The 121,089-nt window shown below is 44.5% G+C and overlaps 1 protein-coding gene across 1 annotated transcript; it reads left to right on the top strand.

The window, feature by feature from the left end:
• The first annotated feature begins 29,194 nt into the window (after nucleotides 1–29,194).
• LOC138301115 (F-box only protein 6-like) lies at nucleotides 29,195–118,012 on the top strand. The gene is made up of 6 exons (XM_069241245.1): nucleotides 29,195–29,427; nucleotides 41,856–42,167; nucleotides 53,557–53,683; nucleotides 67,636–67,731; nucleotides 70,020–70,155; nucleotides 116,151–118,012. Exons 2-6 carry the CDS (start codon nucleotides 41,909–41,911, stop codon nucleotides 116,301–116,303), a joined length of 771 nt encoding a protein of 256 aa, XP_069097346.1. The 5' UTR covers nucleotides 29,195–29,427; nucleotides 41,856–41,908; the 3' UTR covers nucleotides 116,304–118,012.
• The last annotated feature ends 3,077 nt before the right edge of the window (nucleotides 118,013–121,089 follow it).

Consider the following 121,089-nt stretch of genomic DNA (forward strand, 5'->3'; position numbering starts at 1 on the left):
GTTGGAATTTTCCAAGGCGGCACTCGCTCAGAGACGCTTTTCGTCTCGAGTGGAGCTCCGGCCTCCTGTACGCCTTCCCGTCTAGCCCTCTTCTGCCCAGAGTTCTCAAGAAAATCAAGTACGACCGGGCCCAAGTTATCTTGGTGGCTCCGGACTGGGCTCGAAGAGTGTGGTATCCGGAGCTATTGAGCATGTCCATCTATCCTCCACTCGGACTGCCTCTTTGGGCGGATCTTCTGTCACAGCAGCAGGGGACAGTTCTCCACCGGCACCTGTCCAACCTCCGCCTTCATGCGTGGAGATTGAGCTGCAACAATTGACTGCATTTGCCCTTCCACCCAAAGTCTGCAATGTTTCTTGGCAGCCAGGCATCCATCGACTAAAACTGTATATGCCTGTCGTTGGAATAAATCTTGTGGCATGGTGTACCAACAAATCTGTTGATCCCATTTCTGCCCCTCTGTCAGAGGTTCTTCTGTTTATTCTTTATCCCAGCAGGGCTCTGCTTTGGGCACCCTTAAAGGGTATTTGTCTGCCGTTTCCGCCTTTCTTAGGCTACCTGATCAGCCCTCACTCTTTAAATCTCCTATTGTCAGTAGGTTCTTAAAAGGGCTCACCCACTTATTTCCTCCCACTCCATTTATTATGCCTCAGTGGGAGCTTAATCTTGTACTTACTTATTTAATGTGTACCCCCTTTGAGCCAATGCATAATTGTCCCTTGCGGATCCTCACATTCAAACTGTCTGTCTGGTCGCTATCACCTCTGCTTGCAGTGTGAGTGAGCTCCAGGCGCTTTCTTCAAAGCCTCCATACTTGTCTGTACACCCTGACAAAGTGGTGTTACGCACTAGAGCTTCCTTCCTTCCTAAGGTGTTTACACCTTTTTATGTAGGCCAGTCCATCACTTTGCCTACCTTCTACACACCCTTCCCATGAGGAGGGGAGAGACTCCACTGTCTGGACCCAAAAAGAGCGTTGGCGTTCTATCTCCATTGTACTAAAGATTTCCAGGTGGACGATCAACTCTTTGGCTATGTGCGTGCTAAGAAAGGGAAGGAGGTGCAAAAGCATATCATCTCTCAATGGGTGCTTCTTTGCATCAAAATGTGATACACTTTGGCTAAAAAGCAACCTCCTGAAGGCTTGCGTGCTCATTCCACCAGAGAAACTGCGGCTTCCACTGCGTTAGCACGCGGAGTTCTTGTCCTGGATATCTGTCAGGCAGCTACATGGGCATCCCTGTACACATTTGATAAGCATTACTGCCTGGATAGTCAGGTCCGTCGAGACGGCTACTTTGGTCATTCAGTCCTGCAAGACTTTCTAGTATCATCTTTGGTCGCAGCTCACCACAGAGGATGGCATTGCTTGGGTATCAATTCTAAGGTAAGGAATCTGCAACTAGAAGTCTCTATCAGATGTACAGATTAGTTACCTTCAGTATTTGAAATATCTGGTAGAGACACATTCTAGTTGCAGCTTCCTTACCGCCCACCCATTCTCCCCACTTTAACAAATGATTTCTAGGGACAGGTGTTCCCCCTTTCAGGTCCTTAGCTCTGGCGCACCAATCTCAGTGTTCTTAGCGGCTCTGCGATCTGGCGTGGAAAGTCGTTAAAAGAAACTGACGTCACTGCTCGAGGGCGGCGTCCATGTAATACTCCCGACGTCATCACGGCGTCAGTCGACGCCTGCGGAGTCGACCAACGCCACCTACCGACGCCCAAGTGTATTGCTCGAAGAAAAATCTCCGGATCCCGTCTGACGCCTGGGGGGAAATTCTAAGGTAAGGAATCTGCAACTAGAATATGTCTCTACCAGATATTTTGTTACCGAAGGTAAGTAATTTGTACTTTAGGCCATTTGGGAGCTTGCATAAGGGGTCGCTCCCCTTATCAATATAAAGGTTTAAAAAAAATAACCTGGTTTCTAGTGGCTTCTGCACCCCACCCTCCTGCCAAAAGGGGCAGATCGGCCTAATTAATATAGGCCAATCTGCCCCCTGGGGGCAGAAAAGGTCTTTAAAAAAATAGCTTGAATTCCCCCCCCCCTGGGGGGGGGGGAGGGAGAACAACCCTTGCCTAAGGGGGTCGCTCCTCTTCTCAATATAAATAAAAATAAAAAATAAAAACATCCCTGGGGCCTAATGGCTTCTGCCCTCCCTGGGGGCAGATCGGCCTATTTAATATAGCATTATGTCCATGGCAGTGAAGGGGTTAAGGACATGAAGGCAACACCCGCTTTAGCAAGAGGTTTCTGTTGTCCCGGTGACAAAGTTGATGCAGGATACAATTGGGACTTTCCTATGGTAGTAGTATGACTATTTTGCCATTATCAGGCTTTTGAATACTGTATTCGAGATTTAAGGTGACATTGCTATTTGCTTGCCCTCCACTTGAACGTCATTTGGTTCTGCATGGAATAGTTACAAGGTGTATTTTCTCTTCTAGGGAATGACAGCTCCAAACAGGAATGAACACGAAGGAACTGACCGTTTTTATCTCACGAAAAAAGAGGGGACATATACATGGACTATGTTATGAATTTCTGTGAAATAAAGTTTTTTTCTAATTGTAAAGGCTGCTGATTAATAAAATGGACAAAGGAAATTCGTAATCCATGGCTCCGGTCTTGAGATTGAATCATAGTTAATAATTTCAATAATTATCAAAAGTAAATGTGCTTTGCTAATGTGTCCCTCATTAGTGCTGACCTACCTTTAGTATTTTTTTGTGAAAGCTAACTACCCAACTGCATCTCCAATAACTTTTTTTAACCAGTTTTAATTGCATTTTCAATATCACAATCTTGAATACATTACATCTATGAAAGTTACATTATCATTAGTAAAATCAGCAATCCAGCTACATCGTCATTAATAAAATAGTATCACATCAGTATCAGCAGGAGTCCTTGGTTCAGTCCTTAAACAGCAACATTGGAAAAAACAAGTCATGTGTCGATGTTAACTCACATTCTGCTATTACCATAAGTGCTATTCAATCTTCCTATCTCAAGCAAGTACTGCAAACATTGAAAATCAACAGTGACATCCATGAAGCTATAATGGCCACTAGGAAGCTATTCGGGGACATCAAAGGATGTAACAGAAGGGTGTTGTCACTCACCCATGGACAGGCTGGAAGGGGTTATGATGGAGGCGTGGGAATGTGGATAAAAGGGGACGTGGGAGGAGGGGGTTATGTCCCCGCCAGGGTAGGTTTAAGTAACAGGCCACCAACTCTTGTGTGTGTACAAGTCAAGTAATAGTGCTTCCCATTCCACAGTTCTGGGGTATTTGCGTAGTCCTCATATTTCTTGCCTCCTGAGCTCCTCTCCCTGTCCCCACTTCAGTATTGCCGCACACCAGTGGGCTATATCTAGCAATACCTGGTCTTTCCAGTGCATGGCAATTAGTCTGCATGCTATCAGCAATGCTTGGTTTATAAACCGGTTAGCAGCTTTATCTGTTTTTGAGCACCTGAACAATCCCAACAGTGCAACTTCCATTGTGAACACATCCAGTCACCTCTCAGCAAGTTGGACACTGACACCCATAAGGTTACAGACTGAGCAGCTCCAGAACACGTGCATCGTGTCAGCACCTGCATGTTGGCATCTCGGGCAAACAGAGGAGGACCCAAACATTTAGGACAGAGTTGCAGGAGTGAGGTAAGCTATATATTATGCTGGATCTACTGAACTTGGTATTCTGCATCATCCGGAGGTATGTAAGTACTGTTTCCAGTCTTTCCTAGTCAACTCGCCACCTAAGCCCCACTCCCTAAGGACTACATTTAACAGGTTGTGTGCGGTGTATGCTAGTGCACAAACAAACCAGGTGACAAGTCTACAGCCTCAACCCATTATATACAGTGTGTGTATGAGAGGGTGCTTATGGGGTTGCCATGGAGCCAAAGATGGCAGCCGTGAAGTAACTTTGCTCCAGGACCTGAATGCCGCAATCAACATTAATCCTGCCATAACCCCCCCACACACACCACACACCACACACCACACACACACACCACACACACACCACACACACACACCACACACACACACCACACACACACCACACACACACACCACACACACCACACACAGCTGCATCAGATTGTCGACTGGCCAGAACCAACCTTGCATACCATACCAGGGCATGCCCGGCACAGGTAGGAGGGGGAGGGTGTAGGGAGGCTGGCTATTACAAAGACCACAGCTGACACTAGCAGACTTTTACCCCACGGAACATGATTGGAGTCATCCTGTATACAGTGATCCAGCAACGTACTGGCGTGGTAGACTGGGAACACACCATGGGTAAACCGAAATCACCAAAACCTCACCCCCGTCCACCGTATCCCACACTCCATCATGGGGAGGATCCTTGACACGGGGCAAAGACCTCCAGCTCTCCACAGGACTTGGGTGAAAAACAGGCCACCATCCTACTTACCAATAAATCCTCTTGCTCATCAGTAGAAGTGCACATAAAGGAGATATGTGTGAAATTTGGTCTCCTTCAGAAGGACCTGCGAAAACTGGCTTCCTGGTTCACCAACACAGAACGTAATATCACAGAGATGGTACCACAGCTGAAGACCCAAAAACAGACCACCCAAGACCTTCTGGACAAAGTGCACTTGTTAGGTACATGCTGAGTCATGCCAGGCTAAAGCCAAGTGAAGCATGCCAATGGAACACATGACCAGGTTGTGCCCCTGCCATTAGCACACTACCGGTAAAAACCAAAGACCACGGGTCTGGGGGCCCATCCACTCCTTTCTTCAACACTGTAGGCAGCTTTTTAATCAGTCTGCTCCACACTATTAACGAGGGCTTCGTGAGGCACCATACTACAGTATCTCTCAGATTGCCAGCCTAACTCTAGCAAATACACTGCTCGAATCCACTCATAAGGGGACAAACCTGGCTAACTGCTGGTGTGGCGGACCCCTACAAGAACAGAAATCACCCTGCCTACAGGCCGGATATTACATTTGCAATCTGCCATTCTTCAGTATGTATCACTCTGACCTACACAGCTAACTGGCCACCCCTATAATATCTGTCGCCTCTTCAGTGTAATAGACCAGGCCTCCCCACTATATACTAGATCAGCCTAATAGTCTGTATTGATTGACTCTTATGGAGTACCTGTTTGCGACCCTATCATCCTTCGTTCTATGTCCATGCCTCCTAGCCTACAACAAACTACTAAACATAAACCCCTCTTCAATGGTCCAAGTGGGCTGCCTAATATTGCCCCCCTTTCCTGTTGGTCGTGGTTAAACAGGGTTGTCCCATCTCCCCAATCCTGTTCTCCATTTCCATGTAGCCAATGGCGCACTGCCTCAGTTGGAAGAGCCCAGTTTGGGAACTCAGTGTTCCTTTACGCAAATTATGTTCTACTTTACATCCGAGACATGAAAATCGACACCTCCTGTTCGACATCTGCCTTTCAGGACTTCGAAGAGGTGACTAAGCTCCAAGTTAACTGGGGAAAATTCTATACTTTCTTGTTCCGAGGTGAAACCCCACACCACCAGCATTGCCCCTACACCCTTAGCTTGGAAGTCCACAGCCTCCCGTTACTTGGGTTTCCACTTAACCACTTGCAGGAAGACTAATTTGAGGGCAACTCTGTCAGCAGCTCCCCAGAGCCCTCAACGGCAAGATTGCATTCTCAAAGATGATAATCCTTCCCCAATTGCAGTATTATTTTATCAACGTACCAGGCTTTCCACCATGCCACTTCTTCTGTGATCTACATCACTTGATGGGGGATACAATCTGGAATGATGGAAGATGATGGGTTGACAGTGGTTCAGGGAGGTTTGAGGGGCCCCCTGTTTCGAGTCTTACTACCTGGTGGCACAGCTTGATTAGGTGGCTCGATGGCTGGTGGGCAAAAACACATTCAAGATTACCACTGATGATGCCCTGCTCCTTTCCTGGATGGTTGCCATGGAAATGTCTAACCAGAAACTTTTGCCTAACAAACAAACCAGATTTCTCCATATGCCCCTAACATTGCAATACAGGGCCTCACCAGCGTGTAGGGCTCATTGACAAGAGAGCAGCTACCAGACTGGCAGGCACACTCATTTGACACAGTGGAAGACCTCTTCCGGGACGGCCAGCTTTTAACTTTTGACCAGGACTATGCCATCTCCCAGGACAATTCATCACATACTGATGCCTACTGCCTCAATGGACTCCCTATGGTAAATCCTTACAGACGAAGCTAGACACAAAGTTGTTTGTACAATATATCAAATGGTACACAGGTGACATCTTATCATTTGGCTTTGTAAAGCCATTGGAACACGTCGACACACCCCTGATGCAACTTAGGCAGTTCTGTACGGAGAACCACGGGAGGCATTTTCATGATCATGAATGTGCCAGGGCCCTGGAATCACATAAGATGGTAACACATAAAGCATGCTTAAAGAATAACCAATAAGTGCTTCTCCATAGGGGCTACCTCAACCCCTCCCCCCCTTAACAGAATATTCCTAGTGGCACACCTCACCTGCCTGAGATGCTCTTTCCCAGTGGTGCACCTTCAACACATGCTCTAGTCCTGCTCCACGTTGGCACACTTTTGGGACAAGCTGCATAGCACTTTGGCCACAGTCCCATAACTTAATGCACTGAAAACATGGGAAGCCACCGCACTAGGACTATTCCCATTGATGGAACCAACACAAAGTACAAGCCAAATTTGCTAAGCTGCCCCTCCTATTGGCCAAATGCCTCCTCACTTTGTATTGAAAGGCCCCGCAACCGCGTCGCAGGCCCATGGCAATTGGCAGTGTCCTGCTAGGATGAGGCAGATAGGCTTGCACTACACTGGTAGGAGGCCGGCTGTATCAGACGGTGCCCCATCGCAGCAGCATGGGATGTGATGTTGCTATAATATAAGGCCCTTACAGCAGGTGCTTCCCCTTGAGAAACCCCTAACTCACTAAACCACAGCCTTACCCAATGACAAAGTGGAACCTTACCCATGCCAACTAGAAACCCCATATTGATGAAGGCTTCACGATTTCATCAGTTTAACCACACAACACCTCTCAATTCCCCAGTCAGATGAGAACTTCTCTTGCAATGCCCCTATGCAGGGGTCCACATCACAAAGGAGAACTGCCACCTTTCTCCTCAATCCACCCATCCCCTCCTGCTAAAGCAACCTCTCATGTAACTACCCTTTATGTGCTCACTGTCACCAGGCGCTTCATACAATTAAGAGGCCTGAAGGACAACCGACACACGGCCAAAGTTTGCCTTTCTGCTCCCAATTAGAGAGTTCAACTCTTTTCCAAATAATTATTTCTGTTTATTTCCCAACACAGCACTTATTACATACATACAGCGGAACTCCGAGTGCTCCTGAATTCCTTGACCAGCAGCCTTCCACCATAGTTAGCCGCCCTCAAATTCCAAATCGTACCAGGCAATTTCCACTGCCCCAACCAGACAGCCCTCACAATGCAGTGCACATGATCCCCAAGCTGGAGTACGGCCACCCTCGAGTGACGTTCCCATGCACACAAGATTGCAAGGTACCTACATAGCTGGTAGCTACGTATTGCATGATGTAATTCACTGCCGAATTTCCTTTTCCACTGTATACACTATGTGTAATGTGTTGTTTGTCGCTCTACTGGCATATTGTCTGTGATGGCCCAGAGTATTTCTACGGTCGTCCAGCAAGCGCCCATATGCCAAGAAATGACCTGCTGGAAGGGCATGATCCTCCTGTAAGCATTTATAAGAAAATAATGTACTGTCCTGATACAAAGCAACTAGTGTACTTATGCCTGCCTCTACCCAGGCCCTCGTGCCCACGCTACCAAACATTTTGCTGAATGAGGTTATGTAGCTCAGTGGTATCTCAAGCAAAGAATCCGCGTGATGTATCACAAGCCCTGATTAAAATTCTCATGTGATCAGCAATAATCCATTAGCATCATGTGAAAGCCTGTCCTGGGGGAGAAAGATCCGCTAGACCACAAAGTGTGCTTGGGCTGCTGTGGGAGATTCAAGTTCTTCTGTGTGATGGCCTGACAACCGGCTTGCCGACCAATGCACCTGGGCCGCCAACTAGTAATGTTCAAAATTTGGAGCCCCCAATACCCCTTAGTCTATGGACAACTGTAGTTTACGGAGTGCAATGTGGCATCTCCCCTTGTTCTGAATGAAACTCCTTATGGCCAAGTGTAATGGGTGACACAGACCAGGAGGTTATAAAAAAAGTAAAGTAGCAGAGGGAGCATTACCATCTTAGATAGGGACACTCTACCTTGCAAAGTGCTCCAAAAAGCCATGTGGGGATGCGGGTTGCTATGCTTCTTATAAGGTTGCCATCTATTAGATACTTTGTCTCGTGATAGATGTTTATGCCAAGGTATCAAAACGTGCGGGGCTCCTAACGCAAAGGATTGCAATCCACAATGAAATGCTGCTGGGGACAGTTCGGGTGCAGCATAAACAGGCATGATTTGGCACAGGTCACCCCCAGGCCAGAAGCAACATGAAACTCCAGGGGTATGTCTTGGATATCAGCTATGCCCTCCTGTATGTTTCGGATGTAGAATAATACATCATCTGCATATAACAAGACTACATGGATCTCCCCAGACAATGGGATACTCCAGGAACGCCCCTGCTGTCGGAGCCTCAGGGATAAGGGCTCCATAGCGAGGCCAAAGAGCAGAGGGGACAGCGGACAGACTTGCCACATTCCTCTGCTCACTCAGAAACAAGGGAAGATACACTGGCCAATATTCACCCGCACTGTGCGTTCAATGTATAGGAGTCAAATTAACGCATCTAGTCATCCCTTGATGCCAAAAGTAGTCATGGTCAAAAACAGGCAATTTCAATTCACTATATCAAATGCTTCATGCAAGTCCAGCACCAAGCATGCAGCAAATGGCCACTGGACCAGAGGAAGCTTCATTACCCTGTGCAGAAGGTGTATATTTATAGTGGTGGTGGACCTCCCTGTGTGCACCAGACGTGGCATGTGTTCACACAGCTGCCCGCTATAACCTTGTTCAGGATTTTATAATCAGACCTCAACATAGAATGCAGGCATTAAGAGGCAAGCTCCATGGGGTCTTTCACAGGCTTGGAAAAGGATACTGATAGAGATTTGCGGAGGGTTGGCAGAAGTCAACCGTCCGTTTGGAACTCTTGTTAAAGTTTGAGGAGTTTCAGGGCTAAAAGGTGCTTGTAGGCTTTGTAGAATTAGATTTGGAATCCATCCCCAGTGTTTTATGAGTTGCTGTGCCCTGCATGACACCGTCTCTTTCTCTCATGACAGGGGTGCGTTAAGATCTTCCCTATCTAGTAGACGAAGGACTACTAAGTTCACAGACGCAAGAAAGTGACATATGGCAACCTGACTGTCCATAACAGAGGGTCATATGCGGTCTGATAATGCATAGTAAATGCCTTGTGAATCTGACTGATTTGTGACAACATTGCTGGTGAATCCCTGATTATCGTGATCGGTGTGGGCAGGTTCATGCTGCGCAGGAGCCAGGACAATAAACATCTGCATACTGCTTCGCTTGGTATGCACGGATGTCGAGGTGTTCTAGTTGCTCACTCATTTGAGCATGTCAATGCAGTGCCTTAATCATTGCACCCAGCATTGTACAGTCAGCTTAGGCCGTAGTTTGCAGTGCACCCAGGGATGTCTAAATGCAGGACATGTCACTGTGTGGGCCTGCCTTCACCTCTACAACCGCATGGATGCAGTGACCTCTGAGGATAACTTTAGCTTCCCAGTCAATTACCTTGGACACAGATGTTCCCCAGTTGTCGGGTAGGCTATAGGAGAGTGTCTCTGCTGTTGTGTCACAGAATACCTGATCTCCAAGCATGGTGGGCTGTAAATGCCTAGTGGGAACCTGTGACCATGGCACACCCCACTAAAACTGTACCTGGAGGGGATTAAGGTTGGAATAGGTGTAGGAGGCTGGCCTGGCTTGTAGTGGGTACCAAGGGGTACTTACACTCTGTACCAGGTCCAGTTATCCCTTATTAGTGTAGAAGAGGTGTTTCTAGCAGCTTAGGCTGATAGAAGGTAGCTATAGCAGAGCAGCTTAGGCTCAACTAGGAGACATGCAAAGCTCCTACTATACCACTGGTGTCATATGCACAATATCATAAGAAAACACAATACAAAGATATACTAAAAATAAAGGTACTTTATTTTTATGACAATATGCCAAAAGTATCTCAGTGAGTACCCTCAGTATGAGGATGCCAAATATACACAAGATATATGTACACAATACCAAAAATATGCAGTAATAGCAAAAGGGAGTAATGCAAGCAATGTAAAGTTACAGTAGATTGCAATAGGAGCACATAGGTATAGGGGCAACACAAACCATATACTCCAAAAGTGGAATGCGAACCACGAATGGACCCCAAACCTATGTGAGCTTGTAGAGGGTCGCTGGGACTGTAAGAAAACAGTGAGGGTTAGAAAAATAGCCCACCCCAAGACCCTGAAAAGTAGGAGTAAAGTGCACCTATATTCCCCAGAGAGCACAGAAGTCGTGATAGGGGAATTCTGCAAGGAAGACCAACACTAGCAATGCAACCAAAGTGGATTTCCAGACCTGAGTACCTGTGGAACAAGGGGACCAAGTCCAAGAGACGCGACAATGTCGAGAGAGGGCAGATGCCCAGGAAATGCCAGCTGAGGGTGCAAAGAAGCTGCCACCGGATGGTAGAAGCTGTGGATTCTGCAAGAACGAAGAGGACTAGGAACTTTCCCTTTGGAGGATGGATGTTCCACGTCGTGAAGAAGCTTGCAGAGGTGTTCCCATGCAGAAAGACCGCAAACAAGCCTTGCTAGCTGCAAGGGTCGCAGTTAGGATTTTTGGATGCTGCTGTGGCCAAGGAGGGACCAGGAAGTCGCCACTTGGATGAGGAGACAGTGGGGGCGCCCAGCAAGTCAGGGAGCCTTCACAGAAGCAGGCAGCACCCGCAGAAGTACCGGAACAGGCACTTAGAAGAGGAGTGGACTGGAGTCCATGCGTAGTCACAAAAGGGAGTCCCACAACGCCGGAGGACAACTCAGAAGGTTGTGCACTGCAGGTTAGAGTGTCGGGGACCCAGGCTTGGCTGTGCACAAAGGAAATCCTGGAAGAGTGCACAGGAGCCGGAGCAGCTGCAAATAACGCGGTACCCAGCAATGCAGTCTAGCGTGGGGAGGCAAGGACTTACCTCCACCAAACTTGGACTGAAGAGTCACTGGACTGTGGGAGTCACTTGGACAGAGTTGCTGAGTTCCAGGGACCACGCTCGTCGTGCTGAGAGGGGACCCAGAGGACCGGTGATGCAGTCTTTTGTTGCCTGCGGTTGCAGGGGGAAGATTCCGTCGTCCCACTGGAGATTTCTTCAGAGCTCCTGGTGCAAGAAGGAGGCAGGCTACCCCCAGAGCATGCACCACCAGGAAACAGGCGAGAAAGCGGCAGGATCAGCGACACAAGGTTGCAGTAGTCGTCTTTGATACTTTGTTGCGGTTTTGCAGGCGTCCTGAGCAGTCAGCGGTCGATCCTTTGGCAGAAGGTGAAGAGAGAGATGCAGAGGAACTCTGATGAGCACTTGCATTCGTTATCTGAAGAATTCCCCAAAGCAGAGACCTTAAATAGCCAGAAAAGGAGGTTTGGCTACCTAGGAAGGAAGATAGGCTAGTAACACAGGTAAGAGCCTATCTCGCCTATCAGCAAGAGTCTCTGACGTCACCTGCTGGCCCTGGCCAATCAGAGCAGTCCAGTGTGCCAGCACACCTCTGAATCCAAGATGGCAGAGGTCTGGGGCACGCTGGAGGAGCTCTGGGCACCTCCCCTGGGAGGTGCAGGTCAGGGGAGTGGTCCCTCCCCTTTCCTTTGCATTTCCAGAGGCTGGGGGAGGCTACTCCTCCCCAGCCCTGACACCTTTTTCCAAAGGGAGAGGGTGTAACACCCACTCTCTGAGGAAGTCCTTTGTTCTGCCTTCCTGGGCCAGACCTGGCTGGACCCCAGGAGGGCAGAAACCTGTCTGAGGGGTTGGCCGCAGCAGCAGCTGCAGTGAAACCCCGGGAAAGGCAGTTTGGCAGTACCCGGGTCTGTGCTAGAGACTCGGGGGATCATGGAATTGTCTCCCCAGTGCCAGAATGGCATTGGGGTGACAATTCCATGATCCTAGACATGTTACATGGCCATGTTCGGAGTTACCATTATGACGCTATACATAGGTAGTGACCTATGTATAGTGCACACGTGAAATGGTGTCCCCGCACTCACAAAGTCCGGGGAATTTGCCCTGAACGATGTGGGGGCACCTTGGCTAGTGCCAGGGTGCCCACACACTAAGTAACTTAGCACCCAACCTTCACCAGGAGAAGGTTAGACATCTAGGTGACTTATAAGTTACTTAAGTGCAGTGGTAAATGGCTGTGAAATAACGTGGGCATTATTTCACTCAGGCTGCAGTGGCAGGCCTGTGTAAGAATTGTCAGAGCTCCCTATGGGTGGCAAAAGAAATGCTGCAGCCCAAAGGGATCTCCTGGAACCCCAATACGCTGGGTACCTCAGTATCATATACTAGGGAATTATAAGGGTGATCCAGTATGCCAATGTGAATTGGTGAAATTGGTCACTAGCCTGTTAGTGACAATTTGTAAAGAGAGAGCATAACCACTGAGGTTCTGGTTAGCAGAGCCTCAGTGAGACAGTTAGGCATCACACAGGGAACACATACATATAGGTCACAAACTTATGAGCACTGGGGTCCTGGCTAGCAGGGTCCCAGTGACACATAACAAACATACTGAAAACATAGGGTGTTCACTATGAGCACTGGGCCCTGGCTAGCAGGATCCCCGTGAGACAGTGAAAACACCCTGACATATACTCACAAACAGGCCAAAAGTGGGGGTAACAAGGCTAGAAAGAGGCTACTTTCTCACAATAGGTCTTCCCCCAGATATTCTGCCCTTAATGCCAATAGCCTAGTAGCTGGGACACAGAGTATCCAATTGAATCGGATATGCAAAGCATGGGCGGGGCGAGAATTATAGGAACATTCCCTAGAGTCTGAGTTCAGCAATCTCCATCAGTCCAACAAAGTCCAGTGTTGAAGCCTACACTGGGGAGTATGGGAGTGGTAGGTGGGATCAATCACGCTGTGGGTCAACTACACACCTAAAGTCAATGATACAGGGGATGTGGGCCCATTTAGTGAATATTGAGAACAGATGTGAGAAGTAGGCCTGCTAAGTTGAATGGGGGGGCCTAAATGCTTCCTATAAAGACCGTCCTCCCATCTAGTTGCCCCTCGACCAGCACGGGACCGCCCTTCAGGTCAATTTTGATTATTGTGAGCCTGAAGGGAACACCTGGTCTAACCAAGATTATGGCTCTGCAAGCAAAGCCATAGTATGTGGTACAAAACATTTCCTTCTACAGCATTTTTTAAAACGGGCACCCTCCCCTCCCATGATATGAGTCTCTTATAGCAGTGCAATTTGAACACCCCATCACCTAAGATACTGCTGAACCGCATGTCTGTTACGTGTGGAGCCCATACCATGGACATTCCACCTGATTATGCTAAGTTTAGACATGTCAGTATCCTAAGTGGGGAGGGTGTGGGCTCTGTAGCGGATCATAAGCCACATCATCACAGTTATACACCAAAATATGAATGTCATACTTCCTAAAAAAGAATACATTATTACACCCCATAACTCAACAAACTGTAAAAAAGAAATTCCCTACCGTGGACAACCCTCAAACATAATGATCACCTAAACAGTAAAAAAAAAAAAAAGGCCCATGGATGAAAAGGTTCTGCATGTTACCAGCATGCATCATGTTTGGCCGGGTGCTAGGCAAGGGGGGTAGCCAGGCTGTCTTCAGTTTCCACAGTGTGTAGGCAGTCTGCAGTTCTACTCACTCTGGGTCAGTTGGGATAACCTGTTACTACAATCTGATGAATACAGATTACTTCACCTGAGGTTCTTGTTGTGATATAAGCTCCTCTGCTGTTTCTCTTTTCAGCTCCTGCAGAGTTGCTGAGACCATGCTTTGACATCGGATATGCCATCATCTGAACAGTAAACAAGGGGTGAATGCAGTCTGCCCACAATGTAACCTCCAACCTCAAGTCTGGGCCTGTCCCTCCTTTGCCTGTTCTGGGGTAGATGCCCCTTTGAGTCCAGCACCACCATGTTTGCGTGCCCAGTGCTTCTGGCGATGCGATGTTTGTGCCTCCTGTTGTTGGCCTGGCAGTGAAGGGAAAGCGGATGTCTCAACCCTGTCCCAGGCATCCACCGGCTTGGTAAAGCAGTAACTTAATTCAAACCATGGCCTTCAGTTTAACTTGAAAAAGGAGGGAATAGTGGAGGTCAGCCTGCCTCAATCTGCACGTCACCCCAAAAAGGGAGCCCTGCGGCGCTGCACAGATTTAATCCGGGAAGAGGAATACTGGCATTTTCGTAACAGAATGGCTTTGCTGTTCTAGCTGAGAGCCTGTGCACACTCCTTAACCAGCAGCAATGTCAGCCCCTGCTGCACTCTACACCCAGTAATATATGTTGTAAGACCCAACTTACCCCACGTAGCAGAGGGGGACAGGCAGTCCCAGTGCCCCACTGGCAAATACTCAAGTGTGGTCACTATAGGCCCAGGGGATAAAATGGGTGGTAGCCCACACCCCCTTTCAGTCTGCACTCCTTCGTGAAGCCTGCAGTGGGGTTGTTGGTCGAAGTTCAGGCCCACTGGGTCGCCGGGATTCTCAGTAACTGGTATCAACCAAAGTCTGTTCACTGATGTCTGGTGCAACCTTCTATGCTACGGCAGTTCTATGTGAGATGCTATCTAAGGTCGCCTATGCCCTGAACTCCCCCGGTATCAGGCCTTGCTGTGGCCAAGAGTTTTGTGGTGGCGGGTGGGTCGCAAAAGGGAAGCGGCCTGCTTGGTCAGTTAGCATGACACCAGCACACTCTGATCCCCAAACATTCCAATTCCTGCTTGGGGGTCAACAGCGGATGTGTCAATAATCCCCCACAACTAGTCTGCTTTACCAGCGGAAAAAGGATGTGGAGGGGTATATGGTGGAGAGGTAAGCCAGTGTATAATATCATTGTAAAATGATCATATAAGCTATTTCACAGTGGGATAAGCTTTCTTAAGTTTTAGTTATGTCTCGCCAAAGGGGTTCCAATTGCTTAGACAAAATGCCATCTGTAGTGGTAGTCTGCCTGAAAGTTTGAAATGTGTGGGTTTGAAGAGGTGTAGAGTGTTGAATGGTCCGGTATGTATTGGAGATTAGTCCTTTAGACCCGTCATATGCGCTCACTAATTTTTTAAGTCAGTATAGGATATGGTAGCCCCAGAATAATTGGAGGGGTGCAATGCCCAATGATGCAGCTGGCAGTACTGTAGCCTTGTTGTTTCAGGGAGAGAGTAATAAGCCTTACACTGTTCAAATGATTTAATGGAGGCTCCCGCAAAGAGGTCTCTTAATTTCCTACACTCCTCTGCCTCCAAGCTAGTAAATAATGGAGGCAGTAGCACAAAAGTGATATCCGGGTTGTGTGCAATTGGAGTGTTGGAGGAGGGGAAGGTAGTAAGCCCTAACCTGATTTCCAACCTGTCTCATATGTCAAGTACTGTCCTAATGGGGGGTAGCTATGTAGGTGCTGAACAATGAAACGTGCTTGGGTAGCCAGGCTAGAACCCAGAGGGGCCAGCAGTCCACTGACAGATCCATGTGGAACCAGTGTTTCTCACACTCGTGGACCCCCTACTCAGAGATGTATCGTAAGTGGGCGGCCCAATAGTGCTCGAGCATATTACGGCAGGCTAGTCCAGCACTTTCTGTAGCCTGCATTGCTACCGAGTTACAGATCATTGGATGCTTGCCATTCTTGATAAAGGAGCGAAAGTCCCTCTGTAAGCGAGTCGTCATCTTGGGTGATCAGAGTAGAAAGGGACCAAAGAAGGTGGAGGGCCTTATTTTTATTACATTGATGCCTACCAGCAAAAAGACAATGTGGGGTTTCCAACATCTGAGATCTGTTAGAATGGATCTCCGTAGTTGCGGCCAACTGGCCCGCGTCCAAGGTGGCAGTGTGGGAGTTAGGTTAATACCCCAATATCTTATTGTGTTAAGAGCCCATTGGATCTACTAGGGCTTGCATATCAGGGAGGTCCTTCTTGGGTATAGTTAAATTGAGCAGTATTCCATGTAGGTGCGTGTGCTTGGATCCAGCCCCCCTCCATATACGCAAGACTCCATGTTCTCATAATTTACTCAATGATGGGTTGGCCACTAATTAAACCGGGCCCTTAGTTGAGTGAAACATGTCCAGTGCAGAGTTTCTTAGCAACATAAAAAACTCCAATTGTCTGCACATAGGATTCATTCTGCAATCTCATTTTGCACTTATCAGATAACATCTGTGACAGATGATTAGCCCTATAATAAAAACACATTTTAGGAGACGCAGGCCTTCTGCCTCTGTGTGAGCCTACAGTTTAATCCTCCGGGTCCTAGGCTTAGTCGACCCCCAATACGAATTGTTTTATCATTCTTTCAACACTCGTCAATAAAGATTTAGCAATTGTAAGCCACAGCATACCATGGACATAACTAAACCTTGATGAAAAGGTAATTTTTATAATCCTTCCATGACTTATTCTTTCCGGGGGGGGGCGGTCTTGATTTCTCTTTGCCATGTTCTAGCAACAAGGCATCAAAAACTCTGCCTAGACCTTTTCTGCCAGAGCGTCCATGTAATGTTAGGTAATAGGACGTTTGAGTATTGCAGATTTAGAATTTCAGAGGGCTCACGCAATAAGGCTCTGTAATGTACCCTGGCAGTCAGACTCACCGAAGAGCAAAATAGCCATCTGACATGTCTTCATCATGTCGGAAATATTTTACAGATTGCCAAAAAAAGTGAGGCCTATTAATATAGGATGGACATAATATGTATATCTCCACGGACTTTCAAATTGGTTAGCTTCGACTGTAACCTGGCAATATCTGTACCCCAATCAGGCGGTTGACCATAGACATGATATGTTTCATCTATACTTTTATTAGTGTTATCTACATGTTGATGAATAAAAATCAGTTATAATATGAAATATTTTACGTTGGGTGCCATGTCTAGTAGAGTAGTGTTAAAGGTTGAGATTTTCGTATATATGGAATTAACTTCCTTAAGAATCGTGGCAAGTGTGTCTGTTTCTGCCCTTGAAAACAGTGGACCACCTTCAGCCATATTTCCAACACCTGTATTGACGTATGAAAGTTTACGGTTAGCCTCTAATCTGACATGTATATTTTGCTCCACAACAAGTTAAACTCTGATTTAACTTAAAAAGAGAACAAATAAAAACATTTAAAATGATATGACGCAAACACATGTTCACCAATAAATGAAAATTAACACACAGTCTCAGCATCAGTTGCTGCGAATACAGTTAACAATTATATTGGAGGATTACCCACAGTCCAACCATCATGATCTCTGGAGGTGGGGGCTTGAGGTGTGGTTAAATACCCATTGCACTCAAAGATGTATCTAAAAAAATGAAAAGAAAATATGTTTGGAGACCGCCCGCCTCAGACCAGAATTCCAGCCCCTTGGACTCTAATGGTCCTTCTCACTCACCCGTGGGAAAGATTGGAAGATCTGCCCTCATTATACCTCCAGGAAACACAAAGATTACGGGACGCCAAAGGTGTTGCAAAACAAGCATTAGCAAAATCAATAGATCTCACATATGCAGGGTTGGGTCCTCCGTTAGGTCGGAGGAGCATCGCCCCCCGCCAGCAGCAGCAGCTGCCAAACCTCTACAATACAGCAATAATGAACTATGTTTATTATTGTTGTATTGTAGAAGGGGTGGGGCCAGGGGCCCTGACAAGCACAGAGGGGGAATACTCAGTACTCCCCCTCAGTACGCATGTATGTTTAGCTGGCCGTCTCAGGCTGGGCAAACATACATGCGCACTAAGCTCTGTCCAATCCAGCAATGCAGTGCAGGGTTGGAGAGAACAGGCAGACTCTCGCAGTCTGCTTAGGAGCACCCTGGCTTGGCACTCCCCCAAATCTGAACACTTGTGTCATGATGGTAACGTTTAGATTGGCCGCAGGGCAGGCTGTGAGCCTGTGCCTGTTGCCAAGGAAAGAGGTGATGCTTGGTGGTGGTGATGGCGGCGGCGCATTCAGGTAAGTTTTTTTTCTTCAATTATTAATTTTTCTTCACCCCCGCACCAGCCGCCCCCGACACGTACTGCTCCTGCACATATGTAAACTATATTGATTTAGAAGGAGTGGAGTGGCATTGCGTTGCATGGCACTGTGTGGAGTGGAGGGTAAAGGAGTGAAATTGTATTAAGTGGAGTTATGTTATGTTGCATGAAGTAGAGTGCACTGACTGAAGTGGAGTGCCTTGGCGTGGGGGAAGCGTCATTTTGTGGCCTGTAGTGTATTGTCATTTAGTGGACTGGCATGGTTTGAAGTAGCATTGTGCAACATGTAAAAGAGTAGCATTGTGTGGATTAGAGTAGTGTGGTACATTGTGGGATGGAGTGGCACTGTGTGGCTTGGAGTGTACTGGAGTGGCATTAAGTGGTGTGGAGTTGCACTTAGAGGAGTGGAGTACAGTGCCATTGTGTAGAACAGGGGGCCTTTAAACTGGGAGGTGGGTTCCCCTGGGGGCCTCAAATGATCCCAGGGAGGTGAGGCGCCCGGCTATGGCCAAGAGAAGCATTATGCTGAGAACCGTGCTGTGTCTTAAGCTGAAAAAAATGAGCAGTACATGCCTGACCAGAATAGTATGGTTGGCATCATGTATTTGATTGCATTTTTTTTAACAGTAACACAAGTTATCTGCAATATTTAAAAACATTTAAACATTGCCCATTTCATAGAATAATTGTGAAATAAATGGTGTGGGTGTCTGTGTGGGTGTATGTGTCTGTGTGGGCCTGGGGTTACAAAGTTTGAAGATCAATTTTGAAGGGTGGAGTGGCTTAGTGCTGGTGGAGTGGAGTTGGTATTGTGTGGTGTGGTATTAAGAGCGGTGTAATTGTGTGGTGTAGGGTGGCATTGTGTGGCTTGGAGTATAGTGGAATGGAGTGTAGTCATATTATGTGGTGTGAGGTGTGAAGTGGTGAGGCACTGAGGATAGTGAAGTGGCACTGTGTGGCTTGCAGTTGCATTGAGTGGAGTGGAGCAATACTGGAACCCACAGATATACATGGACTTATGAGAAAAAGAGGAATAGCAATATTCCAGCCATAGACACAGAGGAGTACACCAAGTACAAAAGAGGACTACATGTTGGAATTTGAATAAGACACTATTAAGTCAATGCAGTAGCAGCAGGACAACACTAAAAGGGCAAAATAAAATGCAAAGAGTGCAAAAGAAACACACAGACCCACCAGCCAAGACATAACCGACAACAAGCATTGAGTGACAGTGCCTAGGGGCCGAGCTGAGCAATGAAAAGGGCAACTGCAGACCAAAAACGGTGGTAGGAGATGGTGGGGCAGAGAAGGAGCCCTGCTAAACAACAAATAACAAGGCATCAACTGGACCAGCAAGAACAGCTAAGGTCACACAACCAAGGGCAAAAAGAGGCCTACCTCTCTATGTGAAGAAAGTTACATAAACACAAACCAGGCTTGGCTAATATTGAGACTCCAACAAGGTAAGTGCAAGAAATGCATCCCTGCAAGAGTGAGCTACACACTAATGAAATATACTATCATGAGGTGTGAATAAACTGTCATACACATGAGCATTGATACATTCAGACAACAGCTCAACTATATAAGTAAAGATAGATGCAAATGAAGCACCTTGCAGCTGATGCAGGTCTCAAAGGAGTGAGTCTGTGTTGATTGCTGTAGATAGGATTGAGGTATATCAGGGTAGATTGCAGTAGAGTGGACTGAGATACACTGGAATGGGGTAAATTGGGGAAGAGTGGATTGGGGTATACTGGAGTAGATTTGAGTGGAGTAGTTTGAAGTGGGTTAGATTATAGTGGAATAGTGTTGGTTGGAGTGGAGGAGAATGGGGTATAGTGGAGTAGATTGAGGTGAAGTAGATTGTAGTGGAGTATACTGCACTAGACTGTAATGCCGTAGATTGGGGTGGAGTGGGTTAGATTGCAGTGGTGTGTGGTACATTTTTAGTGGGATTGATTGGAGTGAAGTGGGGTAGATTGGGGTTAAATACAGAGTGGTAAAGGGGATTAGAGTGGAGTGGGCTAAATTGTAGTGGAGTACAGTGGGGTGGATTGGACTGAAGTAGAGCGGGGGTAGGTAAATGTGGAGTGTGATACACTGGAGCAGAGTAGATTGGGTAATTTAGAGTATGGTAGATTGAAATGGAAGGTTTGAGTGGAGTGGCATAGATTGTAGTAGAGTGGGGGAGATTGGGTTGGATTGAATTGGAGTAGAGTGGGGTAGAATGGAGTGTAGCGGTGTGGAGTGGAGTGGCGAGCCGTGTCATAGAAAGTCTTACAGTGGAATGTCTTGGAGTGGAGTAGCATGGCATGAAGTGAGGCTTGCATGAAGTAGAAGGGCATAGAGTGGAGCAGAGTGTTGCAGAGTGAAGTGATGTAGAGTGTTGTAGGGAGGAGGAGTGTAAAGTGGAGTGGTGTGGTGTTGCCCTACGTAGGAAGCTGATGCCCAGATGTTTATCTTGCGGTCACTGTGCCACTGAATTCAAGCTAGCCTGGCCCATAGGTGGTGATACCCTGAAAACGGTCCCAGAATACTTGTTTATGGTCCAGGGAGGATCTGGCCTGGCATTTCAGGCTGGACTGTTCCTTGAAGAGTAGTGTAAAAACTGCTTTGCATTTGGCAGGTTCCAAACTGGGGTGATATGGTGGCATGGTGGGCAAAAGAAATGTTGTAATGGGATGCTGCCTGAGCGATTTCCATGGGCCGGGATTAATTCAAGCATTCCATCTATCACCTTGTCGTTTTTGCGTCCGGTCCAACAGCAAGCAATGGATAGGCTACAAACCCCAAAAGGTAAGCTATATATTGCAGAGGCAGTAAATGTACTGTGGGCAGTGCAGACCTAAAAATGGGGAGGAGGTGACCCCTAAGACATCAGACGTACGTACACTCCTAAATCCCATACATTCTTTCAGGCACCTGTGGAATTCAGCTTCCCAGAGTTCCAATAAAAACATAAAAAGAAAAGGTAACAGGATATGTATAGTCTAACACACTAGCTTTGGTCCAGGGGTCCCCCTGGGACCCCACCAGGGCTTAAAGGTATTGTGTTTTTAAATCTCTGCAAAATCTGCGGCTGGATCTGTAGATTTTGCAGAGGTTTAAAAAAATGGTCTCCCAAGTTTCACAGTTATTTTGCCCCAGGGTTGGCCAGTTCCCCAGGGCATTATGGCTTAAAATTAGGATGGGGGCACACAGGATCCCCCTTACTAGTGCTTTTAGAAGCCCCAGAGACCACCAACTCCCCAGGGCTAAGCTTAGTAATTATGCAAGGGCTGCGCCTAGCCCCCACAACCTGGAGACCACCACTTCCCCAGGGCTACAAGTAAAACAATATGATAGAGGTTAAATATAACTTGTGCACTCGCTGTGCGCTGATAATTAACACAGATATTACAGCACTCATTACATCTGTTATAACAAAATTGATGTGTGACCATAACATTTGTAGTAAAATGTTCGATGACATAACTGCATGGTGGGGCGGAGGTTCTAGTTACTGTAGCACGGCTGGGTGCTTCGCGCTGACTGTGGACTGTACGGCCTAATGGGGGAACAAAACCACGCTGCAGCAAGCTGTACAGTTAACTAGTGCGCCAATACCACGCAGGCCGGGCACCTCTTTATTTTATAACCTCCGCCCCGGACAACGTATGGTGTCACAGAGCAGGCAACAATGTAGGGGAGAGCCCGTGTGGTTGTCTACTTCCCCCCCATGTTTTAGTGAACTACTACAAAAACATTCACCCTCGAACAAGGCATATGAATAACAATAACAACCAGGGATACAAAAGAAAAGAGAGAGCAAGGAAAAGAAGATAACAGCAAGAGTTATTGGCTGTACACGGACACCAGTCACTTTTCTTTTAAACACATGAAGTCTCTTAAGACTTTGGCTGGGTTCAGGGTTGGGCAGCAGGTGGTACCTTTCACTTCTCCCGCTCTGCTTCAGCCCTCGTGCGGGTCCCCGATCCGGGGAATAGGACCCTTCGAGATCTCTGCTGGGACCTCCGTCACATCCTGGTCGGCATTCATCTGGAGAACTTGGCTGCGAAACGTAGCCTCCTTCAAGCTCTTCGCCACTCTCCTCCAATGGGTCAGCTCCTGAATCGCCATCCCGAGGCTCCACCCTCCAGAACCACAACACATTCCAGGTCACCTGACGCCCCACTTTTCTGGCAGCAACGATGGTCCCAGCGATCTTTTGGACTATCCAGATGTCAGGTTCAAAAGGGGTACGGAACTTCCAACCTGGGTGCCGATCCTTCAGAATGACGGATTCCCCCACATTTAGGTTAGATTGTTTCGCCCTTCTCGTCTCGCTGGCCTAGACATTGGTCTGTTTTCGCTTCTCCTGCATCTTGAGTATATCCAACTCAGTGGGTTGCCACTGCTCATCAGCGTATCTGCATTCTTGTGGTGGCGAACGAAACATCAACTCTGCCGGGGCACACCCCGTCGTGCTATGGGGTGTCTGCCGGTATGCCCTCAGGAATGAACTCAGGCATATCTTGGCGTTCTCTTGTTGACTTACTCCAGTTCATAAAGCGGGGTTCAAGGTCCACATGAAGTGCTCAACATCCCCGTTTGCCTGGGGCTATTGAGGGGTAATTCACCAGTGTGATATGGCGAACGAAACCTGAAACTCCTGGCCGTGAAATGGAGGACCATTGTCCATTGTTATGTCCTCCAGCAGACCCAGGAGAGCGAAAACCTTCTCCAAGACAGGATGGCCGTGCTCAAATGCCGTGGACGTCACCAGTTCCACCATCGGGAACCGGGCGCACAAGTCAGTCATGACAGCCGTCAGCCAGCCATCAGGAAAAATACCAAAATCCAGGCTTACCCGGGGGCATGGTCGAGTGCTGGGCGGTTCGGTCATCACTGGAGCAAGGACGGGATCTCGAGTGGTGATCGCACAGGGATCACCTGTTGGTATCAGGTCATCTACCATGGCGTCCATTCTGGGGAACCACACCTTCTCACGCAAACAGGCCTTAGTCTTCGCTGTCCCCTGTTGACCCTGGTAAGCTAATTCTACAACTCTAAGGTGTAGACTGCGGGGTATTACTAAGCGCTGGCCCTGGAGAGGAAGGCCTTCCGGACTCACAGAGAGCTCCAGGCCTCACATTCCAAATCCACTGCATCGTCTTGCGCTCCTCAGAGTCAAAATCGTGCTTCTTGTCAAGGAAACATTTCCATGACTGATTGGCTCAGCCGATGACTGCATCTCGGATTGAGGCGTCAATGATCTCCGTCACCATCAGCGCTGTGGGACATACTAGGTTCACAATCATGCTTACGAAACTCTCTGTCCGTCCATCCTCCTCCACGTGATAAGTAATCCGCAGGATTGTTGACTACAGGTCAAAAGACAATGTAAAACCGGTAGGGCTGGAGGAGCACCGCCCATCTTTCAATTCTTGGCGGGGCAATTCGGGCCGTGCCCACAAAGAGGGATACTAGTGGTTTGTGGTCGGTAACCATCATAAGTTCGTGCCCTCAAAAATACAAGTTGAAATGCTGACAGGCCCGTCGTATAGCCAGCGCTTCCAGCTCAATTTGCGCATACGGGGCCTCCGTTGCCGAGAGGGCCCTGTGGGCATAGGTCACTGGCGTCCACTGCTGGTGGCTCTGTCCTGCAGCAATACGGCTCCGAGCCCAATGGGGCTGGAGTCCACCACGACTTCCGTTCTCTTGTGCGGGTGGAAGTATGCCATGACCACAGAGTCCAACAGAGAACTTTTGACTGCTTGGAATGCCTTGTCCACTTCTATGCCCCATTCCCAGGGGGTGTTGGCCTTCGTGAGCTGTCGAAGAGGTTCGGCAAGTGTGGCCAGATTGGGGATGAACCTCCCATAGTACGTTGCCATACTGAGGAAGCTTCTGACTTCAGTGGCGTTGCGAGGTAAGGCTGCTCCTTGGATGGCCTCTACTTTCTTGGGGTCACCCTTCAGAACTTCCCTTGAAAAGATGTAGCCAAAAAAGTCAATGGAGTTGTGGTACAAGGCGCATTTCTTCCGGTGCAACGTTAGTCCTGCTTCCGCTAACCTCTGAAGAGTGGCTCTCAGCTGTTTTTGATCTTCCTCTAACGTGTTGGAGAAAATTAAGATGTCGTCACTTAGATTAATGACGCCGGTCAATCCGGACAGTGTCTCCCGTATGGCATTGTGGAAGATCTGCACGGCCGAAGAGCCCCCAAAGCTAAGGCACTTGTAACGTCGCAGCCCCACATGGGTTGAGAATGTGGTGACGTTCCGGCTTTCTGGGGTTAACTCCTGCTGATGGTATCCCGAGTATAGGTCCAACTTAGAGAACCACTGGGCCCTGTTAAGATCCACAACAATATCGTCCATGGTGGGTGTGATGTGGCGTTCTCAATTTATGGCAATGTTGGGAAGGCGCATGTCCACACACAGGCGAATGGTGTCAGGCTGCTTAGGCTTTGGGGCGATGACGAGTGGCGACACCCAGGGCATCAGGCCGGTCACCTTCTCTATGACCCCCCACTCCTCAATTGTCTGTAGTTCACTCTCCACCTGGGGTCATAAGTAGAAAGTCACCCGCCGGTGCCTTAGGGCAATGGGTCGTACTGCAGGATCAACATGTAACTGGAACTACTTTCCTTTCAGTTTTCCTAGCCCCTGAAACAACTCCGGGAAATGGGCCAGCACCGCCTCAGCTAGGGAGTCGTGGACTTGCCGGGTGAAAAACACTAGCTCCAGGACTTCCACCATGTGGCATCGGAGAAGGGTTCCTTTCTTGCCTTCCAACACATGACATTTGGCACGTGCCGAACGGCGCTCACTACCAACAGTAACCTCTATCGCCCCTCGCCGGGGTAACGGGTCCACGGCCCTATAGGCATATATCTTGGTCCAGCATGGTGTGAGCTCTGGTGGGGGAGATATCTTGCTGTATTGTTCCACATCCATAACATTTACCAACGCCCCAGTGTCTATGAGTACAGTCAATGTCGTGCCATTTACCGTTATGGTACACATGGGTGGTGGCCTCCACCTCTGGTCCAACCTGTCAGCAAACGAAACAACAAATATCTCCTTGTCTTCATCATCCTCGTAGGGTTTGGTGCCTGGGTATGCGTCCACCGCCACCATCCCAGTGCCATCGTCTGGCGTAACTTGCTTTATTGCCGCCTTCCGGGCCAACGTGGTCATGGATCTGGGCCACCTCCCTCGGAAAACTTTGGCAAAATCGTTGGGCTTATCACATTTGGAGCAGCTCTTTCCCTTAGCAGGGCATACTCCTGGTATCCTGTGCTCTAGACCACAGCTACCGTACCCCTTTTCCTCCATTCTCAGTGGTCGAGCCACATGCGGCTGATTGTAGCATCTTTGGACGGCGCCAACCCGTTCTTCCTTTACTGGGCCCAATTTGGCCTGGCCTGGTGCCGGAGCAGATCGCGCTAGGGCAGCATCCATGTCCTCTGCGACTATTGGACAGTTTGTGTGACCTTGCAAGGATAAGTATTTCATCCAGCGATATGCCTGTATAACATCACGTTTGGGAAGGCACCGACAGACGTACAAGCTCAAACATACAGGCAGCAGGGGTATTTCTGAGCACCCTCTGACATCAGGGGGAGCGCAGACAGACGGGGATGTGCAGACAGACGGGAATGAGCAGACAGCTAGAACACCGGAAGAGAAATGCTTTTGCATTTCTCTTCCGACCGAGAGCTGGGGCGGGAGGGAGGGACAAGAAAGGAAAGACCTTACCTTGCTTGTCTCTCACAGCATTTCTGCTGTTCGATCGCAATGCGATTGGGCAGCCGAAATGGCCACTAGACACCAGGGATTTTTTTTTTAGGTACTGTGAATAAGGGGAGCAGCCCCTTGGGCAAGGATCGCTCCCTAGGGGGCCATATTATTTTTAGGCCATTTCTGCCGCCCCTGGTGTCAGATCGGTCTAATATAATTAGGCCGATCTGCCCCCGGGGGCAGAAAGCCCCTAGACACCAGGGATATTTTTTTTTTTTTTTTTTTTTTTATGTGTGGGGAGCGACCCCTTAGGCAAGGGTCACTCCCCGGGGAGCCAAATTATTTTTAGGCCAATTCTGCCCCACCTGGGGGCAGAAACCACTAGACACCAGGAAATTGTATTTTTTCATCATTCTGACACATAAGGGGAGCGGCTCCTCGGGCAAGGGTCGCTCCCTAGGGGCCCATAATATTTTTAGGCCATTTCTGCCCGGCCCCACCAACCACATGGGGGCAGATCGGCCTAATGTAAGCCCCTAGACCCCAGGGATATATTTTTTTTTTGGTTTATTTTTATTTTTTTATATGTGGGGAGCGACTCCTTAGGCAAGGGTCACCCCCCGGGGAGCCAAATTATTTTTAGGCCATTACTGCCCACAGGGGGGCAGAAACCACTAGACACCAGGGAATTTTAATTGTTTTTATACTTACTCATATGGGGAGTGGCCCCTTGGGCAAGAGCCGCTCCCAAGGAGGGGCAAAACATTTTTAGGCCATTTCTGCCCCCACTGTGGCAGATCGGCCTAATATAATTAGGACGATCTGCCCCCAGGGTGGGCAGAAAAACCCCTAGACACCAGGGATAAAACATTTTTGGGGTAATTTTTTTTATATGTGGGGAGTGACCCCTTAGGCAAGGGTCGCTCCGGGGGGGGCGAAATTGTTTTTGGGACATTTCAGCCCCCCTCAGTTGCAGAAACCACTAGACACCAGGGATTTTTTTTAATCATACTTACGCATAAAGGTAAAGGGTAATGGCCGCTCCCCAGAGGGGGGCAAAATATTTTTAGGCTTTTTATGCCCCCCCTTGGGGCAGAAACCTCAAGACACCAGGGAGATATATATATATATTTTTTTTATTTACTTTATGTTTTTATGTATGGGGAGCGACCCCTTAGGAAAGGGTCGCTCCCCTGGGAGGGACATTTTATTTAGGCCATTTCTGCCCCCTTTGGGAGCAGATCGGATCCTTTTTTTAGGGACAATATGGCCCGGGGGGGAGAAACCACTAAACATCAGGAATTGGTGTTTGTGTATGTGTGTGTTTTGTTTGGAGGGGCAGCCCCTTGGGCAAGGGTCGCTCCACATGGGGGCATATTACTGTTGGCTGTATCCGCCCCCCATGGGGGCAGACCGGCCTATTTTTGGAATGCCCATCTGTCCCCAAGGGGGGCAGAAAGCCCACCAGTGAAGAATTTTTTTTCAAAATAGGAGGGTGGGGGTATGGCCATACCCCCTCCCCCCAAATAAATGGGACCAAAGTTGTCCTGCCCAGCAGTGGGCATATGGGGCAATTACCCCTGATACACACCCCGGGGGGCAGAAAGTCTACTAGATGCCAGGGAATACAAAAAAAAAAAAAACAATAATGGGGTGTTGGCTACCAACCAGTATGGCCCTGGTTATACCCCCACCCCAAATGAAGTGGGTAACAGTCTTTCAGCTCTCCCCCGCACACTTAAACATCTTATCTAATGGCAAGCAAGAGGACATTTAATTATTTTGGGTCTTGGTTTTACGTTTGGGCCATGAGAGCTTGGTAACTCTCAAAAGTGTGCCACTTGGAATGTTGAGGGCTGCGCTTTTTGGACTTTGGGACGCTGCCATTTAGAAACATCCACAACACCTAGACACATCTGAAAACTAAACATCTGGTTGATTTCAGGATAGTGTGCTTCACGTACACCCCACACCATTTTCTTTCCCACAATGCCTTGCAAACCTCCGACTTTGCTGGGAATCACACATTTCTACTACATTTTTGTGATGTAACCCTCCGGAATCTGCAGGAATACACAAACTTCCTACCTCTCAACATTGTCTCATCTATACCGATAAAAATTATGCTGCACTTGTCAGACTACATTTTTTTTATTTCAAACTGGCCTTTTGGACCCGCTTTGGTTCCCCCTCGATTTCCACATGTTTTTGGCTCTTCCCTATCACAGGCACTTGGCCCACCTACACAAGTGAGGTATCATTTTTACCGAGAGACTGAGGGGAACATTGGGTGGTAGGAAATTCGTCCCGGTGCGGTGATGTCAAACAGAAATGTGGAAAAATTTAGATTTTTTAGCTAAATGTGAGGTTTGCTGAGGATTCTGGGTAAGAAAACATTGGAGGATCCACGCAAGTCAAACCTCCCTGCACTCCCTCTAGTGTCTAGTTTTCAGAAATCTCTGGGTTTGGTAGGTTTTCCTATATGGCTGCTGAATCCAGGAACAAAAACGCAGGTGCCCCCCCTCCCCACCAAAACAGGTAGTTTTGTATTTGATATTTTTGATGAGTCCAGATAGTATTTTGGGGCATTTTCTGTCACGAGACCTAGGCCTACCCACACAAGTGAGGTACCATTTTTATCAGGAGACTTGGGGGAACGCTGGGTGGAAGGAAATTTATGACCCCTTGGTGAATTATGAATTTTGTCTACATTAAAATGGGGTATGTCCCAGTAAAATGCCAAAATTGGGTTGAAAAATTGTGTTTTCTGATTCAAGTTTGCCTATTCCTGAAAGCTGGGAAGATGGTGATTTTAGCACCGCAAACCCTTTGTTGATGCAATTTTCAAGGAAAAAACTACGAGCCCTCTTCTGCAGCCCTTTTTTCCTTTATTTGAAAAAACTAAATTTTTGCTGCACTTTGGCAAATGTCTTGGTCTCCTTCAGGGGAACCCACAAAGTCTGGGTACCTGTAGAATCCCTGGGATGTGGGGAAAAAAGGACTCAAATTTGGCTAGGGTAGCTTATGTGGACAAAACGTTATGAGGGCCTAAAAGCGAAGAGCCCCAAATAGACAAAAAAATCCCTGGCACCTGAGAAGGAAAAGGCCTGGCAGCGAAGAGGTTAAACATCTCGTTTGAATCTGTGTTGCTGTGACTGCGCGCGCATGCGTAACATCGCGTTGGGGGAGCAGAGAAGGACACTAAAGCTGAAACATGCAGGAAGCAGCTGAATGAAAAAGCACCCTCTGACGTAGGGGGTACACATTCGGACGGGGTAGTGTCAAGAGGCAGCACACCGGCTCACACAGGAAGAAGAAAAGTCCACGGTGCCGTCTCGTCGGACTTTGTTCTGATGACATTTGCAGGACTAGAGAGAAGCAGGAGGGATACCTCTGTATTCTGAGAGGTAGTACGCGCAGTCCTTTCCCGCTTTGATCAGAAATTGCTCAGCTGTTTTGCCTCTTGTAACTGAGAACGCTCCCTCCCCCATGTTTATAGGAAGAGAATGTTGCACCAACCCCACCATAATTTAATAAGCAGAGTCGTTTCCTCCATGACATGTTATACGATTGCAGCCACCCGTTTACAGGAAGCGAGCGCTTAATCCCCGGCCCTGCCGCACCCGTGCCCGGAGGAAGCTTCCTGAATGACCGGAAGTTGTAAGCTTGACAGGTACAAGTCGGCCCGGACTAGGAGGCAGATTTGCCGCTCCGCCCGAGGGCTGTGAGGAACTTGAAAGGTGGTAACGCCCTTACACCCGAATCATAATTGTCAAAGAAAGTACTGATGTCACATAAAGTGATGTTTTATGACTGTTAGAGAGTAGTTGCATGAGCAGATGAGGTTAAAGTCATTACCGCAATACAAAATCCTAGTTCGTGATGCGAGTTATTACTAAAAAGTATGGAATCCTTCAGCCATTTTCTGAAATAGTTTTGGTGGCTGAACCAGCCATTCCGCGATTTCGCTCCGTTCAGCGTAGCCTACAGAATAAGTATGAATACGTTCCGAAGACCCGATTCGGACAGGAGACTCCCGGCTTTTAAAGCAATACATTGCTTTGTTTTAGTTGCCTCCAGCCTGAAATTGCCCATGCTTCAGTAGAAGTCAATAGTCAAAATACATTTTTCTGAGTTCTTTTTAAAAATCTCCCAGTTTCATGTTCTAAAATATTGGCGTGTATGGTATTTCTGTAGCGCGAACCTCGCCAAAAGGCAGTGGATATGCTGGCAGGTTAGGAATGACAAGTATGAGGGTTACTTTCAGACAGTCATACTGGCATAGTACAGTTCCTACTTTTGCCTTGTAAGCATTGCCCTGCTGGGTTCTGCTTGGCCATGGTCTCATTACAAGTTGCCTTATCTATTCAGAACAAATTGTCGATTGGATCAGTGGGTAATAGGGAGTTTAACCGGCGACAAGAGAAGCATGCTTGAGGCTGGGTATATGTTTGTGTGTGTGTATGTGTATAAATATATATATATATTTGGGTTTTTTAGGGGTGCAGCTCAGCACACAGTTAAACTGAATCCAGTGTGCAGATACGACATTGAGGGACGTTGCCCTACGACCCTGGGGGAAGACAAACAGATGTTAAGAAACACCGAGCAGCTTGAAATAAATTAGGATTGCTATTCGGCGACAAAGTTGTCTGTTTTATTTTTTAGGGAGCTGCAGGAATTAAAATAATTGCCTGGCCTCCTTCTTGCGCATGTGTTAGTATAGCGAGGTCTTACTTACCCTGCAGGCATAAACCTGGGTACTGACAACACATTGGTGGGCGCAGAGTGTTACTGTAAAGAATACGTTTACTTTTTGGGAGTTAACTTGATTGGCCCAGAGCGGGTTTGGAATACCTCCATTAAACTAAATGGCCTGGGCGGAATGGGACAATGTAGGAGTGGATGTGGAAGTTACCCCACCACTACTCAGCATTTGCTGTGTGACAGAAGGGCAGGTGAGTGGGAGAGGAGTTCAGTACCTTCCTTTCAGGTTAAGGAAGCTGTTGCTGCATGGGTTTCCCAGGATTGGACTGTTTAGGTTGGAAGTTTACGTTTTGATGGGGAAGCCGACTTCAGTGTTAACTTGAAGGCCTCCCTTTTTTTATTAGGGTCGAGCCTGCGTTGCATGCGTTGCATGCGTATCGCAGCGAGACACTTTAGGGTTTAGAAAAGGGCTCGGAGCCCTGTCGACGTCACGTCAGTGTTTTTCATTGGTTCGTGGGCTTGCCTAACAAAATCTGCTTGCTTTCATTAGTCGAAGGCATGCATACGTCATGCCTTTTCCGGTGGCTAGCCCTCCTCAAGCGCATCGACCAAGTACAGAAAACATGCGAGGCTCGCTGTTTTCTGTCTGGCTCGTGGACTACTTTTTCACTAATTTACTAGCGCGATTTCGCTTGGCAGAAGTCAAGCGCTTTACATAGTTAATTGCACTTTTTCGGGTTACGTACATAAATGCACTTTTGCCGATAGGTGAAAAGTCGGGTTAGGAGTTTACAACGCTATCAGCTCTAACATGAGCAAACGCGAGACCCGCTGCATTGTAAATGCTTGTTGGAGCTTGGAAGGCAGGAGCCAGCACATCTCACATTTGGTGTGTCCGTATCGGTAGGTCGTGCCCGCCATGTCAGGCCTAGTGTGATGTCTTGCGCTGGTGGATTTGTTGTCAGGCAGTGAGACTCTGAGTTTGCTGTTGTGCTGGACAGATAAACAGATCCTGGGTCCACACTGAGGATGGAATCAGTTAAACAGGCAGGAGCAGCAGGTCTGCTTTATCATCTTTTTGCTGCACTGCAGAGTGCTGCCTGCCGCAGGAGCACCCTGCCAAATAGGACATTGAAAACAATGTTCTTAAGTTTACCGAATGCGCCTTTGGTGTTATGTAGTGCAGCAACAAATCATGGCAGCAATCTCATTATATAAGGGCTCTGATAATAGCCTCTGTGATTATTCCAGGGCTCATACTATAGCAGGATTTGAATACTAGCAAATCCCTTATTTTGCCAGCTTTCCAAAGATGCACATACTGCACTGTAGGTAGCAGTAAGAAATAGTTCCAGGTTTGGAAGGCCCTTTTGAGTCTGTGCAAACCTATGAACTTGCATGTTTTAGGGTTTTTTACTAGCTCTTCTTTAATTGTTTTCCTTACTGAGAAAGCTTGGGAACAAATAATTGGAGGGAAAGTGAACTTGTAAATGCTCAACAGATTTTCGCATGAGCAAATCTAGACATACATTTTTGCTTGAGCTAAAAAGTAACTTACAAATATTTTCGAGGAATACCATTTCCCAGCCTACTTCTGTACATTTTTGTTAATTCATGAGTTGTAAATCTGCACTAATGCAAGGACCTATACCAGGGGTGCACTTTTATGACTTCCTTTAAGAAGTGGGCCCCTAATTAGGTCTTGTGTTAACCAAGACCTTTTGACTTTATTACACCTCTCTCTCTCTATTTATTGACTGGCTTCACTAAGAGTGACAGAACTGAGCTCTTTTACAAGGAGAATTTTGGTGCATAAAGTTTTGTTCAGTGCCAGGAACTACTGTGGCAATGTGTTTATTATTATTATTTTTTTTTTAAAAGACCCCAAAAATATTTTTGCTTTTGCCAATGTTTGCTATAATAGTGAGGGCCCGGTAGCTCCCACAACAAAGTTTTACAAAAACCATGTCAAAACTAGACACGCATTGACAAAATCAAAAGGCTGACTACCAATGTCGAGCCTACTGACTTTGACAATGTTTATTTTCATGCTTCCCATAACCTTGTTGAAATTTGTTACACTGATTTATTTTTTTTCCCATTATGGATCTTTTTTTTTTTTTTTTTTTTTTTTATAAATACAAGCATGCTTCAACAGATTCTACTAAATTATGCTTCAGAGAAATGGTACCTAAAAGTTTACAGTAGCTTAGCAAAATGTTTTTTCCCTCATTAAATTTTTTTAATGAACGTTTTGATTTTTGAAATCAAAGAATCCTCAATATTTCTCTTAAGCTTTTGCAAATATTTGCATCTAATCCGAGAACATTCTGGGAGCATTATATGTCGCCTCACATGTTTTAACTTCGCGAATGCGTGTACACATTTTTACACTGCAACTATTGGTTGTGTGAGCTTACTATATTTCCTTGGCGCGCACGCTCACCCTAACAATAAAGGCTTTGCATTAATGTACCATAAATACAAGTTCAAACAGTATTAACATATGGACACAAAAGTTACCTTTACAGTAGACTGTGCCCTTCCCTGATCCATATTGTGGTTCAGTAAACTGGCCTCCAAAGAGTTTGTGCTGCAGGGGGTTGGGATACTTGTCTTAAGGACAAAGTAAATATGGAAACTTGTTGTCATGGACACCAAACAAATGTCCTGGACGTCGGGCTGTAGAAATTGCACACCCCTGATACTGTATTCCATACATGCCAACATTTTAGAGCAGGCAAGTGAGAGATCTTTAAAAAAATAGGTGGGTGATTATATTTTCCCCACTAGCTTATATTGAAGCTGTAACATCCTGTTTGAATCAAATCTATTGGTACTTACGGAGATACAATCCTCATTCTTTGTTGGCAGTTTAATAACATAGCGCTAAAACAGAGTTCAAAACTCTTTTTTTGTTTGCGCTATGTAAAACTGCCAAAAATAAAATGCTGAGGCATGTCACAGGGTCTAATCTTCCCTTCCAAGTACTAAGACAGAGGGCCTTATTACGACTTTCATGGAGGGGTTTCCTCCATCACAAATGTGACATATCCCATCCGCTGCATTACGATCTCTAATAAATAATGGGATCATAAATAAGACGAATGGGATAGCCGCCACATTTGTGATGGAGGAAACCGCCGTCAAGGTCATAATAAGGCCCAAAGTGTTAATCTTTGATGTCGGATGTAATTCATGGAGGGGGAGATTGGCGATGCTGACAGGCATCAATATTTTATTTTTAACAGTTTTACAGAACTCCAAATTGGGTTTGTTTATGTCGTCCGGAGGTGGGAGACTATCCTTGAAGTCGGTAGTGTCCTGCCTGAATCTGGTGGGTTGGCATGTATGCTAATCCTACAGTGAATGAAAATCTGTCACTAGAATGAAAGCAACACTCCGATCTAGAGGTAGGCCTCCTTGAGTTGGACTGACATATTTGCTAAAGTAATTTGATTCAGTAGTGTTTCTGAGTTGGGAGTGACGTAATTCGTTGAGAAACACAGCTGCCAAAGTTATAATGGTAGTTTTCCATCCACAATGACTGACATTGATTGACAACATTCATGTTTTATGAAAATGGCCACGTTTCAGGAAAACATGTGTGATGCATAGCCTCGCAAGACGTGCACGACAAAGTCACAATTAGCATCAGGAAGAAAGTTAATTTTTGATATGTTTAAATACTGTGAATTAAAGTGCACCGTTGTTGCTTCCCACTCTCTGTCACATGAGTAAAGATATGCCGCAGCAACGAAGGCAGATTTGGCAGGTGGTCAAAATGAAACATGAATTTAAGGAAGGATATGAGTACAGAATTGGGCTGTAGCTAACGCTTCCTATTATTGTACATGCCACTATTATTGTCAGACGAAGACGCCTCGAAACATGCGTTGGATGAATATTAATTGGCTAAAGTCTGTGAAACTGTTGCCTCGCGTGAATGGGATGAAATTGCTGTGGCATAGCAACAAATAAAACGTGCTCAGAGTATGCAAACATGCAAAAGAATACTGGCTTTAAATTTTCTAAAGGAGCTTTAAAGTGGACAAATGGGTCACAAAGTTAGCTCTAAGTTCTTGTTGTGTATAGATAGCCAACCTGAAGTGCTGACATGTAGTGAGTTGCAAGGCCTGGACATCACAAAAAGGGGTTTGAAGCGCATCGAATGACATGAATGTTGAATGCAAAACGCCAGACTAAAAAATCTTAAAGGCATGCAATTGTCATGTCAAATGCCTTTCTCACGTGTTACCATATTTCTAGCGTTAAAAAAGCTATCATTAGGGTTTGACTGCCCAGTAGTTACATGTGACAAAGCAGTAGCAGGGATGCGTGAAAACATTTTACAAAGTTTATAGTATCATTTGAAGAGCCCAGATATTGGAATGCTGTCCATTTGAAGTCCACTCTAGAGTATGTTGACATGTTAATCTCATTCCAATATTGCTGTTTTATCAGTCGACCGTGTGTTGACATCAGTGACTTGTTCTTCCATAGTACAACATCCAGGACAGTTTCATCTAAACATAATATGTTCTTCTGTCCAGCATCAAAAACACATTAAGAAAAATCACACAAGTAAAAGTACATATCTGAGAAACGGGGGGGTCTCATTTCCTCCCCTTATCTCCCATGGAATTGGTGTGAATCCAGAAGCAGGAAAAAATACTTATTGCATAGACTTTGGGCCAAGTAAGGGAATCAGTGGTGTGGACTCTATGAAAGAGCATTTGTGTATGCTCTCATTTTTGCAGCAGTGCGGGTTAATGCACATACGGCAGCTTTCTGTGTGTAACATGTGGGTCACAAATTAATTTCCCACAAACTGAACTGCATATATGTAAAAGGGTTCCATGAGGGTGATGTTAAGCCATTTCTGCATTTCAGCCACCCATACTTGGTAGGGTGGGACTATTGGGGCTTTACTTATGAAACCAAAAGGCCTGACATAGCAGGTCTGACTCATACTCACCCCAATCCCATGGAGGCGGTTATGAGCCAAATAATTTTCCTGTCTGTTGTTCTGGAGTATTATCTCCCCCTGTGGTGGTGCAGAGCAAGCTAGTCATGTGAACACATGGCATGGCACTCAGAACATGATTTCTCTGCAGTAGGTGCATGAACACAGCGCCTAGCCTGTCAACGTTATCATGATGGTCCCTGACATAGCTATATCAGGCCCCGCTTTGCTGTATATTTTTATTTATTGGGCTAATACCAGAAGTATAAATGTGAAATGATGTGGATGGTTTTGTTTCTGTATCTTATTTGTTAATTATTTATACTGTCGCCTCCTGCTTTGTATTTGGCCAAACAATACAGTAAAGAGGCAGATGGGTAGGAAACACTTGAGGTGCCTATTTTTGTGGGTAGGTGGTGTTACTTGTCTTTGGGATTCTAGGGTATTTTGCAAACAGACCAGTTTTATGCTTGAGGTATTTCTGGCCATGCTTCTAACGTGTCTTTAGACCTGTGCTGCAAAATGCACCATTTTGATCTCCTTTCTTTCAAAAATTTGTAGTAAATGTATGCTGTAAAATTCACCATTTAAATTAATTAAAAAAAAAATCTGATGTGGGAAGGACCACCTCTCAGACTTCCATTTTTTCCATTTCAGGCTTGCTCGCTACACTTGCTTGCAGATTACACTCTGGTCAACGATTACTGCCCCACCACTTATAAGATCCGCCACTTGCCACTGCCAGTATTTCTGGAGCCAGTGATTTTGTGTCCGGAAAAACTGGACCACTAGCAGTGTGAAACAGGCATACCCCTCCACCCCCATGGAATATGGCTTTACCGTACTCATAATGGGGTTCTTACAAGTGATAGATAACAAAAACCAAGATTGGGCTGAAAGTCGCTCTCATGACATCAGCTTGTTTTTGGTATTCTTTACACCTTTTTACAGTTCCTTAGCCCCAGTGGATGGATATTTATGGACCCTTGACAAGAGGATGTAGCCCTCATTTTTCTTACGTAATTTTTTTTTTTTGTTTTAAGTGAAACTAATCGTGTTGCTGCATGGTGGGTACAAGTTATGGTGCTTTTTAGGTCGAGCGCGCAAAGACTTTCACCTGTTGTAAGTATTGTGGGCTTTTAACCACACCCACCTCACGCCCATGACTTCACTCATTCGTGGGCTTGCCTTTCAAAATTCCCTTGATGACATTGGTAATTACATTTGGGGCGGGTTTGTTACCGCCTTGCAGACTGACCATGTTACATGGATAGTCACACGATTGCCGAATATACTTCAGCATGGGTGAACTATTTTTTTTCATTTGTCTCTTCCCTTCATGCTTCATGGCAGCCACAGCCCTCGCAGCGCAAATAGTGCATACTCCATCGGCGGTATTGGAGCGCTGGTCACATTATTCACACTATTACCTAATCATAGTAATTTTTTTGGGCTCTCCCCTTCACTCTCCTCCATAACTTTCCCAAAACACTTTTATAATTGATAAATGCTTTACTAAAACAAAGCACAGTAATCCGCACAGCGGGAGAGCCGATATAACAATATTCACTGCACTCAGGAAAGGTGGCCCCATAATGCTTTGAAAGCATTCTTTTTTTAAAAATTTTGCCCTTAACTCAGCCTGTGGTGGTGCTAGGAAAATGGGGACCACCACCAAAATGTTCAGTATGACGCACGCTTTCTGTTTAGGTCATCTCTCCGTTCCCACATGAGGTTAGTGGCGATCCCAAACCTACCATCATTCAGCCCCTTTTTAAGCTTGCTAATGGCTGGAACGTTTGTTTTATAGCTTGGAATAGTTTGTGTTCTAAGGGCCTTAGTATTTCAGTAGGTCTGCTAGGCCTGTACATAAGTGAGGCACTTCGCCCTCTAGGGGCTAAATATATGGTTGCACTTCATTACTTTGAGCCATTCTATTTTCATGTGGTTATTCCTTCTAAGGGCTAATTATATTGTTACATGACCATGTATCTCACAAATTATATTTTTATTGTGGTGTCCTCCAAGAGCTGTTCTGAGCATTACAATCAAGATACTACAATATTTGCTGCACTTCCCATAATGATTTGCAGGGCAGTCTTTTACAAACATTTTTGCTCAAAGCTCAGCTTGTGGGGGCCCTAGGACAATGGGGTCTCCTTCAAAACGTTTGCCACAACCTGCTCTATCTAGATCATCTCTGGGTCCCCACACTAGGTTAGCGGGGACCCCAGAATAATTAGCCCTCCCTCCATTCACTGTCTTTTTAACCTCTCTTATGGCTGGGACTTTTCTTGTACAGATGTGAGTAGTTTGTGTTTTAAGGGCCTTGTTTGTAATATCATTGCAGTAGGCCTATTAGCTCAAAAAATGTGTAAGGCACTATGCCTATGCCCTATGCCCTCTAAGGACTGAATATATGATTACACTGCAATACTTTCAGTCATTTTCCTTTCAAGTTATGCCCTCTAGGGGCTAACTATATGGTAACGTGATCATGTTTCTTACAAATGCTATTTTCATTGTGATGTCCTCTAGAGGCTGTTCTGAGCATTACAGTCTAATGCCAAACATTTATTAATGAATTTTATTGGGTTTATATGAAAATTATATATGTTTTATTAATCTCTTATTGCAATTATGACCATGATTCAGGCCAATGTAACATCCTTATTACAAAGTGACTGTTTGAACACTCTTGCTATGTTGGGTGACCCTCCTCCATGGTTGTCTTGTTTTGGAAATTGTGTTAGCTAGCCAGCAACTCTGATGGTGGGGCGGTTGTATTCTATTGGAATTAGCATGGCAGACTTAAAACTCCAGTTATAAATTTACAATGCCAATAGCTCTAACTCAAGCAAATGCAAGGGCCATTGCATTGCAAATGTGTTTTTTTTTTTTTTTTTTTAACAGAACCACATATCATTCTTCGGTTTATACTTTTGGCCAATGGTCTACTTACCCTTGGGGTCACTACAAACCCTAGATGACCACTTTCTGTGGGGAGTGGGCATCACCTTTTCCAGTGTTCCTAAATTCCACCACACACAAGATGGCAGAATTTCCTAAGTAGTGACCACTTCAGACTGGCCACCCTAGTGGTGTTCCAAGTCTGGAAGTTTGACACACCTTCTTATAGCTAATTTTCTTAACCTGTCCAGGTACCAGATGGGCCATGGGGCAGGGTGGTTGGTATCTTACTCAGATCTGCAACCCAAGGTGATGGGCTCCTTCCTTGGAATGCAGGTCCTCCTGTGAGGAGAGCAGAGACTCTCCCCCTGGGTGGTCAGATTCTCATCTGTTTGTGGCAGGCTAGCCAGAACCAGGCAGTGAGCTCGCCAGCAGATGGTAGATTGTTTTGGGGGGCACCTATAAGATGCCCTCTGGGTGCATGTATTTATAAATAAATCACTGGAATCAGTGAGGGTTTATTAATACAAGATGTTTGATACCAAACATCCCTGGGTTCAGAGAAGCCATCATGTAGCTAGGGAACTTGTATTGACCAGTGTCTAGCACATGAATTTAAAATGGCTTCACTGTACACTTACTATGCCTAAGAATTGACAAATACATAATAGGGGTATATTTGCTCATGCATATGAGCCTTAGGGCTGAAGGCCTGCAGTATGGGTGACTTACATATATTACAAGCAGTATTTTAGGGGACATGGCACACAAGTGTGTGTCATGTCATGTTTTTGATTTTGGAAGCACATTGTCACGCAGCCTGCAATCGCAGTCTGCATAAGGTTGGTGCTGAGTCTCTCAGAGTGGCACACGTGGGGCTGCAGCTCTGAGGGGCACTCTTCAGTACCCATGCCTTAGGTACCAGGGGTACCATTTTCTAGGGACTTATAGGGATGCTAAAGGGCTTGGTCACTTTGGGTATCGTGTGACCAGGTGTCTTGTTTTAGGGAAGGAACACTGGAGACCTGGTTAGCAGGAGCCCAGTGTACTTCAGTCAAAGTTGCATCTGAAAACAAGAGGTCTATAAGAACCAGAACCCAGCTTCCCTACACCTTGGTAATCATCTAAATGTCTCATCTGGGAGAGGGTGTATCATTATGTTAGGAAAAAAACATTATGCCCAGAAATGCAGTCTCTTGATAACCTTGTGAAAACAGCCCTTCTACATCTCAAGATCTCTTGTTCAAATTAAAATATAATAGTGGTAAAGGACCAGTTTGTTCTTCAACAGCCCTTGCATGCAGAAAGAGATCAATCAAATTCATAACATTTACATTGTTTTCTTGTTCTCCTTTTCTGATTACTTTTATGTCTCTCATATGCTCAGACTTGCCACCCATTTCCCCGAATATCAAGTTCTGCTAAAGTAAAAGAATTAGGGTAGCTGCAAAGATCAATATCTGGATGTCTCTCCTCTTTTTTGCTTCTTTTTAGTAACTTAATTTCTATTAACTAGTAACAAATGCTTATCCTGTATCCACTGCATTTGTTGTCTACTCTGCACATATACAGAATTCTGTCTTTTCCGGTTTTGTTTTTCTTTTGTCTTCTTGCAAAAAACAGATAAATCTTCTATGCACTCAGTGGTTTTCAGTGTAAGTTATTGTTGATTTGCTGTATGTACAAATAAGAAAGAAGAGGGGGTTTCTCTTGATATCTCTCTCTCTATATATACATATACTGAGGTCTCCTCTTGCATTCTCTATTTTGCTGTCTTTCAGTCTCAAATTATATTCTGATTGGTTCTAGTAAGGATGGTAATTGTCTGTCATTCCACAAAGCGACACCCTGGTTTCATTTCCAAAACTGTGAAAAATGAATTATCTTGGCATACATTCCTTTTAATCAAATTTGTAAGCATCTTGTGAAATGCAGTTTTTGCTTTTTTATTATTTATTTTCACATGCATTTTTGTATTGTCTTGCACTGCACTGCATTGTTTTTATTATGTCTTGTTAAAGTACTCTTATGTGCTTCAAAGACCTGTGCTTTAAATAAATGTTTGTAAAATCTAAATTATTACATGGCCTGGTGGATTATCGTTTAATTTTGAACATTATATATAGCTTTTAGTATAATATCATAATGGGCAATCTGCCCTTTTCAGTGGATTTCTCCAGCTCCTTTTCAATGAACCACAATATTTATCTTAAAGTGCACCCTATTATATGAAACTGTAACTCTGTTTCCCGAAAATAAAAACGTAGGATTCCAACTCTGAAATCCTCTTCTCTTAAGAGACAGAAACCTTAGTCATGTTGAGAATATATTGTAATAAGAGGTAAGTCTGATGTAAATCCATAGAACTATTAATGCCGAAACATTCTGACATAGAATCAAAGTTAGATTATCCAAGGCATATAAGATATATCTCTGTTGCTGGATGTCAGACCTTGTTTTACTAATGGACTAGGTCTCTTTAAGAAAAAAAAAAAAAAAAACATTCTGTGGTTTAATCATATTCTCGTTCTTTCTTGCCAGGTAGGATCGATTTCAAAACATTTATTTACATAAATGTTTTTATCACTTATTTATTTTATCCTCCTACCCATACTACCCATACACCTCTCCAGACCCTCCTTTTTTTTCTACTAGGTTATTATAACTTTCTGTGTGACTCTTTTATGAAAAGAAATCATTTTTGCACCACAAATTTTAATAATTTGTACTTTCGGTACAGTTAAGTTAGTGTTTTCCTGTGCAAGCTCAGGTTTGCAATGAGAAATACAAGTCAGCATTTCTACAGCTAGATTGCAAGACTTTTTATTTATTTTTTTGTATCTGTTGCCAAAAATTCTATAAAAGTTTTTTTTTTTTGTTTTGTTTTCTTTGTATTCAGTATTGTTAGAATTGATACATTTCCAAGTGGATATGGTAAATATGGAAATGTATAATAGTCTGGAATACACAGATTATTTTTTACCGTAAACCTGGCATCGGTAGTATGCAACCCTGCAGCATGCGGGGGGACACTGTTATTATTGAAGATGGACCCAGACTTAAAAGGTTTATTCTTCAGATATAATGTAAGTGATGAGAGTTTTGCGTAGGCTAATAAAAATATTTGTTAACTGAGTCTTTTGTCACGTAACCTAAATTTTAAACGTTGACTATGGATAGAATATCAGAAAACAAAAGCAAATTATAGAGAAACTAGGATCTGATCTGTTTTTAATTTTATTTCTTTACCAGATTGTTACGCCTTGCGTTTCCCTCGCCTGGGCGAGCCTTCACCAGTCGCCTAAATGCAAAGCATCAATGATCTTCCTGAGGATGTCCTGGTTGAGGCCCTGTCTCGAGTTCCATACCAGGACTTGATCCATTGCTGTAGGCTGGTCTGCAGCCACTGGAGAGATGTGGTTGACTTACCCACCCTTTGGAAAAGGAAGTGCCAGTTGGAGGGTTTTTTCTACAATGGTGGCATACGGAATCCTGATGATTGGAGATGCCTTTACGTCCTCTTCAAGCTGAAGAAGAATGTATTAAAGAATCCTTGTGCAGAAGGTTTGTGTCGCTTATGCCAGTCTGGTCTCTGTAGAGAAGAACGGGATACATAGCAAAAAGCTGCCAAGTTGATATCTAGTTTCTGTCATAAAGTTAAGTCTTTTGTATCCATCCTATATGTAATTGATAATTCCATATATTTAACAGGTTGCTCTTTCCAATTTTAACAAATTGGAGAGTTCCTCAACTCCTTGGGTAGCAAAAGTGAGGAACTAGAGAGGGTATGGGAGCAGGATGATTTTGGTTATAATTTCCTAAATGTGCAGTGATATCAGATATGTTGGGATTTGGATGTACCACTAGGGTTTAATACCATATGTCCCTGGTATTTACTGCCCCTGGATGAGGGCGAACAGAGAGGGACTCCCTTTTGGCACACAGGAGGTGTTTACTAGCCATCTGCCTCCCAACTGTCTGGAACCACAAGTGCATTAAATTGTTAAGCCCCAGCCTACCACTTGCACAGCAGGAATTGGGATCTCTCCACAATAGGCGGGGAATCAAAATCACAAATCAGTTGATATCAGGCAAGTAATAAGGTACAAATTAATCACCTTAATTGCATTTGTTTGGATAGTTCTCAGACCTCGGAGAATGTCCAAGCTGACAGGCACGACCTAGACACATTTTTGAACAGCGCACAAAGTGGTCTTAAATATCAAGCCCTGACACTTTTGTAGCTCTCTTGCGGCCTCAGTATATCGCCCATGCACATTCATGGACTTCCAATCACCAGCTCTTCTCAGTTAGGAAGAGGATCCATTGCTTATTGGGATGAGAACAGGGTAGCCAGACGTGTTGCCTGGAGAAAGGAAGACCAACAACGTAACAAGTAACACTCATTGATGTTTTTCCCCACCCTCAGAAATATTACAAAGGACCCATCAGTGATTAAGTAGGCAGAAAACAAGCACTTCCTCGTGGCATACGCTCTCCCCATCTGGGAACTATAGGAGCAGCAAAAAACTGAAGAGGTGAAGAGTCACCATGACACCTGAGCCCAGTGAAAGGATTGTGTGTTAGGAAGGGTTTTAACATCAAATAAAAAAAATACCCTGCCTACTCCAAGAAATGTAGAAAAGATAGACCGCTTCTGATAAAGGATTTCCCAGGAAGAGCCACATGATCAGTCCCCCAACTATTTAGAGGGCTTGTTTCCATATTGAAGAGTGGCTTTCATGAGCGGTCACCCCTTGGCTCACTTGCCCGGCCATAAGTGGATCCCAAAATCATTCTCCAGGGAAAGACTCCGCTTGCATTTCAAGTCGTTTTTTTGTTTTTTTTGTCACAACTGCAAGAAAGTCCTTTCAAGGCCTCTGTCTTGATGAATGAAATTCAAAAACTGACTTTGATGCTCTATGTAACAGCGTAGAATAACTCTTTCCCCACAAAGAGAAAGTGAGAATCCACCTTAGTAGTTACCTTTTGCAGAATTATGGAAAACAGTCACTTTTCATTGAAGAGCAAGATTTCCATGGCCGTACGCCAGGCAGCTGTTTTGGTATAGCCTACTACAACACTGATTTGAGAACTGTTGTCTCACGCATTTCTCGGCAGATAGGGTGACAGGAGCCACACAGAATGCCTTCGCCATAATTTACAGTAGCTCAAAGAGTCTCTGCATTTGCTGTCTTAGGTGAAGCAAACCATTATTGCAAATCCTCTTGTCAGTCTCCTTAATTGATAGTGCAGACCCCTTTAGGCGTCTGTTGGGGGAAGCATTCCATTTGCCTTCATTCAAGCCAAGAGCCTGCCTTAAGACCTTTGACAAGTTTTTGAAATGGCTATGGGGAGGGGGAGACACAAAGTAGCGTACCCTACGACTCCTAATCTGCAGTATACCATTTACCTCCGGGGCTGAAAAAGGGTCATATCTTAGTATGTGGGGGTCAAATCTGAAGGGCAGATCTATCCTGAGAAAATTCTTAAACCTTCGAGGCCCATGGAAAAAAAAATCAATAGTTTGGTCTATGGCTGTCAAATCAGATGGCCGCCATACACCAGATTTTCAGTGCATTGATAAGAACCCATGTGTTGGCGGTGCATTTCAGTTTTGAGATTTGAGCCGCATGAGATGACTTCAGGGCCGCCATGAGATGACTTCAGGGCCGCCATGAGATGACTGCAGGACCAGCGGTTATCTCTAAATTTGGCAGGCCGAGTGCCATTGGGGAAGTAACGTCCTTCACAATCCCAAAGGACACTCCTCTGTCTACCAAACTTCCTCAGTCTCTAGTCTAAGATGAAGTCTGCATAGGGGCCACCACATTATGCCAATGTGAAAAGTGGATTGATGGTTGTGAGAGGTGGAAGACCCACTCATAAAGCAACCACAATCCTTGTCAGGGTGAAACTCAAATGTCACTTACAGGACTACATGCCCCTGGGGTGCGTTGACTGTTTCCTGCTGCTGCTCCTGCTGCATAAATGTGCGTGCCTGGCCAGTCTGCGACTGCATCTCCCAGACCTCCAACTGCTGCTGAAGACGGGCCTCAGGGAGAATGCGCTGAAAAGCACTGGCGGTGTCCCGCAGTGTGGGTGTTTTGACTGTTTCCTGCTGCCTGAAAACTTGTGTGCCTGGCTAGTCTGGCGTGGGACTGCATCCCCCAGACCTCAAACAACTGCTAAAGGTGGGGCCTGGGGAGAACCTGCTGAAAAGAGCTGGTGGTGTCCCGCAGGACAGGTGTGTTGATGGTTTCCTGCTGCTGCCTGATCTTGCTTGCCAGTCTGGGGTGGGACTACGTCCCCCAGACCTCCAGCTGCTGCTGAAGGGGGAGCCCAGGGGAGAACGTGCTGAAAAGCACTGGTGGTGTCCTGTAGCACGAGATGTGCCCGGGCCAAGAACTAGATCTGGGCTGGGAAGTGCTGCCCTGTTAGAGGTCCTTATTTTTTTTTTTGCGCTTAATAGGTAACATACATAGGTAATAATCTCTAAAGGGGAGCCTAGTCCTATCCAGAACCGAAGGAATTTTGACTTGGGGCGATTAAATCCCCTGAAGCCTTCAAATTTGTTTAGGCTCATTGTGCCCATATGGAATTGGCCTAATGGGCAGGCACAAATGTGTCGCCAGGCCCTCGGCCCTGTCTCCCCCTACCAGAACCACCTCAATTGATTGGCTGTTGCAAAGGGCCATGTGGGTGATCTCAAGTGAGATTGAGCTAAGGGAGAGAAGATTATCCCCGGGTCCAGATCAGTCATCCCAAGCTCCATTTAGTCCCTCTGATGCTGCAATGGCGATAGGAGCACCTAATTCTGCCGTTAGAGAGGAGAAAGGGTCCGGTCCACTCAAGCAGAGTAACTACTGCATTGCCTTCACCAGAAGTGCAAGATATGGTCCAATTTTGTACACTAGCACCGGCTAAGAAGCCCAAGAGAACAGCTTGGAATAAGTTAATTGAGTCTGGCACCAAGCTGGACCTTGATCTGGCCCCCCCAAACGGGCGCACAGCTGCCTAACATTGTGGCAGGAAGGGGCTCATTTGCACAGCCCTCATGGATGACCCACCTTGTGGAGGAACTAGTTTAAAAGGTTAAGGATATCCTGCGCTCTGAATTAACATCGGTCATGGTGCGGCTTTCTGCGTTGGAACAACTGCTTAGTAATAACTTTAACACGCAGCCCCTGCAGGCAAAGGGAACAGTCCCCCTGGAAGGACAAGGGGTGCAACTAATCACTCCGCCATCGAGGTTCTTATCACGGCTTGCCCACTCATGGGCTGTGCCCTGGACAGTGACCGCGCGTGTTTCCCCATTTCAGTATAGAGTCGTTATGCTTTCAGGGGCCTAACCCAGCAAAGAGAGCCACTTGGGAGTCATACAGAAGCAAAAGGAAAACATTTAAGGGGCCCTTGGGCAAGGAGGCCCTCCCGAGGTCACAAGCTAACCGGGATTACCTTACTCCCTTCTTTGTACCCCTACGTGGCGGTCCTGATTGGGGTACTCCCGCTGCCCGAGTGACAAAGAAAATCACAAGCAGAACTTGTCAATAAATCACTAAATTGGCTTGTCTGCAACAAGAATTTCCCCCTCTCATTGGCGAACGCTATACTCTTTGGCCGAAGGTTGGGGTGATTGGGCCGGGGTCAGGTCTCCCAGGGAATTTCGTGATTATCAATTTTAGAGATCTGCAACTGGTTTATAGTCTGTTTTATGATCACGTGAGCAATCCAGAATGGGAATCAAACCTTGCCCTCCCGCCCCTAGGTTATTTTTTTATAAACCTAGCTTTGTCTTCAAGCATTCCTGCACTTTGCCAATGCGTTATTACCCCCCTGCCACTTCCACTGCAGGCATTAGACCCCATTCTAATAACATGGTGTATAGTGTTGACACCTCAAACCGCCTTGATGGGCTAGAATGGGTTGATTGACTTAATGACAAAGAGGATAGTGAGTATATCCCCCACTCAGTAGTAGCAAGCAATAGGGTCTGCAGTCCTTTGCATTGGTGGGAGGGAGGAGGGAAGGAAGCCCAACCGTGAACATCAGTCCACCAGAGAAGGGCCCGAGCTGATTTTACCCAACTTGAGTTGCAGGCCAACCTTGAGTCATGGCAGAAAGAGAGCTAGACAGTCCATCCCACTCCTCCTTAGCTGTTAATCTGCCAAGCCAAGGCCCTGGAGGTACCAGCAACTGTGGCATTGGCGAGTCAGTAAATGTGGCTCTTAAGTCCTCTGGTAGGCTTGCTTTTACTGATTTTAGTAATGATAATGGGATAAAGGAGTTCCCTAATCTACAACTGTTGATCGAAAATGGGGAACCCATCGGGGACAAGGTATTGGTGGTGTTGGGAGCAAATCATTCGCTATTCTCTCTTAAGTTGCTTTTGTGGAAGGTTTCTGGACTGGGATCGAAAGTAGATTGTGCAGACTGGGGCCATTTTATAGACCTGTTTGATCTCCGCCTCTTTCAAGAGACTTTGCTCACCACCAAGGTGCAGTGAGCAGGCTATGCTTGTTATAGCAAGGATACAGTACTAAGGGGTAGGGGCATCCCCTCAAGGGGATTGATGACCTGGGTAAACTCTGCACTTGGGTGTAAAGTGGAGGTCATTCCATTTGAGTCTGAAAACATTCTATGTGTAAAGTTTAAATGCATGCTGAAGCGTGACTTGTATGTCTTTAATGTCTATTTAAGACCAGTGGAGAATCGCATCAGCAACTGTGGGGGTTTGTCTTGCTCACTTAGCATGTATACGGAAGGAGCATATAAAATTGTGGGTGGTGACTTCACTTGCCAGTTCAAGCTCATAGATACTAACTTAAATTACATCACGCAGGAGGAAGACAGGGCCTGGTCCAGCCCGGACCTGGCAATCCCACCCGTTAAGAAATGTTCCCCAGTGGCACTACAGATTAATGCCCTGGTTATAAACCAGGGTATGCGTGCTTGTAATGAGGGAACACCCTCAAATAAGGAAGGGAAGCACACTTTTAACAGCCCTAAGCACTAGTCTAAAAGATCATATCTTAGTAGAGGGCAGACTTTGGTCATACCAAGTTGATATGCTAGTTGTGCCCAAAAACAACAGCGACCACAATGCGCTAGCTTTTGCCATGAAACTCCCATTATCCAGAGGGTTAGACAGTTTCCCTGATCTCTTTGATGGCAGGTGCCAACTAGCATCTAATCGACGGAGGATTAAGTGGAGTACAGTGGCACACTCAAATGAACAGGTGGGGTGGGTATGTAAATTGGTTGAGAGTAGTTTGGGAGACCTGCTCAACTTAGACCTGAATATGGAGGATAATTGCCAATTGAAGATAAAGCTAATCCATAAACTTCTTTTTGAGGGTCTAGAGAATTATTTTTTTTGAAGGATCTAAACCTGCAGGTGCTAAGACAAGCCGCCGTCCTGGTTCAGTCCCCATTGCACTGAGGCCAAACTCACCTTAATTGCATCAGTCAGGACGCAGAATAGAACAATGATTCAAGCTAGGCGAGAGGATTACAGGAAGGCTGTTAGTAGGTGACCAGTGTGCCTTCTGGAGTATAGTAGCTACGCAGAGTCCGAGTTGAGAATAAAATTGCAGCGAAGGCTTGGATCATGCACTTCTCTGGTCTGTGCAACCATCAGAAGGAGGCTGTGAGCCATCTGCTGATGTGCCGGGTCCCTTCATGGCTTTTCCAAGGGAGGTGTGTGGTAACGTGGCACGCCCACCCATTACTAGCCCGAAATTGTCCCTGGGCATTAAGAAGATCGTTGCCAACATAGCACCTGGATTTGACAAGATCCCTGGTGACTTGTTTTTGGATGAGCCCGACATTTGAGGCCTCTATTTTGTCTTACTATTCAATGCCATCATCAACAGGATGCTCATTCCTCCATCATGGGTGGGGACTGAAATTATACCGATATACAAAAAAAGTCTCCCCCCCTCCTGCCAATAAATTATAGACCTATCAGCCTCATTGACACTACACAAAAATAGTTTTAGTCATCTTGGAAAGACTACAGGAGTGGATGGAGGCAAATTATGTTTTAAGCACCCCCCCCCCCCCCCCTTTAAGTGGGCTTCCATAAACGCATGTCCACTGTAGACCAGGTGTTCAGGCTACAGTTGCTATATTGGAAAACTGTTGCCATTGAGGGAGGATGCTTATACATGGTGTTCATGGACCTGCGTTCAGCTTTCAGTTTGGTACCCAAACACACGTTGTCACCAGTGTTAGCCGATATGGGAGTCCCGTCATACCTCCTTGAAATTATTTTTAGGCTCCATGCACATAATTATGCCAGAATCAGATGTGACAGATTGGAAGAAGTGACCAACCCCTTCCCCGTAAAAATAGGTGTAAGTCAGGGCTGCATTCTTGCCCTAACCCTTTTTACGTTGTATGTCCGCAATCTTGTTGCCCATCTGAATATGGTTGAGAGTGATGTCCCAAGACTACTTAACTTGAAGGTACCTGCCCTAATGTTTGCAAAGGATTCAGAAAATCTTAGACGGTTTTAGTAGCCTCTGTAAGCAGAGGGGCCTGGAAATGAATATAGCGAACACAAAATCCATGGAGTTTAACCCATGTCGTACAACGAGACCCAACCCCACTTTGGAAGGGACCCCCCTGGAAAGGGTCACAAACTTTGATTATCTTGGCATCACCCTTAATGAGCATATGAATTGGGCAGCACCCATTGCAGGGCATAGACTAAGACTGGAACATCTCTGTGGGTGGCGGTCAAACTTATTGCGGTTTGTTTTTTACACTCATTTCCCCGGTACTCTAACTTTATTCACAACAAGCACATGATAGCTTACTCTATGGTGCAGAGCTCTGGGGGCTTAAGGCTGCTCAATCCTTGGAGGTCCTAGAGAACAGATTCTTGAGGCAACTATTGAATCTCCCGGTCAGCACTCCATTGCTTCTTTTAAGGTTAGATATAGAGCTTAGGCCTACCTTGGAGGGTATTGCAGCTAGGTCAATTTTGTATTGGAAGATAGTTTGGGCTACCCCTGAGTTGCAATCTTTCTGTCAAGGGCTGGAGGAGATACTTGGGCTTCCAGGGTTATGGAATCTTCCATTGAAGAAACCTGTTAGGGAGACCCTGCAAAGGATGGGGAGTGAAAGGCTGTGGGATGACCCCGGGGGGGGGGTCCCTTAGTGACCCCCAAAGAGGACCAAAAAAGGAGCTACAAGCTGTACATATTGAGCTCTCTTTTATCTAGATCAGCCCTAGGCTCCTTGGCAGCCTCATTTTTGAAGGATGATTACAATTCTTTAGATTTTAGATGATACAGAGCCCACTTTTCTGTTTGCAAATTAGATACGGGACTCTACGCCTGAATCAGTTTACCGTTAAATGGGACCATACTTCCACTGCATTGGAATGGGCCTGTCCATCATGTGGCATAAGTGCGGAACAGCAGAGTGTTAGAAATGGGGTCTCTGGTTGGCAGTCAGGTTACCCCCTGTCCAAGCAAGGACCCTCACTCTAGTCAGGGTAAGTCACACAAAATCCAAATTATCCTGTGCCCACCTTCTGGTAGCTGGGCACTGAGCAGTCAGGCTTAACACAGAAGGCAATGTGTAAAGTATTCCTGCAATAAATCATGCAATAACACAGTGGAACACCACAAAAATTCACTACACAGGGTTTAGAAAAATATATAATATTTATTTGATAAGATGAAGGTCAAAACGATTAAGATGCAATAAGTATATTTTGAAATATCACTGTAAAAATTATATAAAGTGTCTTTAGTCTCTTAAAAGCAACATATGTCTCTTGCAAGCACAAAGTACCTGGTTTGCACACAGAATCTCCGCAAGGAACCGCAGAGGAGGAGATGCGTGGAAAACAGAGGTGTGGTCGATTTCTCGGGCCGCACACAGCAGTGCGTCATTTATTTTTCTCGCAGGGAAGGCTTTGTGTCGATTTCCGGCGCTCAGTCCCGGATCCTCTTCGGGTTGCTGGGTTTTCAGATGCCTCGGGGACGATGTGTTGAAATCTGGTTCTTGCAGGGCGAAGTCACAGGGGCTGCGTCGATCCGGTGGGTGTTGCTTGGAAATTTCTAATGTACGGCAGGCGCTGCGTCAATTCCTCTCAGGAAGTCGGACTGAGTCGTTCCGGCTCGGCTTTGTGTCGATCCAGTGGGCCGTGGGTCAAATTTCAGGTCACTACACAGGCTCTGCATCGATTTCCGCCGCACAGGGAGTTCTTCTTGCAGGAATGAAGTCTTTTTGGTCCTGAGACTTCAGGGAACAGGAGGCAAGCTCTATCCAAGCCCTTGGAGAACACTTCTCAACACAGCCAGAGAGCAGCAAGGCAGCAGGGCAACAGCAAGGCAGCAGCCCTTGTTAGAAAAGCAGTCAGGTGAGTCCTTTGGGCAGCCAGGCAGTTCTTCTTGGCAGGCTGCAGGTTCTGGTTCAGGTTCTTCTAAAGGAAGTGTCTTGTCAAGAAGTGTCTAAGTTGGTAGGGTCAGAGACCCTTCTTAAATACCCAAATGTGCCGTTGAAGTGGGGGAGACTTCAGAGTGGCTTAGAAGTGCACAAGGTCCCCTTTCAGTTCCATCCTGTCTGCAAGGGGCCCAGTAGGGGGTGTGGCAGTCCTTTGTGTGAGGGCAGGCTACTGTCCTTTGACATGTAAGTGTCAGGCCCTCCACCCTCCCAGCCCAGGAAGACCCATTCAATATGCCGATGTATGCAAGTGTGTCCTTCTCTATGGGCTACCTAGGGCCTACCTTAGGAGTGACTTGTATGTAGAAAAAGGGAGTTTAAGGCTTGGCAAGTACTTTTAAATGCCAAGTCTAAGTGGCAGTGAACTGCACACACAGTCCCTGCAATGGCAGGCCTGAGACATGGTTAGGGGGCTACTTATGTAAGTGGCACAACCAGTGCTGCAGCCCACTAGTAGCATTTAATTTACAGGCCCTGGCCAATGTCACCATGTTTTCAAGGAGAGAGCATATGCACTTCAGCACTGGTTAGCAGTGGTAAAGTGCGCAGAATCCCAAAGCCAGCAAAAATGAGGTCACTGCATTTTATGGAATCCTATCGACCCTTTTTATTCTGTTCGATTTTTATGGATGAATTGCATAAATTGGACAGGTTATTCTACTAATTTTAAATACTGAGTGGGCACTCATTCAGGGAGGGTATTTCTCCACAAGGAGTTGTTTGCATAGCAACTTAATGCAGTGGACTACAGTCCTAGTAGTGCAAACAGACAGGACTATGGAACTCCTTCAGAAGCCTGGTAGTAGGGGGGAACAAAATTCACATCTCCTCTGATACCTGCAGCATGAGACATTCCTATGTATATTCATGAGGAGATCACTGTTGTTGCAAGGGACAATCATTTGAAAGTAAACCTATTCAAGGATCTAATGTTAATCTGCACACAAATGCACTTACATAATGACACGGTTGAGGTCTAAAATATCAGTTACCCTCTAATGGGAACACCACTGCATCATTTCGAAGACTCCAGTCTACCATACACATGGCTAAGGATGGTTCTTTCCATTTGGTCAGGACTCCAAAATGAGGCTGAAGTGGCTAATAATATTGTAAACGGTAATTGCTGCCAAAATCACACTCCTGGTTCATATTTTACTCTAATGATACACAAATGAAAATGGTAAAACCTTCAGTTTCACCTCATAACATTACATATTATTATAGATATATGTTCACACAGGGAACCCATCAGCTTCCTACAAAACAAATGTCCCAGGAGTGATGTGGTCTGTTCTACGAACATTGTCCTTCACCTTTTTGGGTGACCTAAGTAAATCTTATGGATGGATAAATACAGTGGTTCTGCTCTGGAGGAAATAGCTTAGTTCCTTTGTTGAATGAAGTCCTTGTGAACGCAGTGTTTCTAATTATCAATTCTGTAACATTGCAAAGGGAAACCTAAGCCTGTTTAAAGTTCTGTATTCGACTCCTAACTGTTTATCCATTTGCTGCGATTATTTAAGAAGCATTATCCTAATGGCTTGTTTTAAATAGTTTAAGCAGTTTCACTTGCTGTATTTCCTTCATTGAAACCTGCTCAATAGCTATTTCTGGTTGTGACAGACACTGAGCATCTATGATTGTAAGGAAAAGAGGCAAATATATATTAGTGAAATCTAATTGCCACATACCACATTCTGACACTTTTCCCAACAGGTGGATGTGTGGCAGTTTGGTGCTACCTGTTTTTTACTCACTGTTCTATGACTGAAAGACTTAGTCATATCACTGCATGATAGGCTTCAGTATGGTACTGTGGTCCCTGTTGATTAGCACTTGGACGTCTGGATGTGGTTTGACTTATTCTCAAAACTATAATCCAAAGAGACCATGATAGACAAGTGCCATCCATTAGGCTTCTATGGCATTTCCTGGTCATATTTTCTAGTAAGCACCTCGGTCAGATATTGATTCAAGGCCTAAAGATAATGACTGATTTGGCTTTGTGAGGCCCATCATTAAGTTCCGGAGCATTTTGCAAAGTGGCAGTGTGAAGCTGCGAAGAGCATATATGGTGCATCACTTTTATAGGCACCAATGGGCCTTTGAGCAACACTCCATGTAAGAAACTGGGCATCCACAAACTCAAGACAGATCGATGTTGTGGTTTACCTGAAGTGTTGTGCACAAAACATTTTGCAACAGTGAACACCAGAGATTCTGCAGGTCTTAGATCATGAACCAAGTCACAGCCGAATGTAAACCTCATAGCAAGCCTGTGACGCTTACCTTGTGAAATTTCTGTGCCCGCTTAAAAGTGGGAAGTGACTGTCATGAACCATCTACATGTGTGCATTAATGAGCTACAGATACATTCTTCCAAAGTCCCAAGCAAAAATTATCTCCATTTAACAGATGGTTTTTGATGCATCAGTTGTGTGGAAGTTGAAAGACTTGCTTTAATAACCTTTGTTCTCTTTGTTTCTAGAGAATTTTGATTCCTGGCAAATTGATTCAAATGGAGGTGATGAGTGGGTAATTGAGGACCTCCCTGGTGTTCATGGCCAACCGTTTCCTCAGCCCAGCATCCGGAAATATTTTGTTACTTCATTCGGGTAAAGTGGAACCTATGACAGGATGGAGTTAATGAAGGGGCTGGTCAAGGGTAAAACAGTTTCCACTGCTGTACATGTTAGTGGTCCATCTCAGTGTGCAAACTTTGACTCATTCTAGATGTGATGCGGGTATGACTGTTTTTCATGTTACCTGCTACTCAGAATGTGATTTAACTGAGCAAAATCGAATTTTCAAAAAGATCAAAGCTGTCTCCATGTATGTCAGAAAGACAACATTCTACATCCATGTAGATGTCGCACCTCCCTGTAATTATGAAATAATTAATTGACTAATATAGATTTTTGTGGTAGAATGCATTAGTCCAGGCCACTTCATTTAAGATAAAGAGTACAAAAGAGGGTGATCTTCAAATTGACACATGAAGTATTTTTTATATTGCTAAATTAGGAGTATTGTTATTGTATTGCATTTCTATAGTGTTTCAGATCCCCAACCAAACTAAGAGGCAACACAGGTGTTGATTGGGTGCCTTGGTTCACTTTGTGAGTGCATGGTTGAACTTAATGCAGATTGTAGTTAGACCTGTATGGAAAGCCCTGAGTGAAGTCAGAGATTTGGGGACATGCTCTAAACTTGGTTCAGAGACATTGCTGCATATGAGCATGAGGTGTTCAGGAAATTGTGAGAATAGGTGCTGTCACACATGCAGATACCTACCCTTTCATGTAGGAGTCATGTATGTTTGTTGAAAGAACACAGTTTTTAATGTGTTCTGGAAAATTACAATGGTTGTAAATTATTTGTATTCTAGCAGGAATTGAATGTTGGATCGTAAACATTTGAACATAGGAGCTTCCATCAGTGCACTAATGTTTTTAAAGGAGTGGAAAGTCAAGAGTGAAGCTAATCTAGATTGAAGTGTGTTAGGTTGGCGGTAGGTACAGAAGATGTGCTGAAGGAAGAGAAGTACAGACCAGTGAATGTTATGATGAGCTACGAACACTCCTTGAAAGTGATAATATTGGGGCATAAGGAGCCTGTGTGGAGAATGAAGAGCTGGTCAAATGCAACTCTGAATATTAAGGCTAAGAACAGCTGCTTTCTGGATTTTATCTCAAGATCCAGAGGCAATAATTTCTTAAATGCCACACTTTACATCTGCCAGAAACATCCTTTAACAGTATGCCTAAGTTAAGGTAATTAGATGTCAAGAAACCAAAGAGCAATGTTGGTAGACAGAGGAGTTAAGGGAGACCGACATTCCAATTCTAGAAGTACAAAAAATGTGAAGCATTTGGTTATACTTTAAAACTGCTGTGAGGTGTTTCCTTAACGAGATGAATGCATGATGCTATCCTCTCTGTTTTGTAAACAAATGTTGACTCACTAATCATTCTTATGCGAATCATCATTCTCTATAGTTTCCAAAACCACATGGAAGAAGATGCCAATGTGTATGTGACATTGGCAGAATCTAGTAAGGAGAATGCTATTTTGAGCAACAACTTGTTCTATCTGAGGGAAAACGGATGAGTTATCTCATCATGTTAGAGGATCCACGAGCAGCTTGATTCACTTGAGGAACCCGGGAGAGGCTTGTATTCATAATCACTTTGGGTTTCCTGACTTGGTATGATGGGTTATGATTTGGGCTAAGATCCATTGGCTTGATGGTGGACAGATGAATGATGATCCATTTAACAATGGCTGTGGTCTCAGCTTTTGACATGTTTATCTTGTGGTGATTCATTAGCATCCACTATTCAATAGCTTGGTGGCATTGACCTGTAGCTCAGGAATCAAGATCAGATAGACTCAATTTTTAGTATAATTTATGTTATCGGTATAACTGTAGCAGTTCAGCTACATAGAGAGATGAGCTTTGGTATTGAGGTTAGGTAGATATTAAAGATGAGGAGGGTCGTGATGGATCGTGGAAGAATTAATCCTTTTAGTAAAAAGGATCAGAGAGGTGGCAGTGATAGAACAAGGTATCTGCAAAGAGGATTAGGCAGTCCATTGTTTTTAGTCTCAAGAGCAGTGATGAAGAACCATATCAAAGGTGGTAGAATTGAAGTGTTGCTACTCCACTTGAGCCTACCTTTGGCTTGCTCTCTTGCTGTCCAGCTAGTGCAGAATTTGTGTTCCTGGGAGGATTCATGTCTGTCAGTTAGTAGATTGGTATTTATAGCAAGGCTAATAATTTACATAGTATTTCTTTTTGGCAGCTTTCCTGGGAGAGAATTATTGGAGTAGTAATAAACGTAATCCGCAACCTTTGCAAAAACGTAATAAAGACACTGGAGGCAAATCCTTCTAGACCATCAACCACTTGCTGTGGCCTCTGTCATTTTACTCTTAAATAACATGGTTTCCATTCTGTGATTTAGAGATTGTCAAATTTGACTTAACTTTTGGCTCGGTGTGTCTTCAACTAGAGTATGGCCTTTACCACCAAGGCCCTTATTATGGGTGGGTCAGAGGAGTGGGTGCTGTTTATCACAGAATATATAAATGGAGTCCCTAGGGTTTGGAATTTATCAAGAAAGATAGAAAAACTGCAGGTCTTGTTTTTTTTTTTTGGGGGGGGGAGTGATATGCGGATTGTGATGCTAACCATACCAAAATTTCTATGTCCTTTTAAATACTGTACCATTTTTCCCCTGTTAAATTCCTGCAGGTTTAATTCGCCAAAATGTACTAAAAGGTGCAGTATTTTACACACCTGGCAATTACTGGATGGTGTTAATACCAAACAAATTTGAATTCAATTCCTTGTGCAAACAGCAGCCTGTGCTGGGGTCAGAAAACACTGACCCTCCCATAGTCAGGGGCCTTGGGAGACCTAGTCTACAATAGGAAAATAATCTTTTGTGGTGGAATTTTTAAACAAGTGAAGTGTTAAGTATTTCTGTTTCATAATGACCATTATGCTTGTACCCTCTATTGAAAAGAGTGCTAGTCAGTGTTGCCACTGGTATTCTAGAAGTGCATAAGATGAAGGCTGCGAGCTCCAGCTAAGCATAGCATGCTACTCAAGCTCCTGAGTGGGGAGGAAGATCAATCTGTTGTCCTGACCTCATCATCCCAACAGCCAAAAGAGAAATAATCAGTAGCTGCTGAACTTGCTAAAGGCCTTACTGAATAACATAGTAAAGTGTCCTTCGAAGAGATTGTTATTCACTGTTCGGCTATTGCAGTTGAACTATCTGGTGCAGAAAGTAGAGAGATTGAACCATCAATAGTGGAAGCTGTTGGTGAACCTCCGCTGGTAATGGTTGGACTTCCAGCAGGTGCAACTGCTGCAGCCATTGCTGTATGCACTATGGGGTACTAGTTCCATTCTGGTGATATCTGTACTGCTGCTATCTGCATCCTCAGACATAGGACAAAAAGGGGAGATCTCTTGGGAAATCCTGCACCTTTTGTAAAAAGTTTCATGAATGAGGGTTGATCATTCTAAGACGTAGCTGCTAAAGGTTAAACATTGGCAAACCACAGAATCTTCATCACGGGCCATCTTATCCCACCCTGATGAAATGCTACTATTAGAGAGGACTCAACCTCTGAGCAAGGGAGTTTTTAGTAAGAATTAGTGGACTGGATTGGTTATAAATTGACAAGCCCGTAATTTTCCATTAGTTTAAAATGTTGTGGACTATAGTGATCTCTTGGATGCAAGTGACAATGGGGATTGGGGAGCAGAGTGCCCTTTACTAATGGATAACACCACCCAGCAGTCAGACCAATTACATTAGGAACATCGGTGAAAATCAGGGACTCCACTTTATGTATGATCTAAGCAGTCTCATATGCTGGCACTAGGTCCCCAGTCGGGTAGGGTAGAATTCCAATGAGGAATTCTGCTCCGTCTGATCACAATTGGTCTGGTATTCCCATACCCAGATTTATAAGACCTTATAGTACAGTTTAGAAAATCTGGATAGTAAAATTGTTTGAGGAACCAGCTGTATTGTGTCTGCCCTTTAATAGGGCTCGGAAGATAGATCGGGCCATGTGAGTACCATAGGACGGGGACCCAAGGCATTAAATCATATGGAAACCCACACATAAAAATCCACAAGTAAAAGTCCACGCAGAACAAGATTCAAATACAAACAATGAAGATTTATTTAAAATTTAAACAATCAATATTAGAGACAAATGGTTAGTCAAATTCAAAATACTGAAGATGAAACAAATGTGAGTTAGCATAAGCAATACAAGCTGAGCCCTATTCTGGTTAATAGGCAGAACCAACTACGGTCTAGCACAAGGCAAATGAGTCAAAAAGCAACTTTTCTTAGGGTCTGCTCCGTTTTGCAGGTAAGAGAGAATCATGACAAATCTCCATATATAAAGTTAAAAAGCAGTTCGTCATCAGGACATGCGTGATTGGAGTGCCAAAAAAGTCTTTAAATCCCTAAACATATATTTAATAAGAATACAGACATTGAGTCTGCCTTTGAAGAGAGCAACAGAATGACCTGGCTCACTTCCCAGAACAGCATGTTGTATAGCTTTTCAAACAGAAATCGTACTGTTGCTCTGGTATGAATCAAATGATACTACTGATACATCAATTGGATCAAAAGGCCCACTGGTACAACAAACACATCACATGAAAACTGTCTTTTGCTTTACTACTAATAAATAATCCTGTGTTATGTCCTACAAGAGAAAACAAATGCACATTTAAATCTATATTCCTTACCTCTCCAGAGGAAATGTTGTGGTAAAGATGTAGTTGAATTCTTCTCCTTCCTCAGGACCATCACAAACAAGAAAAGAGTACAATGTATTTTACTGCACAACAGGATCATAAAACTGTCTGAATTAAGAATATTTATTACAAAGGGACGAAGAACATATTTTAACTCAAGCTCCACAGGCAGTGAAATGAGAAACCACGTTTTAATTGTGCACCATACAACGCATGCAAATAGATTTGAGGCAAAGCTATGTCAACTGTAAAAACTTTGTTAAAATCAGTACATTTATTTGCGACCCATCTATGTTGAAAACAATTCATTAATTTTAAATCCTCTCCTACAATTTCAGCACATACCTGTTCGGAACTCGCTACTCGGTTTTCAGCTAAGGCAGGAGGAACATGTAATCCTCCCCCTACAAAGCAACATCTTTTTGTTCTCTTCAACACCCCCCACATGTACATGTGCTCATAAATATTTAGAACCAGGGTAGAGCACGTACTAAAAGTGTGGGTTAAACCCTTTGGAAACATGTATACTGTATGGAATAATTCCGACTGAGCCCAGGTCTGCCCTGTTATTCCCCATTCCAAAGGGTTTCAATTCTAATTACATAATAATGGCAAGTTGGCACTGCACGGTACCGGTAAATACATGTGTGAAGGTTGCACTTTACCGGAACCCTGCAACTCAACAACTCAAGGCCTATATCCGAAGTCCTTTGCATAACAGTAGAAAGTTGTGATCCCTTCGGGAGTGGGAATGTTCTTGGTAGCGCTGAAGAAAGAAAGTTTGTGTAATCCCAGTTTGTTTTACAGGTGTGTCATACTAGGAAAGAGGTTTTGCAGATACCCTATCTCCTGCCCATAGGTTTAATAGGGCAACAACATTCAGGGGTGTCTAACGCTTGTGGATTCTAGTTAGTTCTTCATATCCAGAATTGCCCCCCTCGAGCTAATTAAGCCAGCAAATTATTTGGGGATGTATGAGCAAGCCAGAAAATGCATTCAAGAACATCTGCTAATTGGAAAGATGAAATTCAGCAAATAAATACAAATTTAAATCCTAAAATATTTTAATCAATCAAGGAAAGAACCAAACAACGTTATGTTTAAATCCCCCAAACCACCGAACATTCCCAGTGAACTCGCCCACAAACAAATCCCAATATACACAGCATGCCCATCCAAACACCACAATACACGTGCATTGATACACACACATGGCCACTTGCTAAGAGGAAGGAAGCAGAGCAAACCAATAACAAGTCAGTACTTACACACAAGCCTTGTGAACCTAATGTATGATACCAAAGTAATATCGGCAAACCATTGGTACACTAACACAACTAGGACATCTCTGGCCTTGGCTTTCGTAAATACATCAAGGTAGCCAAGGTATTTGCTTTACTGAGGAGGTAATGAGGCACAAGACTAGGTCCTTGCTTGTTGTCAAGAATGATTTATGTTCCTTAGCTACAGATTGATGGGGTTCAGCAGTGAGTGCTTTGTAAATCAGTGAACATGAATAAAGATGTGAAAATCACTGACCAATTAATAAAGGGATTTGGTCAACAAAGCCCTAAGGTACTTTCAAGATAACTGGGTAACGAGAAGTGGTAATTAGATCAAGCACACTGAATTTCTTGTGTGGCCACAGGCTAATAATAACTCCAAGGCTGCAGTTTTAACTAGTGTACCATACTTGGTCATTATCTGGAATATTTTGCTTCCTATCGTACCCAGCATGGGTCTGTAGCTCTTGAGTTCATTCATAGCTGAGGAACTACCTTCTTTACAGAATATCTAGCCCACACCGCTCATGTTAATTTTGGGCTATTTTAAATGGAAGTGTGGAGATCATGTGACTACATTGGGCCGTGACCACACTGAGGATTCCATATGGCTAATGCCTCCATTCACTTTTCAAGAACAATCATAAGAAGGCTGGAAAACTGTTTTAAAAATCATTACAACCAATATCCTGTGGATGGCGAACAACCGACTACCACACATACCTACTTATTGTGTGTGATTATTTTTGTGTTAGTGTGGATTATTTTATTTAGAGGAGGTGCTTATTCTTCTAAGCGATCATAACCAACTTCATTAACTCTTCTGTATTGACATTTGAGTGACTGCCCAGAAAAGATCTGTCAGAACGTGGATGAGACGTGGTTCAAATAAAAGCTCAGATGAGAGTGAGTACACTCAGAGAATGCGAAATCCAGTGTAGTCCAAGCCTCATTGCTGCTGCTAATGATGTGCCTACTACATGAGACGAGTCCCCAGACCAAGTATCCATTACTTTTGAAAGATCTGGAAACTTTTAATGCGGTCAATCGAATTTTAAGAGCAGACTTGGTTATTCCATTATTCCCCACCCATCCATCTGATGGGTATAAAAAGGTGTGAATACTTTCATAAGATATGAGATAACTTGACGACTACTGTTTGGTAGTTAATTCTTCCTTCTTGACACACTCATCAAATGACAGTTTTATCCCTAATGAGGTACTTTATTTTCCGTCTACAACGATAACTGCAGGCTCCTTTTAGTAAGCCTTTATCAAACTCGGGTGCCACTTTTAACTCGATTAATCATGCCAAACACTGGGACATCGTGTCTGAGAGGGGACGGATTACTTGTTAGAGGTTTGTAAAAGCTATATAGTGAGACCAGTGTCAGGTTTACGCATGGCCGCAAGGGTAAAATCCTGAGGCTTTTGCCGTAAAATGTGTTGTCAAGCAGTGTTTTATGCTGAGCCCTTGTCTCTTAACCAATATTTCTGTTTATTGGCAACAGATCTAGAGGTCAATGGTGTGGACAGCATCAGAGTTGGGCCAATTCATGTACTGCTGTACCCAGCCTTACCCAAATACGAAGTAGGTGTTTAGGGCTACATAACTTTAACCTCCAAATTGTGGAGAGCAAGTTCTTGATGAGATCACTGGAGCTCCCTCATTGTGTCTCCAGTTCAGTCATTGGTAAAGTTTCCAGTGGGGAGATGTAATCGAACTGGACCCTGTTGTTTTGTGGCAATCCATGTGGACCAAAAAAGGCCAATGAAATCCTTGCCCTGGATTTCCACAAAATAATGCCACATGAATAATTATAAAACTGGTGCCCTTGGGGTCCCTGTTCTTGAACGCTAAAATAACCCACAAAAGGGGCGAGGGGCCAGTTTAGGTCATTATATTTGAGTAATGTAATTTCTACTTATGAACCTGATCTAATAAGAGTTACCTGTTTGCTCATCAAATCTACCTATAGTAACTTGAGAACAAGAGCATAATGATTATGGAGGTCTTACACAATGCAGGCCGGCATGAGTTTTTCATCTGAGGAAAAGCAGAGACCAACAGCATAGCATGCAGTGAAATGGAAGATGTCGTAGTGAGGTCAATAAATGAAATAGAAATAGCTTGAACATGCATTGTGTCATATTACGAAAAGGAAAAAAACAAAAACCATTTAACAGACATAAAGGAAAATTAGAGGTCATGGATTCAAGCAACAGGTAAGTATGCAGGGTCAGTATCCTGCCACAGTGCACAAGGCGTATTCTGCCCATTCGAGCTGTGGTGGATGCCATGTGGGGTGGCCGAAAAGAGGTCAGTCAAAAAGCTGGAGTGCTCGTAGTTTAAAGCATGTGAGTTCAGTACGGGTGAGGTGGTGTTTTAATGGGCTCCACACCTGTGAGAAGCTATCCTACATGTTAGTTAAACTGTGAGGGAGTTGTTCTATTGCTAAGATAATCAACAAGCGAGTCAACCATTGCACCCTTGAGGGAGGGGCTGTCTTTTTTCCATGTTATGCCACCGGTTGTCGTGCTCCATGGAGTAGATAGCTAATGAGCTTCCAGTCGGTATGAGTCATAGCTGCTGGGGGTCGGAGTCTCAATATAACTGTGAGATAGGAGGGGAGAGTGGGAAGCCTACAATGGCTTTTATATGGCCCGGGATCTCTTTCCAGGAGGTGGTGATAAAGACGGCAGGACCACCAAATATGACAAAAGTATCCGTCTCTTTGCACCCCCAGCAGGTAGGAGAGGTACCAGGGTAAATGGTAGAGAGGTGAGCTGGTGTCTAGTACCATTGAAACATCAATTTGTATGCTGTCTCCCTGAGAGAGAGAGAGACTATGATAGGTTTTATGGATGTCCTGCCAAAGTACCTCCCATTGTTTGGGTGTGATGTCCTCCAGAGTAGTGACATACCGCCTAGATTGATATTTGTGTTTGCAAACGTTTGGGCTGTTAAAGCATACAGTATGTGTTTGTGATGAGGCCTTGTGAGCCATCAAAGTCCCGAATAAGCTTTTCAAAAGGGATGTAAGGGGGAGTAGCCTCTGAGTATATCGCACAGCGAAGCACCCAATGTCTCAGTTGGCAGTATTGGACTTTGGCGGTTTCTGAGAGCTGGTAGTCCGCCTTAAATTGGTGAAAAGAATTCATGGTGCCCCCTACAAAAAGATCTTGAAGTGTTCTACAATCTCGTATGCTCCAGTCATTAAAAAAAAGAGGTGACAAAGCTGGCACAAAGTCCGGGTTCTGGGCAATAGGTTTGTTAGGGGGAAGGGAAAGTGGCAAGGCCTTTCCCGATTGCCACCCTGTCCCATATGTCCAGGCCCATCCTGGTGGGAGTCTCAATGTAGGCGCTACGTGGTTGGGCGTGCTTGGGGAGTCAGGCCAGTTCCTACACAGATTGACAGGCCATGGCCTGGTCCATGTGGAACCAGTGTTTCTTGCTCTCTTTGACAACCAATTCGGAGATGTAGAGCAGGTGGGCTGTCCAATAATATTCAAGAAGATTGGGGTAGGCCAGGCCACCCCTATCTCGTGGTTGCATCAGTAAGGTGTTTGAGATCGGGGGTAATTTCCCATTCCAGATAAAGGCACAGATATCCCTTTGCAGGCACAGTATTTCAGTTTGCGGGATTGGAGTAGGCTGCGTTTGAAACAGATAGCCCCTGCAGAAGCATGTTCATTTTTACACCGTGCACGCGCCCCAACCATGAAATGTGGAGATGTCTCCAGCGATGGAAGTCAGCTAGGATGGAGCGTCGAAGGTGCAGCTGATTAGCCCTAGTCCAGGATGTTAGTGAGGGAGTAATGTTGAGGCCCAAGTGCCTGATAGTTTCTGACCATTGGAAGGGCGCTAAGCGTTGCAGAGTCAGTAGGTCCTGCTTAGGAATAGTCAGATTAAGAGCACATATTGATCTTAAAACCAGATGCCTCTTTGTATGCTTGCGAGCAAGCAACTACCACCGGGAGAGATCTCTCAGGCTGAGTGAGTGTGAGCAGGAGATAATCAGCGAACATCCTGATCTTGTGGGTCTGGCCCCCAAAGGGGATACCCTTCACCACTCCAGTGTGGTGGAGAGTAATAGCAAGGGGTTAGACTGCCTAAGCGAAGAGGTCAGAGCAGGCACCCTTGACGCATGCCCCTTAGGATAATGACAGGTTCAGTGGTTTGGCCGTCCACACGAACAGTGGCCATAGGTGCTCCGTGGATCATTTTAACACAAGCCCTAAGGGCCAGAGCTAAACATAGGGATAATGTAAAGAAAAGCATTTAGCATAAAGATTCACCTCCTGTTCCGATACGTGCCAAGAGTGACCCGAAGTTACCTAGTAAATCTTTATTTTACAGTTTTGCATGCATGTTTTGACATTGTTTATTCTGTGATTTGTTTTATTCTGCTGTTTGCCTCGCAAGGCTCTTGCCTTGTTGAAATATACAAATTAATATTTAATTTTCTGATGTTCATTGCAATAACTGTTGTACAGAATACTAATGTTTCTAGATACGTAGTATCTATTAAGTTGCTAAAATGTTGTTGATTATTTTCAATAGTAATTGTTGTTTTTTTCTAATCACTGAATAAATGAAATATTTATGCTGATCCGTTTGAACTTGCAGCAGACCTGCTGTCTTTCTTTTGAAGGGTCTAGAGCTAAACATTGAATCATTCACAACTTGAATTAAATTGGTTACAGCTTTTCCACCACAGTTAGCTTACTTGTGTTTATGGGAATGGACCTCATCCCTCTTTAGTGTTTTCTAAGTAGCACATCTTTATTACAGTAGAAGAGAGTGCCGCCCTTCCCCCTCCCAATAACACATTTTGGGCACTGTTCCATCAAGTGATGCCATTCCATTTTAAAAAGAAACCTGGTAGATCATTTTGCACCGTTTATATTTGCAGCAGTGCAAAGTTTCCTACTACAAGCTTTACTTACACCTACTTGGTCCTGCCCATGACTCATCTCATCTTACTAGCAACTCTACATATCACATCTTCATGCTTGTTCAATAGCTGTTGTAGTGTCCAACAGTTCAATCTGAATATGTAGTCAGGCCTTTTTCTATGCCCCTAGAATCTGGAACAACCTCCTTTTATCCATCAGGATCGTTCCAGCGTTGCTCCAATTTAGAAAAGAGTTGAAGACGTGCCCCTTTAAAGAACCCTATCTCACAATGCATTAACTATCCACAGCCCAGTTACATCTCTTACCACTTGTTGACTTTATGCTTGTCTTTGACCATGTAAAGCGCTGCATCCTTGTTGGCTAGGCTTGCGCTACAGAAATACTGATTACTTACATAATTACCAGCTCTCCTAAATCCTTACTTCTCCTTCCTCTGCTCAAATCTCAACCATTTGTATGGTAAAGCATGGTGGCATTCATACATACTGATTTGTTACCACCCAGTCCAATGATAAGAGCTACATCACAGATAACTGATGTCACAAAAAACTGTAAAGTCAATAATAATCAGCAACTCAGGATCTGCCTTTTTATTTCTTTTCACATCAATGGACAAGTACCTTTTGTTACATGGGGCGCATGTTGGGTGAGTGATTATGTGGATGACTGCTGAAATAAGGAAGGCCATATTTTATGGACTGTGGTGCTTGAACAACAGCTGTAGCTGGAGAGGTATGAGGCTGGCTCATCTTTGGTGGGTGAGGGAGAGACACAGACTGAATACAGGCCCGCACGTTCTCTATTTAGGGCATATGTCCTGTGCTGCAAGGTGTTTACCTGCTTTTAGTTGTGCTTGCTCGATTAAATGTTTGTTTGTTGTTCCTTCCTAGTGCAATACAATATATAATGGGGTCTCTGACATATTGTGGTGAGGAACCACAAAAAATTTCTTGAATTGAGAAAGTGGTCTTGTCGTTTTTTTACTCATCCTAAATGCGAACAGTAGGGGAACATAGTTGTAGAGGCCACAGTTTTAGTTTTTTCAGGTTTTATTGGTTGTTTTCTTGAGGAGGTTGTTAATTGGTTTGCAAGTTGTACACTGTCCTTACTATCGACCTTTTTCTAGTTAAACAGCCTCACTGGATTAATCTAGTGGCCCATAAGGGTCAAACTGCTATTGCCAGTTGAATCTTAGATGGGACTTTTTGCATCTTGGATAAAATTGGGGAATGATTCCCTAGTGCCTTCCAAAATTACCTGACCAATACCCTTATGGTGCATGAACCATGCATTAGAACAAAGATGAATCCAAAACGTGAGAGCATGGTTTGAGAACCTCCAGGCCCCCGGAAAGTGATCCCATAATGGGAAACAACTAGAACAACCACCCTAACTATAGATGGTTAATTACTGCATAATATGATAGTCCCCAGTGCTAGATGAGCGAAATATTTGGATAAAGCTGGTCACACTGTGTAGTTATGGGTTCAGATTACTATCTCTTTTATGACAGAGGTGTAAATGCATGAAGGAGCATACGAAATACCAACATAGTTGCCACACTTTGTGGGAGTTGGTAGTCCAATGCCACCTGCCAGTGGCACCTAGAGGCTTTGGTGGAATGCTGGGCTGTCTGTGCAATGTCAGAAGGCTTCCTCAAAGCAAAGGGTTTGCTGGTTTCATAAAGGGTTGTTGATCTATTTCTGGGTCGTGCAATGTGGCTGGTGAATATCCTTGCCTCTTTACAGAATATACACTTTTTATGATGAGTATTGCTTATAGATCTGCAATCTCTAAGGTTTATGTTTCAGGACAACCTGTCCTCGTGGGGTCACAGTTCAAATGTGCATTTGCTTGAATAGGTTACTGTTAACATGGAATACCGCCCTGTCAAATGTGAGTAGCTCATATAAGGTTTTCAGTATTGCCCAGGTAGTGGCCACTTGTAACTAGTTGCGTGCTGTCTAAACTGATGGTTTTTGTTTTGTACTGTTTTAGAAAAGTTTGTTGTTTTATGTTATGTGTATTTGTGTAGTGCACAGCTCACCCGGGAGGGCATCCTAGTGCTGCAGCAGGATCTGTAGGGGCCAAGCCAAGTTCGGGGTTACTTAAAGAGCCACGTCTCCAATTTATTGCACAATTCAATAATTGAGGAGACTCTGATGTGCAGTAGTAGATGTATTGTCTAGTAGGGTCTATCAGCCACTCATAGTTCTATGTGGTAAGTATTAAAACACACTTGTTCTGTTTTTCACCTTTTTTCTGGACTGTCCATGTTATTGTGTTTTAAAGTGTCTGAAGGAGTGTTCACATGGAATATGCAGGGCCTTGTAAATTGTGTGTGATGTGGATACTGATTTCAGTCAGACCAGATCCACTGGCATGCAGTATTGTCAGGCACTTATTTAAAGGGTGATGGTGTTTCAGGAACATTAAATCACCTTAATGATATCTGTGTTATTAGATGGTCGTTTGAATTTACTTTTGAAACATTTGATTTTAGGCCAATTTAGCATTAGGTTCTTGCACAACACGTTAATTGTCTTGTTTCGGTGATTGGCTTTACATCTTATTGTGGCATCATGAGTTGATGTTATTTGTTTGCGAAATAGTCCTTTCTGTTGGTGCTATGTGTCGCTAAAGATGCTTCCACAATACCTACCCTGCGTCCACAGTAAAACCATAGTTTTCTTCTTTCAAATGGAGTTTAATTTTCCCTCACTTGCATATCAAACCCCATTGCCAACTGTACCGTTCCCCTATGCAGTCTCCTTCAATAACATAAACCTCCACCCTAGTTGTATACATTGTCTTTTTACAACTTGTATTCATTTATGTGTTTCGTAATTTATTAAGTTGCGGTATTAACAACTTAATCTATTATGTTCGCTTCCTTGAATTTTGAATACTGTGTCCTGTCTGTTGACCTAGCTAGTGCTTCTATTAACTTGTACCTCTCTAGTTGCTTAGACAAAGCGTCTGTGTGTGTCCTGGGACCGGCGTGAAGTGCTGTGATAACACCATGCCTGTTGTGGAATTAACTTTCTCTTTCTTATCTCTGTAGCAACTGTAAAAAATCCCAGCTCATTGACCTGAAAAAGGAAGGATATTGGGAGTCTCTGATGGACGAAGTGCAACCAGACATCGTAGTGACAGACTGGTGAGTTGGACCTGTATTTATCTGATGTTTAGGGGCTTCTTTGGGTGCTAAAAAATGCCTAATGAGCTGTTTCGGTGAAAGGGTTTTGATTCAGCTGATACGTGGAAGGTCATAGCTTGGAATGGTAATAGGGAAGGGTTCTGTTTTATTCATAAGGCTTAGGACCCTATCAAACTGGGGAGTGAAGCATCTATTGCACTGGTGGATGGGTTCCTCTGTCGGGTATTAGAGTCTGAGAACATTGGTTAGTGAATAGAAGCCTCCATAATATTCATTAGTCACAAGGCCTCTATTGAACTACTTGTATTGTTGTCTCTACTCATCTTTTGACTTTGACCTGTAATTTAGTAATTGATTGCCATGCCTAAAGATGCAACCCACACGCAGAACTTCTCCACCTTGCCTCTTTGTATCAAACCGTGAAGCAGCGCTTGCTTTGATCCTTGGGGATTTGCTGCCTAGCTTTCTCTACTAGCTTTGTCCAGGGACCATAACTTTCTTACCTAGTTGTTGTTTTCAGTGATTGAAGGGAACATTTTTCAACATACAACGCCCTGGACCTGACCATGCTATCTTATTTAGCTAACCTGGTCAGCGTCTGTGGGGACTAGGAGGTTGTGGTATTACGAAAACACTGCTCTTTGACCCACCTGCATTTTGATGTCCCAAGCTATCAGTCCTTCTTTGGAATGGCAACCTCTTATTGGAAATTTCTGCCCGCAGAAGGAAGGATATAAAGGCCCCATATTTGGTCCTTAGTTCATATCTATATTGCTTGCCTCCCTTTATCTCCATCTTCACTCTTACATTTCATGGTATCTGTGGCTGCAGAATAAAACACCTGTATACTTTCATTCTTGCTAAAGCAGTACATAAAACTAATTAAATAGCAGAACATATCAATGTAGTAGTGTAAGATGTCTGAAGGCAACGGTGTCGTCCGTTGACATTTACTGGTGCTTTTAATGCCAAAGACGTGACTTCAAAGATTAAAGACCCCTTTTAGAGAATGGCTCAGAATATAAAACTTATGTAAAAAAAATTTGCTCCCATTGTTAGGTTTTGCCTGCACCGCGCTTGCACTGTGGCGAAATCTATTGTAGTCAATAAACATTTTTTTTTTTTTTTTTTTTTTTTTTTTTAAAGGTACTCCGAGCCCGCCCATTGTTTACCTCTACTTGGCATTGGCTGGCTCCCACGTCCGTATACTTACCATTGACTGGCTCCCACGTAGGTCACATTTCCTTGCACCCCAGTTGGTCAGCAGCTGTTTACTCACCATTGTCTGGCTCCTCTCCTTGCTCCCGATTGGTCAGCCCTCCTTCAGGCCTCTGCTTCCTCCTGGGCTCGGAGTCTTCGTCCATGCCATGGCTCTTAGACCAACTACTCCTTCCGGTGGCCAGTGTCCTTCCACTGACCACATTCTACACCAACGTACTTTTTTTTTTTTTTTTTTTTTACTTTAACAAATGCACTCTGAGTGCATGTGTCTTTAGTCTGCTTGCCGAAGCCCGCTGTCCATGCTTTTCCCGAATTCATCCTCCACACCTCTGTTTGCTCAAACCTCCCTGCCCACCCCTGTTCTGCTTCCCTCTCTGCCCTACTCCCCCCTCCCACTGTACACCACCCCCCATGCACCCTCTGGCCCTCCTGTCTGCCAAACATGCATTTCAACTTTCCCTCCCCCTTGTTTTCACCCACCACCCCTCCCCCTGCCGCTCCTAGAAACACTTTACCATGTCTCCCTTGTATAAATATGTTGCAAAGGAGCACGAGCTGATTTATAACATTGCTTGAAGTAAATAAAAACTAAGCACAATGGGGGGGTCGATGCTGACCGCGCCGTAGAGCTTTACTTTTAGGTACTTTAAACTATGTTATGCAGCAGCTTGTGTTGCTGTGTAACAACTTTAAGACACTGACAACGTGAATAGGTCTCGAATAGGCAAACCTATTGGCTAGGTCAATGCTTGTTACACTTACACTTAACGTAATTTCAGTAGAAATTGTGCTTACTTGCCTGTTTTTCTTAATTTGATTGACAACTAGCTAGATACTTGTGGTAGATATGGGTATATAACAGACACAAAATAGTTTGTATGTAGATTAGGTGGTACACCTTCACACTAACCAGGTTTACTACCATACTTAACATCAGAGTCTGGATTAGGCCTTAACTCTCTGCTTTCTAGTAGTTCTCATAGCTCTTTGTGGGAATAGTGCTATAGTGTGACCCCGTTCTAGGTTACACGGGATAAGCAGTTACCTTTATTTTATTGGCCACCTAGGTATGCAGCAAGACATGACTGTGGATGCCGGTACGAGGTATGCGTGCAGCTTCTCTCCATTGACTACATAGTTCTACAGGAGTACGAGCCGGAGCCAGTGATCATCGAACAGTGGAGTGACGCTAAGTGGAGAAAGGTATCAATTGTGGGGTGAACATATGGAGGGAGGGGTATTGCTCCAACTCTGTCACAAAGAATCGTCCAGGATGGGCTCCCTTTCCACAAGCAGTGAGTTGTCAGTAAATTATACTTTTTTAGCATTCGATCTTTCATGTACTGAACAAATTAACTACTTCCTGTTGTAATCACCAACATCAAAATAGTGGTTGTCCGCTTGTTTGGTCCTCCTTTTTTTTTTCTTTTCTTCTTCCAGTCACATACGGCAAGGCCACCATAATCCTAAAATGCAATTAATCATTATAAACAGTAAGAAACAACCAAGACCCCAATGCTGTTGCCGAGTTTTCCATGAAATGCAAATATGTAATATGCTCAGCCCACTGCCACCTTCCCTCCACCGATATCAATCCTGGTTGAAACATACAACATAAAATGCAGACTTTAGAGAGCTGAGCAAGGACAATGGCAACACACTTTAAATGAATGGCCTCCAGCTAGTATCATCGCAAAGGTGAAGGGCTACAGCACTCCTCCTGTAATACCGAAGTACATAAAATGACAGGAAACCGAAGTCAGCCTGGGGCCCGACAAGGATTTCTAAGATGGCCATTTGGTACTCCATTTCACTGCCCCTGTGTCTCACATTCCGTATTCTCCAACCACTTGGTCATTATTTTCACCCCAGCCTCACTTCTTATATCCTTTGAGCCTATAAAGACTCACTCCCATACAATAAATGGGCAGACCTCCAAATTTCAAATGTTATGGGCTCTGTTTTTAACCAATCCGAAGCAATGCAAAGCCGAGCTGCTGCCACAGCAAGAAATATAAGATAGCTTTCTTTCTTTACAGCTCCGTTTTTTTCAGCTGCATCCGCTACCGCCAATAACACCAATGTTGGTGTAAGACAAATCTGCCCCTTGATGATGTGGCTAAGAAGCTGCTCCATCCCATGCAACAGGGGCTTCAGCTTGGGGCAGCTAAAAAAACGTGTATAATCTCGGCCTCCTCTCCTTCGCAGCTATTACATTTCCCATCAGAACTTCCCCACTTAGAGTTCTGAGCCGGGGTTTAATATAAATTAAATACTTTTTAAAGTGCTGACTTTTCAAACTAGCTATAAAAAAAAGCTTTGTCTGCCATCTTGAGTGACTCCTCTAGCCACAGCCCTTCTTTACCGAAGCGAATGCCCCACTTCTCAGTCTGGACTATAAGATTGTTTTTTGGGATATCTACCAATAGGATATACAATACTCCTATCCTTACGCCTGACTGCTTCTACTATGGTTATCTTCTCCATAAGGGGCCGTTCTCTCTTCCTATGATAAAGAAAATCCTGCAACTGCAAAAACATAGTCCTTTCTCTGCAGATTGTAATGCCCCTGCAGTTTCATAAAGGAACTAAGGGCCATATGTACTAACACTTTTTCCCATAGACACAGAATAGGTAAAAACCTTTGCTACATCTGGCCCTAAGTTGGGTGTGATCATATAAGTCACCAATCATAGTTATTCCTCGCTGTCTCCAATTATCCATAACAGAGCCTTCAAAGACAGAAGGGAGAAGCGACAAGACCGGCAAAGGGGTGTACAAATTAATCCTCCTAATGTGCAACCACAGTTTAACCTGCACCCACCCATATCTTGTATGCAGCCCTAAGAACCTTGAATCTTGTCTTTTTAAAATAGCTAGGTTCTATGTTCCTCAGCAGACATCCTTTAACCGTGGAGCTGAGAATCATTTAATAAATTGTAGGAGACTGCATAATTAATCCCCTCCGTCTCTTCTGTGATCAAGATACTCAAGTGCTGTAAAAAACATGCATAGTAATAAAGAGTAAAATTGGGTACCGTCCATCTACACCGCAAAAGCCCTTCTGGGTTTGGCGTAGCCCCACAGATTTTCTACTGATTACCTATAGCTTAGTCAGACAGTCTTTAGTAAACTCTAGTGGAATAGACTGAAAAGGGTACAATACTTTGGGCAGGATATTCATTCTTTTAAATACATTGCAATAGCCTAAAATATAAATATTTAGAAAATGTGTTCTTTAACTTTAGCCAACTATGGGCCATATTTAGCTCCGCTAATTGATCTAGTGCGGCAGTGATTCTAATCCCCAAATAAACTGCATCCAATACCACCTGCTTATCCCCGAGTGTGGTTCGGTCTGTTCACATGATCTGTGTCCTATCCTCATTCATTTTATACGCTGAATACGCCCCAAACTGCTTAGCCAACCTTTCAATTTCGTAGACAGCTACACCCGGATCCGTTGTGACCACTGGCACATCATCAGCGTAAGCAAATACCTTATAATGCTCCCCATTCTGATTAGGTGACTTAATAGCTGCACTTTCCTGAAGTTTAATTAGAAAGGGGTCAATATAAAGTGCAAACAATAGAGGTGAGCAGGGGCAACCCTGTCTAGTTCCTCTGTATACAGATTCTAAACCGCCTGTGTGTATCCTGGTGGTAGGAGCCTTATAGATAGCTTTAATGGCTGTTAAAAAGCCTTCCCCAAGCTCCTTCCATACCAAAACATCCCAGAGAAATGACCAAGAGACACAATTGAAAGCCTTCTCTGCGTCGTAATAAAATTAAACAGAGCAGCATCTGATGTACTTCTGCAAGATCGAACAGAGAGAGAACTCTCCTGATATTATCAACTGTCTACCTGGAATAAACCCATGCTGCCTTTTGGAAACTAAAGTAGAAAGGATCTTTGCCAACCTATTTGCTAGAACCTTGGCATCGATTTTTCCATTGCAGTTCAGCAGCGAGATTGGTCTATAAGAACCGGGAGAGAGCGAAGGCTTGTCCTTTGTCTTGAAGATTACTATATTAGCTGCTTCGCTAGAAGTTGAGTTTTGTCCTTTCTGAGCCACTAGGAAGGTTATTAACATGTTGTCGCGATTCTTGGAAGAAGGTTTTAAAAAACTCTAATAGAAGGGCATCAGGACCGGATGCCTTTCCTGAGACCAAGGAGGTCATGGTTTGATAAATTTCTTCCAGTGATATTGGGGATTGCAAGGTATCTCGGTCCTTCCTACTAAGCCTACATGTTTTTAGCTCTTCACAGAATTTCCCACATTCTCGGTGTCACCGACTGCATGTTCGGAATTGTTAGAATATAAATCCTCCTAAAAATCTCTAAAGACCTTGAAGACCTCTATTGGAGTTTCCAGCATATGCCCTCAGGAATCCTTAATGGCCTTTTGTCCCTGCAAACCACTCTTTGCCTTATTTACTTTGATAGCAATTTTCCAGTAGTCTAATATTCGTAACACTCAGTCCTGAACACCTGAAATTTAACAGCTGCTACTTTGCTGAAGTGCATATTTGCCTTGTTCTTCAAAACAGATAGCTCATCTTGGATTGTGCTAACCTCTTCTTAAAAGTATGGCTTGCACCAATATCCCTTCGGCCAGTATGATATCTCAATACACACCCTTGAGTTCTGCCTCTCCCTGCTTCAGCAGATACAAACTAAAGCTCAGTCTCCCCTCTAACCCCAGCTTTTAGTGTGTCCCATACCATCCCCGCAACAGCTGTATCCCTACTGATAGCATAAAATTGTTTTAGCCAGGCGCGCATATGGTCTAGATAAAGTGGTTCTGCTAGTATTTTTATATTGAATGCCCAGACCCCACGGGCCCTATTAAATCTGTATCGCTAAAGATAAGGGATTGTGATCAGATAATATTCTGGAGGAGAGTTCTATCTCGGCTTCTGCTGCTAACCTTGGGGTGAAGATGGCGGCCATGTGAGCCAGCCGGTCAGTTCTCTCCCGCTCACGCTCCAGTCCTCAGCATGCGTGGAATGTTTGCCTCTCTCTGACATTTTCTACCAACATGATTCCTGTTGTTGGAGTTATTTTTGCCACAAGCTGGGATGTGAAACTGTTGTAGGAAAGCTTTCACCAATAGCGCTGTTTGTTAAATCTCCCTACTTTCTTGGCCACATCAGTGATGCATTGCAATTTTGGCCACCATTCCTTGCACCGCGGAGCACGGATGCCGGCAAAAGGGTCCAAAGCTGCTGCTGCCAGTCTGGTGGCAAGGTGAGAGATAGCGGCTCGCAGCTCCGGTGCCCTGATGGGTTTAAAGGGGGTGACAGCTGGTGAAAGAGGCTCAGCGGAGACCGCAAATGCAAGAGCGCCAGCTGCCAGGAAGACAACTGCTGCACCACTCACAAAATATCTAAAGAAAAGGAGTCCGGCGGAGATGAGCCTGCCTCCCGCCACCACTGTGACACCAACTCTGCTGAAACAACAGAAGGCACCCTCAGGCAGTGTAGAGACTGTGGGTTCTTGGGAGCTGAGCACAAGTGTGAGTGGCAGTATGCCCAAAGCCCCGGTCCCTGTGGTTTAGAAGGACCTAGGGGGGGGGCCCTCGAAACATACGAGGAAGCTGACAATGTGGCAAGAGACTGTCCCACTCTTTGCCCTCAGACTCCTCTGCAGTGGTGCAGGAAATCCCAAATACTGAACCAGAAAGGGGTAGGGGCATGGAGGGGATTAGTGACCCTGAAGCATCTAAAGGAGTCCCTGCTAAGGTCTCTGGAGTGGACTATGTGCTGTCCCAATCGAGCACTGGCAAAAAGGGCCATCAATGCTCGGCCAAGCTGAAGCTGGCCCCTAAATTAGGGCCTGACTGTGATGTTGGGGGGGGAACGTTTTTCTCCCTCCAGACCAGTCTAGTTGGACTTGTGACGAAGACCCTGACGATTGCGGGAGGAAAAGAAGGAGAGGTGGACAGGCAGGCGTGGAAGACCTCGTGGACAGGAACTGGCTCTGACATAGCCACCCCTGAGGAAGATTAAAGCTTTGGGACCGGGGCAGGCAAGCTAGAATGCACTGGAGCTGGCACTGTTGGGAAGAAGAGAAAAAGTTTGCACTTGTGCTAAGGAAACATCCATGGCACCAAGGGACTTGCATTGGGACTACTCTTCAATCCCTTGCCTCAAGGGTCAAAAAGCATCAGAAGATACCTCTACCACCATGAGGGCAATTTCTTTGGAAACTATATCGGAGTATTATAGAGCACTGGGAGGAGACAAGGGCTGAAAGTCGCAGGACGCAACTAGCCTGTTGCAAAATGCAGAGTGCTATTCGCTGTGTAGTGAAAACTTGCTCTGAATTTGCTGTACAAATGGGGAAGCAGAAACGTGGATCTCAAAGCTAGAGGATGACGGTGTTGCACAAAGGGAGGCCGGTGATCTAATGAAAGATCACGTTTACGATACTCATTGGAAGCTTGCGGATTTGGAGGACCGGTTTAGGTGAAATAATCTTAGAGTTCTAGGCATTCCGGAGGGGGTGGAAGGAGGAGACTCTTGCAGATTTATGGTAGAACTCTTCAAGGAAGCCTTCAAAGACCTTGCTCAGTGGAATTGGGAAAGAGAAGTCCAAAGGGCCCATAGATTCCCCTTTAAAATAAAGAACAGGCTAGGGGTGGGTGGGGCAAAACCCAGGGCAATGTTGATTTGCATGAACAATTTTTTGTTATATGATGACCTTAACCGCCTGAATCTTAAACGCTCTGCCAAAGGGTGTGTTATTTTTTTTTTTTTTTTTGTCAGACCAGGTTTCTGTCAAGCTACTCTAGAAAAAAAGATGGAAACTCCAACTAATTTCACCGCTACAGAACAAAGGGGCCCTGGTGTTCTTGATGAACCCAGCTAAGCTGAAAGTAGTTATCAAGGACAGGACTCACTATTTTCCTTCAGAAGTAAAGGTTAAGGAGTTTTTGGATTCACTGTGACTTTTGTTACGCTTGCCTGAATTTTTATGTTTCAGATCTTGGTGGGGGTAAGGAGGTGTCAACTGACTCATTCTTCTAGTATGTGGCACCTTATGAGGGATGGGGTACCACTTGGCTCAGTGTTCAGGTTAAGGGGCATGGGGACTAGTACGAGGTGGGGAGCACAAATCCATTGTGAAATGGTCCAGGTGGGTCCTGTGACTTCTACGAGGCGGAGTGTGTTGGAGGTGTGGGGGAGGGTGGTGGTTTGGTTAGCAAGGGGCGAGAAGGAGGTTTGAGGGGGAGGTATCGGTCACATCAGGGCAAGGATATTAGTGAATGTACTGGATATGGGCAATGTACTCATCATAAAGCAGCTTGGTAAAAAATGTGATGCACAACCAGTACTGCTAATTACAGAGATAGCCCTTTTGGGGGTGCAATTAGGGATATAGTATGGGACCTTGCTTGCTTGCAGAAACCAATTCATGGGCATATGGTGCGAATATGCTCTATTTATGACACCTATAAGAGAAGGAAGTTGGCAATAGGTCTAAGATCAATGCAGGCTGACATAAGCTGTATTCAAGAAACCCAATCAATCAATCTATCAATCAAAAAATGTGTAGAGCGCGCTACTCACCCGTGAGGGTCTCAAAGCGCTGGGGGGGGGGGGTGTTCACTGTTTGAAGAGCCATGTCTTGAGGTTTTTTCTGAAGAGCAGGAGGTCCTGGGTCTTGCGGAGGTTGGTGGGAAGGGAGTTCCAGGTCTTGGGGGCGAGATAGGAGAAGGATCTGCCTCCTGTGGTGGTGTGTTTAATGTGGGGGACTGTGGTGAGTGAGAGGTCGGCGGATCGGAGGTGACGGGTGGGAGTGTGGAAGTTCACTCTTTCGTTGAGGTAGGTTGGGCCGGTGTTGTGGAGGGATTTGTGTGCGTGGATGAGGATCTTGAAGGTGATCTTTTTGCCTAGGGGGAGCCAGTGGAGAGCTTTGAGGTGTGGTGAGATGTGTTCATGGCGGGGGAGGTCCAGGATGATCCGCGCGGCTGTGTTCTGGATTCGCTGAAGTTTGCGCTTGAGTTTGAGTGTGGTGCCGGCGTAGAGGGCGTTACCGTAGTCTAGCCTGCTGCTGATGAGTGCGTGGGTGACAGTCTTTCTGGTCTCACTGGGTATCCATTTGAAGGTTATTTTCAGTGTGCGGAGTGTGTTGAAACAGGAGGAGGTGACGGCGTTGATTTGCTGGGCCATGGAAAGGGAGGGGTCTAGGATGATGCCGAGGTTGCGTGCGTGGTTAGCGGGGGTGGGTGCGGGGCCTAGAGTGGTGGGCCACCAGGAGGCGTCCCATATGTTTTTGTGGGGGCCCAAAATGATGATCTCGGTTTTGTTGGAGTTGAGCTTGAGGGGGTTAGCTGTCATCCAGGCGGCATTGTCAAGTAGGGCAGCGTGGAGGTTGGTTTTGGCGATGGTGGGGTTGCGGGTGAGGGAGAAGATGAGTTGTGTGTCGTCGGCGTAGGAGAGGATGGTGATTCCGTGTGGTTTGAGGATGTTGGCCAGCGGGATCATGTAAATGTTGAAGAGTGTGGGGCTGAGGGAGGATACTTGGGGGACTCCGCAGGTGATTTTGGTTGCAGTGGATTGGAAGGGTGGGAGACGGACTTTTTGGGTTCTGTCGGTGAGGAAGGAGGTGAGCCAGTCTAGGGCTTTGTTCCGAATCCCAGAGTTGTGGAGGCGTGTGCGGAGTGTGTGGCGGCAGACAGCGTCAAAGGCTGCGGAGAGGTCCAGGAGTATGAGTGCGACAGTCTCGCCCTTGTCGACTCTGGTTCTGATGTCGTCACTGCATGCGATGAGGGTGGTTTCCATGCTGTGGTTCTTGCGGAACCCAGATTGGGAGGGGTCGAGTGTGCGGTTTTCTTTGAGGAAGAGGGATAGATGGGCGTTCACTAGTTTCTCCGCAACCTTGGCGGGGAAAGGGAGGAGAGAGATTGGGCGGTCGTTGGAGAGGTCGTCTGGGTCAGCTTTGGGCATTTTTAGGAGAGCGGTGACTTCTGCATGCTTCCAGGGGTCTGGGAAGGTGGCGGTTTCGAATGAGCTGTTGATAATAGCACGAAGTTTGGGGGCAATGGTTGGGCTGGCTTTGTTATATATCCGATGGGGGCAGGGGTCGGAGGGAGATCCAGAGTGGATGGAGTTCATTGTTTTTTCCATTTCTTCGTCAGTGGTTGGTGCCCAGGTGGTAAGAAGGCTTCGGGGGTGTGTGAGGTGGGTTAGTGTTGGACGGGTGGGGGTGTGTGTGGTATGAAGCTGTTGTGTATGTCCTGGATTTTGCGGTGGAAGTGGTTTGAGAGGGCATTGCAGAGGGTTTGTGTGTGCGTGGGGTCCAGGTTGCTGGCTTTGGGTTTGTAGAGCTCTTGGATGATAAAGAGTTCTTTGCTGTTTTGGGAGTTATCATCAATGCGTTCCTTGTAGTGTGCTCTTTTGGTGGTGCGCATGAGTTGGTGGTGTATGCGCGTGGAGGTTTTGAGGGAGGAGAAGTTTGTGGCGCAGGGTTCTAGACACCAGGTTTTTTCTGCTTTGCAGCATTTGCGTTTGGACTCTTGGAGTTCCGCGGTGAACCATGGGGTGTTCTTGATGTTGCGGGTGGTAATGTTTTTTCTCAGAGGGCGAGTGAGTCTGCGCAGGTAGTGATCCATTTGTTGAGGTTATGTGCAGCAGTGTTGGGGTCGTTGGTGTTGGGGGGGTTCTGTGCCAGTTGGGAGTTCAGGCGTTCTGTGGGGATCTTGTCCCACATGCGGTAGGGGGGGTGGGTTGGTGGTGGTGTGTGGGGGGTTTGGCGTAGGAGAAGTGTACGCAGTGGTGGTCGGTCCAGTGGAGTTCCGTGGTGTGGGTGTAGGTTATGTGTTGGTTTGAGGTGAAGATTGCATCAAGTGTGTGTGTCCTGCTGAGTGGGTGGGGGCTGTGACCAGTTGTTTGAGTCCAAGGTTGGTGAGGTTGTCTAGGAGGGAGGAGGAGTTGAGGTCGTGGGGGTTCTCCAGGTGGAAGTTGAAATCGCCAAGGAGGATGTAGTCTGTGGAGGTGAGGGCGTGCAGGCTAATGGTGTCAGCGATGGTGTCACAGAAGGGGGGGCGTGGCCCTGAGGGTCTGTATATGAGTGTGCCTCTGAGGGTGGTGGTGTTGTTGATGTGGATTAGGAAGTGACTGTGTTCTGCGTTGTTGAGGGTGTCGAGGGTGTTGGTGGTGACTTTGATGGTGTCTCTGTGCAGGATGGCAATGCCACCTCCTGGTTTGTTAAGGCAGTCTTTTCGTTGGAGTTTGTAGCCCTCAGGGGTGGCGGTAGCAATGTCGGGCTCGGATGAGAGGTTTGTCCAGGTTTCCGTGAGGAAGACGATATCAGGTGAGTGTGATGAGGTCCCAGAGTTCTATGGCATGTTTGTGTAGGGAGCGTGTGTTTAGTAGCAGGCAGTTGAGGCGGTTGCGTGGGGTGTGGTTGTTGTGTTGTGGCACAGTGTTGTTGAGGGTGCTTGTGGTGTTGCTGTGGGTTGTGGTGGTGTTGGCGTGGGGTGTGTTCAGGTTGTGGGGCTTATTAGTGGGTGCGGGGGCTGTGTGGGAGGTAGTTGTGTAGGTTGTTGTGTTTGGTGTTGGGGGCGCTGGGGTTGGTGTGGGGCATGTGGGTGTTGGGGGTGTGAGAGGTGGAGCAGGAGAATAGGCAGGTGTAGCAGGTGAAGCAGCCCTGTGTGTGTGTGTGGGGCTGGTTTAGATGCAGGCGGGGCGCGTTCCGGGGTTGAGGGTGTGTGAGGAGTAGTGTTGTCTGGGGGGATCCTGGCTGGGGGGACCAGGGGGACTGGCGCTGGGCGTGGTCCATATGTGGACGGGCTTGCCTCTGGCACGCCCGCTGCGCGCGACTGCCATTAAGAGGGGGAGGTGGGAGGGAGGAGCAGCTGGGAGGTGGGAGGGGAAAGCGAATGGGGGCGCGAGGGGTGCGGGCCGCAGGGACGCAGCGGCAGGGAAGGCAGACAGATCGGCTCAGGGAGAGCCCGAGGAGGAGCGCACAAGGGGCAAAATGGCACAAGAAACGCCAGGAGGAACAGTGAAAACCGGCACAAAACAACGATGGAAGCAGTAATAGTAAGGCACAATGAGTACGATGGAAAAAAACAGTAACAGAACAGCAATTAACAGAACTAGTGACGCTTACCAGAAGCCACGGGATCAGCAGCGTGGGCAGGGGTCAGGGACACGGTACAGCTGGGTGGTGCTGTAGGCGCGGGGGAGCGAGCTCCGGCCAAACAGGTCAGGGGTCACTCACCCGCGTTGTGCAGCGACCGCCATTAAGAGGGGGAGGTGGGAGGGAGGAGCAGCTGGGAGGCGGGAGGGGAAAGCGAATGGGGGCGCGAGGGGGGCGGGGTCGCAGGGACGCAGCGGCAGGGAAGGCAGACGGATCGGCTCAGGGAGAGCCCGAGGAGGAGCGCACAAGGGGCGAAATGGCACAAGAAACGCCAGGAGGAACGGCAAAAACAGGCACAAAACAACGATGGAAGCAGTAATAGTGAGGCACAATGAGTACGATGGAAAAAAACTGTAACAGTACAGCAATTAACAAGACTAGTGACGCTAGTGACCCACATCCCTTGGGGAAGACAGGAAGTTTTTAGGAACCTATGGCTAACACTTTTAGCTTGCACGCAGCAGAGTGTAATAACCCGGGTGTAGCAGTTCTGGCCAAGAGTTCTACCTGTGTGTCAGGCCACCCCCTAGTGGACAAAGGTGGTTGCTGGGTCGTTCTGGAGTGTAATATGGGAGTGGCCAGGTTTATTCTCTGTACTATTTATGGGTTAAATTTTGATGAAGCCGAAGTGTTGGATGTCTTAAATCTTGAATTAGCCTCATGGCCCCTCCCACTAGTACTTAGTGGGGATTTCAACATCCATCTTGAGGTAAATAACGGCTCAACGGGGGCTGGCAGCTATCAGGGAAGAAAACCAGAGGTTTTCAGGGCCTTGAAAAGCTTAATAAGGGAACATGCTCTTATTGACATTTGGGAAAAGCATAAAGCCTCTGATCCTGGCTACACTTATTATTATTCCTCTCCGCATAATCAACTTGAATGTCTTGGCTGTTTCTTTACTTCTTCGTTGTTTGGTCCTTATTCTGTTCTTCAAGGATTTGCTAAACTTAGGCGCCACCCTGAAGATCAGCTACACCACTCATTGCAGAAAAAAAACTTTGGATAGTTGCCTTCTCTAGTTATACTATCTTTATAAAAATCCCTTGTTTCTGCCTCTGACAAAGGGCTTATATGCTCTAGATGGCTCTTTCTTTCTGAGAACCCGTTCTATATATTTTCAAAATGAATTTGCCTAGTCTATGTGTGTGCAGGACGTTTGACTTGAAGCACAGTGCTATTTTTAAGAGACTGTTAGAAATTGGGCTACTGATTGAGGGGGGTAACACCCTACTCAAGCAGCAACCATAGCTTCTGTTAGGATGAAAATTAACCTGTACTTAACTGTCTGATAGCATGGCACAAAGCAGTCATGCTTAACTTAGAGGCAATGTGTAAAGTATTTATACAGCACTTCAAATGTTAATAAAGTGAAAACACAACACAAGAAAAATTCCCCACCAATTTAGAAAAATAGAGTAAAATATAATAAATAATTTAGGCTGAAACAACAAAAAAACAATCAGTAGAACCGAAGAAAAGTAGTTTTGAAGATTTAAGGAAAAATAACACCAAAAAGCACAAAGTGCCAGTTGCGGCTATCTGGTAGTGTGAAACAAGGTGAAAGTCACAAGTTCAGGCCGACCGCGATGTAGTGTGGGCTGGATTCAAGGAACAGGTTAGTCCAGCCCAAAAGAGTGACCATCAGTGTCCAGCACTAAGAGTTCCGTTCAAGGAGAAAGGGGCAGTGGGGAGCAGAGAGTGCAACACAGATGGTAGTGCGAAGAGCAGGCTGGACGTCACGGACGGTCTTCGATGTAGCTCCAAGTTCCTGTCAGTGTCGTGGACAGTCGTTGCTGGAGGTATGTGTGGGCGCGCACCACAAGCTGTTGATGCTGTAGCACAAGGTGCAGATCTCACACTTGTGGCGTCGTTGGTGGTCACTGTAGCGCAAAGTCAGGTTTGCTGGAACTTTGCATTGGTGGGCGGCGCAGGCGGCATCATCTTGGAGTGAACGGACCCATTCAAATTTCGAAGAGCCCAAAAACGTCAGGGGAACTTAGCTCAGAGCACACCAAGTTTCCAGTACCTGGAGCTGAAGGGCATCACTTGAGGGTCAGGAACTCACTTCAGCAGAGGCCAGCAGGGCTCAGGCAGTTCCAGTTGCAGGTCCATGTAGCAGGTCTGCTGGGCAGGTGGAGGGAGCCTCTGAAGCTTATGTCCCTGTAGCTCAGAACAGGAGGCCCTTAAATTCCCTTCCACCTGGGATGAACGATGCAGGTCCAGTCTTGATTCTCAGCAAGCAGGGCAGCAGAATAGCAGGGCAACAGAGTGCCAGTCCTTCTTGGCAGCAAAGCAACACAGCAATAATTCTGTGGTATCCGTGGGTCCAGGAGTGTATTGAAAAGTTTGAAGTCCAGTATTTATACCTGATATCCACTTTGAAGTAGGAGAATCTTCTAGAGGTTTCCACCCCAAGAGGTGCTTGGAATTTCCTGCTTCCCTGTCCCAGCCCCATATTGTCTGGGTTCACAATAGACTAGTGTCAAACCCCTATGTAAGAGTTCTCAGGCAGGGCCTTTGTGATGTGCAAGTGACAGCTCGTCCTCCTCCTTGTTAACTCATCCTGGCCTATCATGCCATCGCCTAGCTTCTCTTTGTCTCACTGTCTGGGAGCAGTACACAAAGAACAAATGCCAACTACACCTAGTCCTGTATCCCAGGATACAGGCAGTAGACACCAAATGATTGAAACAGGAAAATGCCAACATTCTAAAGGTGGCATTTTCAGAGTTGTGACTAAAACGCCTATATCCCATCCCTTGCAAGAGATTTTGACCTGTGTGACTGCATACAACTGCACAGGTGTAAATGGATTTACACCTGCCAAATATCCTTTGTGAAATCACAGCAGGCTTAAATCTAGCCAATTACAGCCTTAAATGTATGCTTGTGGCCGAAAATACTTTGGTGAGTAGTGTCCTTTATTTTTTGCTTTTATGAGTGTTGAAGCTTGCTAATTGTATTGGAGAGCTTTCTGTTTTATACAGTTTTGTTATATTTGTATATTCTTAAATTGTGGATTTTTTTTTTCATGGATTTTTTTTTTACATTTAAATATTATTAACATTTCGAACCAAATCATGCGCTTAAAAAGCTTAATAAAATTCTGGGTGTCCAAGTTGCAGTTGGCCCACCACACATGATACCCTAATTGTCCTGTTCTCACCCCTTCCACCCCCACTAATCTCACTTTGGGTAGTCCCTGACTTAAAAAGTCTGACATCCCCTCAAAATAGTAGGGGCTATATGACAAGTCCATGTTTGGGACGCTTGGTCGAACTCCACATTTTCGGGATTACTGCTTCTAATGTAATCTGGTTTGCCATGCTGGGTTAAGGAAATGGTGAAACTCATGGGTGCATCAATGGAATGTATATTTTGGTTGTGCGCAACAATAGTAGTGTGGTATGGGTAAGACTTAGCCACAATACTGCTGCCCAGAGCCTTCCTAACTCTTCTGACAAATGAGATCTCCGCCAGTTTCTCTGTAATTCCAAAACCCTGTTGAGTCTTTACGGGTTTGTCACAGATTAAAACGATTTGAAATCTTGCCCCACATGGCAGGTCAAATTGTGTGACTCATTTCCTGCATGTTCATTGGCCTTCTTGTGTGCGAATCCAATTCTTCTTTCCTTTTCCAGAAAGTGGACACTTACACATATATTCTTCACATCAACATAGGCATTTGTCGTAATCCATTGTTATGCACAGTGGTGCTGGAAAAATTATTTTACCCTTATCCCTACGGGTGAAAGTACTCTATTCAGTGGTTCCAGCTTCCTGCTCTCCTCTTCTTTCTTTCGCGGCTTAGTATGGGAGAAGCGGATCAGGTTATTTCTCAACTTTTCTTTGCCCATATCGCCAGGCTGCCTGTAGTATTCTATCATTCATATCTTCATCCCTCAGTACCAGTAGACTTGTGGGATCTGCCTTCCCCATATCTGATCTTAGTTTGGGAGTTATCAGTTGGTAGCACATGCATATTCCCCCTTGTGATATTTCAGAAGGTCTTCAGAAATTCTTACATAAATGTTCTCCGCTTCTGGGTCACCTGGCATATTTTTCCTATCTGTGCATTCTCTAGTCAGCTTCGCATTGATGTTTCAGGACAGCTGTGAAGCCCTTTTTGCTTACTGGTAACCTCCAGTTGTAGCAGTTGATCTTCTTTTCTGCTGGATTATGCTTTTACCTCCAATTTGGTCATTTTCAAGATTAATGTAAATTTGTGTGTTGTCATTTTACATCTGAAGGAGGTGATGTTGATATAGAAGCTGCCAAAAAGGATACCAGTATCAATCAAACAGCAGTGGGGAGGAGTTCATATCCCTGGGGAAACCACACAGGCCCTTGTTACAAGTGTGCTACAATTTAGTGTGAGGAAACTGGGTTTGCCAGAATTTCCAATCCTGGCTGGTATCCTTGCACCAAATTTCAGTGATTACTTTCCCAAAATGAAAAATAACTTAACTCACCCACTAATGTTGTGTGTTTCCATGCATATCTTCCCAAGTCCTGGAGGAAATCCGATGGTTCGTGGGTTGGGCTGAGACCAACTGTGCTGTTGCCCTCAGCCCCTTCCCCTACTGCTGCAGCGTGAAAGATAGGTTCCGGGTCTCCGAGCCCTGGATTATTGTGGAGTCACTTGGAACTGCGAATGGTGGAGGTATCACTGGGTGAATTTCTACCTCTTATGATGAGGGCCATAGTGAGCGGCAAGAAGATGTTTCTGTGGTCCCGTGTGTGCTGCTGAGCAGAATCACAGAGAAAGAAACTGGGTGACATTATCAGTTAGGTCACTGGTCTCCATAAAGTTGACCATACCTAAAACGACTCCCAATTTAAGAATGAAAACGCTGCTTTGCACTTAGTCAACTAGTTATGTGCTTAGATGGTGGCGATTTGTGTGACATCACCAAGACATCTTCAGAATGTTATACGATATAGCTTTGAATAGTTCTGCATGCTTTACAAGCAGTTTAAGCTAGTACACAAGCAAATTAACCGTCCGTGTATTAACATAGATAGGTTTTTTTATGTTATCAAAAGTGAATCAAATAAAGGAGACTATTCAGAGATCATTCACAGACTTAGATGCAAATGCTCTAGGCATTGGGAGTGTTGCCCCGACATTACTATTTGAGTTTCTACTGTTAACGTGACTGTTTATTATAATCTAGTAATGGGATTGTGTGTATAGAATGAAATGTCAACAGATGGGAGAAACTGACTTGTTGCACCTTATTGCATATGGTACACAAAGTGTTTTTATATCATGTACATTTTGTTTAGTCTCCTACAAACATGTCTTTAACAACAAAATGTTAATTGAAATCATCCAGGTAAATATATTCCTATAACAGTAGCCTGTCTGTATAATATAAAGAGGTGAGAGAAAAATCTTCACATGTGTTAGTCAGATAGGGAGGTGTTCGTGAATATACAGTTTACTGACTAATATGCACGTTGTCTCTAAGGAAGTGGTTTTGCGGGTACTCTTCGCAAAATGTAGTAAACAACATCTTTTGGAAGTATAGAAAAAAATCTATTTTTATAATATTCTGCATCATCTCGCTATTTCCACTCACTTTGATAGCAAGCGTTTTTGTATTATTGGAACATTGAATACGTTGCAACAAATCATTGCATCACGAGATACGTTATATCTCTGTGCTGCGAAAAGCCCAGCCACCCATGTTTCCCCCTTCTTTCAGTCCTTCAGCATAATCATCAGTGCCTTGAAATAAAATAAAAAAGTCAAATATCCAGAACAACGTCTATTCAACACAAGTAGTTGCCAGCTGCCTCTTTTGAGGCACTGCCTTGGATCTCGTTACACAACTATCAATCAGGCACGCCAAAAAAATGTATAGATAAAAAAATACATATATCCAAAATATGAATAAGATATCCCTTTAAAAATGATCATAGAGTGGAAACCTTAATGTGATACGTATTAGTGATATATCCTGCACATCCCCGACTACCGCGAGGTGATTACGCGGTTACGAACTGCAACCGGTGTACTCCGGCACACTTGATGGTAACTAAGGACGAAACCTAAAGGGCGTGTACCCGAGTCAGCCCAGCATGGGCCGTCTCACACTCACTTCACATGAATAGTGGGAGGGCCGGCGACACACCGGTGAGATCTGCAGACACTAATCGGGGACCAGGAAAGGAGGGGCAGAACTACTGATGAAAACTTGCATTATAGCTCTAAGTTTATACAATGTACTGCTGAGAATAAGTAGACGAGTGTATTTGCTAAATGCCAATAAAACACGTTTAAAAAAAAAAATATGACACGGATTAGTCACAGCCATCATCTACAAAAAAACAAAAGCAACAACATAGAACAATCTATAGTTTAAAGAAGAAAAACGTGTGAGATTTCGCGCACTATCAATACAGAACATAGTTTGGGGGCGGGGGGAGCTGTCCAAAAGGTAAGCGAGGTAGATTTAGATTTCAGTTTTGGTTGTGCAGCGTTTCAAAAGGCTGTTACGGCTCCCACTAATTGCAAGTTGAAAACTGTGATAACACATGGCTGATTAACATTTCTAACAGAAAAGGAAACCTCTCTTGTAGCTTCCATGCAGGTGTCTCCAAACCATCTATGAAGTTCCTCATCCCAGCCAATAAACAAGGTATTGTTGCAAAAGATGGGAATGAATATAACTGAAAACCTCTCGACTGTTGTAGAAATTAGCACATTAATCAGGGCATCAGTTTAATCATTCAAGAAGCAGACAAATTCATAATGAAGAGACTCCACCTCCTGTGGGTCTTCAGAATAGTTTCAAAACAAGTGTCAAATCTGCCAGTGCCTTTGGACTTTTTCTGCCTAAGTAATAGATGTATCTAACCGCTAACAGACTGATAATATGTAGGAATATGTAAACCTTCAGTGTTTGTTCTTCCAGTTTACCCTTTGTAAAGCAGTGCACTGAAGATCCGGGCAGTTGATGTTCGTCTAATTGTCCTTTGCAAACTAGGTCTTCCCATTGCTTCGTACCTCCTTTTTCATGACTGTATAAAAAGATTTGATAGGCTTCTATACATTACACTCTCACTTGAAGCTACTCTATGGATTAGGCACCAATTTGCCTTTATCAAACATGTTTTCACTTTTTACTTTGTATCCCCCACTCAGTGAGACACCTTTAATTTGTGCATGACCCTTTAATGCATCTGGAAAAATACTTTAAATTGTGGCAAAAGTAGACCTTTCTTTTTTTGCTATCATTAATAGCATAGACTTCAAGCCTAGCATCTTTCGAAACTATAACTACAACCTTATGACCATGTACGCAGGAATCCTCAGAATAAACTTAATCGTATCACGTATGGAAACTAGAGAATGTGACAGATTAGAGTGGTATTACTTGTATACATCTTGAAGTCTCCAGAAGTGATTGTCTGTCTCTCAGCAATCACCAGGCTCTATGTATGAATAACTTGACGTCATGTTAAGAATCATTTGGACGCTTTTAATTGTGGCAACACTATCCAACAGTGTAGATGATCTGTTGAGCGAAAGATGCATGCATCTTTTTCCCTTCCACGCATAACTAGGGAAACTGGTTATATACGTGTATCAGTGATGAAACTGAACTGTGAAATACTCATTAGGTCTCAGCTGCTAGACAGCACATGCGCTGTGTTTTGTGGAAGGTATTGTTACAGTGGGCTTAGAGCCCAACTTCTGCTTACCATTGGTTGGATTCATTGATACTCGTTTACTTGCTTCTTATTTATTAGTCTGTGTGGACCTTCCTTCCTCTTCTTGTGCTTGTCCCTCTGCTGGAGCGTGGCCACATTTCTTGTGTCCTTCCACTGCTTGCTCTACTAGCACCACTTTTTCTTTTTGGTTAAGTACTCGGCGAGTGCATGCATTTTCTAGCTTTCTCCTTTGTATACATCTCTCCTCCCACACTCAGTGTTGCTTTCTTTCACCCATTTGCTTCTCCCTTGCCTCCCTCCTTCATACACTCACACTCGAGTGCTCCCCAGTGTGTTGCTTCCTTGCCATTGTGCTCTTCCACAGCTCATTGTTGCTCTCAGTCCTGTTTGCTTTTCTCACCCAACCTTGCACTCCACGTTGCTCTCTCACCCATGTTAATTTCTTCCTCAGTCCTTCCTTGTTGCATCCTCCAACCACGTTTTCAGTATTGCTCCCCCGAACCATATTCTCTGTATTGCTTACCCCACCTGTACCCTCCATGTTGTTTCCCCCACAACTTAAAAAAAGCCTTTGCACTCTTCTTTCAATTTTGCCAGTCCAGTTTGGATCTGCAAATGAAAAGAAACAAGTATTGGCAAAGCCAATAGGTCTCACCTATACAATAGCTATTGACTGGCAATGTGTTTTTGCCATGTCTTACACCAGTGTGGCTGCTGTTCAGCAAGGCTTAAAAGTTAGTGGAATGGCGTAGAGTGGAGTGGGGAAGTAGAGTGTCAGAGTGGAGATTGGGGAGAAGAGTGTCATAGAGTTGGGTAGAGGGGAGTAGGGTTCAGTGTACAGGCCACCCTACTCCAATCCAAACCGCCCCACTGCAGTCCATTCTTGTGTCATTCCACTGCTTCCAATCCACCACAACGTGGACTGGAGTGCAGTGGAGTAGATTTGAGTGGGTGGATTAGGTTGGATTGGAGTGGGTTGAATTGGAATGACATGGAGTGAGCTGGGTAGGATTGAAATAAATTGGATTGGGGGTGTGGTGTATTGGGGTGTTGTGGATTGCATTGAGGTGGGTTGGAATGGATTGGACTGGAGTAGATTGGACTGGAGTGAGGCAAGGTGGATTGGAGTGAGGTGGATTGGATGGGGTAGATTCGGTAAGAGTGGATTGAATTGGAGTGTGAGTGGATTGAATTGGAGTGTGGTGGATTGGATTGGCATGGGTTGGAGCGGGGTGGATTGGATTGGAGTGGGGTGGATTCGATTCAATTGGACTGGAGTGGGTGGATTGGATACACTGCATTGTAGTGTGGTGGGCGGGGTGAATTGGACTAGATTGGGGTGGGTGGAGTGGGGTGGACTGAACAGGTTGGATTGGAGTGGGGTGGGCAGAATTGGGGTGGATTGGATTTGAGTGGGGTGGATTGGGGTGGATGGAAATGGATTGGAGTGGGTCGGGGTGCACTGGAGTAGGATGGAATGGTTCGGAGTTGGGGGGATTGGAGTTGGGGTCAGGTGGATTTTAGTGGGGTGGATTGGATTGGGGTGGGTGGATTGGATTTGAGTGGGGTGGATTAGACTGGGGTGGACTGGGGTAGATTGTAGTGGAGTGTTTTGGATTAGATTGGAGTGGGTGGATTAAGGTGGTTTGGAGTGGGGTGGACTGGGGTGGATTTGAATTGAGTGGAGTGGATTGCAGGGGTGAATTGGAGTGGGGTGGATTGGTTGGGAGTGGATTTGAGTGGGTGGATTAGGTTGGATTGGAGTGTGCTGGGTAGGATTGGAGTAGGTTCGATTGTGACTGATTGGGTTGGAGTGGATTGGAATGAGGGAGTGATTGTTTTGGACAGTAGCAGAGCAGATTGGAGTGGGGCAGATCAATCCAGGACGATCTTCCCCACACCAATCCAGAATGATCTGCCCCAATCCAGAACTGAGTGTGGCAGTCAGATTGTTTTGGACTGGAGTGTGGCAGTCAGATTGTTTTGGACTGGAGTGTGGCAGTCAGATTGTTTTGGACTGGAGTGTGGCAGTCAGATTGTTTTGGACTGGAGTGTGGCAGTCAGATTGTTTTGGACTGGAGCGTGGCAGTCAGATTGTTTTGGACTGGAGCGTGGCAGTCAGATTGTTTTGGACTGGAGCGTGGCAGTCAGATTGTTTTGGACTGGAGCGTGGCAGTCAGATTGTTTTGGACTGGAGCGTGGCAGTCAGATTGTTTTGGACTGGAGCGTGGCAGTCAGACTGTTTTGGACTGGAGCGTGGCATTCAGAATGTTTTGAACTGGAGTGTGGGAAACATTGTTGTGGATTGGGGTGGGGGAAACATTGTTGTGGATTGGTGTGGGACAGATTGTTTTGCATTGGAATGGGGTGGATTGTGGTGGACTGGATAGGAGTGAGTTGATTGGATTGGGAGTTTGTTGGATCGGATTGAAGTAGATTACATTGATCTGGTTTGGGGTGGATTGTATTAGTGTGGGGAGGTTTGGATTGGTGTTGGGGGCCTGGATCCGTGTAGGGTGGATTGGGGTATATTGCACAATTGTATGTTAAAACATCATTTTGGAAATTACACATAAGATTTAAACAATGTCGCTTTGCAATATTTAGAAGAAGATAATCATCATCTTTTGAGAATATTGCCCACAAGTAAAACAAAACTTGAGTGCAAAGTGAGAAAAGAAGACTTGGCAAAAAACAAAAGAGAAGAGTTTACTATAGTAAATAAAACTTTGCAATTTTGTTTGTCCTGCTGGGCATGTTTTTGCCACTCATGCACCTTCTGTTTGCAGGGCATGAATGCGCTGACACTCTAGCCCACCTCTGGCTGACATTGGCCAAACGCGTACCTAAGAAACCAGCTGGTTCTTCACCGAACTCCAAGAACCAAAGCACGCTCTCAGACATTTAGAGAAAAAATGGAGGAACAGCCAAACCAGCGAAGACCTCGCCTACTTCAGAGCCGCAAACGCCACCCACCACTTAAAGATCAAGAACGCAAGGAAGGACACACTTTGGGATTGCATCAGCTCCTCCGCACACAACTCTAAGGAACTCTTCTCAGTCAACGAGTTCATAAATCCCCCCCTCAGAAGCCACCAGCATCCACCCAGTCACAGGATCTCTGCGACAAACTTGCCACCTTTTTTCACCGCAAGATCTAGGACATCTACGACAGCTTCCTCCTGGAAAATCCTGGCACCGGAACCTGCTACTGACACCCCCTCCCCCCAATTGAGACCCCACCAAGACCATCCACAGCTGATCCATGCTCACCAACAGTCAGCATCATGACAAGCACATACCCCGGAGCCCCCACGGACCCCTGCCCCACCACTTATACATCAGAGCCAGCACATCCATCGCCCCGAGCTCTGAAACACAATGAACTGCTCCATCAACACTGGCACCTACCCCGAGGACTGGAAACATGCCAAAATACACCCTGTCCTGAAGAAACCTTTGGGTGACCCATCAGAACTAAAGAATTAACGGACCATCTCACTTCTACCGTACCCAACCAAAGTACTGGAGAAAGCAATCAAGGCGCAACTACGGAATTTCATTGAAGCCAACCACACCTTGGACAGCTCCCAGTCCGGTTTACGCAGCAAGCACAGCACGGAGACAGCCTTCCTGGCAGCCACCAACGACATCCATTTACGCCTAGACCACGGCCACACCGTAGCGCTCATACTCCTCGACCTCTAAGCAGCCTTCGACACAGTCTCCCACAGCACTCTATGCCACAGATTCCACGACATGAATCTGTGGAAGAGCCCTGGAATGGATCCACTCCTTCCTCTGAGAGGACTCAGAGGGTCAGACTCCCGCCCTACACATCCAGACCCACAGGAGTCAACTGCGGAGTCCCTCAAGGATCCTCACTGAGTCCTACACTGTTCAACATATACATGGCCCCTCTTGCAGCCATCGTCAGAAGCCACGATATGAACATCGTGCCATATTCCGATGAGACACAACTCACAATTTTCCTGACTGAAGACCCAGACATGGCCAAAAGTAACTTCCACTCCGGAATCAAAGCCGTTGCCACCTGGATGAGAGAAAGCTGCCTCAAACTCAACTCCGACAAGACTGAGTTCATCATCTTCAGAAACGCCACCTCAGCTTAGGACGACTCCTGGTGGCCTACATCCCTCAGCACCCCCTATGCACCGACTGAGCATGCCTGCAACCTAGTCATCATACTCTACTCCTCCATATCCATGACCCGCCAGGTAAACTCTGTCACTTCCTCCTGCTGGCACACTCTGCAAACTTCAGAAGATCTTCAGATGGATCCCAGCAGACTGCCGCAGGACAGTCACCCATGCCTTAGTCACAAGCAAGCTCAACTACGGCAATGCCCTCTATGCCAGCACTTCGACTAAAAACATTAAAAAACTACAAATCATCCAAAGCACCGCCGCCAGACCTATCCTGGACCTCCCACGCCAAAAACTTATCTCCCAACATCTGAGGACCCTCCACTGGCTCCAGGTCGAGAAACAAATCACCTTCAAGCTGCTCACCCACACGTACAAGGCCATATACAACGAAGGACCAGCCTACCTGAACCACGGCGACTCCTTCCACAGCCCCACCAGTTACTTCTGGTCTGCCCAGCTGGCCCTGGCCACCATCCCTCGCATTTGTAAAACCACCGCCTGAGGATGATCCTTCATCTACATCGCAGCAAAGAGTGGGAAGTCCCTCCCCCTGCACCTCAGACAGCCCATCGCTCACCATCTTCAGGAAGAACCTCAGGATGATGCCTCTCTCCCAGCACCTTGAGTCCCTCGTGGGTGAGTAGTCGCACATTACAAAAATTGATTGATTGATAAGTTAAAAAGAACAAAAAGAGTGCCTCACTTAATTTAACAGAAAGGACAGAAATACAGGGAGTGCAGAATTATTAGGCAAGTTGTATTTTTGAGGATTAATTTTATTATTGAACAACAACCATGTTCTCAATGAACCCAAAAAACTCATTAATATCAAAGCTGAATATTTTTGGAAGTAGTTTTTAGTTTGTTTTTAGTTTTAGCTATGTTAGGGGGATATCTGTGTGTGCAGGTGACTATTACTGTGCATAATTATTAGGCAACTTAACAAAAAAAAATATATACCCATTTCAATTATTAATTATTACCAGTGAAACCAATATAACATCTCAACATTCACAAATATACATTTCTGACATTCAAAAACAAAAACAAATCAGTGACCAATATAGCCACCTTTCTTTGCAAGGACACTCAAAAGCCTGCCATCCATGGATTCTGTCAGTGTTTTGATCTGTTCACCATCAACATTGCGTGCAGCAGCAACCACAGCCTCCCAGACACTGTTCAGAGAGGTGTACTGTTTTCCCTCCTTGTAAATCTCACATTTGATGATGGACCACAGGTTCTCAATGGGGTTCAGATCAGGTGAACAAGGAGGCCATGTCATTAGATTTCCTTCTTTTATACCCTTTTTTGCCAGCCATGCTGTGGAGTACTTGGACGCGTGTGATGGAGCATTGTCCTGCATGAAAATCATGTTTTTCTTGAAGGATGCAGACTTCTTCCTGTACCACTGCTTGAAGAAGGTGTCTTCCAGGAACTGGCAGTAGGACTGGGAGTTGAGCTTGACTCCATCCTCAACCCGAAAAGGCCCCACAAGCTCATCTTTGATGATACCAGCCCAAACCAGTACTCCACCTCCACCTTGCTGGCGTCTGAGTCGGACTGGAGCTCTCTGCCCTTTACCAATCCAGCCACGGGCCCATCCATCTGGCCCATCAAGACTCACTCTCATTTCATCAGTCCATAAAACCTTAGAAAAATCAGTCTTGAGATATTTCTTGGCCCAGTCTTGACGTTTCAGCTTGTGTGTCTTGTTCAGTGGTGGTCGTCTTTCAGCCTTTCTTACCTTGGCCATGTCTCTGAGTATTGCACACCTTGTGCTTTTGGGCACTCCAGTGATGTTGCAGCTCTGAAATATGGCCAAACTGGTGGCAAGTGGCATCGTGGCAGCTGCACGCTTGACTTTTCTCAGTTCATGGGCAGTTATTTTGCGCCTTGGTTTTTCCACACGCTTCTTGCGACCCTGTTGACTATTTTGAATGAAACGCTTGATTGTTCGATGATCACGCTTCAGAAGCTTTGCAATTTTAAGAGTGCTGCATCCCTCTGCAAGATATCTCACTATTTTTGACTTTTCTGAGCCTGTCCAGTCCTTCTTTTGACCCATTTTGCCAAAGGAAAGGAAGTTGCCTAATAATTATGCACACCTGATATAGGGTGTTGATGTCATTAGACCACACCCCTTCTCATTACAGAGATGCACATCACCTAATATGCTTAATTGGTAGTAGGCTTTCGAGCCTATACAGCTTGGAGTAAGACAACATGCATAAAGAGGATGATGTGGTCAAAATACTCATTTGCCTAATAATTCTGCACTCCCTGTATGCTAGGCAATGTAGTGACTAATTACGAAACTGTAAAGAAGAGGTCCACGCAAGCCAACAAATGGTAAGCGACTGGCAGGTTTCAAGCCCTTTTTAACAACAGTGTCACATATTTTACTACACTGAGTACATCTTGCTACCAGCATGCTTCTAATGAGCACTTTTTATAACACACTGTAGATTTGGCATCACACTTCAGCAATCTTATGAAGAAGCACCCAAAACATGGATTTGTTCAGATTTGTAATAGCAATTAATACAAGCTTACTAATTGGTCTGGGTATTAAAAGCACCTCAAGTTGCTGTACTGTTGTTTCAGAGTGCTCAGTTACACATTAAAACAGTGATGTGTAACTGAGCACTCTGAGCATACCTACCCACATTGTAGACAAAGGATGTTTAACTGATGCTGGTCAGTGATCACATACTTCAAGAAATTTTCACATTCAGCAAACAGTTACCCTCTTGCTTAAAAATGCCCCTCATCTATAACAACTGGGTTCTACCATTACTGTCTACCTCAGCCTCTGCTTCAAAAGTTATTTCTACCAGGTGAAGACACTGAGGGCCTGAATTCGATCTTTGTGGAGGGGATACTCTGTCACAAACGTGATGGATATCGCCTCTACCGTATTACGATCCTATTACATCCTGTGGGGATCATAATACGGCATAGCTGTCACATTTGTGACAGAGTAGTCCATCTACCGAGATCTAAATCAGGACCTGAGTCTGCTACTCACAGTTGTACTCTTTCAAGGGTGTATACGGTGCCTGGAGCTCACCTATATGCTGCAGAACAATGGTCCATTGGAGGGTTGTTCTGGGTAATGGTGGTGCTAGTTTGGTAAATATAAATGTCAAGTGCCTTAATTCGGCCCGGCTTTTCTAAAAGCTCGTAAGTGTCATAGTGTTTGTTCTAGGCAGGAATATAGCTTCTGGTATTGATTCAGACTAGTTGTGAGAGCGACATTGATCTCTACCTCTGCTTAATTCTTGGATGCAGAATGTGAAGCAGTAGTTTCTCACAATATTTTCACAGAGATCCTTGGCAATTTTGTAATTGCTTAGTTCAAGTCAAACAGACATCCACAATCCAGTATTGGTTATGTAGTTATAGTTGTGCATCTCATGACTAGTTTTTTGAAAATGCCTCATTCAACGGCACCTACACTCCGATTGGAGCTGCACCGGCATTCTTAGGGTGGTCCCTTCACAGAGAGGACCCCAACGAACTTGTTAAACATTCCTTCTTCATTTAATGTGATTTGTAGCTATGCTGAAAAATTAAAGTTGAGCGAAAGACTTTGGGCATTCTTATTTACAGCCATAAATAACCTTCAAATACATAGAGAACAGCAGGCTTGTTTGAATATCCGTGGGCATGAAAAACGCGGCTGCTTGTTAAGGTGTTACAGACCTAGATCTCTGGGTCAAATTGTTTTTTCCAGGGTTTTACAAAAGCAAATTGGAGTGTCCATCTCATAGTAATAATTGTATAAGCTTGCAATTACAAGTTCAATAAATCACACCATCTGACTGGGCTGACTTTTAAAAAGCTTAGGTTGTCATTAAAGTTAAAAGGAAGATGGTGCCCTTCTCTAAAAACATAGCTGTAATAGAGTCACATGTAAACATGCAGTGGCTGTAGAATTAATCAGAACAAATCCTACTTTACCTTGATTCAGAGGCTGAGAACCCTCTCCGGAATAATAAAGATGAAATAATAATGGTACTGGTAACGTCATTGGCAATGTTCTTTGTGCTACTTAATTAGAGCCTCATATCCTTCCTTCCCGGTTATGTATGCTTTGGTGTTTTGGGACAAGCTTGTGATTCTGTGACATATCTAATCCCAGGGAAGAAAAAGTTAATTACCTTCAACAGCTGCTCCTGCCTCAGTATCACATTTGACCATTCCTCCTCCTCAGGCTAATAACAATATACTGGACACTCCTTGTTCATTGGGATGTTTGTGTGAGAATCTTAAATACATCAAGTATTTGGTGGAGACTGAAGACCAGAATTATTTGAATGTGCTACTGTTTTAATGTTGTTTTGCAACTCCTTTATATATTTACACTGATAATTCCCAGCTCAATAACAGGAGTATTCTGGGTTCTGAATATACAAAAGAGGCCAGTGGCAGAAAACATTAGTTTTAGATAACTGTCTTTGTAGGTTGAAGCCTTCCAGACAGCACAGCTGTCTGGTTTGCAAAGACTTCTTGGAGACTATTAAAAATCCTCCCTGGAAATGCATCTGACCCATTGCATACCACTGGCTTTGTGTTTTGTAACTCACAATTGTTTGCTTTTTATTTGCTGGCTTTATTTATTTTAGGCTCTCCAGTATGTCTTTGTCCCTTTTGTGAAGCATAGCCTGTTTACTGTATGTCACAAGTGCTCCCTTTCTGTAAACTGGCCTTTAAATCCTGTTCTGATCTTGTCAAACTTGCTGAGCCTTCAAAGACAAAGGACAGATGTCGGACTCTTATCTTCTGAGGGAGCTTGGTCTTTACTTTTCTTTCTCTGACTTTAAAGTGAGAGGATTTATGTAATAATCATGCTGGGTACTGGGGTTGTGCTGGAGGAAGGATGTATGATGTTATGTGTTTTTTCTAGCACACAACAAAATTTAAATGTCTGTTAGTGAACTGCGCAAATATTTCAGCATCTATCAGAATTAGGAAAGCACTAATGAAGCAGTTTTTTTTGTAATTCTGAAGTGTGGTGGAAACAAATATTTGAATATGATCAAAATCAATACACTAAGTGATGACATTTCCACACATCATTTGTGCGCTGCGCTGCATAGTTTTACCAGTAAAATTGTATGTGTGAGCAAATCTAATGGTCATTTCAATTGAAAATGTGTTATCTGTAATGGCAGTGCGCTACCGCCCTCTGCTCCACAGTACTTTACTACCCTCTATGCTGTGTCACTGCACTCCACAACCCTTTATATTTCTCACCACTACTCCATTTTACAACACTATTCTTCTCTATGATACTCTACTGTACTCTACTACATTCTGTCACTCCTCTCCACTCTACAACACTCTACTCCACTCCTCTCCACTCCACAACACTCTACACCACTCCACTGTAGGGCACTTTACTCCTCGCTTGACTACTCTACTCAACTCTACGGCACTCCACACTACAATCACTTTACTTCACTCTACACTGCGCCACTCTACGCCACTCCACTCTGTGCTTCTCCACTCTGCATCACTCCACTCTACGATGCTCTTCTCCACTCTATGCCACTCAACTCTACTCCACCCCACTCTATGCCCCTCCACTCTGACCGCCACTACTCCATGCCACTCTTGCCACTCTACTCTGAAACTCCATTCTACAACCCTCTACTCCTGTACAACCCTCCACTCTGCCACTCCTTTCTACACCACACCACTCTATACCATGGCACTCCACTCTACACCCCTCCACTCTGTGATACTTTTCTCTCTGCAGTATACGCCACTCTGTGCCGCTCCACTCTGTGACCTTTCTCACTACGCCCTTTTACTCCACTATACAGCACTCCACAACACTCTACTACTCTCTATGGCACAACACTCTAATAAAAGCCTATGGCCTTCCACTCTATGCCTCTCCACCTGACTCCACTCTATGCCACTCTACATCCCTCCACTCAACAGCACTCCATTCTACTCTATTCCACTTTGCTTCACTCCACTCTGACACTTCACTCCAATCTACAACAGTTTACTGTACGATCCCCATTCTATTCCATGCCACTCTACTCTAGGACACCGTACTCCACTCTACAATACTTAACTGCACTCTGTGCCACTCCACTTTGACACTCTACACCCCCTACATCACTACTCCACTCTATGCCATAACACTCTCCTCCACTCTACATCACTCCACTACACTCTATGCTACTTTACGTTACTATACTCCATCCTATACCACAATACTCTACTCCATTTTGTCCCTCCACTCTATTGCACTCCACTCTGTATCAGGCGTCTCTACTCCACTCTACTCCATTCTGCTCACTCCACTCTACTCCACCCTACTCCACAACACTCTATGCCACTTTACTCGATGCCACTCTCTTCTACACAACTAACTTTTAGCCATGCTGAACAGCAGCCACACTAGTGTACAAAGTGGCTAAAACACATTGGCAAAGCCAGCAGCGCCGGCACAGACCTTTTGTCTTTGCCAGTGCGTGTTTCTTTTTATGGTTTGTCTCTATATTTTTTGTATTGGTAGCACAAATAAATCAGTTTTGTCCTCTGTAAGTGAAGTTGATTCAAACCAAAATTAAATCCCAGTTAATCAACTATTTTCAAGCAAGTAATAATGGCAATAGCAGAGTTAAAAGATTTTCAGAAGGTGTGATTCAGAGGTCCACGGAAGCACTTATAACAGTCAAAATAGTTCAATCAATAGTTACAAAAAATATGGAAGTGCTGCCACCAGAGCGGCAAGATGGCTGCTTAGCTGTATGGTTTCTGTCCTGCCTGGTGAGTACATTTGATATTCTGCTTATTATATGCCTGTGTTGCACTGATTTAAAGCACCTGGATCAAGGTAAGTTGTTCTACGTCCACTAGTGTGTTCTCACTAGAGGTGCCCTGGCATCTTTGACAGTACTGGAAGACATTAGTGCTCTGTTGACCCTAGCCCTGGCACAGTCACAGGGACAGGGTTATAGATGGTGTGCTGAGATGGAGGCCAGTGGTGTCCAGGAATAGACCGCGCAGGGGTTGCTTTTGCTTTCTTTTGAAGACCCCCACCATTCCAGGACCGCTACAGTAGGAGTTATCTCAACCTGAAGGTGGGAGGTGCTGTGGATGACGTTGATCGCCTTGACCACAAACCCTAGGATGCTGAAGATAAGAACAGAGCAACATAACCCTAGAGAGATCTCGTTTTTTGTATAAACCTGTTAGGCCATAAAACTGTCCTTTACCTGATCATACCTCGAAGTGGAGGCTGGTGATTCTCGCTCCTGGGGACAACTTGGGCTGGAGTAAGAGACATGCAGCAAAGCTGACTAGCAACCTGTCTTGCCAGGCTGTGAACCCGTTTCTTCGGCTTGAGCGACTCTTTGCAGCCCAGATATGACCGGTATCCCCATTTGGAGCCTTTTAGTGGATGAATGTAACGGGGCTTATACTGCTGCAAAGAGGAGCTATATCTAAATATACCACTGCGGACAATGTCTGGGTTGCAAGGCCCAGTCCTTAGCAGTGGGTAGCTCAGTGGGCTTGATGTTAAGGGTGGAAGTCTGACAGACTGGAAAACTCAGCTTTAGCCTCCTGCAGACTGAAGTGAGTGAACCACAGCCATTCGCCCATCATTTTTTTTTTTTTTTTTTTTTTTAATCTTACCTACAAGGCCCCACATCTTATGCTGTGTTTTTTTTTTGACCTCTTTCCTTTGAAGCACCAGAATTGGAAACCATGCACCTCTTCATCCTCGTCCATCTTCCATGGTTGAGAGTTTACAGAAGCATAGAGTGGATGTACTTCACTTTGATTTATCCTATTCAAGGCCTTGATCTAATTTACATTTATGTGTCTGTCCTCCTTCTCTCCTGAACCTGATGAAGCGGGGAAAAGGAAACGGCCCTGGCATGAGTTCTTTGCTGAATTTGCTTCTATCTAAACTTTAGTTGTCCTGGGGTTCTTCCTGGTTTAATTTCCTCCTGGTACCAAAATGCTGCTCTATGCTCATCCACTGTGGTAAACTGTTGGATAACCACTTTCTTCAAGTGTGAGTGACAAGAGAGGGGTGAGACAGTGGCAGGCTAACAACATCAATTAATATGCTCCATCAAATCACGACATAGGCTGCAAATCATCTATGGATACTTCTGACCCTGAGAGCTTGCCACCCTTTGATCTTTCTCTCAGTAAAGTACTACTAGCCATTATTACCAGAACAACACTGGACTACAAAATCGACCCAAAACCAGTTCTCTTAATCTACTGTGTGCGAACTTTAGGAAAATGTATAATTGCGCAGGAGCCATTAACTTTGGACTAAGGGAGGTGAACAGTGACATGTAACAGCTCCAGGTGGCTCTGAAATTCTTTTTGATGACTCCCAGTACTTGCAATACTTGCTTTAAAGGGAGGGAAGACACAGAGGGACATTCATACAGCACGAATGCCAAGTGAAAAAAGACAGTGGGGTTACATGGGCAATGAGGATACTGTGCTGATTTTTCCAGGCCTAGTCTGGGTAAGTACTGTAGGGAGCAGTATAATCTGTTAATAGACTTATAGTAGAGTAGTTTGTGTTTGTTGTTAATAGAGACAAATTTCAATTCGGGCACAGCAATATTTCCAAACTTCTAAACGTATGTCTTGAGCAAAGTGTGTCTTCCATTTCTCCAGTGCCCTAAGGTCACTGTGTGTACATTGTGTAGAGACCAAGCCTCATTGGTCCGGCCTCTGGAGGAGCTGGGTAACTGGAGGGAACTCAGGGGGGTTTATTAAGGGAAGGTAGGCTAAGCGGTGGGTCCTGCATGTTATAGGTGTATATTGTGGAATATGTCAAGTGGCTAGGTGGCCCTTTCTGTCCTAGACTGGTGAAGTGTAAAGAATGTCATCTAAAGATAATTGTCCCGCCTTCAGCAGTCCAGCCACCTGTAATCTGTTTCACTCCCCTGTGCGGGTCGGAGGTAGACAGGGGCTGTCTGGTAAAGATAAGTGTTGGGGAGCAGAGGTGCTCAAGGCCAGCCTTTTCATCATACACCAGATGGAGCAGGTGTCACGTCATACTGTTTGAGTGTCCTAAATCAGCCTCGGAGATCTGGTTGTCATGTAAGTCTGTAAGTCACCCAGCAGCACCTGAGCACGTTCTATCTGGACCTGAAGGCCTCCTGCATCTGTCGGTACCGGTAAGTGATATATTGTAATTGTGCAGCATTGTAGTATAGTTGCAGCTCTGGTACTACAAATCCCCCTCGAAAATATTACCGGCTAAGTGTCTCCCAACAGCGTCTCAGTTTCCGTTCGCCAGACCACACGCGAGCCTGGTTAAAGCGTCTTTTAATTCGGCAAGTAAGGCTTGATTTAGCGGTATTGGGGCATTTTGAAAGAGGTGTAAGAACTTGGGAAGCACCAGCATTTTATTCAGGGCAATTCAGCCCGCCATGGATAGCGAGATTGTTATCCATCTCTCTGTTTGTTCAGTCAGTTTGGCAAGTAAAGGACCATAGTTCTCTGGTATTATTTGGTGTATGTCCCCAGATATGTAAACTAACTGTTGCACCATTGCAAGATGAGGTCTGTGGGTCGCCGCGGTTAGCGGGAACATCTCAGATTTGGAAAAAGTTGATGAGCACGCCAGACATGTCTCCAAACTGCCGCTTCAGCTGTAAAAAGCACAAGATTCACGCATGGTTTCACAAAAAGCAGTACATCATCGGCATACAGCAACAATAATATGCATTTGTTTGGGAATGAGTCCACGATGCATTTGTACAGCTCGCAACGAGGAGGCTAGGGTTTCCTTGCGAGATCGAATAAGAGTGGCAAGAGGGATCATCCCTGCCTCATCTCTCTGCAAATTGGAAAGGGATCCGAAAAAGACAGCCATTCATGTGGATCCTGGCTAGGGCTTTGGTGTTTAGTAGTTGGATTAAATTCAGCATCCATGTGGAATACCTAGTAAGGCTGTAGCATTCACTTCTGGGCAGATGTCTGACATAATAGCGAAGTAAGTGGACAGGTTGTTGAGTGTGGCCATATCCGGTATGAACCCAAATTGCTCCTGTAGGAACAGGTGGGACATCAAAGGAGCCACCCCGTTTGTGACAACCGATCATGTTTTGTTGTCTAGGTTCAGAAAGGATAATCGTCTATAGGATTGACAGAGTTGCCTATCCTAGTCTGGTTTCATACTGCATTGAGTATTGTCTCTCTTATACTGGGAGGCAGCTCTCCAGTTTTCACAGCTTCCTGGTAAAGAGTAGCGAGGGGTGGTGCCAGTATCTGTTTGAACGCTTTATAGAACTCAGTCGCCAACTGTAGAAGGCTAAAGTGATTATCTCTTCATCAGTGAGTTCAAGGAGGGACTCTGTGAATGCTTCCTCAATCCAGGCTTTTGCAGTGTTGTCGATGTTACTGTATGCAGTGTTTGGAGTCGTATGTCTGGAATTCCTGCGTTATATTGTCTCTGTCTCCTTCGATTTCCCCTGTATCCAGTATGAGAGAACACACCTAGGGGGTGATTCTAACCTTGGGCGGCGGAGGCCGCCCGCCAAAGTTCCCCCAACAGAATACCGCAACGCGGTCAGAAGACCGCCGCGGTTATTCTGTGTTTCCCGCTGGGCTGGGCTGGGCTGGGCTGAGGAAGGAGTGAGGTATTTTAATTTCACTAATGACCGAGCTGACAAAAATCTCTGGAATGCACTTCTTAGTTCAAAGAAGACATTTATTATTACTTCACCACGAGGTTCCTAAAAATTGAAGGCAATTAGTAGGGCGAAACACACGTTTAAAAATAGTCGCAGCAATAAAAGGAAACTATATCAAAAATAATTCTCAACTGAAATGTACACAGCAAATATATGTGATTATACTATAGCATAATTGCAAAGCAAAGAATAAAGTAAAAATTAATCACCGGGCCTGCCAAGCTCTTCATCGTTCTCATGCCAGCAAGAAGATGACCCCATTCAACTGCGAGAAAGAGATATTCACCCTCACAGGACAAGTGTCAGGCATTTGACGTCCAAGCCTGACCGAGGTCTTGGAAAATTCCCTTGCTACTCAGCAGGGCCATCTTTATATACCTTTAAATAAAACGAAAGGGCTTCCTGGAGAAAACCCCTCCTCTCAGAAGGAAATATTCAAACATGCTGGCTACTGTAGGTCAGAGATGGAAGGTCTGATTGAGAGATTTGATCACAAAGAAACTTGAATTTCGAAATACATAACTTTAATACGGCCTGTCAAGAAAATGATGAATCTATTGCTGAATATTTAACAAGACTAAGGAAATTGGTGACATTTTGTGTTCAATAATTAATAAGCAATAGGATTGAGGATAAATCAAGAATGTAGTTCAGTAAAATTTATAAAGAAATTGTTGGAAAAAACATATGACGTGCAAACAGTTTTATTGATGGCTTGAACAGATGCCCAGCAGAAAACAAATGCTAGGAATATGGAGCAAAGAAGCAGGTTCAACAAATGTCAAGGAAAGACGTGAGAGGCAGTTTCCGCATTTAAATGCCCGTCCAGCTTTGGAGCAAAAATGCAGAGAATGTGGAAAGCCAAATCCTTATGCAGGTCTGTGCAGACTCAAATGTGACAAAAAGGAAAATACCAAAGGTTGGAATAAGTAAACTAAAGGACGTGCCAAACATGTAAGACAGATGGGAAGTATTGAACATCAGTATGTGTACGAATCTGAGCAGTCAGAAGGGTTGTACATAATGTACGATGAAACCAAAGTCAAATGAATTAATGTGATAAGAAGCAAAAGTATCCAAAAATCTGTTGATATAATGGATGAGGGATTAAAGGAACATTTTGAGATCCATAGTGGGGCAACATGTAACATCACGTGTGTCACTGAATATCACAAATGCAAGAAAAAACACTATTAACATCTTTAAATGTCAGTGTTTTTCAGTGGGAAGCCAGATATCCTGCTTCTGTCTAGAAACATTTGAAGGAAATCTGCAATATATAAACGCATCTAGCAGAGAAGAAATGCATGTTCTAGAAGGTGATGTTCCTGGTTCCTGTTTATTGAGTAGTGTCACTGTTCAAATAATGGATTTATTAGAAATGCCTTTTAACATTACTACAGAACATCCTGTTTTAAAGAAATACCCTGGGTTATTCAAAGGACTAGGAGTCCTAAAAGAAAAGACAGTAACGCTACATAACAATGAAGCAGTGAAGCCTGTTGCACAAATATGCATAAGGGTTCCAATACATTTGCAAGCCAAAGTAGAAAAATAAATAAATGTATGACTTCAACAAGATATAATTGAGTCTTTTACTAGTCTATCACCATATATATCTCTCATAATAGTGGCTCAGAATAAAAACACAAAGAAATATTAGAATCAATGTCAACATGCAAGTACCCAACATGGCAAACGAGAGGCATCCTGGGCTGCATGTGAATGACTTCATTAGTAGTAATAATGGAGCTGTTGTATTATCAAAACTAGATTTGTACAAATAATACCATCAGTTAGACAATGATGAGCAATCAAGATATAAAACAACATTTTATATGCATCTTGGATTATTTTGATGTAAAAGATTACATTTTGGAATATATTCAGCTACCGAAAGTTTTTAAGAAATCATGAAAAATGTAATAAGACAATTGAAGAATGCTATGAATTTAGTGATGACATTTTACTTTATGGAAAGACACAAGAAGAGCATGATCAGGCTTTGAATGATGTGTGGAGGCAACTTGTAAAAGCTGGTCTTGCATTAAATCTGGAAAAATGTGAATTTAACAATTCTGAGCTAACATTCTATGTGCACATATTTTCAAGTGAAGGAATGAGCTTAGATCCAGTAAATGTTTTGTCTTAAAATCCTGCCATCGTTCCTAAGGATATATCCGAACTATGTTCTTTTCTAGGGGTGGCTCTTTATTGCTCTAGATATATTTTGGATTATGCTACTACAAGTGCACCACTTAGGGAATTAAGCAGAAAAGGACAAATATTCAAATGGAACAAAGGCTGTAAAGATGCATTCAAAAAGATGAAGGAAGGCCTATCTGTAGCAATAAAAGGGTGTAATTCAAAGTAGGCAGCCAAGGAGGAAGAATAGGTTTGTGTCTTTTATTTCATGAAGCAGATGAACCCTCGATGAAGCATCCAGCAGACAGCTCAGCGACCAGTCATTTGAAACTGGAACCCAACTGCCCACTAGAAGTTCCATAGAGCCTGGTGACACGTTTAGAACATGGTGACATAAGCTCACCAAGCAATAAAGAAATACAATCATATTGAAGTACATACTACAATATCTTCAGCAGCAAACTTAAAATATTTGACCCAGAATTTTGTACGTAACTGATAGTGGATGCTAGACTTGTGGGACCAAACCAATGCAGAGAAACACCTCGATATGTAATATAACATGCTTATAAAAATGTGTCTGATATAGAAAGGAAATATTCACAGCAGGAAAAAGAATGCTTAGCTGTGGTATGGGTGTGTGAACATTTTCAATGTTTCTTGTATAAGCCTTTTGTAATATTAATAGATTATCAAGCATTGACCACTATTTTTGGAAATCCAAAGGGAAAAGGTCCCAAAACATTGAGATAAGAGCGATGAGATTAATGGACTACAAATGTTAAAGTTGTTCATAAACCAGGAAAGGAACATACTCCACCAGAGTACTTATCTAGACATACTTGTAAGTCAAATGGAACCAAAGTCTGAAGCTGAAGAATATATGTTTTTTAATCAGATCAGCAGTACCGGAAGTAATTTCAGAAAAATAATTAGTTGATGCTTCTTTAAAGGTGAAACAATTCAAGAGATAAAAACATAATAACTTTGAGTAAGTGGAAATGCATACATAATACAACACAAATTCAATCTGCATTAAGAAAAAGAGAAATCCTTGCATGAAAAGAATATTTAGGCTGGGTTCAGCATGACTGCATTTGGCATCTTTTGGAGAGGTAATATATTGGTTATTCCCTTCAGTTTGCAAGAAATCTGTGATTGATTTAGTTTGAGGATCAGTGAGGAATATTGGTGATAAGTACTTTTTTTTTTTTTTACAAGCAACAAAATGTGGTTTCCAAGTCACGCACAAGAAACTGTACGAAGATGTAATTGATGCCATTGTACTGCTAAAGAAAGGAACACAGAAGAATAACATATGTCCAGATTGCCACTATGCAGTGTGAACTAATTTGGTGTCATATTTTTAAGGACCTTAGATTCTGGACATTATTTATTTGCAAAAATTGATTAATATTTTTGTTTTCCAATTGTTAAAAGTCACATCATCAGGTTCTACAGTACTTCCTGTTCTGGTTGACATTTTCTCTACATGGCAAATACCAGATGTTTTTGAAACCGATAATAAACCACGTTTTAGTGGGCGTGAGCTTAAAAAGTTAAGGAATAATATGGTTATACTACACAGGAAAATAAATCCAGTGTGGCTTCCAGCAAATGGAATGGTAGAAAGGTCCATGACCACTATTAAAAAAGGTATACAAAGGGTAAAACTATCTAAAATTTCTATAATCCAGGCTTTGTGTCAAGTCTTGTGTGATTATAGAAATATACCTCATCGATCTACAGAGAAATGCCCTTTCAAATTAAGGTTGGGGCAGTCACGACAATCTCATCTACCATGACTCCCAACAAGTCTGCCAAAGAACCATGACGAAATTGTGAAGAGAGACAAAGAATTTAAGGAAAAGATAAAGTTTTATGGACATCACAAAAATAAAATTCAGAAACAAGGCTGTCAAGTGGAATATTTAGTATTGATAAAACAGCAATAGATCTGAAAATCACAAAGTAAGTTTCCCACTCTCCATTAAAAGTGAAATGTATACCCGGATCATCAGTTACAGCACAAGCCAACAGCAGAATAGTAGCGAGGAATAAGATGTTTTTCAAGAGGTGTGAATTGAGAGACCGTGAACGGAAAAGCTTGCAAAGCGATGACCAGTCAGTAGATCTACAAGAGCTATAAAGAAACCACAATAATTAATTGAACCCTGTTAGCGTAATATCTTTTCCTTTTTTATTTCTTCTTTTCCTTAGATTTTTCTCCGTTTTTTTTAAATTTCTTCTCACTGCTAAAACAGAGAGCGAAAGAAATGTAATGATCTAATGTCAAGCTACGATTAGAATGATGTGTATGTGGATTGTAGACTTAGAATGCTCTGATTTAGAAGAGAGACAGCTGTTAGCATTGTCATGGAGAGTTAAGGAGCGGATAGCAGTTTGAGTAGCTGAGCAGCACATAAACGTTCTGCAACCGAATCCAGCCGTGCCCGTTTGTTGATTGAGCACAACATTATACATGGAACTTCATCAGCAGTAGGATACGTTTATGCTATGTGCCACGATCCATCCTGTCAAGAGTGTTGAGTTTTTGGCTAGATGGTCCTCTGGCTCTTAATTCTTGTAAACAGTTGTTACGCACTGCTGTGGTAATAGGGGTTGTATGTGGAAAGTGAATGCATGATTACTCCAATGTCGAACTGTGGCAGCCTACCTCTCGGTAAAGACCTCAGTTATCTTAGAAGTAAACCCATTGTGGTTGCCTACCTAACAGGACCAAACAGAGTTTTCCAAAAAATTTACAATTCTATCATTCACACCTTTTTCAGACACGCCAGTGGTGATGCCCTACGGTCATGTTTGAGGAAGAGTTTGTAGGTCTGACTGTTGGTTAGGACCGCAGTACCCAATAGTTAACCCTCAGAGAGGGGATTGTGAGTAACAGCTGGTGAAACTGTTTCCTGGCATTTTGCAAAAGCAAATTCCCAAGAAATTTTGTGAAATTCACTTCTGTTTCACCCACCCTTAAAGAATAGGAATCATCTTGCAGTGGAGGTGAGGGAGATAGTGAGCTTTCATCTATGTAGTTTTGGGGCTCAGCGGAGGTGGGTGCACAGGGGCGTGGGGGACAAGCAACATGGCAGTGGACCATTGGAAAAGAGAAAATAGTCTAGGAAAAAGTCTTGTCACCCAAATTACTCGATGTCTGACCAGTCTCCCAACCACACCGGTGCCTGATGACACCCAAGTTCATTGTAGAGCTCTACATCTTTAGAAAAATACTTTCTAAAGCCATTTTCAGGATGCGGTCATAGGACAATTCTAATGCTTACTAGGCAGTCCTCCTAAGGGAATAAGATTGAGAATAGATTGATTGATTCTCAGCATGACATCAGGGACCCATGCTAGCTCAAGAAGAACATCAGCCCATCTTTTTAGTTTTGAAGGTATCATGGAGCAAATAATTCTATAAATGTAAGAACGTAAAGAGAAAAACATGGTTTAACATGCTTGTCACACCTGACTGGGGACAGCTTTAAATCCCTTTGCAGGACACACAGTCCACCCACAGTGCTTCCAAGTAACCCCATGTCATATATAATACACTCAGCCAATCTTCCCTTCTAAAACAATAGCAACTTACATACTGTAACCAGTAGTTTTGCTTTCCTTTTATGAACTAAGCCATGCCTGCCAGCCATAACATTCTCGGTGGAAATCATTCCACTAAAAAAACGAAGGATATGTGCAGTATCTAGTGTATGTAATCAGGTTGAGTAGCATCTGGACTGCAGGGATCAGACGGTTCTAAGTAAAGCAGTTGGGAGTGTGAGACGAAGCTGAACGGGATACTGAGCAGTTGGGTGGCTGAGGCATTAGTCTTTGTTGAACTTAACTAAACAAGTGTAAACATCAACACAGTGTCCGCAGACTTCTTCACAATCTTCAAAGTAACCCCATGTCATATATAATACACTCAGCCAATCTTCCCTTCTAAACAGTAGCAAGTTACATACTGTAACCAGTAGTTTTGCTTTCCTTTTAAGAACTAAGCCATGCCTGCCAGCCTCAACATTCTCAATGGAAATAATTTCACCAAAAAAAATTGAAGAAGTTATCTAGTATCTAGGGTATGTAAGCAGGTTGAGTAGAATGTGGACTGCAGCAATCAGAAGGTTCTAAGTGAAGCAGTTGGGAGTGTGAGACGCAGCTGAACAGGGTACTGAGCTGTTGGGTGGCAGAGGCGTTAGTCTTTGCTGAACCTAAATAAACCAGCGTAAACATCAACAGAGTCTTTGCAGACTTCTTCACATTGGCGAAGAGCTGAGGAGAAGACTATTCCTCAACTCCAAATTCGCCTACTGTTTGGCTGCTGTACACCCCACGACTTGTGTAAAGGACAAAAGTGACAGCATAGGAGATTTAGGGAGAAGACAAGACTTCTAGTGAGGTGAGCCTGTAAACTTTTGGAGACTTATCGGTATGTGCAGCCAAAACATAGTGCTGCTTATATGACATTTATAAGTTGGCCAAGAAACAGCTTTAGCCAGTTTTCCCTTATTATGGTGTGGAATCTCTGTCGCTTCATGTATACAACAGAGCCGCAAGGGGGGCAAACATCAAATGCAGAGTAATTAACTCAAAAACAAATCTTGCCACGTGTGTTGAAGCCCTGCCATTTCTAAAAAAGGGGAAAAGAGAGCCGCGAATGCAGCATACTTTAAAGGCTATTATCAGAAATCATGGGCGTGAGGGCCGCAAGTGTGGCAAATATCTAAGGCTGTGGCAGCATACTTCAAAGGTCGTTGTCAGAAATCAGGTGTACGAGAGCTGCAAGCGTGCAAACATCTAAGGTTGTGGAGCTTTGTGAAAAGCATTTGCCATTTACACCAAAGCGCGTATGTGCAAAGCACTTGTCTTTTACTAAAATTATTGTGTGACACCCTGCATGTCATTGGAGCCAGAATTAGACGTTGAGTCATTAGAGATCATGAGTACCCTGCTAAGAAGAGCAACATCTGCACAAGAAAATTCCATGTTAGAACAAAAGGTATTGGAAAGTGCTAACTGGGATTTCCTGTGGGTAGAGGTTGAATTTCTAGAAGTGACTGCTTGTCTGCAGTTTGCTCTCTGGCTTCTTTCTCCAAGTTGTTACAGTAAATATCCAGCAAAAGCACTGCTGATTGATAGAAAGACTCTGTTCTCATTGGTTGGCAGCTCTGCCTTCTCTGTGATTTGAGGAAAGACCACAAAGGATCTTTGGCATAACCTGAGGAATCTATTGTAACTACATGCAACATTGCCAGAGAAATGTAACTAAATATCATAACATACTCTACTGGGGACAATGGCTTTAAAATAAATAAAAAATAAAACATTCTCAGGAGTCTGTTAAGGGTATGTTTAAATCTCGGGTACCACTTTGGGTATCTGTGAAGGGTTCTGCAGCTCTACATTGAACTTGGGTATCTCATCATGCACCAGGGTGGTTGAATGTCTAGTCAGACAGCTTTCATTAGGGTGTCAGATTGGACATTTATGAGATTCACATGTATAGAATGCAGAATATATCACCTCCTCCATTTTTCTTAATGTTACCAGGGTCACTAGTGTTGAAATGGGCTAAATGGAAAATAAGTATTTGCACATAACGCTAAAGTGTGTGGTGCAACACTAAGCATGGAAAGAAAGAGTTCCATACTTCTTCATTGTTTTGGTCTTGAAGGACAAGAAGTCTTAACATCTTCTGAAATTAAATGATGAGGACGCGGAGGGGTTGAATGAGTTTGAGGTGTTTATAAAGAAGTTGGATAAATGTTATCTTCCAAAGGTTAACGCAATACTATAGGGATATCACTTTGGGAGGAGGGTCCAGAATTCACAAGAGTCCGTGAGAAACGATGTCAAGCACCTGCGCAAATTAGAATATTTGTGCAAATTTGAAGGAAGTGTGGAGGAGCGAATTAGAGACCAATTTATGTTTGGGTGCAGCATAGAGGGAGTGAGGGATGAAATATGACAAAATAATGACCCCAAACTGGAAGAAGTACTTATGATAGCAAAGAAAATAGAACACTCCTTAGCATGTGTGGACACAATCAAGAAGGATAAGCATCAAGAGAACACAGAAACTGAAAGGGAACAGGTACGCAGTGTAGTTAAGACCAAAAGTGACAGCACACAAAGGAAGAAATTTAAAGTAAGGTGTTTCAGATGTGGTGGGGTGGGCTATATAGCCAATGACAAAAAATGTCTTGCTTTGAGTGTGGTATGCAAGTCATCTGGGGTCAAGGGTCAGTATGCAAAGTACTGCAAGTTTAAGTCTAAGAACAAAAGTAACAGAGTGAAGAGAGTAATTGTTGCGGATGAAAATTCATACAAGTGTGCGTATGATGATTTGCAGGTGGGGAGATTATTTTACAGGTTGGTGAACAAGGAAAAAGGTGTGGGCCAGAAGATGTGGTACAAGTAAATGTTCACAATGTGAAAATGCTGTTTGATTCAGGAACAAAGATAACATTGGTTCCCAAAGAAATCTACAATCTTGAACCTACAGGGAGGGTGAGTTTCAAGCCGGACATTAAGACTTTGGCTTATGGAGGTAAAAAAAAGTACTTTATCGGTGTATTGGAATATAAAGGGTTGATTACAGCAGGAAAAGTGTATGTGTCCTGTAAGAGACAGCATAATCAGTTGCCAACACCAAGCAGAGTTAGAAGTGATGTTAGTCCCCAGTAGCTCACCCCCTATTCTACTTAAGAGGAAGTAAGTTACAAGGCTGACAGTGATGAAGAGTGAAGGCTCGGAATTGTGTACTGTGAAGTTGACACAGGAAGGCTCACAAGGTGAACTGAGCAGCTGCTGGCAAGAAAAGTTTCCTGAAGTATTTTGCAATAAGCTAGGATGCCTTATGGAATATCCACACATGAGATAATTTTGAAAAAGGATGTAACATATTTTACCAATAAGGTGTTAGGAGTTCCTCTTGCAGTGAGACAGCACATGCATGAAGAGTTAGAAAGGTTAAAAAAAGGGAGAGATAATTAAGGAAGTGGAGGTATCGGAGTGGTTGGCTCCAATAGTGATGGCCTGAAAGGTGTCAGGGGAGATTAGGTTTTGCATAGGCCTGAGAGGATTTAACAAAGAGGTAGTAGTAGAGGTCTTCCTGTTACTTAATATCACAGAAATGCTCATGCAGCTGGAAGGGGCAGAAGTATATTCTACGCTAGATCTTGGGGCAGCATACCACCAAATTATGTTTGCAGAAAAGTCAACAGACCTAATGGCCTTCATTACACCCTTTGGGGTTTTTAGATAAAGGTGTTAGAAAGATTTAAGAGCCAGGGGCGAACGCTAAAAGAGAGTAAATGCAAATTTAGTTGCAAGGAAATAGTGTATCTAGGACATAAATTGACAGGAAAGGGTATATTTCCTAATACACATTTGGTGGACACTATTAAGAAATTAGCTACCCCTGAGAATAAGGAAGACTTCGTGAAGTTCATTGGAGTTGTAGAATATTATCATAAATGAATTTCCCTTCACAGAAAGGGTCTACAATATGAGAAAACTACTGAAACGAGGAGTGAAATATGAATGGTCAAGACAGTGTGAGGAGTGTTGATGATCTCAAGGAGTGTTAATTACTGACATGAATGCTAAGGGTCTGGGTGCGATGTTAAAACAAGGAGAAGGGAAGGAGGAAAGCACCATTACGTTTGTGTCAAGATGCTTGAGGGGTCCAGAGAATCATTATTTAGTGATTGAAAGGGAGGCCCTATGTATATATTGGGCCATTACGAAATTGTAGAATTTATTGTGGGGTTCAAAGTTTATGGTGAGGACAGATTATAAGCCCCTTAGAGAAATATTTGAGAAGAAAGGAATTGATGCGGTTTCAAGAAGGGCCTGTAAATGGGTAACTGCTCTTCAGGACTTTATTTTTAAGGTGGAGTACATTCCTGGTGTGGGGGGACCAGGTTGCAGATTGCCTTTCAAGGTTGGTAGATACCAAGACAACAGGAGCGGAAGTACTGAAGGAGGAACATCAAGATGAGCTGGATGAGTTTGAGGTGTGTGAAATCATAGAAGGTATAGTGAACGAGGAGTGGAAAGATCAGGTGACAAAGGATTAGGAGTTAATGTTAGTGAGCAAGCTCATAGAAAAAGGGTGAGGTGAAAGCAAAAAGTTAACTCCACTATGCCTAAGATTCAGGGGAGTAAGAAATGAGTTGTCTGTACAGCAAGGATTGGCTTGGATGGAGTCAAAACTGATTCCACTGGTTAAGTTGAGGAGCAGGGTGATAGAAGTGGCACGCCAAAGGAATTTAAAGAGGATAAGGCTACATTATTTGTGGCTGGGCTTAGATACCCAGATTGAAAGAGTAATTAGAGAGTTTCTAGATTGCAACAACAGTGATAAGGTATTCAAGGCAACAACACAGCCTATGACAATATGGGAGCAAATAGCGATGCCATGGGAACAAGTAGCATATTGGGGCCAGTTGGAAACAAAGCTGGTCAGTTCTATTTGTTTTGATAGATTTGTACTCCAGATGGCTGGAAATCATGATTACCCAAGGGGAGAAGCAAAGTAAGTGGTAAAAGTACTCTATGTGAAAATTTGCCTGGGAGGGTATCCCAGATTCCATCTTGACAGATAAAGGAGTACAGTTAGTTTCGTGAGAAATGGAAGAGTTTCTGGCACAGAGGGGTATTCAACTCAAGTGATGTGCTCTCTGTCGCCAAAAATCTAATCATGTGGTTCAGAGATTTAACAAGGTTCTTAAGGAAGCCATACAGATAGCCAAACAAAAGTCAAGAGACTGGAGGGACGAAATTCATACGAGAGTTGAGATATACCGCCTTACACTTCATACTGTGACTGCGAGAGTGTTTTTTTAACTCTTTAGAGGGAGGGAACCCAACTCACTAATATGTCCCACTTCTACCAATCACTTCAAAGAAAGGTCCTTGGGGAGGGGAAATGATTGGAAAGAAAACAGCAAGAAACGTTATACCAAAGAAAAAAGCTGTTTGATTGCAAAGATTCTGTAAAACGGATGGAATTATCTGTGGGGGACTGGTGAGAGTGAAACTGCCTGCAGTATTGATCTAGTCCTCGAAGTTTGGAGTTCCTCTAAAGGTGATCAGACTGCTCAAGAACGTTGTTAAACTGGATGATAATCGCATTTGGAACTTAAGTAGGATTGTCATGGTACCAAAGGAGGGGTGGGAAAAAAAGAAGTGAGTAAAAGATTTGAAACCAGAAAAAGGGGACAACACATTAACAGAAGGTTAATCAGCAACCAAAGAATGAGATTGCCTCAACATTTAAGAGACTATGTTACGTACTAAAAAAAAAAAATTAATGTGCTAATAAGGTTTTTTGTAGTATGTCATTAAGGGGGTTCCCCATTTACATTCACCTTTCATATGTATTTTCTCCTGGTTCTTATTCAAAGTTAATATTCGATATTAATTGAATACCAAGTATTTATTTTCTATGTTAAGATTGTTATTTATAGAATTTCTACTGCTCAAGGGTAATACTATTTTTGTATGTGAAAGGGGGATGGTTTTTAGTGTCTAGGGTATGTAAGGAGGTTAAGTAGAATGCAGGGATCGGAAGGTTCTAAGTGATGCAGTTGGGAGTGTGAGAGAAAACTGAACGGGATACTGCACAGGTGGGTGGTTAAGGTGGTAATATTTGTTGAGCCTAAATAAACAAGTGTAAACATCAACAGAGTCCCCACGGACTTCTTCACAGGATATAACCGTCATTCACAGAAATTCCCTACCTACAAATTTACACTAGAATTTGCTACTGGTGAATGCAAATCTCTTCTCACCAAATGTTCTTGTGGGGTAGCCTTATCTTAACTACTATATACATAACTCCACCAAACAGTGCTACTTAGGCCAAACGCTTCCTAGAATGTCTTTGAATCATTGAAACTGCCTAATCTTTAAACATACCAGGACTGTACTTTGTCCTTTGCGAAACCTGGGTTGTACTTAACTAAATGCCTTGTACCCACTCTGCAATCACTGAATCTTATGAATTGATTTCTGGCCCTACCCAAACAGCTGGACACATGCTCCTAACCTCATCACATTGAATTAACAATATCATGTTACCTGCACCTATCATGGTATAACTCATTTTATCCTTCCATTCGCTTTTCCTCTAGCAACATCCATTGTCACTAAATCTAAATCAACTATTTGGCAATTGAAAAAACTGAACCTTCTCTCTTCCTACCTTCTGTTAACATGCCCCTTGTCTAAAAACAGATCACAGTTCAGTGATTGATTAATACCCATCCTTGACATCATCATCCGACTCAAGATCTCCACAACATAATGCCTCAAACCCAGTTGAATTACACCAGAAATAAATGTAAAATAACATTTAAAAAACTGTAAGCACAATGGAAGCATATCATAAGATGCAATATCATTGCTGAATCCATAACCATTGTGAGAAAGGTATGTAGGTCAGCAAGATCAAAACTCAAGCTGATGAGCATCTGTCTAGTGATGACTTGAATTCTGCATCTGAGAACACAGTTAAATTAATGATGTAAGTGGTATCCCTGTAGCTAAGGTTAAACCATTTAGCAGATTTTTTGGTTGTGCAGTTCCAAGTGTGGAATTTGCATTTAGTAGATGGACCCTCTTGCAGGTTTGATGTTGAGCCATCAGCAAGTCATGATGCTGTGAATATGATTTCAAGGCAGGTAGATCATTTTGCGGAAAGTTTTTGTGGTACTGCTTCTTACTGATGAATCCTGCATAGACCGGGATGCTGGTGAGAGAGAGGCTGGCAGGTGGAGATTATAAAGCGATGGGCGGAAATTGGGTGAAGGGAGGGGAATATACAGCGAATGGCTGAGTCTGCCTGAAATAGGCCTTGTAGAGATGCACCAGGGTTAGGAGTGCAGTATGCCCAAGCACATTGTTAGGGTAGACGGTGATGCTATAATAAAACAGGGGCATCAGAAATGTAGACCAAGTGTTTGTGGAAAGATGGAAGAAGGACAAGGTGAGGAGGGGAGCTGATTTGTTGGGGTGGGGAGATGGGAGTCTGAGAGAACGGTGGGTATGGTAAGGTGGGATCCCGAGAACTGAGAGCTAATATTGAAGTGCAAAGTGTTTGAGTAATGGGGGAGTAAGGTGTGAAGAGGTGAGTGGAAGGAGCAGAGACGAGTTGTACACGAAAGAAAGTACAGACAGGTGTGGTGGGAGGTAGGCAGTAATTTGTGATGCTAATGCCCGATTTGGTAGAGTGGCGGAAGACGGGGAAACAGATTGTAAAAACCTATCCGCTATGTCAAGACCCCCCTTTCATCTGGTATTGTCCTCCTGCTTGAATTTCAGATGTCTCACACCTTCCGGAAGTACGGGCCCGGAGTGCGGTACATAAAGTTTCAGCACGGCGGACAAGACACTCAGTTTTGGGCTGGATGGTACGGGGTGCGAGTGACCTGCAGCAGCCTGGTGATCGAGCCGCCGGGCCCTAATGGGCAGTGAAGGCAAGGGTTAGGAAAGGATCCCTTCGAAGTACGGTGTGACCACAGATGAGAAGACCACAACTTTACGGAAGGTGAGGACCACCCTTCTGGTCCTCGGGCTCACGCAGAATGCACTGTTCTCCCAGGATAAGAACGACGGGGAGATTACGAGTATTTAATTTGCTGACATATTTTCAGAACATGAAGAAGGGCTGGCAGCTCTCTGGAGGTTTATAGACAATAGCACCACATATCCATTTTCCTCATGATTTAAACAAATCAATTGGTTTCTGTTTTAGCCTGCTCAGATCTGCGTAGGTCAGTTTAGCAAACCATGATGTGTTTATTACTTCAGAGCTGTAATAGATCCAGAGCCTGGTTTGTAAAACTAACTATTGACACAACCCCCATTAGGTTGCACACATCTCTCATGCGGTGCCCTTCACCGGCTATCGACCTCTGGCCTGCCACTTCTTGTCTTAATTTTTCATTGCATTCCTTTTCTTATGCAACTGGAACATCTTATTGATTAAGTATACAGCTACTACCTCCACCAACATCGTCAAACCAGTACAGTGTGAAAATATAGGCTACGAAAATCTTTAGGAACCCACTTCCCAACTATTGGGTTAGGTCAAATTACTGTTCTAACTCCAGCTCGAGCACTGGTGGGGCGAAGGCTCAATGCCGAGATGTGGTGCTTGTCCAACGACATGCTCAGTTATTTAATGTTCTCTTATGGTATCTGCAGTAAACTGATGGTCATTTGTTGGAATCTCAGGCAGGTTTCTCCAGCCTTTCATCCATCTGAGGTTGGAAAATTGAAGAGCAATAAATTAGTTAATGGTAACATTTGTATTAAGAGAACAGGAAATGAAATGGCTGAAGTGTGGAATATAGCCCACAATGTAAAAAAAAAGTTTTGTCCATATTTCTACTGGCCAGTAACACGTGTGCTCTTTATTTTGTTTTTGTTTTGGTCCTCTATATTTTCGTAGTCTTTGTTTTCACATGCTTTGCTGAGAAACAACCAGGCTGCCAAGCAATTCCTGCTCGTCAGTGTTTCATGTACTGTAGTGTTTTATTATTATTTTTTTAGAAAAAACCCAGTGGTCCCATGGGTCAGAGTCATCCAGAAAGCTGCTATCCCAAAAACAACCAATGCCCTGTGGGTAAACTGGTGTGCCGTCAAATGATTCACAAGGCCCTCTACAATTTGCTAAATGCAGTGTTGTATTCCATCAGCATTGAGCAGCATATGTCACATAGTGCAGTCAGTGCAGGGTGCAAAAGTGCTCAATAGCTGGTACATATTTACATATATTCATATTTGTGTAAAATAGCTGCATAGGGTATCCACATGTTGTAACCCCAAAGTATCAGGGTCTCATCAGGACAGCGCCGTCTAGTGTCCTTATTTGGTAGAAGGCTTCTCCTCTGCCCTTGTACGTCGCACCATATGCCAGTCAGGATGTCTGTCTCCGATACATGAACACAGGCTCCGGTACTGAACCATGCAGTGCCCGGATAGTCCCTCGGTGGGAGGGGCTCCGGCCTGGGATTATGGGCCGATCCTTGTCGTTTGTAATAGATACTCTTTATTTTCAGCACTCCTGCTCAGTGCCTTCTTGTTATTGTGATCATGCCTTTGCATCCTATTATAAAGCATTGTATTGAACCAAATAATCAAAATAAAGAAACGCAAACTACAAATAAAAAATATAAACACGTGTTTCCGTGTGTAACTTCAAAGGTACACTATTGCTGCTACAGTTATAAACTGTGCAGTGTTAAATGGCAGCAGTAATCCACACAGAGCTTTCCGGATGGGGCAGTACATCACTGGATGGACACAGTTGCAGCATGAATCTGTTTGTTCAGCATGGCTGTCACAGGGTGCCTGTGAGTAATAGATTCCAAAGCTTGTTCTTTACCATGACGTAGCAGCGTTATTGCTGCGTCATAAAGACATTCCAGGCTGCTCTTCCATTGGCTCTCGTGGAGCCCGTCTGTGCTGTGCTGGCTCTCTGCTCAGGATGCCGCGTATTTTTTTTACATTTAAAAAAAGGATGAAAGGCCATGTAATGTATGACGTCCTGTTACTCTGCTCCTGGCTAGCAGTTGAAAGCTAGGGCTGATGAATCTGGAAGCCATACATGACATAAAATTACCGATGGGTACAAAGTTAAGAACGGATGCTTTTCACCTCTGGGTTCTGAGTGACATCATGGTCAACTCGAACTTCGCTCTTATTGTCTAGCTGCTGTCATCTGAACCCCGCGTTGAAAAGCATCTGTTATTCACTGTTGCCCATCTATAATTCTGTATATTTCCACACAGGTCACTTACTTTTGCCTGCTAGTGTAATACTCCAGAGCAAGATCCAAAAGACGGAAAGGCAACCTGAAAGCAGATGCCTCAATGGTATGAGAGCAACTCTGGCCCTGACACATCAGTAGAAATCCCAGAATGCCCTGTGACCCAATGTCATCTTTAAAATTCCATTTCCACATCTGTGTTCAGTCCAGGATTCCGTGGTTGCTTTCAACTCTTTTGAAATAGTCCCTCTATCAGAGAAGAGATGGTGTTGCATTGGCTCTGGGGATACACAACTATCAACATTACAATTATCTTTTTACTATGTTCCTTTTCGATATAGATGAGGATCGGGTAGTAGGAGGATGCTGATGTGAATTACTTTAACTTTTAAGTTGTGGGTGAATTCATTCATACTCAGAGAGCTGTGAGTGGCAGTGTGATTACCTTTGCCCCCAAACTAAGTAAGATCGTGCCTGCAGCGACCAGCACCCACAAACTAATCACAAAGAAAACCATGAATTGAAATAAGACCCCCAGAGGAAGTTCCCGCTTTGGCACTGTTGGCCATATCAAAGGCAACACTCGCTGCTCCCAGGTGTAAGAAGAAGCCTGCACTGTGGAATGAACTGCAAGCATTGGAGATCTTGGGGTGCAAACCACTTTTGGTGATGGTGCAAAATTCCACTTTACCCATTCCCTGTTTGTCTAAATCATATGAACATCAAATGAGCTATCAACACTCAAAACGTGGGTGACAGTGGGATGAAAATTCAGTCCGTTCAAGGTCTGCTTCATGCCAAGGAATAAAACTTTGCAACCACTAATTCACAACATAAGGGGTCCTGATAGATGTGACATAATGGAGTTGCCTGATGAGATCCCTTTAGCGGGCATTGTCTCAAACATTGTGTTGGAGGACTATAGGATGTGCACCCCAAGAGTAGACCCTACTACTTCAGGCTTCTCACCCTCAGTCAATCTCGTGGCGCAGTGGCACAGTACATGGAGGGGCAACATCTACTGTTGAACTTTCCGAAGGATATAGAAGAGATTTCATTTACATGATCTCCACCCCACAAACCTTATTCCATTGGAAATGGGAGTAATGCTTACATTGGCCTTCAAAAGATCATTTAAATAGTGAGCATTTTAAGGGGAAATGTTTGTGGAAGTCTTGAATTAATATGTGAAATTTCATTTTTCCAGGGAACGTATGTCCAGTTGAATAGTGAATCTTTCACTTTTTCCTATGCATTTGTCTTGAAATTTGGCAGATTTGATGTTACACAGATGGTGCACCATTCTTGGAAGTTACTAAAGTTATTAAAGAGTAGACATTTTACCTCTATACAGCTAGGCAGAGCGTATGGTTCCGCATTTTTATGGTACCCCTTGGACACCTTTTGACTGCTTTAAAGTGTTTCAGAAAAATATTGAATGGTATGGTCAGGATCAGCTCAAGATTACTCACCCCCTGAACTCAGCGAACCAGCTTCATCACTGATGTAACACTATCTTGTATCAGGAAGTGGATTATTATGTCTCTTATGTATCATACATGGCGGCAAGCAAAGGGGGTGTCTTCTGGATTGTATTCTTATCCCAGATTAGCATCATTTTAAACAGTCATGTGCCCCTCTGTAAGATCCCATTGCTTCAGACAATTATAAACAGCACACACGTTGCGTGCTTATAACCAGAGATGTGTGAAGTGAACCCGACAAGTGGATTTACCACTGGGGCAGCAAATCCAGATTCCTCTGCCCATTGAGTATTAGTCTGGGATTATGACTGAGAGCGCATTTTTCTAGTTTTTTGGGGTTGGGGCAAGTACTGTCTGGGGGTCTGCACCTAGGGGTGGGGCTTGGTGAGGGGTGAGTGGATACACTGGCCTCCTGGCATGGTCCAGAAGAAAAGGGAGAAGCGAGAGGGTATTGAAAGGGATGTGCTATAACACATCCTCCCTATTGAAAGTACATTCGCCAACACAATGTTAATGCCTCTAACCAGGATGCAGTCTATTTTTTCTTCTTCTAATGTACATTAGGGTTAAGAGCCTGAGTAACACACGTCTAGTAACATACCTGAATTCTTTCCTGCATCCCTTTTTGTTACACATGCCAAAGCAACATGTGGGAGAAAATGAGATTGACAGCAGATCATTTAGTGGTTCTCCTGCATCACAAGAACGCACACTGCTCCGTGATGCCAAAATATTCTCAAAGTATCTAATACCACAGGACTTTTTATGGACACTGACATCGGTGGTATGAAATTTGCTTTCCAGGATGGCAATGGAGCCATCATCAATGTGACGATAGACACTGAGTTTACCATACTGCCATTCTCCATTTCTCTTCTGCCCTCCAACATCCAGGTTTATGTCTGTCTCATGCATTGTGCTACTCTGTAAGGACTGTTTTCAAACCACTCTCTTTAATGGTGGCAGACAGTTCCAACTGGTGACATATGTGGTAGTGGCCATT

This window comes from Pleurodeles waltl, chromosome 6, assembly GCF_031143425.1.
Source record: "Pleurodeles waltl isolate 20211129_DDA chromosome 6, aPleWal1.hap1.20221129, whole genome shotgun sequence".
Classification (NCBI taxonomy): domain Eukaryota; kingdom Metazoa; phylum Chordata; class Amphibia; order Caudata; family Salamandridae; genus Pleurodeles; species Pleurodeles waltl.

Coding starts and splice junctions, on each gene's coding strand:
- LOC138301115 (XM_069241245.1), top strand. CDS start 41,909: ATGCAAAGCATCAATGATCTTCCTGAGGATGTCCTGGTTGAGGCCCTG. Junction 53,684..67,635: donor TATTTTGTTACTTCATTCGG/GTAAAGTGGAAC, acceptor TTATCTCTGTAG/CAACTGTAAAAAATCCCAGC. Junction 70,156..116,150: donor GTGACGCTAAGTGGAGAAAG/GTATCAATTGTG, acceptor CTTGAATTTCAG/ATGTCTCACACCTTCCGGAA.